Genomic DNA, 121896 nt, shown 5'->3' on the forward strand with positions numbered 1-121896 from the left:
CGGTATCTTACAAAATATCTTGACAGTCACAATGAAAACAACCCACATGAAATTAGAACTGGGAGAGTGAAGGGAGAACACACACACACACAAAAGAATGCTTAAAACATCGCCCAGCCGGGCGTGGCTCAGCGGTTGAGCATCGACCTGGGATCCAGGCGATTGGAGTGCATTTCCTAGTCAGGGCACATGCTGGGGTTATGGGCTCAGTCCCCAGTCAGGGGTGTGCAGGAGGCAGCCGATCAATGACTCTCTCATTATTGGTGTTTCTATCTCTCTCTCCCTCTCCTTTCCTCTCTCTGAAATCAATAAAGATATATTAAAAAAAAAATGCTTAAAACAAAAGAAAGAGAGAAAGAACAGTAACACTTAGAGAGAGAGAGATGTATATTGTTGTTAATACTGGTGAATATTTAGAAAATAATAATAAAGTAAAATGTAAAAAATGGAGAAGCTACTGGGAGATAATAGAAGCAGAGAAAAGATTCTGAAAGAAGGGCCAGCAAAAAATTAAGGGAGAGAATAGGAATAGGATAATAGTTGAAAATGAGAAAAGAAAAATACAATAAAGAGAATAAAAGAAACTAACAATCGGACCAGAAGACAGAAGGGAGCATAGTGAAAGAATGAAAGAAAAGTAGAAGAAGAAAGAAGAAAAAGAAGAAAAAAGTTATGCCAATGGATTGCGAGGAGAGAGAGAGATAAGGGCCAGGCAGGCAGGGAGTCCGGTAAGAGATTTGGGGGATACTATAGAGGAAAGCAGTAAACTTTGTTATAATGATAAAGTCCCAGTCATTAAGCAGGGATATCAAGAAAGTCTTGATAGTAGAAGCAAGGATAAAACAAAACAAAGCAAATAACCAAAACAAAACCAAAAACAAGCTAAGCAAGACAAAATTCTTTTATAAAAAAGAGAGAAAAAAAGTTAAAAAATGTTTTTAAAAAAAAATTAAAAAAAAAAAAGATTATTATAAAATTTAAAAAAGAAGAAAAAACAAATTTTCTCCCCTTTCTCTTCTTCCTAAGGAAAAAAGAGAAAAATAAACACACCCACAAACAAAAAACAAACCAAAAAAAAACCCAAAAAACAAAAAAAAAAAACAAAACAAAACCAAACAAAAAAAACAGCAGGAAAAAATGTAGTCAATCAGGTGAATTTCTTCTGGGCAACTTATGTTGTCTGAGGGTCACTGTTTTTTGTGATTTCAGTTCTCCTGGGAGGAGCCTTCTAGGTTTGGCTCTGGTGTCCTTAGGTAGATGGTTGATCTGAGGCTCTCCATGGGCCACCTCCTCTTGTCAGCTATTTTGCAACCTTGTAGTTGCCTGGTCTTGCTCCAGAGTCCTATGTTGGGTCTTTAGGGTGCAGCGTGGCTAGTGTAGCTCAGGGTATCACTTCCCTTAGAGGTGTCGCTGTCAGGCTCTCACCCTGCAGGAGTTAGTCTCTGCTCCACCGCCAGCTCCTCAGTCCCTACCCTGTCCTCTGATTCTAGTTCCCCAGGCTCTGTCCTGCTACAGCTTCAGATTGATTTCAGCCTGTTGCCTTTTCTGTATGGGCATTTCAGCAGCCTGGGCTCAGTGGGTTCGATTAAGAACACATTCTGGTGAGCCCTTTGCCTGCCCAGCTCCCAGCAGGGGTTTTCAGCATTTCCTCCAGTTCCCAAACAACAGTCCCCGAGAGTCTTATCCTTGCAAAGTCCTCCTGTGAGTTTCTCTCCCTTCCCCTTCAGGACTGTGCCCTGCGGGTGTGTCTGGGGCCTCAGTGAGCGGGACCCACCCCTTTCTTGTTGGGGGCGGTGCTCCCGGCTGCAGGAGAGGCTGACCGGCTCTGCCCCTCCCTGCTCAGCTCTGGTTGGCTGGTCGCTCCAGGCCCGCCCCTCAGACTGTCTACTGTGCAGACCCCAATCCCAGCCTCCGCTGGTCTGTCCGCGCAGTGCATGCTGGGAAGGTGGGAACCAGTTCCGCAATCAAACTCGCAACCAAACTCACAAAGCAACACACAGGCAGAGAGTCCGCCCTGCAAGGTCCCGCCTCCCTTGCTGCAAGGCACCCAGCGGGAGGAGACCCAAAGTCAGCTCCATGCAGCTCCCCACACCGCTAGCCTCAGCAAAGCTGGGGCAGCTTCACGCGACACCACGGCGCCCCTCAGGGCTGGTCACAGATCCCAGCCTCTCGGCACCAGGAGCTCTGGGCAGGAGGGTTCCTCCCCTCCCCCATGCCACGCAGATTCAGTGCTTTCTGGGGCTCAACACAATGCCTTACAGGGAGGCAGAGGGTCCCCGTGTGCAGGTGCTTAGCGCAGTCCTCTGGTCCCTCACCACTTGGGTGCCACAGGCCTTGGGACAGCCTTCCCTATGCTCGGCACTCCGAGCACCAGAAGCCGGTCACAGCTGCCCCTAGAGGCTTTGTTTCTTAGGAAGGGCCAGTACCCTCAGGGACTCATTGCTCCCCTGGGATCCTCTGCCCTGTGCGCGGGGCACTCCTTCCCCTGTCTGCTCTGGGTGTGGGATCCCCGCTTTTGAATGCCATCCGCACTCCCGAGGGGCAGGAGCTTTGCAGCCTCCAAGCCTCCAGGCCTGGAGCCCAGCACAGGCTTCAGGGGGACTCCCCCTTCCTACGGCCCCCTCTCTTACCGGACTCCATGATGTTTCTTCAGTGCTCCCCACTCACACTTCGCCTGCTCAGGTATGTTTCTCTGTTTTTTTTCAAGCTGGTTACGTAGGATTTTAGGAGGAAATCAAGTCCGTGGCTGGGAGCGGGGGCACTGCTGCTTCTCACAGGGCCGCCATCTTCCCTCTCCTCTCCCTTCTCTATTCTTGATCCACATGGGCTCCTGGAGTTGACATGACATCTAGATCTGGCCAGTCAGGGCACCCCATCCTGCCCTGGCCATAATGATTGATTCAGAGATGGGTACATGACCCAAATCAGAAGAAGGACAGTAAGGCTGGAAACTTTGCCTGGGCCTTTGGACAAGAAGCATATCCCTTTTTGCCTGAGGATGCTAAAAGAGGGTATAAGCCTTGAACAGCCAGGGGCAGTCACATAGAAAGAGCCCGCTGAGACTAGAGCCAACGCCAACAAAAACAGAGCTAACAAATGGAGAGGGAGAGAAATAAAACGAGAAAGGGAGGGAGAGATCCTTTGATCAAGACCTAATGAAATTTTTGACTTCCCAAATCTGCAGGAGGGAAGAGGAAGAGAAACATCAATATTCCCCAAAACTTTCTTCAAAATCCTCCTCCTTCACAGTCTCTTCTCTGCCTTCAAGTCCATAAAAAGCTGGAGGTGGATGCACAAGGCCTATTTGGAGCCTGTCTTGGCAGGTCCTGCAAGCAAGCACAAGGGAGTTTCCTAACGTCTTTTTCATCTTCACCTTTGGACACTAGCCAAAACTCTAAGATAACAGAAAAATCCCATTCAACATTATATTACATGGGTATTGTTGGCCCTTTTCTACAAATGAGAACAACGATTCTTAGAGAGAGGTTAAGTAACTAGCCAAGAACACACAGCTGGTCAAGGACAGAGCTGAATTCACAGCCAGGTTTATCTGGTTTCAAATCTCTCTCCCTCTTTCTACCATTCCAGCCTAAGGGGTGGTGTGGTCTAGCAGACAGGGCCAACAAAGAAGGGGGTAGGCACAAGCCTATATGGAACAAGGTGTCTCCTGGCTTTGGAGCCACAAGCAACTTGACCACAAGCAGCTTGGAATTCAGAGCCCTAAGTAGCTCCAGCAGGCTAGGGGCAGTGCAGTCCCATATCCAGAGGAAGTAGCATTTAGGGGGTCTGGAGGGTGCAGCTCAGGGTCTAGGGTTTCCACCATAGACCGTATGCCCACTGTGTGCCAGGTACCAAGCCAGACACTTCACTGTGTTACTGTTTTTCATCCATTTAGGGAAGTTATTACCAGCCAGAGCTGATGAGACTTGCTGCTAAATGCCTTCTTATCCTTTTTTGGGTTAAGACTGACCCCCAGGATGGGGTGAGGCTGAGGCTGGCCAACAGGGAGCCCCAGTTGTTAGGAGCAGAGGAAGACAGTGTCAGGAGCCAGGCCCACAAACCCTTCGCATGCATGCAAGCCTGGCCCTGGCCAGCCTCCTCATACCACTCCAGAATCCTCACCTGCCTCTCTGTCTCCAGCCTTACACCCCATGCCTATCCACCACAACTGCCATTGTTTTTCTAATTGTTCAATTAGATAAAAATTGGCAATTTTTATCTACAAAGGATCTTTGAAACTTTTGACCTGGCATTTAAAGTGGCTTAAATCTGTGGCCCTACTAAACTTTTTCAACTTTATTTCTCCTTTCTTTCAGATGTGTATCCCACACATGTGAAATTGTGTTTGCTCATTCCTGATGCCACACCTTGGCTCAGGCTGCTTCTCTGCCACTCCTGCCTTCCATTCTCCATCTGGTTAATAGAACTCAGTCAGTCAACCTTTCACTCATCAGGTATTTCAGGTGTCTCAACCTGTACTGGCCATTCCTAGACAGCTTCGCTGATTTGCAGTTCTGACACCTCATCCCTTATACTGTGATTTCTTTAACACTTATTAACCTCCTGCATGAGACCTTATTTTTCTTCTCCTGCTCCACTCAACTATAAATCCTTTAAGGACAGAGGCTGTGTCTTCCTATTTCACAGCTTCAAGGTTCCCTGCTTGTCACAGGAGTTAATAGATGTGAGTCATATAGGAGACTCTGTGCGGTATGGACTGTTATTACCCTTGTTTCCCCTACAGGCAGGGTGTGTGTTGGATGGCAGAGGGAGATGATTGTGTGTTTTGAAGCCCCTTGGCCATAAGAGCTGGACTGAGCAAAGGCAGTGTGAGGCTCCTCTCATGACACTCAGATGTCAGTCCAGGGGTATGGGTGAGATGCTTCTATGCTCCTCTCTTTCCTCCAATGTCTGAGAAGGGGTTGAAGCTCTTCTTTAGCCCAAGGCTGCCTGTGAGGAGTCGGTGGACATGGCTTTGCTTGGCCATTTTACAGTCTGACAGTCCCCAAGGGACTGGGGGATGGGAGTTAGAGATGTGGGGGAGGGAGTTTTAGGGGGGTATTTTATCATCAAGGGCTATATGTGATGATGGGAAGAAGCAGCAGCCTCATTTATCAGAGAAGGAAGTCAGGGTTCACACAAGAGAAGAGACTTGCCCGAGTTCACTTTTATAGTCCTATAGGTTTTAGAGACAGAGAAAGTTGAATCCCTTCTCTGCCACTTACTAGCTGTAAGAGCTGGAGCAAATCACAACCCAAGGCTTATTTTCTGTAAATGTTACTGAGGGTTACAATTCTAACCTTTTAGAGCAGTGAGGATCAGAGGGAATAATGTATATTCATTCCTGAGTGGCAGCTCAGGCATCTGGTTCAGGCCCCCCACACAGAGTGATGCAGACACTCCTCAACATCTGTACTGCTCATAAGGAGTCATGTTTCTCAGGTGACGAAACTGTCATCTTTGGGCCTGGAGCAGGAGGTGACACACCTAAGATTATGCCAGTCAGGAGGCTGATCCAAGGACATGAGTGGGCTAACCTTCCCAACCCTTCCTTTCCTTCATTTGTTCATTCATTCCACAGGTCTGGATAGAGCATCCACTCAGGAACAATCAGACAAGACTAAGACGAGTTGCTCCCCATCCAAAATGCACACAGTCTAGTAGGGAGAGAGACAAAGTAATGAGACACCATCAGAATGGAAATTACTGTTTGAGTCATGTACAGGAAGTAGGGGAACACTGAGGAAATGGAGTAGCTGAAGGCTTGAACTTCTTCTTTGTCTTGTTTTAATTGCAGAGCACATTTTTATGGTTGAGATCAAGCTGCATGTATAATTTTATAACCTGGTACTTTTATTTGGTATTAGGTCATAGACATTTTCTCCATGTTATTATTAAGCTGTTCATAAATATTTTCAATGGCTGCAGTACATTTTCAGTAGAGCAATGCTGTAATTTAATTAGGCTAAGACATTTAGGTTGTTTTCAGGTGTGTGTTTTTTCCTAGGATAAATAATACTGTTATGAACATCTTTGTATATAACTTGTTTCTCATGCCTCTTGTTTTCTTGGGGTAGATTTCTACTCATGGAATTCCTGGCTACAGTATATCAACATTTTAAAATTCTTCACCCTGGCCAGGTGGCTCAGTTGACTAGAGCGTCATCCTAATACACCAAGGTTGCCAGTTTGACCCCTGGTCAGAGCACATACAAGAATCAACCAATGAATGCATAAATAAGTAGAACAACAAATCAATGTTCTCTCTCTCTCTCTCTCTCTCCCCTTTTCTCTCTCCCTAAAATCAAAATCAATAAAAAAATAATAATAAATTCCTCAATTATACATGATACTTACTGCCAAGTGCCTTTCTGAAATGATTTTCTTGGTCTGTCCTATAGTAGCTGTGGCACTGTCAGTCCAAGTCTTTATAGAGGTGCAAGGCTATAGTAGAAAGATGGGGTAAGGTATGGAGGATTTGAATCATACAGACTTAGAGTTTCAGTCCCAGTTCCTTAGTTTACTAACACATAGCCCTGGCCACACCAGTCCTCCCACCTGAGCATAGTATAACAAGGGTAACAATACTGTCCTTGAGCAATTTGTGAGGATTAGAGATGGTGAATATAAAACTCAGCTCAGTACCTGGCTTGCAGTAGGAGCACAATAACTGGTTACTGCTACAGTATGATCATTTCCTGGTCAGGATTGAAAGCGGCTGCTGCAGGGTAAGGCCTCTACTAACCCAACCATGTGTGCCCCTACATTGGCCAAGCCAGAGGCCCCCAGGAGCCCAACAGACAGCAAGGCAGAGGCAGAGGCTAAGGCCAGAGTCCAGAGAAAGTAAACAAAGGGCTCTGGGGGCAGAACAGAGGGAGAAGGTGATCCACAGGTTGCCTGAGAAAGGAAGCTGAGAAGGGAGGGAGGGAGTTAAGCCACAGAAAAAATTAAGACCAAGGAGGGTGAGATCCAAAGGCAAGGACTGATTCAATGTCAGGATATAAGGTGAATCCAGGTATCAGGTAGCCAGAAGCTGGCCCAAGGGCAGGAGTGGGCAGCAGGAGCTCTTACAGGCTGCCCAGCATCTGGTTCTACAACTAATTCACTGTGTAATCCTGGGCAAGAACCTTACTTTTGCTGGGCACTGGATAGTCCATCTGTAGAAGTCTCTGGATGTTCTCCAATTTTGGACATCCTCTGGCCAGGCAATTCCCTGAAAAGATGAATGACTTCCCATCTAGGCCTCTGAGTAAATTTAAATACCTACCAAATAGTTTGAAGACAAGAATTGCCCTGGGTCTCTTGGAACAATGGGAAGACTTTTTGGAGGATTATTGGAAAGGAGCAGGGCAGAAGTCAGAGGGAATGGTCTTGCTTAGGGAAAGAGACCACAGCCAGAACAGAATGGACAGGGGAGCCCCTAGGTAGGTACAAGGAGAATTAGAAAATGGTGCCTGCTTTGGCCAATGAAGTCCCATATTTATACCACTTGGCTAGAGAAACAAGCTCTGGTTTTCAGCCTTCACACATCCCCTTGGCTGAATACCCTCGTGTTGCAGGTTGGGTTCTGCAAGAACAGACATTGGCAAGAACAAATACTGAGACAGAGTTTAGAGTGCATGATGTCTAGTAGAGATCCAAGGGGAAGAAAGCAGGATTGGGCAGACGGCAGTCAACTTGTACTTTAGGCTCAAACAAATCTCAGCTAACCCAGCACCAGAACAAGTAGTGCTCATGAGTTTTGTCCAGCATCAAATCTAAATGGAGGGGTCTTTATACTCCTGTTTCCATCATCACCAGATTTGAACTGCTCCAGGAAGCATTTGGCCTCAGGTAAGGCAGCCTTCTGTAGCAGAGGCAGGTTCTGAAGGAACTGACAGCTGGAGACTCTCTGCTGACCACTCTCCATGCAGCTGGGCAGCTGATCCTTCCTTGAAGGGGGATCTGGGAAGCACATCCTCATATCTACCACACACTGGGCAGTGAACCACTTGCTCCACTGTATGAGAGACCTGTGGGAGAGAAATTTTAGAGGATATGAACCTGTGCCTCATTGAGATGCTTTGAAAAATGTAGATAAGGAAAAGAAAATCAAGGAGCAGATAGTTGTGTTTGTATGGAGGGAGTCTCTGTCAGAAGAGTCAGATCCTATGAGCACACTGGTTCTTGATTTTCTGGTCTAGCAGTTTTGAAATGTCCTGCATATCATATCTCACCACTTCTGTCCCCTCCCTTGTGCCAACTCCTGAGCCTGGTAATATGCTTTCTGCTACAAGAGGGTGTCAGTTTTGTGTAAAGCAAAGAACATCATTTCTCTTTTTTTCCATTTCTGTGTGACTTGGCCATAAGGACTTGAAATCAAGGAATGAGGAGGCAGCCCTAGAAAGAGACATGACCTGAGCCTTCAGGGCAAGGGGGGGGGGGGGATGAGACTCTCTTATCCCAAGGCCTTCAGTGGCCTCTTAGTGTGCCCTTAGCTTGAAGTCTAAACCCTCAACCTGACACATGATACCTGCTGCATAAGCTGACCCTCCTCTTCCCAGCCTGCCACAGAGTAGGGACTCAGTGTAACTGAATGAACAGAAATGCTTATCATTATAAGTAGTGATAAGAATAATAAAAGAATCATGTTTCTCTACGCTCCACCAAACTGTGGGGCTCAGTATTAGCAATGACCTAAAACTTCTTGTCTCCCCTGCTCATACAAAACCTTGACTATTTCCTCAAAGTCTACTCCAACCATTTCTGGGAGTCAAGAGGTAAAAAGCAATGAATTAAGAACAAAAGTCTTGAATTCACCACTAAGGAGCCAAGGATCCTTGAACAAAGGTTGATTCTAAGGGTGGGGGCATGTAACATATATAAAATGAGCCTGAAACATCTTGTACCAGAAAGCCAAAAAGTACTCAAAATATAATGGGGAATATATAAAAAGCAGCAGAGACCACCCTAAAGGGTCTCACACTGGCCAAATCTGGGACAGGTTGAGCATCAAATTATATAATAATAACAAATTATAACCTATCGAATGAAATAGAAATTCTTGAGTCCTCTTTAATGTAAGAAATGAATAAATGAATGGGGAGAAGGGAATAGTCTTCCTTTAGTAGGATGCCAACTAATAAATGTAGATGAAGTTGTAGAGATAGAAAATCATAGGAGAGAGCGGGCCCTGGGGCGGTGCCTCTCAAGGTGGGCCTGACATTCCTGGGGGGAGGGGGCAGGGGCGGCGGTGGCCCCTGGGGAAGCGCCTAAGGAGAGGAGGATACTGCACAGAGACACTCGCCACACATACACCCCACACCCCACAGACGCCACCTCCGCCCGACGGCCAGCCCCGAGCACTAGGGCTTAACCGTGGGCACATGGAGGGGCGTGGGTGTCTCCCGGGACAGCCGGATGGTGTCAGGAGAGCGGGTTAACCTGGCCCCCGGCTGGCCGCGTTGAGAGCGGGGCACAAGCTCGCACTGACGAAGGGCCGAGCTGAGCCCCGGGCCCCTCTCGGGGGCGGCGGGGGAATGCCAGTCATGACCGCTGGCGAGGCCCAGGCCTAGGCTGGGGCGCACCCTTCCCAATGGGGCGCGGCGGGGAGAGGCGGCTGGGGGCACCGCGAGGTGGTGAAGAAGAAAAAGAAAGTCATCAGTGGATGCCAAAACTGGTGGGCGAAGGTGGGATAAGGAACAGAATACACATATTTACATAGTCTCAAAGAATTTTCTTATAACATACTTATTAATCACATGGAGGAAACAGTAATTTTATGGTGAAGAAAATTGATGGACACCACCTCAATCAAGTGATCATAGGACAAGTTGACATCACATGCCTCCTGATATACACTGAGAAGGACACAAAATCACTTATGTGATATTCCTGCCAAAAATGCATGGTCTAAATCTAGTGAGAAAAGGACTAGACACAACCCTCAGAGGAGAGGCCGTCTACAGAGCGGCTGCCCCGCAGTTTCCCCAGGTGGCAGGTTCTGAAAGTCAAGGAGAGGCAGAGGAACTGGCACAGATTGAAAGAGTCCAGGAAAAAAAATAGATTTAAGGGGCATTACAATTGATGGAATTTGATTTAAATGTGGAGTCCCAATTAGACAATAGCATTGTATCAATTATATTTCTTAGTTTTGAAAATTGTTCTGTGGTTATGCAGGAGAATGTTCTTGTTAGGAAAATACAGTGAAGAATTTAACAGTAAGGGATACCATGTCTCCAACTTACTCAAATAATGTAAGAAATTAATATGCATATGTAAAAGTAGAAACAACAATAATGCAATTGGGGTAAAATTTAAACTATCTAATAACCTGGGTAAAGGGGACAAGAAGTATTTTGTAGCCTTTTTTCTAAATTTAAAATTATTTCAAAATAAAAATTTACCAAAAAAAAAAAAAAGAGAGAGAGAAATCATGGTTCTTACATATAATCCCAAGAGGGCTGGGCTTGGGAAGAAACTGGGGAGAGGAGCACTTGCACCCCAAGAGTGTGGACTCTCATGGTCTGATGAGAGACTATTGTCAGGTTCCCTGCACTGCTCAGGCTGCTTCCCAGTCGCCCCATGAGCTTGGTTCTGCTATTTGAAGTCCTGAGAGCGAGAGGCCTATCAGTAGAAACAATGCATCATCACCATGGGTTAAAAGCTTGCTGTGTGTGGGATCTGAGCTAGGTGCCTTTTCATGTTCTCAAACACTGAGCTAGGCAGGTTAGAAACATCTTCTTTAAACTTTAGAGCAACCCTGTTAAATACATAGGCTCATTATCCCTGTTTTCTGGATGAGGAACCCAAGTCCTGCATAGATAAGGCTGGAGATAGGAGTCTAACCCTGCTTTTAGAACTCCAAGTCTAGTCCTCATGTCCTCTTCCTTCACACAGATTTGCCTGGGACTTTCCTGCTTCCAAGCCTTGGCACACCTCGTTTCCTTTGCCTGCATCCCTGGTCCCCTCCTCATATCTTAACTTAGTGACTTTCTGGCCAGGTGAAGTCTGAAGTCAAGGTCTTCTGCCTATGAATCCCAGGTTCATTGTGATAATTTAACATTAACTGGGCTGAAATCAAGCTTTGCCTAACCAGGGATAAGTCACTTTCTGACTAAATTAAAACCAATCCCACTGGGGATAGTAAGCTGAAAACTGTTTTGAAGCTCTTTTAAAAGATAGCTGTGTGAACCCTGTGGGGAAAAAAGATACCTGAGAAGGGCTCCTGGTGGCTAACTGGATTCAAATAAAAAGCAGAGCCTAGCAGCCATATCTGCACTGGGGCCTCTCACCAAACTGCACTTCACAGAGAAGCCTCTACATTAAACTGCCTGTACTGCATTTGTACCATCTGAGTCAGCCCTTATGCAATCAGCAAGAGGATGAGACCTCAGTTCTTGGCTTCCTGAAGGAAAGATTCAATCAAGAGACAGTGTAGTAAAGTAAGAATTTACTGGCTGCAGCAAAAATATACTTAGGACAGAGAAAGAAGAAAAGGCATAGAAAAAGTAACAGGAGAGCCTATGCTGGGCTGCTTCAGCTCACTGAGAAGTTAGAGAAAAGGAGGCCTTGGAGACAGGTCCAGGGGTTAGCCTGGAATGAGCTGCTGCTGTCCATTGTTCCCCCAGTTGCAAGTCTCATGGGGTCCCTTAGAAGAAAGATGGGAGGAAGGGAACAGCACAAGCATGCTCCCATGGAAGAGACTGTGCACTGGGTCCTTCATCTTGAGCCTATTTAGCTCTCTCTTGCAGGTGGAATTCTTAGGGGAGGTCTCGGGAGTGTCTCAATATAATATTCATCAGCTTTCCAGGTGTGCTCTTTCAGGATTGTGGTCTCTACTGACTGGTCAGCACCAGGGCAGGAGTCAGTCAATGCAGGTGGTCCAGAGGCAGCCTTGGTGTCACTTGTCTTGTTTTTCTACTTTTATGGGCCTGGAGCTGAAATACAACTGGAGCCTAGATCTTATCTTCAGGGAAGAAAAGGTCACGGGGTCTAAACAGCATGACCAAATATGAAAGATCAGGGGTCCAAACCACATGACCAGTGTGATATGCTAGGGGAGGATAGGTTACCCTGGGGGTCAAGGTTCTTATTTTCCCTGCTTTGCCCCTTGCTAGGCATTTGGGCTTTCTGCCCTGGTGAGTTTCTGTACCTGGCCCATTGTCTTTGCTCTGCTCATGTCTAAGTGCCTATATCATTCCTCTCTCATGGAGTTTGGCTCTGAATTCTTTCAGAAAAAAGGGGCATAGGATTTCTTTTGTAGCTGCTTCCTGCTGAAAGGGGACAATGTTTTCCTTTAGGGCCAAGAAATCCTTGTTCTCTATCAGAGGGACAATGAGGCCTGGGCACAAAAGGAGGTTATGTTGGTGTCTGGGAGTGGTATTTCCTGAGTACAAGTAGGGCTTGTACCCTGGTGGAGACAAACTGTGTTACAGATCTCAGTATTATTGGGGCAAGAATTATGACAAATGGCCCAGTAAAAGAAATAAAGTTTTAGTTTTCAATAATTCCAAGTCAAAAGATGAGAGAAAAATGAAACATTTGTTTGGAGGGTTGTAGTCAATATTTAAGAAAAATTAGAAAAATTTAGGATCTAGTTCAGTTTAATTTATGGATGAAAAAGAAAAGTTTGAAGATAATTAACTGAACTAAAGTCTAATATTTATAACTGTATATGGAGTCTATTGAAACATAATCTTTCTCCTAAAGTTACCCTAATTTTTACTAAAGAGCCAAATTAAGACCGAATTATTTTATTAAGTTTAGTGTCAACTTGGCCTTATTAATTGTATAAGCATAATAAGAATAGTAATTGATTATATAGTCTTTTTCAAATCTGTTTTGCTGGAATTTTTCATTTATAAGGAATTTTCAGATTGAACTTTAGTCAGCCCCTCAGGGTTTAGAAGCCAAGCCACACAGTTGTCATCTGGCTTTGGCTGCAATACCTATAGGTTTGGGTGGATTCCTGAGGTCCCCAAAATGTCTTGAGGTTCTTTCCCTGCTATATTAGGAAATCAACTTTCATTCCTTATCTGGAAAGACTGCCATGAACCACTGACTAAGCAAGGTACCAGGCCATTTCTCTAAGGGGCTTTTATTGGCTTTAGAGTCAATCTTTATTCCTTAAGGCTTTCCAGTGACATCTAGAGTTGAGGCAAGTCTCTCTTAGACATGACATTTCAGTCAAAGTCTTGGTTAATAAAACCACAATTAAAAACTGGTTTTATTGAATTCATGCAGAGAAATATTGTCATGAAAATAATAACACTCATTCATCAAGAGTTACCAAATTCTGGAGGGATTAGGTAGGGAGGAAAACATAAATTCTTTAATATTGTTTATGAGAGTATCATTTGCCAAATTGTTCTAAGGAAATAAAACACACAAGTTTTCTTATATGTAGTAGACAAAAAGATTTTAAAATTAGCAATATTTTGATGATCTGCTTAGAAACCTGTAATTTAGAATAAGTCAGTCATTTTTATGAACCTTTCCAAAGATGTAATTAACATATTTGTAAATGGATTAGAGTAAAACAATGACTGTCTGTAAATGACAAACTTAACGTGACAGGGTTATAGATTTGATTATAATGCAACTGATAATAATTTTGGGTTTTTTTGTAAGATATATTATTCCAAGATTACAATTTTTGGTAAATAATAATTACTATGAAATGACACAAAAGAACAACACAAAACCCACATTTTTAGATTTAATATACAATTTCAATATATAAAGAACAAATAATATGTGAGATTTTTTTTTTTAATCTTTACTTCTGAAAGTATTATAGGTATCCCATTCCCCCCCCCCCCAATTGACCCCTTCCAGCTCATTCCCACCCCCTCTGTGTCCATGAGTTATGCATATAACTTCTTTGGTTAATCTCTTCCCACCCTCCACCCCCCTTCCCTCTGAAATATGATCATCTGTTGCATGCATCAATGTCTCTGGATCTATTTAGTTTGTCAGATTCTTTTGTTCATTAGCTTCTTCTTAAAGAAAACCCTTCAACATTTCATGTAGTACTGGTCTGGTGGTGATGAACTCCTTTAGCTTTTCCTTGCCTGAGAAGTTCTTTATCTGACCTTCAATTCTAAATGATAGCTTTGCTGGGTAGAGTAGTCTTGGTTGTAGGTTCTTGTTTTTCATCACTTTGAATATTTCTTGCACTCCCTTCTGGCCTGCAAGGTTTCAGCTGAGTTTAAGCTGACAGTCATATGGGTGCTCCCTTGTTGGTAACTAATTGTTTTTCTCTTGCTGCTTTTAAGATTCTCTCTTTGTCTTCAACCTTTGGCACTTTAATTATGATGTGTCTTGGTGTGGGCCTCTTTGGGTTCCTTCTTGTTTGAGACTCTCTGTGCTTTCTGGACTTGTAAGTCTATTTCTTTCACCAAGTGGGGGAAGTTTTTTTGTCATTATTTTTTCAAATAGGTTTTCAATTTCTTGCCCTCTTTCTTCTCCTTCTGTCACCTCCATAATGAGAATGTTGGGCCACTTGTAGTTGTCCCAGAGACTCCTTACACTATCTTCATATTTCTGGATTCTTTTTTTCTTTTTGCTCTTCTGGTTGGATGTTTGTGAAATTTTACAATGCTGTACATGGCTTATTGGAAGTGTGTATTGTGTATTGGAAACAATTCATAAATTTCCAATGTATGGTCCACAAACACTTGGAATACCACTGCTGGATGCCTCCACAGGGAGCCATCACTCTTGCCATGCCCAGTGTCAGTGACAGGACATCTGCAACTCCTGATAATATTTTTGTTTGAACTTGGCTTTGAATCTTTGTAACTTTTTTCCTAGAGTAGGCTTAAAATTTTAGAACATTTATTTTAATAAAAATAGAATATAGTTATAGTATATAAATAGAACATAGTTATTATTATTATTATTTGGCAAAGCTTTCCATGTAATTTTAAGAATATTGCCCGGCCAGGCATGGCTCAGCGGTTGAGCATCGACCTAGGATCCAGGCGACCGGGGTTCGATTCCTGGTCAGGGCACATGCCCGGGTTGTGAGCTCAATCAATGACTCTGTCATCATTGATGTTTCTATCTCTCTCTCCCTCTCCTTTCCTCTCAATAAATCAATAAAGATATATTAAAAAAAAAAAAAAAGAATATTACATAGGCCTAATTAGCTCAAAAACTTTTCCTTTTTTAAGGTAGAGAACACAAATCTTTGCGGTATTCCAGGGACCCATTGGAATAACTTAAAGTTATTTCTCAGTTTAAAAAGTCTTAAACTTTAAACTTTAGGAAAGTTGTAAAGCAAATTTAACCAAAATATCATAATAATTTTTTTGTAAACCTGGGTAAAATAAACACATATTTTATGGCAATAACTCTAAAAGACATTAGTCAAACTTAAGCCAATTTTAATATTAATTATTTTGACCACAGGATTCTGCTTAATCTATATAAATATTTAAGTTTTTAGGCCAATAAATAGTATAGTCTAGTTATGCCACCTGGAAGCAGAAAACATCACATGTAATACAGAGACGAATATATATCACATAAAGACCATACACATAAAGACCATACATATACACCAAATTACTAATTTTGCAGAGAAGAGACAAGATGTTTTTTTATTTGCTTCTCACAACTTTTAAGAAGGCTGAAGAATGGGGCGAGGGGATTACAAACCTTTTTACCTATTTAGAAATAACCATTTTTAGAGCAATTCAATTTCAATGCTTATTGTTTAAAAATGCACTTTATATTTTATATGTTATTAAATTATACATTTTTTTCCAATTTAATTTGAAATTTTAATGTTTAGAAACATTAATTTTTTACTAACAACTAAAAGTAAGTGATCAGCATTGTCTAGATTGGCAAACACATATTATGACTTTTAGAAATATAAGCTCTTCCATTGGCAAACACATTTAAACCTTTAAGATACAGACCTAATAAAATATAAGATGTGTATTAACAGTTCCAAATCTATTTTCTAGCTTTTTTGTAATAAAAGGCCAACAGTAGGTGAACTTAAGACTTGTCTAGCAATCACTGTTTTCACCAGCTGAAATAAATTAATTTTATCTGCTCAGATGGCTAAGGGTTTTTTGTTTTTTTCTTTCAATGAGATTTACCTCCCAGAAACTTGCATTTTAAAAGATGGTACAGATAGGATTTGGTGGGCTTTGAATTGTTTCTGGAGTCATACCTCTGGCCCTGCAAAGACTTCATTTGGAAAACAAGGACAGTGGTTTTTAATATTTTAAGAATTGGGTTGCCACTCAAATGTTGGCAAAGAGTTTACAAATTCATTCATCCATTTTTGGAAATTTTTTTTCCCATTTGGGTATTTTTCTTTTTAGGCTTTGTAGCAATTACAGAAAGATGTAGTTTATAGGTAATATATACTTAGGATCATCCCTGAGAGCCATAAAGCCTTGGGCATAAGGGACCTCTGTCCATTTCCTTGATACTGCCAAACAGATCGAGCTACACCTCTTGCAAAGATTTGGGTTGCCCCTTAAAGCCATAAAGGCTTGGACATATGGGACCCTTCAGTCCATTTGCCCTGATAATGGCAGAAAATATTAGCTGGAGAATGGTGTTATAATTAAGGCTTCCATTCTCTGGCCAGTCTTCTTGGTTCCCTAGTTTGCACTAGGGCCATGCTGTATTGCAAAAGAAGGCTAATCTCTTTTTCTTTAAAGTTTGGGGGTCAGTTTTTGACCAGTTCTTGGGGATGCATTCTGGGGGCTAGTCCTGAGGAATGGAGGGTTGGTTTCTCACCTGGAAGAAAACAGAGGAGAGTCTGGAAGAAATTGGCATCCCCATTCTCCCCCCACCCCCCCCCCCCCACACACCTATAGTGGGCTTGAAAGTGTCCCCTGCTTTGTGCTTGGGTTTTTGGACTCAGCTAGCCTTACCATGTAACCTACCCCCAGTCTCATGCAAGAGACTGCATCCCTAAGCTCACCAATAGGATTCCCCTCCTCTCTGACCCCTTGTTCTTGGGGTTCAGGTGCACACACTGGTCTTGATAAACTGAGCTTCCCAGTGCACCTCTTGTCTTTCCCATTCCTTAAGATGCATAAAAAGTTCTACTAAGGCAGTGCCTGATGTCAGGGACAAAGATCTGACTCTTTGTCTTTTCATTAATTTCTGAAATTCCCCCCAAAAGTGATGGGCCCATTAGAGATGACTAACAGTGTGCAGAAAGATTTGCCATCTCTTGCTCATGGCCTCTCTTTTGTCCCATTCCCATTGCAATTTTTTTATAACCCTCCTATAGGAGCTTCTCACCAGACCCTACTTAGAAATTCTGTTGTTTTGTTTTCATAAACCAGTTGGTATATTAATTGGAATAGGACAGAAAATCCAGGACCATATTCTCTAATAGTTAAATTAAATTCCTTTGCAAGCCCATCAGGTCCCCAGAGAAAGGGAAATCTTTAGGCAGATTCCTTAATTCTGTTCTAGTACAAGGAATGTATACAATTCCTCTTCCCCCTCTCACTTAAGACCAACCTTTCTCATTCTTCTATCCTTGGTGCACTTTACCTGTGCCTCTTCTGTAAGCCTCTAATTTTCAATCAAGATAAGCTTCCCATTCATTCAGTTTTAGTCTTAGAGCTGGCTTTTTATGACTTTGAATTTAACTCCAGACACAAAGGAAGGAAGAGAAAAGGAAGAAAAGAATGTCCAGCCTGGCCAGCATGGCTCAGAGATTGAGCATCAACCTATGATCTAGGAGATCTCAGTTTGATTCCTGGTGAGGTCATGTGCCTGGGTTGTGGGCTCAATCCCCAGCATGGGACATGCAGGAGGCAGCCTATCAATGACTCTCATCATTGATGTTTCTACTTCTCTCTCTCCCTCTCCCTTCCTCTCTTTGAAATCAGTAAAGACATATTTTAAAAAAAGACCATCCTTCCAGCCAAAGGGCAAGGATCTCTCTCTCTCCATTGGAACTAGTAACCTGACAGGGAAAAGCCATAGGGAAGGGTCTTGTGTGCTTTTTACAGTGTTCCTTGGTGAATGGGCATTGTCTCATAGTTGGCATGGTACCTAGTGCAAACCTCTCTTGTCCATGACTGACTCATCCTGTTATGGGAGTCTTCTAGTGGTGAGTCTCCTAACGGCTTTTAAATGCTTGTCCCTTGTTCAACAAGGAGAGAGAAAACCCCATAGCCAGAGGCAAAGATGCAGGGAAGAAAGAGAACACAGTCAAGTCCTTAAAGCCAAGGTAATGAGGACAACTGGCTTACGAGTAATGAAACAATCCGAGTCACAATAAGGTCAATCTGAGTCACAGTACCAAATATGTTACCAGTAATATGCTAGGGGAGGGTAGGTTATCCTGGAGGCAAGGTTCTTCTTTTCTCAGTTTTGCCCCTTGCTAGGCATTTGGGGCTTTCTGCCCTGGTAAGTTTCTGTACCTGGCCCATCATCCTTGCTCTGCTCATTCTGTCTAACTGCATATAACACTTATAAAGGAGTTCCTGGAATCTATTTTAACCAATAGTACTGAGACTTTACCTACCCAATCAGAGCTGTGTAGCTCCAACCAGTTAGAGTTGCTCTATCCTGACCAATCAGGACAGTGCCTTTTAGATCAATTATGCTTTGAGGATTTGGGGTCCTCATTTGCATGAGGACAGACCAATCAGGGACCAGGTGCAGAGACTTTTGTTCATATAAGCCAGTTCCCCTCTGGATGGGAGAGTGAACTTTTCATTGAAGACTGCATTTCCCAGTCTGCATTTCTGGATCTAGAACTGAAACACTGAACACCTCTTGCTGGAACAGAGCAGAGCACAGCTGCCTAACTAAAGAGGGACCTCTCCCCAGGGCAACTTCACAGCCGTGCTGTGTTATAGTCATGCTGCATCAAAATTGATATGTTTCACACTGTTTGCACTGCATAAAATTTCCATCTTCACTGCACCCAAAATTTGAGATTTCTGTTGGCATTTGAGTTGGCACAATGACCATTGGTTGCCATTCCATGGTGCCCAATGTGAAGCTCTAAAGCAACGACCTGAAACCAACTCGTCTGATGCCTGAACAGCCCCTTGTGCTCAAGTTGTATTTCCCCAGCAGCTCAACTGAAGATCTCAGGTAAGTCATCCTCTCAGATCAAAACCTCACATGCTTGTGGTGAGGTCTTGGATACTTTACTGGTGTAGATAGGGGACCCTCACCTGGTGATCTCAGTTCATACATTTGGGTCCAGAAGGCTGGTCTATAGATTCTGGTTTGGTACCTAGGAATGGTATCTCTTAGTTGCGTTTGGCACCATGGAGGGTATCCTCCAGGGAGGGTTTTCTTCCATCAGAATTGGTACTTGGGAGGGTATCTTCCAGGTTGGGACCAGGCCTTGTCCACAACATTTATGAGGCTACTTACACTAATGGGCTCTTGGGAGGATGCCACCCATAAGGAGAAGTGAAAAATGGGTAACCCATGCTCTAAATTTTTACATATTAATCAGCCAGTGTTTAGGACTTTGGCTAATTGCATGTCCCAAAATTATGGTCCAAAGAATTGCAATTGGATAGACCTTTGGACAAAAATCACACAAGATGGCTCTGCTGGGTGGTTCAGTACACCAAAGAAAAAATGGTTGCAGTTTCTATTCCAGTCAGGGCACATACCTAGGTTACAGGTTTAATCTCATGTACAGGAGGCAACTGATTGATGTTTCTCTCTCTCTCCTTTCCTCTCTCTCTAAAAATCAATAAAAACATATCCTCAGATAAGGAGTAAAAAAATAACACAAGATGATTTCAAGTTTTATTGGTCAAGATGAGGTTCCTTTGCGACCCCAGAGCTTATTTACATGCTAAATTATAACAACAACAAAATACTGTACCCCCCAGAAACAATGGGATGCTTTAAAAAAACAAAAAAACAAAAAACTGGTACCTTAAAGAGCTGTAAGTACATTTAAGAGTCTACTATTACTTCCCTTAAAAAAAACATAATAATAATTCTAGCCTTGGCTGAGTAGCTCCTCTGTCTCCCTCCCTCCCTCTCTAAAATCAATGCAATAAAAAAATTTTTAAGATCCTGAAAAAAATAATTCTAAATTCAGTAAATGCCTTGATAAATTAAAAAAGAAGAACATTGGAAAACTTTTACTTTTACCCTTATGCTTGTGACTCAAAAACTAGGTTTACTATACAACTTCAAACTATTCCTCACTTTCCAGCCCTACACTCTTGCCTACCACCCTGCCTACTCTCTACCTTTTATTCCTTCCCCATCTTTGTCTCCAGATGGGCAGCAGCCATCTGATGCTCAGGCTTCACTTCTGGAGCCATTTTACAGTCTTCCCCTCAAGAAACTCTGTCCCTTTTAGATTTTGGGGGGCCATTTTCTTTACTTTGGTATCCACAATTTTTATTTTGGGTTTTGTGTTTTTGTGCTGTCTGAGTGTTTGTGTGTGTGCCTATATATGCCTGTTATAGAAAAATATTGATACTGCCAAAAATATTGCTTTGTAAATTCAAATTTAAATTGTAAAAGAGCCCTGTTCAACTGACTTAAAACAAATGAGCACTTGTACAAGTTGGGGAAATAACAGAGACTAATGCAACTGCTTTTATTTATTATTATTTTTTAAATTTTATTTTATTATTATTTTAAATATATCTTTATTGATTTCAGAGAGAGGAAAGGAGAGGGAGAGAGATATAAAACATCACTGATGACAGAGAGTCATTGATTAGTTGCCTTCTGCACACCACCCACTGGGGATTGAGCCTGCAACCTGGGCATGTGGCCTGACTGGGAATCAAACCATGATCTCCTGGATCATAGGTTGATGCTCAACAGCTGAGCCACACAGTCTGGGTTAATGCAATTGCTTTTAAAGTGCATGTGATCTAGGATTAATCTTTAGTAAATAAAAACTAGTTTAAGGATGTTGTTTTAATTAAGGACATGCAGTTGTCTACCACTCTGTAGATTTAGAGCTAGCAGACCAGATGCAAAACCAGAGTAATAAGGCTGAGACCTTAATGAGTCGTTTTACAAGATGAGAGTGGCACAAGAATGCCTTAGCTTAAGATCTCAACACTTGTGATAGATCCCAATTAGGATGTTATGGTGATTGAAAATGATTGCATATAGAGACTAAGATGTGTGTTTGGTAAAAGAAGGTATGAGGAACATTTTTAAAAAGTGTATCTTTATTGCCCCACCCACATGGCTCAGTGCCTGAGCATCAACTTATGATCCAGAAGATCAAGGTTCAATTCCCAGTCAGACCACATGCCCGGGCTGCGGGCTCAATCCCCAGTGAGGGGCAGGCAGGAGGCAGCCGATCGATGACTCTCTCATCATTGGTGTTTCTCTCTCCCTCCCTCTCCCTTCCTCTTTCTGAAATCAAATAAAGATATATTTAATAAAAAATAAATAAATAAATAATAAAATTTATCTTTATTGTTGAAAGTATTACAGGTGGTTGAAGCTGACTACCAGGTGCACTGTCTCTGGGACCTCCTGTGAGGAGCAAAGCCAGCCTCTTTCTTTGCCCTGCCTAGGGCCACCCAGCATGAGCTACACAGCAATCCATGGATAGAGGCTACTTGTGTTGGGCTCAGAGATGCCTGGAGAGGAGAAGCTGTGAACCAATGCAGGCTGCCACTAGTCCCTGACCTGGGGCCACTTATTGAGAGGTATGAGGCATTCTGAGGCCAGCTATTGCTTATTTGAAAGATTTTAGGAAATTCCTAAGCCTGAGGCCATATGCATAGAAAAGCCACTGGAAATTGTTTGGATAAGCCTTCAAGTAGGGAGGGGCAGGGTCTCCAGGAATCACCAGGGTAGGGTGAAAAGATTGAGCCAGGTTGATGTAGATTCAGACGTGGCTCCTGCTTTCCGACTCTGTTGGGGGAGGGCTTGTCAAAGGAGCAATGGCCTCTGCCAGCTCTCCTGTCTGTGAGAAAGCTGCCCCTCCAGCTCTTGCCCTGATCCTGATCCTGGGCAAGTAAGTCCCTCCCCAAATGTCCCAGGTTCCTTTCAAGCTGCTGCCCAGTGCTGGAGCTCAGAAGGAGTGTGTCTGAGTAAGTCCATGTGCAGGCCCTTTAAGAGGAATTGCCTGGAACTCCAGCAGCCTCCACTCACCCAGCCCCAATTCCCGCTAGTTTTTGTAGCCTGAAGTTGTGGGGACTTCTCTTCCTGGCACTGGATCCCTGGGCTGGAGGGCCTAATGTGGGGCAGGGACCCCTCACTCCTCCGCTATATCTTCATATCCAGGGTATCCCTCCCAGTTTTAAACCCCTGCACCTGGTCCTTGTTTCCAGTTTCCACAGTTCCACCTGATTCTGCCCCATGTCTCTGCCCCTCCTACAGGTCTCAACTGCTTCTTCTTTAATTTCCCAGTTGTGGGGCTTCTGTTCAGCTAGATTTCAGGAGGTTCTGAATGATAGTTGTTCTGTATTTTAGTTGTAATTTTGATGTGGTTGAGTGAGGTGGCAGGTACTGCATTTACCTATGCCACCATCTTGTTAAGAGTCTCGGGACATTTTTATTAAAGGAGAAAGTAATTTTTTCTAAAATAAATGATTGTTCTGGAATAAGCAATGAGGTAAAAGGACAAATGATTAAAAGGTTTATGAAATTTGCAAAAAGTTTGTGTGTGTTGCATAAAGTTCATGGAAAAGGAATCTTGAAAAAAAATATTATGTATGGTCAAACTAAGATTGAAATGTGAAAGCTTAAGGTTGGTGGTTTGCGGGCAGGCTAAATAGCCACCTCAGATGAGTGAATAAAGAAAAAATAAATTTATTTAATTAAAAGGGGATGGGGATATCCAAAGGGAAGAGCTACATAGCACTGAGCCAAAGGGCATTGGGTCCATGATGGCAGCAAAAACATACTTAAGACAGTGAAACAAGGAAGAGCATAGAAGAAGCAATAGGAGAACCTAGGCTGGGCTGCTTTGGCTCACTGAGAAGTCACAGAGAAAGGGAATTGGAGACAGGTTCAGGGGGTAAGCCTAGAATGAGCTAGTGCTGCCCATTGCTCTCCTGGTTGCAAGTCTTGTGGGGTTCCCTCAGAGGGATGGAGGGGGATGGAGATGGTGTTGGAATGCTCCCCTTGTGGACAGCGCTCACTGGGTCCTTTGTCCTGAGTGTTATTTATCTTTCTTTCAGGTGAAAATCTTAGGGGTGGTCTCAGGGGAGTGTCTCAATAGAATATTCATCAGCTTTCCAGGTGTGCTCTTTCAGGGTTGTGGTCTCTATTGATTGGTTGGTGCCAGGGCAGGGGGTCGTCAGTCACTGTAGCTGGTCCTGAGGCAGCTAGGGCACTACTTATTTGGTTTTGATTTTCTGGGCCTGAAGCTGAAATAGAATTGAGGACTAGATGTTACCTTTAGGGAGTAAACTCAGGGGGTCTAAGCCACTTGACCAGCAATATACTAGGGGAGGATAGGTTACCCTGGGGACAAGGTTCTTATTTTCCCTGTTTTTGCCCTTGATAGGCACCTGGGGCTTCCTGACCTGGTGAATCTCTGTATTTGGGTTTCTGTACCTGGGTTTCTGTACCTGATCCATCTAACAAAATGGATTTATTTTAAAGTACGCTGATACAGAATTGGAATTTGGGTTTCTCTGTTAAGAGGACAGAAGTTTTTTTTTCTTTCTTCCCTTTCTCTATACTATTGGTACACCCTTTAACAGAAAATTATAAAGGGAAAGTGTTACAGGATAGTGAAAAGCTAGAAAAATTCCAGGGCAGGAAGAATAGGGAAACTGAGACAAGAAAATTAAACTAAGCAAAACAGTTTGAGCAGCTTACAGTCAGCTTGTAAATTGCAAGCCCTTTATCTTCCCAACCAAGGACACTTGAGAACAAAGGGTTAAGACATCTCCTCACTAACAAAAGAATGCAGAAAAGGAGGGAGAAAGGAAGGGGAAAAGAAGAAGAGTTTTAAGAACTCTTCTCACCAATCAGAGAATACATAGCATAAATCACCCTGGAACTGCTAAGGCAGTGGGGGAAAGGGGAAAGGAAAAAAGTACAATTTTCATCTATGTGTTTAAACAGTGAAGCCATCAGTCTCAAGGCTTGTCAAGATAAAATTGTCAGGTACTTATAAATTCTAGGAAAGCCATAACCAACTAAAGGGGAGATCTTGAGAGTTAATCTGTACCAAGATATTTGGCTGAGGAATTTTTAAAACTATAGACAGAAGGCAATATAGCCCCTTGGTACCCACAACCCACTCACTTCTCAGGCTAGCTAGGAAGTCTGTCTGTACTTTCATAAGCTGGATATATTTGATAGATTTACTTGCTTTGCTTTATTTTTCTTTAATAAATTTACTTTTTAATACATTTTAAAAATGTTTTTACTGATTTCAGAGAGAGGAAGGGAGAATGAGAGTGAGATAGAAACATCAATGATGAGAAAGAATCATTGATCAGCTGCCTCCTATATGCCCTCTACTGGGGATTGAGCACACAACATGGGCATGTGCCCTGACTGGGAACTGAACTGTGACCTTCTGGTTCATAGGTTGATGCTCAACCACTGAACCACTTGCTTTATTTCTTTAATAAGTTTGCTTTACTACAACACAATCCTCCAGGGTCACTCCTTTGAACTCCTTGCTAGGAGACAAGAACTGAGGAGGGAACAGTCCTCTCCCTTCAACTCAGGTGGCTGTCTGATAACACCTTTTCTGGTGTTTCTGGGGTGCCTATAACAAAAGTAAAGATGTACTCTTCATCACCAGGTCTTTGATTATTTAGGTAAACCCAGCCTTAATGTTTAAAGAGCTAAATTTTACTTCTAACCATTTAACTTTCTACAATTGCTTGTCAAGTTTTTTTAAGTGAATGATTAAATGCATAACTAAAATAAGGAGATCTCTCTTTACAAAAGGGAGAAATTTGATTGATGAGGCCTATCTGATGTTTGGAAGGTGGATTTCAATTCAGTTTCCCTGCCTGAAGGACAAAAAACATATTTAATCCATATGTATTTTCACTGGGTAGAAGCATCCCCACATCAAAGGAGGACAGCCACAGCAGCTACTAAAACACTTCTAGAAATGAATTTTCCTGCTTGGAAAATCCCCACATAGAGTCCCATAGGGGAAAGAGAACCCATTTTACTTGACAAATTCTACACTAGTTATGCAAAAGTTTGTTGATATTTCCATTGTGCTTATCATCCCCAGTCCTCTGGTTTTATAGAACTGACAAAATAGGTAAAATTCAGTTGGTAAAACTTGTTAAATCTTTTAATCTGCCTTGGCCTAAAGCCTTTCCTTTGGTAAATCTTAACTTAATATCTATTCCTTTCAGTAAACCTCAGTTGTCCTCTTCTGAATTGTTATAGGAAGGCCTAGCCTACGAGGCTAGATCGGGAAATGTGGGAACCTGCCTTATTAAGGAGCCCTTTTAACTTATTACAAATAACTTACAGAGGATCTTGAAAATAATGCAAGCTCAAAGAGCAATGTTTCCACAGTGCACTCCCAGAAAACAAACACACCAAACATGCCTACAACCTGGATACATGGTCCATCAAAAAAGGACATCTTTACAAGGACTCCCTCCAGCCTTGCTGGAGGGGACCATACTGGGTATTGTCAACAACCCCTGAGTTGCAAGGTTTAAAAGGTATTGATTATGTTTTGAATTTTAAAAGGCTCCAAACTTGCACTTCATTCACCTGATTGAACACCCCAGGCTATCGGGGACCTCAGTTTAAAATTATCCAGAGCAGAGAACCACTCAGACACTCAAACAAAAAGCAGATGGCAATTAAAGCAAATGGCTTTTCCCAGGATCCAGGACTGGGCCAGTAAAGTTGACTCTTGCCATGTTTAACTAACCCTTTGAAACCCGACACAAGGGGTCTAGGGCCACCTGCCACTACTTGAGCCAAATTAAGCAGAGACAGGGTTGAACCATATTTGAGCATTTATTCCATTTTTGCCACAAAATGGGAGAGTAGTTGATCACCCTGGAAATTCTGCCCTGACTCTCCTTGCCAGCTGGCTGCTTATATACCAGTGAGGGAGAAGATAACTATGTGCAGCTGCAAGCTACAAGTGTAACAAAGAAAGGGGAGGGTCTGCAGTCTGGCCTTCAGGAGGTCAAAGTCCAATAACCAGGTGGCTAATCTATGATGTTACAAATAGCTCTGCTTGTTCCTGGGACCAAAGAATGGTCAACGTTCCTGAGGCAAACTCCCAGAGGAGGTTAGGGTCCAGACATAGCAGCCAAATCAAAGTGTATCCTGTCCTTGGTCTGTTCTCAAAAATGTATTTCTTTTCTCAGTAATGGACCCACAAAGTCATCTTATCTTTTTACAGCCTTGTTTCATCCTCCAGTTTCCCAAGGTCTATAAGAAAACTTATCATCTATAGTTAGTAAAGTGAATAATTATTAAACATCTGTGGCTCTATTCTTATTACATGTCCTTCCCCACTATCATCTTAATTTTTGCTGTTTTAACCATTGTAAGTAGGAAACCTTGGGCATAGATGTATTGTTATACTATGCTTTCAAACCTTAGCCTATTGCCAGCCAATCCCCATTTCTCTCAAATGAATATTTCATCAAAACTATCTCTTCTGAAACTTCTCAGGTTAAATTACAGAAGGAAGTTTCACATTTTCCCTGTGTCTAATAAAACCCACATTATGTATTGGCCACACTTTCCCCAGGTGGGACCCAACCATCTCCCACAGATGAATTAGTCACTAGCCACATCTTATCACATTGCTACCAGTATCTTCAATGCCTTTAAATATGGTGGCATCTGTTTTAACCCTGATTGCTGTGGAACTCAAGTGGAAACAGCCTACACTGTCAAGAACCAAAATGTTAATTAACATCCAGAAATCAATGGCATTCTTATACACCAACAATGAACTCTCAGAAAGAGAAACTAAAAAAAATATATCATTTACCATTGCAACGAAAAAAATAAGATACCTAGGAATAAACTTAACCAAGGATGTAAAAGATCTATAAATTTATTTATCTGAACAATTGATTTGTTCTCATTAGATAAGTAGTCTCTTAGAACAATAGGTATCTCACTGGACTAATCAAATGATTGTTGACTTTTCCAAGACTCTTCAAAGCCCTCCCCTTACTTTATCCATTCATCTAGTGCAATTACATTATGACTTTGTAATTAGACCCCCTCACTGAAAGACATGCCTTCAACTATACCCCCAAACTTCACAAAATGCTGCTTTGACTGCCTCCCTCCAAGATGCTAATATTCTGTCAAGGTCATAAGTGGTTCCTCTTATTGTAGTAGACAACAAACTTGTCTTTGCTTTTCTAAAGGTATTATGAGTTTTTGTAGTCTGTGTTTTCCCATTATCAGTTTCTTTTTCCTAGAGTATCATCTCCTTGTCTTTTATTTAACACTGAAGACTCAAGCCAAATGTTGCTTTCTCCATGACATTTTAATTGAAACACTTCAACTGGCAACACTGATGAGGCATGCTTCCTGAACTGTTAACATTTAGAAGATGCTCTTTTCTATATATATCCTATTGTTTTCTGATTGCTTGGTTACACATTTTACTTTCCCACAGACAGTGTGTTCCTTGAATGTAGGGAACGTGCCTTATTGGGCTTGAAATCATGTCTTGAAGAATGAAAGAAGCTTACTAATTGATCAGTAAACATTTGTGGAATGTTGAATGAAAATTTAGCTTAGCTATTTAGAGGAAGAAAGGGGATAATGAAATATCTGTCAAAAGAAACTTGGGCTTTTTCCCCATAAGTATATCCTTTGCATCCTCAATTGCATTTTTCTTTTTGTCCTAGGTAACCCTAAGAAATGTTAACTTCTGAAGTAGTAGCTTTCTGAGCCAACAAAACAGAATCCTGCTGATGTTTGTTGGCCTCTGTCAAAAAGGCAATTTCTCATTTCCCTTCCATCTAGTAATTATTGATGACAATTATGAGCTTGTAGCTGGCCCAGCCCTTCCACTAAGATAGCAGATGACTTTTTTTCCCCCTTCAGGAAAATTTTATCTCCTTTGGCATCAGTCCAGATCTAAATGTTATCAGTTTTATGATCTGAAATAAAGGGTGAGCATTTTGTTTAGCCTAATCAAAGCTGGTAGAAGGATCACATTTTATATTGCTGTGAAATTCATGACACAATGATGGCTGATATAAATGAAGCCTGACATAGTTATGTGTCTGTTTAAATATTATGCACCCCTTATGCACAATGCATGCTTTATGGATAGCCACCAGTAATCCAATACTTGGGCTATTAAAGGTAGATTTATACCATAGCAACAGATTTTTAAAAATTCCTTCTAAACTGAATTCTTGAAGCTCCAAACACTGTCAGAGTTCATGGCTAACAGGTTCTGACAAAGGCTAAATTAATGTTTGCTGCAGGGAAACATTTCCTAGAGAACATTATGTTGAGACATCAGAGAAGTTGTTGAGGAGAAAAATAAAGTAAAATCTAGGGACTACTTATAACAAGCAGTAAGCCTGCACTGATATTCTACATTAGAAAGGAAACTTTTTGAAAAGAGTGCAAATGTATGTGGATCCTGATTATTTTGAATCATTGGCGGTATAATTATATAATAAATATGTTTAGTGTTCCGTAAAATAAATAAATAAATAAATAAATAAATATATATATATATATATATATATATATAAAATTTACCATTGCAACTAAAAAAATAAGATACCTAGGAATAAACTTAACCAAGGATGTAAAAGACCTGTACTCAGAAAACTACGTGACACTGAAAAAAAAATAGAGGAAGATTTTAAACATGTGGAAGAATATACCATTCTCATGGATTGGAAGAATTAATATCATTAAAATGTCCATACTACCCAAAGCGATTTATAAATTCAATGCAATTCCTATTAAAATACCAACAGCATATTTCACAGACCTAGAACAAACATTTCAAAAATTTATATGGAACCAAAAAAGACCCCGAATAGCTGCAGCCATCTTGAGAAAAAAGAACAGAGTGGGAGAGATCACATTACCAGACTTCAAACTGTATTACAAAGCCACTGTAATCAAAACGGCCTGGTAGTGGTACAACAACAGGCATATAGGTCAATGGAACAGAACAGAGACCGCAGAAATAGACCCACGCCACTATGGTCAGTTAATATTTGACAAAGGAGGCAAGAGCATACAGTGGAGTAAAGACAGTCTCTTCAATAAGTTGTGCTGGGAAAATTGGACAGATACATGTAAAAATATGAAACTAGACCACCAACTCTCACCATACACAAAAATAAACTCAAAATGGATAAAAGACTTAAATGTAAGTCACGATACCATAAAAATCCTGGAAGAAAACATAGGCAGTAAAGTCATCTCACGTAGTGGAATTTTCACTGATACATCTCCTAGGGCAAGAGAAGCAAAGGAAAATATAAACATATGGGACTACATCAAACTAAAAAGCTTCTGCACAGCAAAAGAAAACAGCCTCAAAATAAAAAGGAACCCCATGGTTTGGGAGAATATATTTGCCAAAGATGTATCTGAGGAGTGGCTAATTTCCAAACTGTACAAAGAAGTCCTCATGGAGAAAGGGGAACCTGGTACACTGCTGGTGGGAATGCAGACTGGTGCAGCCACTATGGAAAACAGTATGCGGGTTCCTTAAAAAATTAAAAATGGAGCTGCCTTTTGATCTAGTGATCCCACTTCTAGGAATATATCCTAAGAATCCTGGAACACTAATCAGAAAGAATATATGCACCCCTGTGTTCATAGTAGCACAATTTACAATAGCTAAGCTGTGGAAACAGCCCAAGTGCCTATCAGTAAATGAGTGGATAAAAAAGCTGTGGGACATTTACACCATGGAATACTATGCAGCTGTAAAGAAGAAGGATCTGGTACTGTTTGGGACAGTATGGATGGACCAGGAGAGTATTATGTCAAGCAAAATAAGCCAGGCAGAGAATGACAAACATCACATGATCTCACTTATATGTGGAATCTAAATAACTTAATAACCTGATGGACAGAAATTATTCAATGACATGGAAGCATGTATCAAACTGACGAATCTCAGAGGGATAGAGGGGTGTGGGTGGATGGAGGGGGAGAGATTAACCAAAGAACTTATATGCATATATGCATAACCCAAGGACACAGGAAATGGTGTGGTGAAGGACTGGGGAGGGGGATAGGGCAGGGTGGAATGAGTCAACGGGGAGAAAAAGGGACATCTGTAAAACTTTGAACAACAACAAAAAGAGCCTAAATGTTCACCCCACAATGCTCTCAAAACATACTGGGAAGACTTCTAGAGGGATGTTCAAACCAGACTGAGCCTGGTTGGAAAATGTTCTCATAATGTTCCTGTTCATAAATCCATAAGTCAGTATGTTATAGGATAGTAAGAGGCTATGAAAGTTTCAGGACAGGAGGAATAGGGAAAGTGAGGCAGGAAAATTAAAGAAAGCCAAAAAGCTTTGCAGGCCTCTTGTAGCAGGACCTTATCTTGAGAAGGAAGGGTTAAAAACCTCTCCTCTTCACAAAACAATTCAGGAGAGGAGGGGGAAGGAATGGGGAGAGGAGGCATCTTAATTCAAACTCACCAGAGACTACTTGGTGAGAATCATCCTGAAGCTATTAAAACGTCAGGGAGGCAGGGAAAAGAAGAGTGCCCATTGTTAAAACAGTGTAGTCAGTGGTCTTGGGTTTGTCAAGATAAAGTTACCAGGTTCTTCTCATAAATTGTGAGAAACCCATAACAAAGAGTTAACCTGTACCAAGATATCTGGCAGAGGAATTTTTTAAAACTTACACACAAGAGGGTATATAAGGCAGAAACCCCCCATCCCACTCTCTCTTCAGATTAGCTGAGAGCCTGCCTGTGCTTCATAAGCCAGATGTATAGATTTGCTTGCCTTTGTTAATAAATGTGTATGCTTTGTTTTTTTTATTCATTTACTTTAATGTTTTAATAAATTCACTTCGACACAATGCAATGAAGGTCTCTCATATAAAAGCATTTATATGAGAAGACAAGAACTGAGGTTGGGAACAGCCCTCTCCCATTGACTCAGGGGGCTGTCCGATAACACCTCTCTGGTGTCTATGAGAGGTGCCTTTCACAAGGAGATTCTTGCAGGCACCATTTGTGCCCCCACAGGTTATATTTTTATTTGTACATATGTAAATCAGCCTTGAGCATTTGATTTTCTAGAGAGGTAGAGGATGATTGGACAATGCCTTTTGGGTCAATTGGCATCCTCTTTTACTATCCTCAAAATGATAACAGCCACCCTTGCAAGTTTTCATCACAGGAAAAAGAGGGCCTTATCAATAGTAAATTACTACCCTGATGAGGATACCCCAGTTTATGCAAATAACTATTGTGGCCTTTCTGTAGGATGTGACTTGCTAACAGGTTTTTCAGGGGAAGAGGGTAATCACTTTCTTAGAATTATATTCTCATGAGATGGCCTTGGTACTGCTTCATTAGATATAATGATGCAAAACCTTACTAGAACCATCAATTGAATTGCTCATTCAACTGCCAGAGCCATTTAAGCCCAGCAAACATCTTTAGATTCCTTAGCATGAGCAGGCCTAGACAGTTGCCCGTGATTATGTGCTTGCAGCCCAAGGAGGAATTTATGCTGTGACCAGTACCTTCTGCTATACTACCTGGGTAAGTACTTCTTCCCAGGTAGGTTAGAAACAACCAAAATCCTTAACCTGGCCAGATCCCTTAAATTCCAATTTTGCTTCTAGTGTCAATGGCTGGTTAGGTTTTAAATTTTCTGACATTTTCAGTTGACACCCAACTGAACCTAGAGCGATTTTAAGGTGTGGGTTGCAAACTGTTTGGCTTATTATTATAATTTGTTCAATATATATCATTGTCTAGCTATTGATGTTCTGTATAACCGTTTAAAACCTACATAAACTTAAGTAATGATCCATCAAGCCATTGTATCCTCTTCATGTGTGTAATCCATGATGGTTGGAACCTTTACTCTTGATGCCAAATACCTTTTGTCAATTACTCAGAACTTCTCTCAGTAACTAAGTGCCTTTGTTGTTTTTTAACCTTTCCCAGGTTGTTTTAGCTGCGTTGATAAACGACTGAATTTTTATTTCTTCAGGTGCCTGAGAGACCTCTTATAAGAAAATGGCTCTAGCCTGGTGAGTGTGGCTCAGCAGTTGAGCACTGACCCAGGAACCAAGAGGTCACCTATTCAATTTCCAGTCAGGGCACATGCCCAAGTTGTGGGCTCAATCCCCAGTAGAGGGCATGCAGGAGGCAGTCAATTGATGATGTTTCTCTCATCCATGTTTCTCTCTATCCCTCTCCCTTCCTTTCTCTAAAAATCAATAAAAACATGTTAAAAAAATAAAAGAAAATGGCTGTAGTTGCTCCATTGGCCACTGCCCTGCCACAGGAGCCCCATCAAGGGAATAGATGGAACCAGAGTAGGTAACCAAGCCATTCTGACACTGACATGGGACAAAATAACCTGATCGATCATCAGCACTGTCTGTTGACAGGTTCTGATTGAAAGGCGAAAAATGTGAACACTGAGGGGAGAAAAAGACACTTACTAAGAAGGGGTCCTTGTGGCTATCTGGGCTCAGATTTTAAAAGAGCCCAGCACCCATTTCAGCACAGGAGCCTCTCACACAAACTGCACTTCCCAGAGAAGCCTGTGCTAGTTTGCCTGCCTGCATTTGTGTTTCTGCCATCTGAGCTAGTCCTTATGAAGGAGTTCCTGGAATCCTATTTCAACCAGTAGGACTGAGGCTTTCCCCATCCAATCAGAGCTGTGCAGCTCTGACCAATCAGAGTGGCTCTATTCTGACCAATCAGGACAGTGCCTTTGGACCAATCAAACAGAGGGTTTGGAGTCCTCATTTACATGAGGATGGACCAATCAGGGACCAGGGGTGGGGACTCCTGTTCATATAAGCCAGCTTCCCTCTTGCTCAGGGAGCCACTTTTTCTTTCCACTGAAGGTTGCAGCTTCCTGGCTGAGCTGAAACTCTGAATATGCCTCAGCAGAGGAGAGCTGCCTAACTGAGGAGAAGCGTGGCCCTGGGGCAGCCTTATAGCTATGCTGTTTTCACAGCTTTGCTGCCCCAAATTAAGCTATTCCATAAGCCATGTTGTTTTCACAGCTATACTGCAGCGATATTGAGCTGTTTCATGGCCATGCTGTATCACTGTTGAGCTGTTTGTACTGAATAAAGTGTCTTTCTTCACCACACCCCAAACTGGGGGGTCTCCTGTTGGCATTTGAATTGGCACTGACCATCAGTTAACAGCTATAATAATAATAATAAAATAATAAAAAGCTTGAAAGGATGAGAACAGGGGCAAAAGGTGCTGTGGTGGGGAGGTGGTTACACCCTGCCTTCCTTATTAGAGTCAAGTCAGTCATTCTTTCTCACTAGGCCTTGGTTTTCCCATCTATAAAATGAAGCAGTAAGGCAACAGCAGAAGTGTGTGTATGACTCACTTATGAAACCTAAAAACTGTGCAAATTGCCTGGCTCCCACCCAGTTTGTAGGTCTAAGTTGGGGGGTCTGGCCTTATGTTTTTCTAGAGTTCCACAGAGCTCTGATAGGCTCCTGTAGATAGCCTCTGAAGGCCCTTTCATCAGTGCAGGCCACCTCCCTCAGACCAGTGAGCTGGTGGAGAGGTAATTTTTGGCCCTCACTGAAGGAACCCTGGGCCTATGTTCTAGTTACTCTGCTGACTGCCTATTGGCTGTTACACCTCTTTGGTGCCTTTCAAAGATCCTGGCCAGCACCCTGGCTTCTAAAGATTGACAGTGCTTGAAAACTCAAAATCACACTCCTGTGGCTGAAAGTAAATCTGAAAGATCCCTGTCAACTCAAGAGCTGTGAAAGTGCAAATAGGCTTTATTTTTTGCAAACCCTCTTCCAGGGCAAACTGTAAAACAGAATCTATGTCACACTTGGAGAGCTGAGGGCCACACCCTGGGCCCCAACCAAGAACCTGGGGCTGGGGTATCTCCTGGTGTCATATTTACCATGTGATAGCCCCACCCCAGCCCACAGGACCCCTAGTCTCAGTACTTCCTTCTCAGCTGGGGATTTCCCTTCTTTTCCCTCCCTACTCTTCATGTTTCTGCCCCAGACTCTGGCCCTTTACCTTCAGTCCCCTGCTCTAGGGAGGTAAGACCCCACTTAGGATGGGACTCTGACAATTAACTTACCTCTCCGAGTCTCAGTTTTCTTATCTGCTAGGTTAAGTGAGACCTAAGACATGTGAAATACTTAGCATGTGGCTTTATGCAATGAGGCCCAGCAGCCTATTACAGTTATGCTAGAACTCCTTTCTTAGGAGTTCTCACCAGTGAGTTCCTTCTCATTAAGGCCCCTGCTCCCCTCCAGGCCTGGTTCCTTAGCAGAGCCCCTCTTCTTACAGACACTGCTCTTCTGGTACTCAGCACATTTCCCCTCCTGGGTGGCCACCCCAAGCAGATTGGCAGGAGGTTTTCATTGTTTATTTCTATGTCCCTAGACAGGAAAGCTCAGTAAATGCTCATGGATGGATACACTACAGTGGGGCTTGTTCTCTTCTAGGGCAGGGCAGGTGGGGGTGAGATTGGGAGCCCCAGCTCAGTAAACATGTGCCTCTTGGCCACCTGGTGGGACAGACCTTGTGGGCACTTCCCCCAGGAACAGTGAACCACAATGGTCAGGTACAGGAACATTCTGATTCAGTTATGGAATGGGTGGGTACCTGAGAGCCATGCACAACCTCATGGCAGTGCACTCTGCTCCCCCATGAAGGAGATATAGGTGTCACATGGCTTGCCTAGAGAATGGCAGATATAAAGACATCACATTAGCAATGAAAGGGAGAAAATAAATGCCCCTTGGACCAGTAGCAATGCTGTTTCTAAATGAAATTCATGATAAGGGCCTTCTGGCTTCCTGATATTACCAAAGAGTTTTGAGACACTCCTTCTCTGCCCTCTCTAGAGGCTTCAAAGGTACTGCTTCAGATTCTTCCTGTACAAGTTGATGTTAAAGGGTAGGCTGGGGCCGGATCATGCAGAGTTTATAGGCTATGTAAGGACAAGAGCCATTGTCCTGAAAACAGTGGGCAATCATAGCAAGGTTAATAATGGGAAGCTATATGGTCAAATCTGGGTCTGAAAATTTCACTCTGCAGCAGACAGTAGTGAACAGGGTTAGCTTCAGGGATGAACAATTAGTGCAATTATACAGGGCCCTATTGCTCAGAAGGGCCCTGCACTTAAGGCTTAATGCTCTGGTAATTGCCACCTGGAAATTCTTAATATTATCTTTAAATTTGTTTTGTAAGTTAATTCTAATGGGAAATGAAGCACGCATCAAGAACTTGGAGCCTCAGCTCATATGTGGTCCTGCCTCCTACCCATCTTCCCTGGAAGGGAACCTACCAGCTCCTGCCTAACAACCACTGCCACCCTCTTCCCCCAGAAGGGATACAATGTCCATGGGGATTGCAATACACCATGGGAAAGGGAGATGCTAGGCTTGACATCCCTGTCCCCCACTGGGGAATGCAGTCTGGTGGCTGGCAGGAAGGGAAACTCAGCATTTGGCAAGTTTCATGCAGAAGCAAGTCAAGAAGTGAGGGGCCCTTGCCCCACAAGTATTCCCATGCCTGAGGGAGTGTAACATTAAACACCAAATAAACCACATGCCATGTTGAGAGAACATGGGTAAAGGAAAACCTTTATATTTTAGTTCCTTTAATAGCACTTTTTGTTTGTTTGATTTTCAGTAAGGGGCCCTACATTTTCATTTTGCACTGACCCCAGTCATGGTAGAGAGCAATCAATGCGATCAAGCATATAAAATTCATAAAGGCCCTGAAACTGTTAATGCACCCTTAATGGTGACTAGTACTTCATCCTTTTGAGCCCAATGAACAGCAAAACAATAATGTTAGCCACCATTAAGGGTACCTCTCCTTGTGTCCCATTTTCCCCAAAGTCCCTCTTCTCTCCCCAAGCCCCCAGCCTCCCAGCAGACCTTCCATAAATGTCTTATTGGCCAGAAATGAGTCACATGCTCATACATTGCCATCCTTGATTGGGGTCTTACAGATGTTGGGAGTCAACCACCATGACCACCACAACCTTCTCTCAACCAGGACCACAAACACTGTGGGCACCAACTCCTGCCACACCCTGCTTGGACTGGGGCCCAGAGAGGAGGCAGACCTGATCTCTGCCTTAAGGGACCCACAGAAAGGTTCTAGAAAGATCTCTCTAGGTGAGAAGTGGCTCAGAGGGGATGAGACCAAAGGAGGTTGCAATATCTCTGGATGAGCCAGATGGGGGGGGGGGGCGGGGGGGTGGATTGGTGGGACATCAGGGTGGTAGAGGAGCAGGACAGAGACATCTGAGCACTCCTCAGAAAAGCAAGCTATTCTTAGGCCTCCCTCTGTCACCAGCCCCCTGGGGAGGAGAATTCAGTCTCAAAAATCACAGCTTTTTAGTGACTGTTTTAGTTCCTTCAAAACACAACTTGCCTTTGGTCTGGGCAGCTGTGCCTCAGGCCAGGCTGTGGCTCCTTTTTTAAAGTGGAGTCCCCCTACCCAAGCAGAGCCCCATACTGTTTTACAGGGTATGTGAAGAATTCAAGAAGCAATAGGTCCAAAGATTCAATATAAAATGCAAAATCAGTTGTCACAATATCAATTGACACCAGGCAGGGCTTGGTAAAGGAGGGAACTATTCAGTATAAACAGCCCAACAGTGACACGGCTGCGAAATAGCTCAATATTGCTGCAGTGCAGCTGTGAAAACAACCTGGCTTATGGAATAGCTTAATTTGAGGCAGCAAAGCTGAGAAGACAGCACAGCTGTGAGGCTTCTCCTCAGTCAGGCAGCTCTGCTCTGCTGAGGCATATTCAGAGTTTCAGCTCAGCCAGGAAGCTGCAACCTTCAGTGGAAAGAAAAAGTGGCTCCCTGAGCAAGAGGGAAGCTGGCTTATATGAACAGGAGTCCCCACCCCTGGTCCCTGATTGGTCCATCCTCATGTAAATGAGGACTCCAAACCCTCTGTTTGATTGGTCCAAAGGCACTGTCCTGATTGGTCAGAATAGAGCCACTCTGATTGGTCAGAGCTGCACAGCTCTGATTGGATGGGGAAAGCCTCAGTCCTACTGGTTGAAATAGGATTCCAGGAACTCCTTTATAAGGACTAGCTCAGATGGCAGAAACACAAATGCAGGCAGGCAAACTAGCACAGGCTTCTCTGGGAAGTGCAGTTTGTGTGAGAGGCTCCTGTGCTGAAAAGGGTGCTGGGCTCTTTTAAAATCTGAGCCCAGATAGCCACAAGGACCCCTTCTTAGTAGGTGTCTTTTCTCCCCGCTCAGGGTTCACGGCAGTTTTCAGTTGCAAGCAACTGGGGTACCTTCAATGCTGAAAATGTTTATTAGTTCAAACTGAAGGATTCTGGAGGTGGGGCTACCAGGGGCAAACCCACTGCTCTGCAATTCTCCCTGATGTGTTCTCTCTTGGCAGTTATTTAAGAAGCTTGGATGTCCCTCCTGTGTAACCTAATCAATGAGGGCCCTCCACAAGGGTGCTGATATGTGGACAAGCTGACTCATTCTTTGCCAACTGGCCCTGGGCTCAGGCACCCCCACTGGCATCTTCTACTTAGTAGGAAGTCCATGGCTCCTCAGGCTGTGTCTGAGGGATTCCAATCCAGACATCTTCTCAAGGTGGTACGTGACAGTGCCCCAGGATCTATTCTACCAAACCAGAAACTCCAGCAATAATAGTCTCAACACTTTCTCCCTCCCGTTGAAGGTGTCAAATGGGGACTGAGGCTCATAATGTTAGAGGGTCAATTAAGAAGGGTAGGGCCCAGACAAAAGAGAAAGTGGGCCTCAACCTGGGTTTTCGAACTCCCATGTCTTTATAATACTGTCTCTCTTGGTTCAACTACATTCTTCTAGTCTGAAGATTCATCTTTAGATGGGCTTCCTGCCCCAGAAAGTGTCTAATCTGGATACTGGGTGGCAGAAGGTCAGTGTCCATAAAGCCTCAAGCTAACCCCACCTTAGTGTCCCTCCAGCCCTCCAGCACACAGCTATATCTGCCCCCAGATCATGTGCTCCTTGAGGGCAGGATGTGGATTGGGGCACCATGCAGCCAGGGTTTGATGAATGATAGTGATGTCCTAGTCCTGGGGAAGCCCCTCCAAAATGGTTTGTTAGTGAGGGGTGGAGAGTCTAGCATTTATGCATTTATGTGCCTGGTCTAAAGTGAGGCTGGGGTAGTGGGCAATAGCACCCAGGTTCCAGGACCTTCTTTGCCCACACTTTTAATGGTTCAGGCTCCCTAAGTTTATAGCCTCTGAGAATGGCCCATCTAGGGGATCAGAAGGAGGCAAATGAAGGAGTACAGCAGGGTGGCAAGTGGCAGGCAGAGCTGCACCAGGGAGCACGGCAGCTCTACTTCCTGTGGGTGACAGGCCTGATGCCTGCCCCCAGGGAGAGGTTGCACAAACCTTTCAGCACAGGCTCAGGCTGCCTGACCGCCAGGCCTATGTACCAACTTGCCTCTCCCTCTGGTCACTCTCTCCCACCTGGGGCTGGCATCACTGCTAAGTCCTACAGCCTGGACTGCGTCCTCCATCACCGTGGAGCTGGCGAGGGGCTGGGCCGGAAACCAGGACCTGCCCTCCCGTCATTGGGCACTACTCCTTCCTCATTTTGCTGCTGATTCTAGCCCCAAACAAAACAGTTGAGCCCTTTTCCTTCCTCTGGCAGTTCGTCTCTGGCTTCTGAGGTACTGCAGACAGCACCAGCCAAGTTGGGGGAGCCTGGGCCAACACTGCCAGGACTGAGATAGTGTGCCGTGCTCCTGGACCCGGTTCAGCCCTGTCTGTGGGAGGAAAGAAAGCTTTGTTGTGGCAGCCTGAGGATGATGCCCCAGCTTCAGTTCAGAGATGCATTTTGGGTGAGTGAAGACTACCAGAGAATTAAAAAAGTGGAATGGGCCCCAGGGAGGGCAGATTGGCTGAAATTTCCCCAGGGCAGTTGAGGATATGGTTTGAAGAGAAGAGAGAGGTTTTCTCATAAAATTAGTGGTTGTGTTTTGGTCTTAATTGTGGAAGTAACCTGGGCCACCATCCCTTCTAAGTTGGAAGATAAAGGGGGTTCTCAGCCTGGGGTATGATTTCTCTGCAAACTTCAACACAGTGGGTGAAAGATAACCCCTTTTCTTCCAGGATTTCTCTTCCAGGTGACCGTCTCGTCATAGCAGGATTTTTTGAGAGGAGTCTAATACGTGGGTGGGAGTTTGAAGAGGCCAGGTGAAGAAAAGAAGGGAATGGGTCATAGGTTGGGGACTATGCAAACTTGAATTTGGATATTGGCTCTGTTATTTAAAGGCTGGACAAGTCATTTTACTTCTTGAGCCTCATTTTCCCCATCTACATAGTAGAGATAAATATTAATAAATATACCAGTCCAATGGGAGGATTAAACAAGGTGATCAAATGTAATAAAGTCCCCCACACCTTGCTGGCATTCAAATGGTAATTCTCTTCCCTCACCCAGCCCCCTTCCTTGCAGCCCTTAGGGACCCTTTTAAGAGGTAGCAGGGCTGGACAATTCCTTGCTCACTTTCTTAAATTCAGTGCAGGTGTAAATCAAATCCTTTCTGCCATGAGAGAATAGCACCGCTGGCTTGTAAAGGTTAAATGGCTTGGCCCAGGCCACACATCCTGTAAGCCCAATTTGGGCCCCAGATTCCCCTCAGCTTTTTTTCAGCTGTCCCTCATCCTTCCCCTCTGTTCCTGAACCTCTGGCTGTCCCCAGTGGCTCATGGGGAAGAGCTGAGACCTCTCTAAGAGCTGAGGAATATGACTGTCCCAAGGGCCCCCCTTCTAGCCCCATAGAAGATTCCCTTGGCCCTTTGCTTCAGCCAACAGCCTGCCTTCCCTGAGTCTTTTTCTGGGGCCTGGGGCCAGCATGTGAGTGACCTGCTTCCTGCCTACAGTGACCACACAGTGGGCAGAGGGCTGCTGGGGAGGGTACTCTGTGCCTCTCTGGACCTCTGTTTCCCCATCTCTACAAAGAGGGAATGGGACCAGCCCAGAGATGACAATGGAGACAGACCTAGCTCAGACCATCCCATCTATCAGGCTGCTCTGACTTGGAGTACAAGGTTGGGGAAAGGGGTAAGGCCTGGAAATCCAGGTTGCTCTGTAGCCCAGAGCAGGCCAGGAGACTGATTATTTAACCTCCAGGACATCTATCCCAGACCTAGCTCAGCCCACCTTTCCTAGGACAGAGCTGGGGGCAAGGAACAACCCCATGGCAGGATCTGGTCAGTAGGGGATGGTATATGAGGGAGCAGGGTGTGGCAGCAGCAGCAGCAGCAGCAATAGAAGCAGCAGCAAGAAAGCAGCTTCCTGAGCCGCATCCTGCCACACTCTGCGCTTGCCCCACCCTGAGCCACTGTGGGCTTCCTGGGCTCCAAATGCCTCCTGTCCTCCACTGCTGGCTCCCTGGGTCTGACATGAGAGTAAAGTTTCCCTGGGGAAGGTCAGAGCTGGGACAGGGAGAGAAGTGATCAATGGGAGCCTGTCACACTGAGCCTAGGCAGATGCCCCAGTGTCAGCATCATTGCTCCCAAGGCTTTGAATTCTAACACCTCTCCCTGATCCTCAGCCCATGAAGACAACTAATACAGAACCATGTGTCAATTCACTCCTTTATACTGATGAAGTAGATGCTATTGTTATCCATATTACTCAGAGGAAAAAAATTAAGGAAGCTTAAGTAACTTGCCCAAGATCACACAGCTTGGATTGAACCCTGACAAGCCAGCTCCAGTGCCTGGGTTCTCACCCAGGGTGCTTCATTATCCTCTATCAGCGTGGCAAATCACTAAATTTTGGGGTCACATTGGTGAAATGGACAAAAAAAAATCTGTCCTCCTACCTCCCAGAAAAGTTAGGAGATCAGACAAGGTTGATAGAAGTGCCTTGAAGCTCAATTTACACATAAATCTGTAAAACACAAAAGATATACTGATCTAACTGCCATGGGAATGTTAGGGACAGAGTTCAGCCTGCCCCTTCCCCTATTTTTTCCCCTACCCCTGCCCAAGGCAATACCCTTAAACCCTTTAATAGTGGAAGGAAACCCTAGAACTAGGAAAACCATGTCTCATACCACAGCACTTCAGTTATCCGGCAACCTCAATATTCCTGAACACAGGTGTCACCAGCCCTGTTTCTGGCACTAGCTTACAGTAAGGAAACAAAAGTCATTTTTGAGAAGCTAAGAGCTTACATTAAAGCTCGTATACTTTACTTACACCAGATGGTCCATAGCTTTTAGTTAGGACCTATGAACTCTGATTTTACTCACAATTTTTACAAGATTGGTCATGTGATTTTTTAACCTATTATGCAGCAATTAGTAGGAGTCTGCATGGAACATGATATATAGTTGGTGATTGATAAATGGTGGACCTGAACTTTTAGAGACAGTTTCAAGATAGCTGGTAGCTTGATAGCAAGGGAGGAGACAGAAAAAAAATTATAAAAAGCAGACATAATGGCTCAGAACTGGTGGAAACATTCAGCATAGGTGTAGACCAGTCCTGTCCCTCATTGGGCCTGTATTTGCAATGTTATCAGTGTGGACACACAATATTTATTTATAGCCTTCTTTTATCTGTGGCAGAGCATTCAGATGCAGGCTGCTGTGGAAATGAGGTGGCAGAAGGCTAGCCACACAGGGAAGAAAGGGATAATTTGATTTCTTTTATACATACACTGCGATAAAAATCATCATAGCTTTGCAGGAAGTTTGTGGCTGAGCCTCAGAGCAGGGCCTGTCAGTGAGACAAGGCTGAGGCTGTGAATACAGATGCCTGAGGTGGAAGGCTTAGATCTCCTATAACCTGCCTCAGCACCAAGTTAGAGGGGCACAGAAGCCCAGAGAAGGCAGGGTGCTTCCCCCAACCCCTCCCATACACACAGCTCTCCTTGCCAGTGGCTCTGCTCCCAGCAAACAACCAAACTGTATTACAAGAAACATTTGTCTGCGTCCTCAGCCCATGACTGGCAAGTGGTGTATATGCTCAGTCAATGTTTGTAGAATAAATGAATTGAACAGTGAATATCTCCATGGTCCCACCTGCCTTCTTGAACCAATTTTCTCCTCCATTTCACTTTAGTTATAATCTACAAAGATTTATTAAGCAGGGTTCTTGACTAGGTGGTTTAAGCTGTACCCCTGAGCCTCACCCCTACATCCAATTAGATGAAAACTACCATCTTGTCCTCAAATAAGTCACAGTGCAGTGCTGGAAACTCAGGTTCCCTGATAACTAGGCCAGTCCCTGTGTACCAAGAGGAACAGGGCTCTGAGATGTGCCTTTGCCTCCCACTGTCTCACTCTCTCCCAGCCCTATATATCCAATGGTCTTTGCAAAGAAGTCACTGGATATTGTTTGAAGAGGGAAACTTTAGTCCTAGACCAGGTTTTATTAAGATCCACATTCTATCGCTTTTGGGGTCATTAAAAGGAAAAGTAAGGGTTTAAGGAGGCTGAGCCAGAGATACTACAGTGACCTCTCATCACCACCACCACCCCACCTTTAGGCAGGAGCCACCAAAGGGGACCAAGAGAATAGGCCTGAACTTTTCCCCTCTGATTTGTGGTCACATCTCTCCCCTTTGAAGCTGGTCTCCAGCTTCATTTGAAAACCTCTGTGCCAAGCTGGGAGGATCTGAGGACCCCAACAGACAGAGGACAGGGGAAAGTACTCCTCCCTTGGTGGGGCAGATGAATTACTAGGGAGGCACACAGGACTAAGGCTGGGCCCACCCCTCCCCCATGTGTCCACTCAACTGCTGTAGCCTCTTCCCCTTCCCAGTTCTGAGATTCTGAGCTTCCCCATTTAGGAGGCTAGAGAGAGGGGCCCCATTTTTGGCCTGTCCTAAAGCTGCCTGTCCCCTACCTCAGGACCTGCCAACAGTGGCTCCAGGGCCTCATGGAAAATCAGGAGAGGTTGATGTTCACTGGATGACTGTTCTGGACACTTAAAAGCTATGAACATACCTTAAAAGCAACAAATATAAGATCCTAAAAGGAAAGTGGAAAATAGGAATAAAATAACCTTTGTTGTCTCATCACACTGAGACAACTGGTAATATTTTACCATGTTTCTCTAAGGTTCTTTTACATAGGTGCGAGCATATTGTCCACTTGATTTTGTATTCTCCCCCACCCATTTTCTTGCATTTTAAACTTTATTTTTAATCATGGTAAAATACCCCTAACGTAAAACTTACCATCTTAACCATTTTAAATGTACAGTCCAGATGTGTTCACTACATTCACATTGTTGTGCGGCCCGCCCCCCTTTTCAACATAATTCCATTTTGAACATGTGCGGTTGTGGATGTGGTTTCCTTGTCTTCAAAACAACATTGTTAATGAGTGCACAGTCCTCCAGCTGGTAGATTGGTGGACATGCTATGATTTATTTACCCAATCTTCTATTGTACATTTGGGTTACTGCCAATTATTTACTGTTCTGGACCATGATGCAATGGGTAGATCTTTGTATATTAAGGTTTGCGTTTGAGGATTATTTCTTTGGGTATATCCCCAGAAGAGGAGATATTCCTGGGTAAGAAAGTAGGGGTTCTCTAGCATTTGGCACTAACAGACCCTTTGGGACCCCTCATAGCCCTCTGGCTGGATAGGAGCTGGAGGACTGAGCTGATAGGGGCTCTTCTGGGAACCAAAGTCTGCTCAGACACTGTGGGAGGACTTGCAGTAGGGCAGGCCCTGTAGCCTTGAAGGCTGAGGACGTCAGTGGCTGAGGAGCAGGTCCTTCCCTGAGCAATAGGGGCTTAAAGGCCAGAGAGGGAGGCCCTGGCTGTTCTACCTTTGCTGCCTCCAGTTGCCTTCCCAGTGTCTCCCTGGTCATGGCTGCCAGAAAGAATTGCTTTCACTTTTGTATACTGTTTGATTTTTGGACCATGTAAAATATATTACTTAATGAAACAGTTAAATTAAATTAAAAAGGAAAAGGGGAATATTTATTTCAAGTTCCATGAAGATTTTTCTTCTCCAAGTCTTAGCTACTTAAATCACCCCAGAGAAGTGGGAACAGTGCCTGTCTGCTGAGTACCTAATATGAGCCAAGAACTGTGACAGTCACTCTACATGTGTCCAAACCCATCCTGCATGGAAGGGTTGTAAATGCCTCCCATCTCCAGCACAGAATCATGCACAAGTCAAAAGTTATTCCATGATCACATGTCCAGGGCAGAGCAGGGGCTCCCCTGCAGGTCTATCGGATGCCATAATGCTCTGCCCCTGAATTCAAGGCAACTGGCTTGTTTGTTCTTGCTTCAATTATAACTCCTGTAGGATAAAAGGATGGCATTGATTTCTGTGGTCTTGGAAGCAGGGTGATTTTTTTCTCCATTTCCCCTCTGTTTTTCTGCAAGTGATCACAGATTATATGTGTCATTAAAAGAAAAATATTTAAAAACAAAATTAAGCAATTCCTGTTTTCAAGGCTGAGATGGTAAATTTAGGCTAAATTTGTGGTTCAATAGCATTCCTTTTTCACATACTCTGTGCACACTTTGTAGTACATGAGCCCGCCGGGACCTGAGAACTTGGTTCATCTGTTCTCATTCTACAGGACGTGGCCAACTGTCTGATGGTGATAGGAGATTACAGAGGTTTGTGGTCATGCCTGCTCTGTTTTTGCAATGCCTGCAGATGGTCACCTATAGGATTTACTGGCTACAGTGTCCTGGTTCAAGAGTGTAACCCACACCTTTGATTTTATCTTTGGTGGAAAACAAGATCTGCCTCTCAATGACCCTCTTTGCACTGCAACTCCCAGGAACTTGGGGCTTTTCCTTGCTGCTCCTAATACCTACACACAACTAGGGTAGCCCCTGAAAAGGAGAGGAAGGGCCTTTCTTGGGCTTTGAAAGGGTGGGTGAGGATTTGGGAAATGTCAGGAGGACAAGTGGCACTGCAGGTAGAAGGAATGACATGGGCAAAGGTGTGGAGGGGGAGTGGGCACATTGGGTTTGGAAGACAGTTTTCTGGCCCAGAGGATTGTTCAGGGTAGGAAGATCCCAGCTGGATTGTGAAAAGTCTTGACCAGACTTAGGTGGTGACAGAGACACTGCTTCTGCCTTTTTGCAACCTCTCCAGGGGTAGATGTTTCCTCTCATGCAAAGGGGCCTGAAGACTACAGGTTGTGGGCAGGATGCCTTCCTTCCTCACCCAGAGCCTGACTAACACTATGAACTGCACAATGAAGGAAACTTGGTGCGTCAACTAAAGCTGCCTTGGCTTCCAGCTATAGATAGTAGTGCCCTATGCCTTAAGGGCTGCCCACACCAGGGCTCCCCACTGGGATAGCTTCAGAAGGTCCCTCCCTTACAGACCTTAGTCATTCTCCATTCTTGAGGCTTAGAAGGGAACAGACTTCTTTGAAGCCTCACCTGGCCCCGACCCTCGCTTGCTGGGGGGGGGGGGGGGGGGGGCGTCCTTAAAGAATCATTTCCCTTTTCTGAATTTCAGTTGCCATATCTATAGATGTCAGAGTGATGTTCACCTAAGGTAAAGGCTTTGAAGATGGGGAGGCTCAGGACAGTGCTAAAGGGACCACCTTCTGCTACTCATCACAGAACAGGTCCCAAGGGACATAGACTTATAATTGGATATGCACTTACAGGGTGAGCCTCATATGTGGATTCTCTTATTCTCACAATGCCTTCCCAACTCTTTTCACAATTACGTATTGAATTCCACCATTAGAGAACCTTCCCATGGCTTCAAGTAACAAGATGCATTTAATTCCAATAGCCCTATGAGTTTGGTATTCTTATTCCTGTTTTACAGAGAGAAAAACCAAGGCTTATAAAGGGGATATGTGCCTGCGGACTTTGGGGCTACCTGGCCAGGCCTGGCTGCCACCTTCCCAGGTCTGGGTCAGAGAGCCCTTTGGGGTTAGTGGGAGGGTGTGGTAGTTTGCTGAGACCTGGAACCCTGAACAATGGGTGACCATACAGGCAGGCAAGTGACAGCTGCTTCCGCTGGTGTTGACAGGCCACCCCCTATTGGGCAACAGGAAGTGCTAGCTGGAGCTCCAGTAACAGCTAGGGTGGGGATGGAGTGACCAGATGGTACTCAGGGCTTCCCAGCTGTGGAAATGGAAAAACAGAAGCTGAGCCATACTAGAAATGAAAAGAGGGGGTGATGAACTGAGGCAGGAGAGTGCTTGACATGTCCAAGGGACAACAAAGAGGCCTGTGTGACTGAGGAAGAGTGATAAGATGGAGAGTAGCTGGGGATCAGATCAGAAATGTAACAGGGAGTCAGATCTTGTAGGACTGTAGTTCTTAAAAAGTCCCAATGCCTAGACCATACCCCAAACCAGTTACCTCTGAATTTGGGGCTGGGGCCTGGGCCTCAATATTTTTCAAAGTTCTCCAGTGTTTCCAAAGTGCAGACAGAGTTGAGAACCATTGGTGTAGATAACAATGGTGATTCTGGAGGCACTGCCATTGCTAAGGAGCAGACATCTGGCTTTTACCATTTAAGTGACCTCATTTTACTCCCTTGTGAATGAGTAGAGGGTAGAGGTTAGTTTTTGTGGGGTTTTTTTAACCTTATAACCTTATACAATTACTTTTTCATTATAGTAAATATACATAACATAAAATTTACCATTTTAACCATTATTAAGTGTGCAATTCAGTGGCATGAAGTACATTCACAATGTTGTACAAGCATCACCACTATCTATTTCTGGAACATTTCATCATCCCAAACAGAAACTCTGGACCCATTAAACAATAATTTCCCATCTCCCTCCCTGTATCTCTTCTTCTTTCTACTTTCTGTCTCTATGAATTTGCCTAAATAGGAACCTCATATAAGTGGATCATACAATAATTGTCCTTTTGTGTCTGGTTTACTTCACTTAGCATAATGTCTTTTAGGTTCATTCATGTTTTAGCATGTATCAGAATTTCATTCCTTTTTAAGGCTGAACAGTAGTCACTCACCTTGCTGAGCCTCAGTTGCTCATCTGTAACATGGAGCAATAACAGCACAGTGGACATTACAGGGTGCTCTGAGAATTAGAGGTGATAAGATATCAAGAGCACTGGTGTCTACCTGTGCACATCCTACCCAGTTCCCTTTCTTGAATTTGGAACCTGGCCCTGGCTCCCATTAAGCTCCTGGGAAAGTCCCACATCTTTCTCTGACCCAAGGCCCTCTTCTAGCTGGCCTCAGGCCACATCTTCGGACACCTGCCCTAGCCCCCTCAGATTTTTCACTGCTGCCTTTCAGGCAGGCTTACATCTCTGAGCATCAAATTTCCAAGCTTCTAAACCTGAGGGGCTCATTCCCATCTCCAGGCTTCTACCCAGACTTGTGCTCACCCCTAACCTCCTGCCCCTCCCTGTTCTCTTTTCTATACATTTTGGTTTCATAAAGCAGAAGGGAGAAGTAGGGGATTGAGCTTGGTCTTTAAGATTTGAGATGGTAGAAGGGAAGTGGGCAATCATCACAGGCTGGGGAAAGCGGACTGTGATAGTGGAGAGTTTTCCTTCTTGATAATCGGAAGAGGCCTATTTAAAAGAACAAAGCTTTCAAGCCAGATAGACCTTGGTCTAAAGCCAGGCATACCCATACAATTGCTGTTTGATCCTGGACAAATTCCATAATCTCTCTCATCCTCAGTGTCCTCAAACAATAGCACCCTTTGGTCACTATTACTGAGATAAGAAGCACCAGATGCACATACTAGGTCTTCTTCTGGTGCCTGTGATGCCCAATCTCACCCAGGTATGTGGATTCTTGGGAGGCCCTGAAAGTTCACAGAGCTCTGACAGAACCTGTGGAAGGCTGTATGGTGACTGTCAGACACAGGCCTGCAGGATCCGCAGCATGTTGGGCTCAGAGAGGACCCAAGATGAGGGGCCCCAGATGTGTCAGGGGCCCAGCCAGCTGGGCTGCTTGGTTACTTTGGTGAGGAGCCCTGGGAGGCCCTGTGGGGCCATCCATCAGACTGGGGGGTCAATGGAAATACATTTCTAATCTCAAGGCCCTGTCAACCCAGCTAAACCCAGAATAGCCCATCTAACCACATTCAACACGCTTTGGTTTTTCTAAAATAAATGTCTGTCTTTGCCTTCTCAGCTCTCTCCCTGTGACACCTATCCTGAACTATCTTAGAAAAGCTGCAAATCACTTCACATTTACCTGCTTATGCATGGTCCCCTCCAATCCTTGGGTCAGGGGACACTTAGACCCCAAACACCTAGTACAGGGACAGGTCCTCTCTGTGGAATCTCCAACCTGCTCACAGACAGCTAGTGATGGGGCACTTTCCACCTATTGAAGCAGCTTGCCCTGCATTCCATAACTGGGGTCACTTCAGCTCTTGGAAAACCCTTCCTTGTATTGACCTAGAGTTGGTCTCCCTGTCTACCCCACTGAGTCCTGCCTAGAGCTCTGATAACACCAACCATAGACATTCCCTCTGTTTCTGATGGCCCCACAAAGGTCTGCAGGTGACATCATTCCTCAAGGGTTCCTCAAGGGCTTTAGCTTGAGATCGTCTCTTTACCCACTCCTCCTCCTGGGATATTCTGGGTAAGCAACCAACTTGCCTACTGAAGTCTGTGGTCATCCATCCATCCATCCATCCATCCATCCATCCATCCATCCATCCATCCATCCATCCATCCAACCATGCCATACCTGGGTGTTTGGTCCTTTGCCTTCCTCAGTTTGCTGAACAATAACAGTGAAGGTGAGCCCTACTGTGGGATAATAGGTGAGGGGCAGGAGAAACAGCCTGACTGCTACTCATTGACTTATTCTCTCAGAGCTCCAGTTTCCATATTTGTACGACTATTATAAGAAGTAGAGGGAATGGGTCTGTCTGGTTTATTTAAAGGTGCTGGGTAATAAGTCTTTGAATCCTCAAGCAAATGGTGTGGCTCCCTCCGTGGGGAACCTCAGGAGCCAACAGTTATAAAGCCACTTTGTCTTAAGAGTCTCCCTGAGGCACTTTATTCAGCTCTTTGATCAACTGGTTTGCTAAGCAGTGCTGTGCAGACACTGGTCACGAGGACCCAGTAGAGAACCAGACAAGTCCATTCTACCTTCATGGAGCTGCCTTCTGGAGAGTTCAGTGCTCACTACCTCAGGTTTCCTAACAATCCTAATGATTGGCTTTCTTGAGAGGTCCACAGAAGACAAGCAACAGTAAACTAGTTGCTAGCTACAGAAGTCCCTAATGTTAAACTGGTGTGAGAAATGAAAGGCAAAACCACCTCAGTTCTAAGCTGCCCCTCAGAGTTGTTCAGAATTGCTATTCTCATCTTTTGGAGCTTCTGAGATGAAAGGGAGAGTCTAGTCTCCCTGTTCTGTCTCCTCTACCACCAAGAAAAGGTGTTTTTTATTTTAAAAAAAGTTTTTAAAAAACGAAAAGCATGTCAGACATCAGAAATGTTTTTGACAAGAATGGTTAGCACATTACAAAATGTTTTCTTAACTTGGTAGAGTGAAAGCAGGAAACAATTTTTCTTTCTTCTACCTTCCAGTGCCACTATTAGATTGCTATTCCCCACCGCTGGGCACATGTTAGAACTTTCCTAGTCCTTTTCAGATACAGCTTACTCTTGTTCAACAAACTAAGGCCAGAATTTCACTCTCAGTTTAAAGCTTCCCAGGCTTCCAACTGTATGTTTGAAGCCTATGATAGGAAAAGAGGACAGGGTCCATTTCTTCACTTGCCATGTTCTACCAATACCCACTGCCAGCTGTTCCTGGTGTCTCCATGTACAGGGCAGGCATGGGTCAGGACTCTAAAAGGGCAAAAGGTCTTCTTCCTGGTACTGTTGTAGCTGGTGTAAGTGTAGCAGGTGGTAGATGCCCACAGATCAGCTCTTCCTCTCCTGGGCACCTAGGCTGGTTCTTTGCTACCCTGTACCCCTGGAGTAACCCCCTGCAGTATCCATCCATGTTCTGCTGCTGCCTGCCTCTGACCTCTCCCAGTCTCATCCAACAGTCCACTCCACACAGCTTCTTTTGGTGCTGCCTCTCTCCCTGTCAGGCAGTTCTCAAGGGTAGAGAGTTACAAGGATGCTCTTCCCAGTTACCTTCCATGGCCCCCAGTTAGTTCCCAGGTAAAATATCAGTGCCAATTCCTGGACAGGCCAACCACTTCCACCCAGCCTCATTCTTCTTTCAGCCCCCAGGCAGCTCCAGCCCATCTCCTGACTTCAGACTTCTCTAGGTAAGACACCACCACTGGTAGCCATGGCTTCCAAAAGCCAGCATACACACATCAACTTCCCTGTTGGAAGGTCAACTGAAGGTCACATCTCCCCTTATAACCCATTTCACAGTGAGGAAGGCCCAGAGAGAGCAAGGGACTTTACCAAGTCTACCCAGCTTATTCCTGGCAGATGGGAACCAAATCCAGGCCTCTCCCTCCAAGGTTAGAGGTTTAGCTATCTTCTGATATACTTTATATTCTGAAATTCCATGTAAAGGAGCACTTGAAAAAGGTTCTGCTGTTTTTTAAATGGACCTTCTGGTAGGGGAGGGTGTGTGGGGGCTGTGGTGGGGAGATGATGCCATTTTTATAGTCTGGCCACAGCTGGGGGAAGGTTGTGCTGTGTGGGGGAGAGGGTGGAGCAGGTAGAGATGGGGCAGGGATGGGGAACTACCACTTGCAGAACAGCCACTAAGCTTAGGGCTTTGCAGAGAGGTGAAGAAACGGGAGGTTAAGAGCCAAGATCTTGGTCTGTGAGAGCTGGGTTCAAATCTCAACTGTGCCCTGCAGTTCCCCGAACAGTTTAGGTAACCTCTGGGTTCCCTTGTCCTCAGCTATTAAATGGGGATAATCATCCTTAACTCAGTACCTGCCTCAAGGCAAGTTCTGGTCACTATCACTATACACATGATTTCACTGGATTCTCAGATCAATCCTACGTGGTAGGAACTATTAGGCCCATTTTTACACATGGAGGAGTAGAAGCTGAGAACTACCAAGGTCACCAGATGAGGTGTGAATCCATATCTAGTCTGCTGAACTCTGTCCAGTCTCTCAGACCAGGCCTGGGCACCCTCCCTGACTTGGCAGCCATTGTCTATCCTGATGGGGTTATGCCCTAGAGGGATGGCTGTCAGGGCCAGGAGAGAGAATGACCTCTGTCCCCATTTCCTCAATGAGGAAACCAGGTTCCAAGAAAGGAAGCGGCTTACTCAGGGCCCTGGTCCCTGGAGCCACCAAGAGTGATATGGGTGAGATTCCAAGATGGTGGCAGATTAAGTGGAAGCTACATTGACACCCTCCCAGGACCAAACAAATTAAACTAAAATATAGAAAAACCATCTTGAATAATCAACTGAAAACTAGATGGAGAGAATCCTTATAACCAAGACTGCAAAGTGGAGACTGCATAGAGACTGGTAGGAAGTGTGGAGGCATGAGAGGGCTGGCTGGGCTCCCACAGGCAGCAGCTAAAGTTCCAGAGGGATATCTCAGCTGTGGGGTATTCCCACTGAGGACCCTTGGGTCTAAGCCCCAAGCCGGGCTCACATAACATTTGGCCCACATAAGGTGCCCACATAAGGTGCCCACATAACATATGGCCATGAAAAGGAAGCAGGTTTCTGTCTGCCAGGGAGAGGCAGCTGGAAATGCAGGCACCTTCTTAAAGGGCCAATGCACAAAGTTTCATGTGCAGCCACTCACCTTGGGCTCCAGCAGAGAGAGGGCAGAGTGGACTGGAGTGGTGTGAGGAGAATCTAGGATTGGGAGCTCTGGGGATAGAGTTCCAATTCCTGTGCTGAGTCATTCCCCCATACTGCAGGGAACATCTTTCTCAGGTAGACCTTTACTATCTAGGCAACTTTTGCCTGAGGGGGAGAAGCAATTACCCCACCCTGTTGGAAAACCTCAAGCCCCGCCCTGTGGAGTTTATGCCTTGCTGTGGTCTATAGCCTGAGGCTCATTAAGAGACTTAGAATATCAATTAGCCTGCAGGTGGAGGTTGAACTCTGGATGCTTTGAGCCTTTGCCTGATCTGCTTCTGGGCCCAGGGCTAGGAAAAGCAGATCTTGGTGCACATCTTGGTCCTTTCCAAACACACACAGCCTCAGCAGAGAGCCACAAGCTGCGGATTGCTGAAGGCTCCAAACACTGTACTCAGGGCCAGTCACAAACAGCATCTGACACTGGCTTGCACCAGAGACCCTCCAAAAAGACTGGGACTTGTAGCATATCCACCTAATACATAGAAACAAACCCAAACAGGCAGCCAAAATGGGAAGACTAAAAAAAAAGCCCCAAATGAAAGAATAAGAGAATTCTCCAGAAGAAGAACTAAATGCAATGAAAGAATAAGAGAATTCTCCAGAAGAAGAACTAAATGCAATGGAGATAAAAAATTTATCAGATATAGAGATCAGAATAATGATTACAAGGATGCTCAACATCATGAGAAAAGATACAGAAACTATGAAAAAAGACCAGTTGGAAATGAAGAATGACATAGCAGCAATAAAGAACACAGTGGAAGGAATAAACAGCAAATTAGAGGAAGCCAAGGACTGGATCAGTGAATTAGAAGGCAGGATAGAAAAAAAATCAATGAGACAACCAAAAAGAAAAAACAATTGAAAAACAGGAGGAAAGCTTAAGGGAGCTGTGTGTCAACATGAAAGGTAACAATATTTGCATCATAGGAGTGCCAGAAGAGGTCGAAAGTAAGCAAGGGTTAGAGAACCTGTTTGAAGAAATAATGGCAGAAACCTGGTGAAGGCAAAAGTCACACAAGTTCAGGAGGCACAGAAAATCCCAAGCAAAAAGAACCCAAAGAGGACCACGCCCAGATACATCATAATTAAAATGCCAAAAATGCAAGACAAAGAGAGAATCTTAAAGGCAGCAAGAGAAAAGCAATCTGTTACCTACAAAGGAGCTCCCATAAGGCTGTCAGCTGACTTCTTATCAGAAACTCTAAAGGCCAGAAGGGAATAGCATGAAGTATTCAAGGTAATGCAAAACAAGGATCTGAAACCAAGAGTACTCTATCCAGCAAGGCTATCCTTCAAAATAGATGGTGATATAAAGAGCTCCCCAGGTAAAAAAAAGGCTAAAGGAGTTTATCACCACCAAACTAGCTTTGCAAGAAATGTTAAAGGAACTGCTGTAATACGAAGTACCAAGAATGCCTAGTAAAGCTCCTCTGTGAAGCTGTTCAGACCAGGGCTTTTAATTGCTGGGAGTTTTTTGACTGCTGCTTCAATTTCATCAGTTGTTATTGGCCTATTCAGGTTTTCTGATTTTTCCTGATTCAGTTTTACATGATCTCACTCATATGTGGAATCTAATGAACAAAATAAACTGATAATCAAAATAGATCCAGAGACATAGAAGCATGGAACAGACTGAGGGATCTCAGAGGGAAGGCGGGGGTGGGGGAGTGGTTGGGGATTAATCAAAGAACTTATATGCATAACTCATGGACACAGACAATTGTGTAGTGAAGGCCTGGTGGAGGGGCGCATACAGAGTCGAGGGGATTAATGGGGAAAAAAGGGGACATTTATAATACTTTCTACAATAAAGATAAAAAAAAAAAAAAAAGTGATATGGGCAGGAAAGGAGTAAGTGATGGTAGGTACAGAAAATGTTTCTCCACCTATCCAGTAGGGTCATGGCAGGGCCATAGCCTGCTCCAGGCCTGAACAATGGCTCACACCCAGATCCACCTAGAGTGGGAAGCAGATATAGGCTGTCCCTGGACAAAACAGGGGAACACAGGCCTTCCCCACACTGCCTTGAGGCTGAAGCAGGAATATGCTTTCTCTTGCCTATAGCTTTCCTGAGTACCTCCTCCTGGAGCCTTGAGAGAGAGCCTGCATCCCTGATCTAGTCCCTCCGGGGGGAAAGTGAGGCCCAGAGTGGCCACGCTTTATAGGTGGCAAGACCTGCAATCCTATATCTGGTTTGAGCAAGCCTCTCAAAGGAGAGAATTGCATCTGTTGGCCACCCAGCACCCTACCCCAAGGTGGGTTACCCTAGATGCCCCATTGTGGGGCTTCTGGCTGCTTGCTGGTTGTCAGTACTTAATCTTCAAAGCCAGCACAGCCCTTCTCCAAGGCAGCAGTCCTCAACTGAATGATAGCCTGAAGTACAGCTTTGATTTGAGGTGGAAAGAATTTGAATAATCATTTTCAAAAGTTATTTTTTAAATAATTTTTTTGAAGTTTCAAAATTTTAAAAAACAGTTGATGGGATGTTTAATGAATGACTGGTATAGGTATGTGGCTTTGGGAACTGGCCAACCTGAGTTCATATCCCAGATTCTCTGACGTTTACCAGGTGAGTGACCTTGAGCAGTATCTTCCCTCTTTGGGCCTCCTCCTCACCATCTTTACTTCCTTGGGTATGTATTTTCAATTGGATAATGGCTGTGATATTCTTGATGCAGTGTGTGGCAGGTGGACTCCACAAATAGCAATTTCACAAAGGGCAAAGCCATGGGCAGGTTTCAGGTGACAGAGGCAGTGGGTGCACAGAAAGAAGTGAGAGGACTTCCTTTTGGTAGCTTTGGCATTGTGGAAATGTCAGCATGAGCCCATAAATGAGGGGGACCAGTAGGGAGCTCTTGGTATTTAGAGGGTGAAGCTGGGTGGGTGCAAGAAGAGAAAGTCAGGGTACATCTCAAGGGGGTGATCTGGTGCTCGGTCTTGTGCTGGAGAACCAACTGATTAATTGATTGGATGATTGGTTCATTCATTTCTTCAACAGTATACTGCCCATATCCAAGCAATGAATCAGAACTCACCCCCTTGAGAAGGTGGCTGGGGTGAGGGTGCAGTCTGGGGGAGGTTGCAGCTCCCAGAGAATCAGGTACTTCCCTGGAAAAGGCTAGTCACTTGTGATGGTAGCTTATTGAACTGCAGCTCCTGCTAGCACCACCATGGCTCTGAGCAGAGGATGAACAAGATTCTAGATCCTGTGGCACTCTGAGAACATGAGGTCCTAGGGACCCAGCCTGCAGGGCCCTTTCTGGCTGCCTTCTGCCTCCTCCAGAATGGCCAATGTAGCTTTGATTTTTGCTTCTGTTTCTACTCTGGGAATAAGGACAGAGGGGTTCCCTGGACATGGGGCTGGGAAGGAAGAGGAGAGTGTCCTGCTGCAGGGCTGGACTCCAGTCAGAGTTCTCTGCTCAGCTCCATGCCATCTCTCCCAGACATGGTAGGCATGGGAGGATTACTTGAACCCACACAGAGAACACATATAGTGCAGAGACCATACAGTGTAGAGGTGAAGAGCATAGACTTGACCCAGACAGCTTTCAAGCTGTGTCACTCTGGGCACACTTCACCCATCTGTGCCTCAGTTTTCATACTTACACAGCTAAGATAATAGGGTTATTGAAACAATGACAGGAGTGAGCAGTACAGGGGACCCTATAAAGGCTGTCATCACAGGTCTTGGTGGTGGCCCTTCCCATGGCTATCCTGTGTTGAGGAGTTGATGTCTCCTGGACTGTAAGCTCTGATACCAGGTAGGTCTCACTTATGCACCTGGTGCCTCCACATATGGGGCGGTGCCTGTGTGCCTGTGTAAAGCCAGGTCCTGAATCTTAAGAGCTTGCCTTTGAATGAGGGAGATGGAGGCAGATGAGGAGGTGGTCAGAAGGGTACTTGCCAAGCTGAGCTCCCCACTCAGCACTGCCCAGTGTGGCCCTCATACATCCCTCTGTTCTTTGTGACAGTGCAGGGACTTCACAGCCCACACCGGCTATGAGGTACTGCTGCAGCGGCTGCTGGATGGCAGGAAGATGTGCAAGGACATGGAGGAGCTGCTGAGGCAGAGGTGAGCACTGACAGGGTAGGTGAGGGCAGGCAAGGGAGGGAGGCCACCCTTCACCCAGCTCTGGAAAATGGCTAAGGCTGCCCATCCCAGCCAAGTTGCTGTCAGGACAGAGGGGGTGTGGGGGCCTGGATAAAAGAAAGTGAAGAGATTAGCCAAAGAACATATAAAGTATAGCCCCTAGACACAGACAACAGTGTGGTGAAGGCTAAGATGGGCGGCGGTGGGCAAAGGGCAGGGAAAATGGGGGACATCTGTAATAGTGTCAACAATAAAAATTTAAAAAGAAAATAACCATTTTTGCTGATATTGAAAATAATATGGGCACATTAAAAATACTGAGAAACTTGGGCCATTTTTCTTAAATAGTATTGCCATTTCCTTTATTATTTTATAGAACACTTTATACATTAAAGTTATTTTCCTTTTTCAAAAAAAAGAGTCATGAGTGTGGCTCTCCTGTGTTTCCCCAGACATGGGCCTTCCCCAAGTGAGCAAATAATATGAAGTCCTTTGAGATATACCTGCATTTGACCAACATTTATTTAGAGAAAGGGCTGGGGGCTTAACTTTCTCAAGGAGGAGCCTGGAGGGCCAGCCTTCCCCCAGATGCTGAGAGAGTGGCTTCCAGGGTCCTGTTGCAGACTTTTGAGGTATCTGCAGACATTTGAGGGGGCCATGGCCAGCAGGACTGGAGGAGATACAGTGCCCATGCTTTGTTTTTGCAGGGCCCAAGCTGAGGAACGGTACGGGAAGGAGCTGGTGCAAATTGCCCGGAAAGCAGGCGGCCAGACAGAGATCAAGTAAGAAGTCCCAGGCACTTTCCGGGCATTTAGACAGGGTTTAGTATGGACCGGGAAGGGCCAGGGAGGGTCTAGCTGGCTCCCAGGGCAGGGGTGCCTAAAGGACAACTCTCTTGGGTATTGAAAAATCGGATTCTGTGTATGGGAGAAACTCCAGTGGTCTGAGTGGCAAGAAGGCCCTGGGCAGGAGCCATCTGTCCTCAGATACTTGGAACACAGTCCATACAACCTGGGCAGCCTCCCCCAAAGTCCTGAGAGCCCTGAGGGGCAGGTGACAGGCCTTCTACTCACTGCCCAGCCCCCTACAGCATTCACTCAGCCTAGGCTGCAAGGTGAGGATACATATGCATTCTAGTACCGCTTCTCACCTACCAGCTGTGTCATCTTGGGCTGGTCACTGACACTCTCTGTGCCTCCATTTCCTCACAGGTGAGGCAGGACAATAATGCAACATTCCTCAAAAGATTAAAGGAGTCCAGGGGCTCAGCTCAGGCCTGGCTAGGAGGTGAGGCAATAAAGACAGCTGGTGCTGTGAAGCAGCCAGTCTTCTTGAGCCTTGAGACCTGGGTCTCTGTGTGCAGAATGCTGGGCAGGGGAGCAGATGGGGAAAGAGTAACGATTTGAGGATGGCTGAAGGAGAACTTTCGAAGAGTGGAGTGGAGGGGCTACCTTGGGAAGATGCGGATTCTCCTGCTGGGTGATCACCGAGCCAGCCTGAAAGGCAGACAGAGTGCTGGACTCCAAGTTCTAAAAGGGCTCTGATGAGTCCTTCTTCTCCTATCCAGGAGCCCCAAGATCTGACCCTAGCCTGCAGCTGCCATAGCAACCCCTGATTCTTGCGCCTGCTCCATGGAAATCAAGCCTTTGAGTGTCTGGCTCTGCCCAAGGAAAGTGGCCCCGAAAGCTCCAAAGCCTGGAACCAGATCCTCTTATTTCAGGGCCCTGAACACTCTCTAGGTCTTCTAAAGACCCAGGGGATGCTAGCTGGTTGCTGCTTCCCACCTGGATCCAGAGAAAACATTCAAAGAGCTAAAGGAAGGTTTTAAAATGGTATGAGCCAGGGGAGATGAAAGCTCAGTTCCTGCATTGGACTAAAGAGCATGAATGCAGACTAAGAATTCATGAGCTCTAGTCCTCTCTGAGTCTGGTTCTCATCTGCCCACTCTAGTGGGCTATTGTGAAGATCAACAGGAACATGGGCTGAGGGCCTTCCAGGGGCAGAGCCAAGGCTAGTTACAGGCTGGACACAGAAGAGGGTTCAGGATATGGTGAGGAATGAATGGAGTCTGCTGGGGCCCTTCTTTGCCTGATCCAGTTGAGGGAGTATGACCAAGGAGGAGTCCCTGCCTGACTCCTAGGCCAGGAAAACTTTCCCTGAAAGAGAAACTACCTCCTTCGAGGAGTTGGAGAGGGTGCTCCAGGCAGGGCCATGATGGGAACCCAGGCTAAGGAGCTGTGAGTCACAGGGGATTTAAAACAGTGAAGAAGAAGCCACTAAGGAAGAGCATAAAATGGGAGTGGAGCCAGGGGGTTAGTGGGAAGGATGAAGAGGCATCCAATATCTTGTCTGGTTTTTAGAACTATGAAGGGGCCGGCGCAATGTTCTGGGCAGCCCTGATCCCCTGTGTGAGCACAGGAGGCTGAGTGGGGCAAGGTCTGCCCTGCCCTATATACTGAATGACCCTGGGATGGTCACTACCCCTCTCTGCGTCCAGGGTTCTAAACTATGAAAGGGGACAGTCACCTTTACGATTTGCTCTGGGCAGTCACAATGTTGAGCAGAGAGCAGCAACCACAGGACGTTTAGTAAACACGGGGTCTTTACAATTTCACAGGCCTCTCCATAAGTCAGATAATTGGGATCACCCTGCTTAGTTTGGGGCTGAGAAGCCTGACTAAACAGCCTTGACCATTTCCTTTGGGGTCCAGCCCCTCTGTGGCCCAGAATGGTGGAAACTGTTTACCCCTGTGAGCCCCTGGAGGGGCAGTCTTCATCCAACATGGGAGCCCCAGCCTGGGGTAGGGAACAGAGTCTGGGTCTGCCTTGTTGCCCACCAGGAAGAGCTGGAGCCTGGGTTAGGTGTGCCTAACCTGCAGCAAGAGAGGCAGAAACAAAACTTGCAGGGGCCTCTACAGCCCAGCCATGGAGGTTTCAGAGCAGGCTGGAAGTAGTGTGAGAACCAGCACTGCTTGAGCTTTCCACCAACCTGGGGTAACAAGAGGAGCAGGGCAGAGCAGGGTGAACTGGGGAGGACACCTCATGGGAGATTCAGAGATGGAGGGGAAGCACCTTTCTTCCAAAGGACTGGCATGGACAAAAGCTGGAGGTGGGAAAGTACAGGGCACATTCAAAGCCAGTGAATGACAGAAGCAGCTCACGGGCTGCCTCCCTTAGAGCCATGCCCCATGTAGCTCCCAGGACACAATAGGTTCTAAATAAGTGTTGCTGTTGACTCATGTGGCATGTAGTAGGTTTACTGAGACCATTTAGTTATTCACTTCTCTAACTGTGGACCAAGTACCCATCATTTATTCAGCAAGCATGTATGGAGCACCTACTATGTTCCATGCCCTACTCTGAGTCAGAGGGATTCAAAATTTTAAAAATAAATAAATTAAAGAGCCCTATCATCCTGAAGCCAGAGTCTAGCACACTGAGGTGATTTCATCCTCCCTCTTATGCCTGTCTCCCAGGAAGTTCTCTCAGACACTAGCTTTGCCTAAGTGTCCGGGTCTTGGCTTAGACCAGGTCATTCCATTCCCCCACCAACCTGGAGGGATTTTTGTGGGAAGCCTGGGTCACTTCTATGTTGTGGACACTTGTAGGGTATATTTGGGGTTGGCCCCTTTGGGAAAGGTGGCCTGACTGTTTAGCATGGGGGCTGACATCTCCTCCTGCAGGGGGAGCCCCCAGCCTCCCCATGGCCAAGATCCCCAGGTCCCATAGGATGCTCATTCTCAGCTCCTTGGAGGTCAGGCAGAGGGCTGGGGATGTACAGGATGGGTGGGGGCAAACAGAGACGACAAAGCCAGGAGGTTAAGTGACCCTAGAAATAGCCCAGCGATAGCCAAAAGGGCAGGGCTAATCAGCCTCCCTCTCCTCTGTTGCCTGAAGATGTAGCGTTTCTGCATCAGCTCTGACCTCAGGCTGGCCAGAAACCTCACAGGGGCCTGGAGGCTCAGCCACATATATTAAAGGGAGGTTACTTCTGTTTTCAAATGATTTTTCTCATTCACCTCTTTTACACATTAACTCAGCAAACATCCGCTGGGCAGTGGCAATGGAGAATGCACAAATAAGACCTGGTCCCCACACTCAAGAGATCCCCGCAAGCCCTCTCAATGCATTTTAAAGACAGCATTAGGAAGGGGTCTTCACTATTGCTTAAACCACACATCCAGCCCTACAGAAAGCTCACCTTTACTCGCCCTCCCAACTTCCAGGCCCTTTTTCTGACTGTTGCCCCCCATTTCCTCCCTGCCCAGTCCTACCCACACTTTTGAGCTCTGGCGGAAACATCCCCTCCCAACAAAGCTGTACAGGGCAGGAGTTCAGGAAATGAAGGGGAATCAAGGTGGGCAGGGCGGGGGCCAATTTCCTGTGAGCCCCTCTGTGGTTACCTCAAGCAAGGACAGACCCTGAAGGAGGATGGACTTAAATCTATACACTCTTACATGCCCACATCACCCTACTTGTCATAGCCTAAAATGCTGTAGTTTCCCTATTAGGAGAGGTTTTTTATTTGTGTTTTTTTCCCATAATTTTTCTTCCTCTGAGCTCAGAGAATGAAGACATCACTAAGGATGTTGGAGGGAGATAGGGGGCCCTGTTACCAGAAGGGGTCATCTGACACCAGCTCACTTCAGTCACAGGCTCCAGCACAGGGAGGTGAGGGGAGCTACTCCTGTCAGCTGGGAGGCAACAGCCTCCTGGTGAGCAGGTGGGCCAGGGGTAGGGAGGCCAAAGCAGGGACCTGAGGTGGTGCATGCCACATGGTAGGGAGGGTACAAAAGAAAACATTTACACTGGAAATGTAAGCTGTGTTTGAGTACAGAATTTCAGGTTGAGCATCCTGAAAGCCAAGTCAAAAGGGGCAACTGGATGAGACACACATAAGGATAGCAGTGACTGATAGCAGAGGGTAGAGGTCTGCATGGGGTTCCTGTCCTTGATTTGCAGTGGAGATACAATAGAGGAGAGCTCAAGGAGATCTTGGTAACAGTTTTTCTGAATGGCAAGGGGGAAGAACCCAGGAATGATAGAAAAGTGAAGAGAAACCATCTTTGCTTGGTCTCATGGGGCAAAGAAAGACTTCAAACAGTCTCCGAATCCTCCACAAGATCAGAATTTAAGGCCACTCCCCTGGGGAGAGTTGTGAGGAGTGAATAATTTAGGCTAGCAGCTCTCACATTTGAATGGACATCAGCAGCACCTGAGGCTTAACATAGTATGCTGGGCCCCACTGTGAGTTTCTACTTTAGGACTGGGGTGGAGCCTAAGAATCTGCATTTCCAACTCCCATATGCTCCTGATGCTGCTAATGTGTGGACCACATTTTGAAATCCACTTAGTTTAGGGAAAGGGGTCTGGTATTAATTAGACTCCCACAGTTCTCCTCTAGGCCTAGATTCCTGAGGGTCCTGCCAGGTTGCTGCTTCTGCTTGTCCTCAGTTTCCCTAACTTCCAATGGGAGGAAGGAGTCCCCTGGAAGTTTGCTTTGCACAGATTGCTAGGAGATGCAGGCAAGATGGCAGGAGCCCTGGGTTGTCCCAGGGGATGGCGCATTGCTCTGCAGAAAGCCTGTGAGGGGCGCCGACAACTACAGAGAGTCATCTGGGCCAAGGGCAGAGGCGGTGGAATGCATCCAGTGACAGAACATGTTGCTGTTGCCTCTGTGTGATCCCAACAAACCTGGCTGTGCTCTGGCCTCAGTTTCCCTATCTGCCTCGACTCACTGCTGCTCCTCAGGCATCCTGGTGCAGGGAAAGCCACTATGTATTTTGCCTCTTCATTAGGAGGCTACAAGCACAGGCAGAGAGTGTGGGTAAACTCTTAGGTAGAACACTGGAGGTACAGCTCATGGTAGGTTCAGGGGCCTGTGGGATCCCAAGGACTGGTGGGGTATGCAAGTGAGAGCTCAGGAAAGGGTTGCACAACAACCAGATCCCAACAGAGGTGCTTTGTACATATAAATTAATTTAATCCTCACAACACTCCTGTTTGTGCTATTATTATCCCCATTTTACAAAAGGGGAACTGAAACACAGAGAGAGTAAGTACCTTGCTGAAGGTCACATAGAGAATGAGTGGCAGAGCCTGTACTGAACCCAGGTTGTCTGGCTCCAGGGTCTGTATATGGCAGCCCAGAGCAGGAGCCCCTATCCGGGTCCTGCTGGTCTCCTATGTTGGGATTCCAAATCACCTCTTCCCTGCACAGAAGAGGGAGCTCACCCCTCTGAGAGACCCCTATCCCTGAGAGCTGATGGGCGAGGGAAAGGCACTCTGCCCGTCGGGGCTGTTTCTGACTCAAAGAGCACTCTGCCTCATGGTGCCCAATTATCTATCAGCAGAAAGAATTAGGTCCTGGCTGGGCTCCCACCCCTTTGCTCAGGCCTCAACATGGTTCATGGTTGGAGGGAAGAGCCCCCTCAGCAGGGCTACCAGATAAAATGCAGAATGCCCAGCTAAGTTTGGATTTCAGATAAACAACAAATACTTTTAAAATGTAAGTATGTTCAAATATTAATGGGAAACACTTATACTCAAAAAGTATTAGTTGTTTAATCTAAACTTTAAATTTAACTGTTGTCTTCTATTTTTATTTGCTCCATCTGGCAACCCTACCCTCTGGCATCTTCCCCTACCTTCCATGCCCAGCGCCAGCCTCTTCCCTTCCTGCTCTCCCTGCTGCCCACCCTGCTGCCTCATGACTCCTGCTGGCTTCCCTCAGGCACCCAAGCTCAGCACACCATAAAGTAAATCCCTCACCTTCCCTCCTGGGTCCCCTCAGAGGTGTCACCACTATCCACCCAGCCACACCAGCCAGGGGACAGGGATAGCTTCCCACTGTTCTCACCTGCACATCCTGTTCTCCCTGTCCTAAGGCCCCCATATTTCTCCCCACCTCTACCCCTGCCCTGCTTGCCCCCTCCCATCCAGCTTCCTCCAAAATATCCTCCAGGCCACCTGCCTAAATCCAGGTCTGAACCCTGCCTTCATCCACCTCAGCTAGAGGAGGGGTCCAAGGAAGGAGGGAAGGGGCCCTGAGAACATGCAGAACCCAGGAGGAATTCTGCCACAGTGAGGATGTTTGATTGTTTTATAGTTTCCAGAGAGAGAGCTTTGCCTTCTAGAAATCCTAGCTCCCTTGGGTCCAGGTCAGTGTATGTGGGTGACCTAGGGCCTTCCCACCAAAATAAAGTCCCTGGGGCCAGGTGGGACTTCAGGTTCTACTGCGTTATCCTCCTGCTGACCCTGGATTCTCTGTTTTGCAGCTCCCTGAGGGCATCCTTTGACTCCCTGAAGCAGCGTAAGTCCCAACTGTCTCCCACCCCAAGCTGTAGGGTCACAGGACCTTCTGGGAACATAGACAGCGGTGGATGGATTCTGGCCAGGAGAGGAGCTCAGGCTGCACACAGGCCTGTGAGACTAACAGGATTTGGGATGACAGGGGCTGGCCTAGGTGGGGTGAATGTTTGGGTGGCTGATGCCCATCGGGTCTGATGTGGGAGATCAGCGTCCATACTCTGCCCTCAGAAATGGAGGATGTGGGCAGCTCCCACATACAGCTGGCCCTGGCCCTGCGTGAGGAGCTCCGCAGCCTTGAGGAGTTTCGAGAGAGGCAGAAGGAGCAGAGGAAAAAGGTGAGGAGGGTGCTGGAGTGCTCCCCTGTCACTAAGACCCCAAGTGTGAGGTGGCCATCGTCACTGTGAAGGTGGTAGAAGATGGACCCTCCTTATGGAGCCCATGGAGTATGGGGGCAGTACCCCAGGTTTGGGGGTGAGGGTGATTTGAAGAAGGGAAGGGGCTCAACTCACAGACCTGGAAGCCCCCCTGGGGGTCCTTCCATGAGTTGTCTCATGTCAGGAAGAGGGGAAGATATAGATCTTGTTGACCATCCTACCACAGTAGACTGTAGAGGGGTAGTGACAGCTTGGAGCTATCCAAAGAAAGAAAACTAAATTGGGGAGTCATCAGAAACTGGTCCTGACCCCAAGGATCCAGGCTGTTTTTCCAGGAGAAAGGCAGACATGGAGCCAGTCACTGGTCACTCTAGAGGGCTCCCCAAGGCTGAGGGCACAAACAGAGCCTGCATGTTTACTTCAGCATCCAAAGATACTTCTCACCCATATGTAGAGCATGGCTATCCCTAGATGGAGGAATTGCATGGAAAGGAAGTGAGGCTTCCATCATGGGAGGTGTGCAAGCAAGTGGTTGAAGACTATGTATCAGGGAAGCTGCAGTGATGGGGTGGGAAGTGGGCTTGTTGACCTCTGTGTCCCAGAGCCCCCTCCTAAGCCTGAGACTGATTAGCTGAGCATATGGCCTGCTGGGAGGACAGATGACGATACATGCTCAGCCTCTAGGGTCTTAGTGATGAGGGTGGTGCTCTGGACAGGGAGAAAGATGTCAGCACACAGTAACACATCTTACTTGAAGATGAAGTATTCTTGTGAAATATCCAAAGAATTGAAAATAAAAAAGTCCATACAACTGAGCTGTGAAGAAGAGGGTGCCAGCTCATTGCTGGGCCAGGCTGGGCTTGGATGTCCTGGCCAAGCTGCTTCCCCTCTCTGTGCCTCAGTTTCCTTCTTGCAGGACAGGACACTTATGCCTACTTCCTAAGCTTTGGGGACCCAGTCCAGAACCAGGCCCCCATCAATCTTCACAAACAGGACACTGGCTCCAATCAGTGACTCGGACCACAGAAAGTCAGTGTGACTGCACTCCGTCTGCCCACCCAGCCAGCCAGGGTCTCAGGCTTTCGGAATTCTAAATTTGCATTCCTGAGCAGTCAATTGGTCCCCAAAGCTAGCTCCAGAAACCTGCCCTGCCTTAAGGTGCTGAAGCAGGTGACCTCTCTGAGCGGGGACTTGCCTATAGAGCATGCAGAGCACCTGCTGTGACAGCAAGGTCCCAGGCTGGCTATTTTAAGCTCAACTGTGGCCAGAGGGGCTGTATGTTTGCAAAAGCTTGTTTTTAACAGACCAACACCTTCTTCAGATCGGCCAGGACCTCCACAAGTCGAGAGCTGTGATGTAGTGTGGGGGGAAGCTTGCCTGGGCGTGTGTGTGCATATGTCTGTGAGTGTGTGTACATGTGTGTGCGGAGAATGTGGGCACAAATGTGTGCATGCCTTTGAGCATGTGCATGTGTCTCAGTGTGCCTGTGTGTGACCAGGTGTCTTGCCTGAGTTCTCTCCACTGTCCCTACTGTGACCCTAGAGACAAAATGGCTCCATTTTCAACATGAGGGTCATTTCATTTCCGATTCTTCTCAGAGCTTATATCCAATCTCTGTCTAGGCTGAGTTTTGTCCTATCTGAACAAGGTGCTTTGAAGGAGAGGTCAGGGTGCATGGCCTCTGTACCTGTGTGGGGCAGTGTAAGTTTAGTGTGTGTTCACCTGTGTGAATAGGCCTGTGGCTGTGCATAGGGAACATGGGAATGTGCTTGTGTATACTTGTGCATGGTATCTATGCGTACTCTGTGTGTGCATGAAGGCCTGTGTGTGCAAGTGGGAGCAGTGGGGCCTGTGTGTAGTGTGTGTGTAGTGTGTGTGTGTGTGTGTGTGTGTGTGTGTGCACACGTGTAAGTTGGATATTCTCCAGCTAGAGTCTGCAGCCAATGAGAGGACACAATGGGCATACACATACATGCCCTGGGCTTTCTGCTCTGAGCAGCAATTGTGAAAGAACAAGCTGTAGGAAAGTGAGGACATCTTGTCACTACCCTCTTCAGAGCAGGGGGGGAGATACTGTACCTCATTCCACAGAAGCCCCATCCTCTTGGCCTAGGGGAGCATCCAGAGGCCACAGCCCCCCACTAAGAGCTTCATGTCCCCTGCAGTATGAGGCCGTCATGGACCGTGTCCAGAAGAGCAAGCTGTCACTCTACAAGAAGGCCATGGAGGTGAGTGAAAGACTCTTGGGCCATGAGGGATGCAGAGCCCAAGGTGTGGACCCCAGGAGACCTGGGATGGGTACCTGGGACAGGTCTTGCCTCAGATCATCCAGCAATATGCACGTGCTCAAAGCTGCCCAGGCCCTGTCCATGAGGGACTTTTGACTGATGGGTAGGTGGTCAGTCCTAGACAGTGGCCCACAGGGTGATCTATGCTGTCAGCTTCAACTCCAAGGGTGGAGGGAGAAGGGACTCCTGAGCTGTGTCCCCTAGGACTCTGGGTGAGGAGAAAAAGGCTTCACAAGAGGGGGCAGCATGTGCAGAGGCTAGCATCATGAGGATGCATGGTATTTTTCAGGGACTTGCTGGTGGTTTAATGTGACCTCTCCTCTACAAAGGCTGGGGGCTTGGGCAGGGCTACAATGTCCCCAGTGGGAAGGGGCCCGGGAACAAGAAGACTCCCTCTCCCTCTCCATTCTGGACCTCTAGATCCCTGTCCCTGGTGAGGAGGCCCCCACTCCACCCACAGCCCCCAACAGGAAGAAGGGAGGCTGGGTTCAGGGAGCCTCACTCTGGGCCCCTGCCAGTGACACCCCTGCATACCCCCAGTCCAAGAAGACATATGAGCAGAAGTGCCGGGACGCAGATGATGCCGAGCAGGCCTTCGAGCGCATTAGCACCAATGGCCAACAGAAGCAGGTGGAAAAGGTGTGTGAGTCCACTGAGGCTATATCTTGTCACCCAGGGCTGGGGCAGGGTAAGTAAGACAGGAAAGGGGTGCCTTAACAACATCAGGCAAGTTCTGCATCTGGGACATGCTAGCTGCCCACCCCTCTCTGAACCTCATATTCCCATCTGTGAAATGGGTATCCTAGAATCTCAGAGCATGAACTGACAGGGTCAGCTTGATCCTCTTTGCCATCTCCAGGCTACACCCAAGGACCCATTCTGCAGAGCAGGCCCTCTGCAGCCCAGGCCCAGAGCTCACAGGGCAATGACAGCAGATGCTAACCCTCATATAACCCTTGGGGAGGGGCTCAGTGGGCCCATGTCACAAAAAGAAAACTGAGTCCCAGTGATGGTGAGTGACTTGTCCAAGGTCCCAGAGCCAGGAAGCAACAGAGAAAGGATCCAAACCTAGGTTATCCAGAGGCCAAGCTTGTGACTGCTCTGGACTCTGGGCCAGGGTGGGGATGTCAGAGCTACCAGGGCCCAGGAACACCTTTTGCCTATTACATATACAGGAAAGCTAAGGCCCAGAGAGGGCAGGGGCCTGAGGGTGAATTGTGGGCAGCAAGTTGGGGGCCAGAGCCCAAGGCTCAACCAGAAGGTTCAGTACTGGCCACATGGAACCTCAGGTCCTGGCTCCTGGTCTACATTTCTCCCTCTATGTCTTGACTGACATCTAGTTTTCATGTATTTCTTCTGCATGGGCTGAAAGTTTCTGTTTTTATTTCTTTTTATTGGAACTTTTTTTATTGTGATCCTTTGTGGGGTAAAGCTGAAGTAAATGATGGAACTTGCTCATAGTTAGCTCCTGAGTGTCCCCCTGGGTGGTCGGAGAAGGGTGTGACAGAGGCACTTCGGAGTCACCCAGGGAGACTGGAAGCCCTAAGCTGGGGCCAGGTGGTCTCCAGGGCAGGGGCTCAGCACTTTTCCTTTGCCTCCTCAGAGTCAGAACAAAGCCAAGCAGTGCAAGGACTCAGCCATGGAGGCAGGTATGTGGTCTACCTGCCTCCTTAGACCTGGATGGAGGACTGGACAGACCTTCCCCACACTGCACACTTTCCTACCCCAGGGATGTATACACTCACACCTGACTATGCAGCATCACAAGCTCATCACTCTCACTTCCATACTTATGCAAGTAAAATAAAAACATTCATTTTCTCTCATTTGCCAAGACTATTCATGGTGCTCTGCATGTTTTAACTAATTTGCACAACAACCCTGTAAAGTGACTATTATTATTCCCCTTTTTAATAGATGAGGAAACTGAGACACAGAGAGGTTAAGTAATTTGCCCAAGGTCACACAGTCAATAAGTGGTGGTGACTGCATTCCAACCCAGGCCATCTGGCTCTAGAGCCCAGGACTTTCACAGCCACCATCACAGCAGACAGACCTACTCATCTCTCTCTCCCTCTCCTCTTCTTTTCTCTCCCCACCCCTTCCCTCCCCTCCCCTCCTTCTCTTGCTCCTCTGCACGCGCTCTCTCTCTCTCTCTCTCTCTCTCTCTCTCTCTCTCTCTCACACACACACACACACACACACACACACACACACACAGCTTCCTTTGGGCCTGTCTCCTCTGTCCTTCATCTGATGCCATAACCCCAACACCCCTTGTCTGCCAGCATACTTCTTAGGGCAGAAAGCTCACCCTGCTCACTTCTCCTGGGAAGAATCTCTCTTCCCCTCTGCCTTTCCCAAGACCTAGCTGCTCCCATGGCTGGGGACATGTGAACCCCAGAGTTCTGGGGACAGTGGTCATGACCAAGCCTGCTGGGTCTCCAGCCCAACAGCTACCATACTCCCCTCTACTCTCCTTCAGTGCTGCCCTCAGTTTTCCATCTGGAAAGTGAGAGGGTGGGACCCAGGTATGGCAAGGCCTGGACTCTGACTTTGGGTATATGGGCTCTAGTCCAGACTTTGGCAACTCAGAGCACAACAGGGAGCTAAGAGTCACCCCAAAAGGAGCAGTACCACAGTGGGTGGCCCTGAAAAGTGTCCAGATGAGGTAGCAGCCAGAGCAGGTCTCTCTGGGGAAGAGGGCACTCTGAGCAGGGGCACTGGGGGAGCAAAGGGGTGAGCAGTGGTGGTGGGTGTCTAGGCTGCTGGCCTCCCTGAGGGCTACCTGTGCTTCTAGAGCGGGTATACAGGCAGAACATTGAGCAGCTGGAGAAGGTGAGGGGCGAGTGGGAGCAGGAGCACCAAACCACCTGTGAGGTGAGTAAACCCGGGCCTCAGTTTCCCCAGCTACAAAATAGAAAAGACATTCATCCCTGCTCTAGCCACTTCATGGGGGAACATAAGGCAGTGGGGTGGGGGAAAGGCCTCACTCCTTCACTCATTCACTCATATACTCACTTCCTCGTCCCTGCTCCCAGGGAGCTCACTGCCTGGCTTTGTGCCTTGTGTCCCTTTGTTTCAGGCAGGTATCCTTCACCCCTTTTTGTTGAAGCCAAAACTGGGGCTCAGACAAAACCTATAGCTTCCCTGGGCACCACTGGTGAACAGGACCTGGGAAACAGGATGCAGGACTGCTCCTCTCACTATATCCTCCTAGGGCCTTTCCAGTGTGTGGTGGAGCCTGGAGGGAGGGTGGAGGAAAGAACCCCACAAGCAATACAACCTCCCTCCCAGAAGCCTGAGGTGCTGGCACAGATGTGGGAGTGGGGACCCCCAGCAAGGATCTTTCCTTTAGATTTGGCTTTCAGCAGAGGGTCTAGCTTGTCAGGCCAGCTGAGCTGTGAGTGGGGCCCAGCCTGGCCTGGCTCTGCAGCTCCCTTCTCACTTCTCATCTCCCTCCCCACCCACAACCCAGGCCTTCCAGCTGCAAGAGTTTGACAGGCTGACCATCCTCCGAAATGCCCTATGGGTGCACTGCAACCAGCTCTCCATGCAGTGCGTCAAGGATGATGAGGTTGGGGGGCCAAGGGTGGGGAGGGGTATGGAGTGAGTTGGTAGGGGAGGGGGGTAAAGAGAGGGTAGCTTCTGGGCAATAGCATGCTCTGGTCCATCTGAGTCTGTCAACAAATGCCTCAGCCTCTGTCCCCCGGGGCCCCAAGGACAGGGAACTCAGTATTGCACAGGGTTGTGTTGCCTCTCTGCCTGGAAGTGGTTACCCTGGCATCTGCCTTCTATTCCAGAGTCTTGGCTCTACTCTCAGAGTATGTGCTCCCTCTGCCCTGGTTGGGAAGACAGGTGGACACTTCTCCTCAGAAGTCTGCAGAGAGGCTGGAGAACCCTGGCCTGCTCTGTTCCAGGCCTAGCATTTGCAGGAACTGAGGTCCAGTCCCTTTTCTGTCACCCAGATATCTCTTAGGTGTCCTGGTTCCCTTACTGAGCTATCTATGCATGCTGGGTGATTGAGGTGGGCCCCATCCAGCAGAAAGGGGCGACTACCTTCCTACCAGAGTCTCTGACTGCTATTAATGTAGCCCCAGAGCCATGAACTCTCTTAAGGCAGCCTTGACTCCCTGATGCTCACTGCTGTTCTTTGCCTGACCCCTCTGCCCATGGGCTGAGAGGTTTTGGGTCCCCCCAAACAAATGACTTGAACCCATCTGGTGCCTCCTGTGGCCGAGGAAGGAGGGTGGGCACCAGATCCTGTATACTGGAACAAAGCCCAGTTGCACTGAATTCTTCTTGCTCTGTGATACCTGGGAAGTCACTTTCCTTCTCTGAGTTTCCTAATCTCTAAAATGGGGGAAATAGGATATACCACAGAGGGCAAGAGTGAGTTAAGGCCCTTGTATAGGATCTTGTGCATAGGAGGTGCTCAGGAACCAGGAGATGCTGTCAGCCAGCACTCTGACCCCTCAGGAAGACCTGGGGGAGATATACCCCAAGAACCCCTGAATACAGGCACTGAGCTGTGCATACAAGGCCTGTGAGGAGGCTGGTGTGGTAGAAGCCCCTGGCCAGAGTACAAAGTCATAGAGAAACAGGGCTTTGATGAGGGTGGGCACTGAGGTGAGACCAGGCCCCTCAGCCTCTGTTCTTTTCCACCTTCAGCTCTACGAGGAGGTGCGGATGACACTGGAAGGTTGCAGTGTGGAAGCAGACATAAATGGCTTCATCCAGGCCAAGAGCACAGGCACTGAGCCCCCAGGTAAGGCCAAGCCCCACAGGTAGTATGGCCTCTGGGTCCAGGACTATCTGTCTCTGGGAAGCCTGGCCCTGGTTCTCTGAGCCTCAGTTGACAGGACAGGGCTAGGGTGGCTTGCAGGTCCTTTCTGGGTGGAGGAGATGTAGAGAGATCCCAGGGAGGGATAAAGGACAGTATAGTTTCCTAAGGCAGAGGATGAGCAGAACTTAATAACACTATAATACTCAGAAGGGGGAGTGGAGGTGGAGAGCCTCTTCAGAGCCCCTACCCCAGCCTGTTTGGTCCCACTAAATTATGAGTCCAGAATATTCAGTCTCCGTGGTGCCCAGGGTGGGGTCTATCAAGGAAGTGAGAGAGGTCTACTCCCCAAGCACAAGGGCAGGCCAGGGCCAGGATGGAAAAGTGGGGCCCTTTCTGGACCTCTGGATGGGGACAGATTTGGGTATCAGGTGGCAGAGGTCCTTCCTGCCCTCCCCTTGGCCATCATGGGCCTCAAAGGCTTGCCTCCTGCAGCTCCGGTGCCCTACCAGAACTACTATGATCGGGAAGTCACCCTATCACCTGGCAGCCCTGGCATACAATCTTCCTGTGGCATGATAAAAAGGTGAGGTGCAGAGGAGCAGGATGCGGGGGGGGGAAGCAGGTCCAGACTCTCCTCCTGCAACTGGCTATACCACGTGTATTTATTAATCATCTACTGTGTGGCTGGTGCAATGTTTAGGTGCTGGGTACTCTCTGGGGACAAGACAGGCTCAACCTGACCTCATGATACCCTCACCCCAAGGAGACCCAGGCATTAAACAAATAATTATATTCCACTTATTCATTAGTGAATGCTGAGAGCTCCAGGGAGTCACCAGACTGACTTCCTTGTCTCTTGGACCCTGCTGCTAGCCTGGGTTGGTGCCCTGGACTGTCAGGATGCAGTGGCAACACTCTCCTGCTGGTGCAGGATAAGGGCATAGGAGCAGGCCCTACAGTCAGTAATCTTGGAAAATTCTCCAGGCTCTTCAGGAGCCCTTCCCTGGTCTAGCTGTGGCAGGATCCTAGTGTCATGCCTCAGTGTGTGTGTTACTTGCACAAGTAACACCTTCTCTAGGTCCAGGGCCCATGAGTGTTGGGGTCATACTCAGAACCAAAGGACCCTCCTGCTTTAGGCCTTGGGTGATGATGGTGACAGCCAATTGGGAGTGCCTTAGCCTGCTCAGGAAGTGCCCCCAGCAGCCAGGTCCTGGAGGGGCACACATACCCTGTCTGTGAGCATCTAGGAGCATCTGTGCATTTCACGTGGTGCCTATGCCCACTCCCACCCAGAGGCCCCCATGACCTCCTCTCTCCATCCAACCTTGTGCAGAGAGAAGGCCCTGCCTTTGGGAAGAAGACAAGGGAAATGGGGAGGCAGAGGCTAGGGGGGTAAGTAGATGGAGCTCCCAGCCCTCTGAAGATTGTTCATTTCCAAGACTCAGGAACCCCCAGAACCTCCCTGTAGCAAGCCTCCAAGAAGCAGAGGCTCGTGAGAACCACTGCAGCTCAGAGCAGGGAGCACAGCACACTCCTCTGAGAACCTTGACAAGGCAGTGACCCCAGAAAAAGGACATGCACACCCTCACAATGTTACCAAAATCTCAGGCCTCCCTACACCCCCAGTGAGGACCTGAATCCCATCATAGGTGGTCATTTAAAAAAACTGGATAAAAGAGCTTACCTGGGACAGTGTCAAGAAAAGACAGAAAGGAAACAAGACAAAGATGCCCACTCACAGCTATTATTGAATATAGTGTTGGAAGTCCTAGCCACTGCAAGCAGACAAGAAATATAAATAAAAGACACCCAAATTGAAAAATAAGAAGTAAAACTGTTATTATTTGCAGATGACATGATACTATAGAGAGAATCCTATATATTCCACAACAAAATCTATTAGATCTAATAAATGAATTCAGTAAAGTAGCAGAATGAAAAATTAATATTCAGAAATTGGCTGCATTTTTTGTACACCAATAATGAAAAAGAAATTAAGATAACAAATCCATACACAATTGCATAAAAAAGAATAAAATACCTAGGAATAAATTTAACCAAGGAAGTAAAAGATCTATACTCAGAAAACTATAAGAAATTGAAAAAAGAGATTGAAGAAACACAAATAAATGGTAGCATATACTGTGCTCATGAGTAAGAAGAATTAACATCATTAAAATGTCCATATTAGCCAAAGTGATCTATAGATTCAATGCAACCCCTAACAAAATACCAAGGGCATTTTTCACAGAACTAGAACAAATAATCCAAAAATGTATATGGAACCACAAAAGACACAAATAGCCACAGCAATCTTAAGAAAGAAGAACAAAGTTGGAGGGACCACATTACCTATACTATAAAGCTATAATAATTAAAACAGCATGGTACTGGCAAAAAAGGGACACATAGATCAATGAAACAGAATACATAGCCTAGAAATAAACCCACACCTATATGGTCAATAATCTATGACAAAGGAGGCAAGAACATACAATGGGGTAAAGACAGTTTATTCAATTAATAGTGTTGAGAAAACTGGACAGATACATGCAAAAAAATGAAATTAGATCACTTTCTTACACCATATGCAAGAATAACCTCAAAATAGATTATAAAGTCTTAAATGTAAGACCTGAAACCATAAAACTCCTAAAAGACAACATAGGCAATAAAGTCTTTGACATTGGTTTTAGCAATATTTTAAAAAAATATGTCTCCTCAGGCAAGAGAAACAAAAGCAAACATAAACAAATGTAACTACATCAAACTTAAAAGCTTTTGTGCTATAAAGAAAATCACCAACAAAAGGAAAAGACAACCTATTGAATGGGAGAGGATATTATAAATGATACACTTGATAAGGGGTTAATATCTATATATATAGAGTTCAACATCAAAAATACAAACAATCTGATTAAAAAATGGGCAGTGGACATATATAGACATTTCTCCAAAGAGGACATACAGATGGCCAATAGACATATGAAAAGATGCTCAATGTCACTAATCATCATGGAAATGAAAATTAAAACTACATAAGCTATCACCTCACACCTGTAAGAATGACTATAATCAATAATCAACAAGTGTTGGTGAGGATGTGGAGAAAAGGGAACACTTGTGCACTGTTTGTTGGTAGGAATGCAGATCAGTATAGCCACTGTGGAAAACAATATGGAGTATCCTCAAAAAACTAAAAATAGAACTACCATATGGCCCAGGAATTCCACTTCTAGATATTTATTTATTTGAAGAAACCCAAAACACTAATTCAAAAAGATATATGCACACCTATGTTCACTGCAACATTGTTTACAATAACCAGGATATGAAAACAACCTAAGCACCCATCAATAGATAACTGGATAAATAAGGTGTGGTACATATATGCAATGGAATATTACTTGGCCATAAAAAAGAATGAAATCTTGCTATGTACGACAACATGGATAGAACTAGATGGTATATGCTAAGTGAAATAAGTCAGAGAAATACAAGTACCATATGGTTTCACTTATATGTGGAATCTAAAGAACAAAATAAAGGAACAAACAAAACAGAAGCAAACTTATAGATCCAGAGAACAAACTGATGGTTGTCTGATGGGAGGAGAGTTGGGAGGATGAGTGAAAAAGGTGAAGGGATTACGAAGCACAAACTGTCAGTTATAAAAATAGTCACCAGAGATGTAAAGTACAGCATAGGGAATACAGGCAATAATATTGTAATAACTATGTATGGTGTCGAATGGGTACTAGGCTTATCAGGGTGATCACTTCATAAGGTATATAGGTATATAAGTGTCTAATCATTATGTTGTACCCCTGAAACTAATATTGTATGTCAACTATAATTTTAAAATAAATTTAAAGATAAAAAATGAAAGACAGAAGGGAGTGTGCCACAAAGATAAAAGAGAGAGAGGTCCCACGGGGTGGAGGAGAGGGAGGGAATGAGAGAGGCTGCTGTCTGGGGCAGCCAGAAACCAGGTGGGGTGGGGAGGAGTAGGGGGTAATGGCTGGGAAGTGAGCAAAGGGAGGAATTGGAGTTGCAAGTGTAGACAACCTTAAGGAAGCAGGGCAGTGAGGCAGGGCACACACCAGCGTCAACAAGCTCTGCTCCTCCCAGCCACCACCCTGCTGGCTTTAACCCCCCCTCCCCCCCACATCCAGCCCAAAGGGCAGGAGTATGCAATAGGTGCTGTACCTGCACAGCCTGTGCTAGCAAAAGGCCTTACCATGCGTGCCAGGTGAGACTGTGTGTCCATTCCCAGCCCATTGCTCCACAAACCGTGGGGGGAGGGGGGCTGCCCTGTATTCTCCCCAAACTCCTCCCGCTGTCCAGTCCCTGCTCTGCACCTTTGCATCCCCTCTCCCATTCACTGGCAATGCCTTTCACCCCAGTCTCTGCCTGTTAAAGCCAAGTCTTTCAAGACTTGACTCCACCAAGCAGCCTTTCCTAAGGCAGGTAAGCAGCATCGACCTCTATTTATTTAGCTTTTAGCACTTTTGGCTTCAAGGGGTGACCCCAGTGTCTGCCTCTTGCTTCATTTTTCTTTTTCTTTTCTTTTCTTTTTCTTTTTTTTTAACCTTTATGACTCCAGTTCAGTCCAGGGCTGAGCCAGGCACAGGGAGAGGGATGAATTAGCCCAGCACTGCCCTACTGGAACTCACATATACAGGGGTACCACTTCACATAGTTGGGGAGTGGCTGGGTGGGCTGGATCAGGATGGGTCCTCAGGGAGGCAGGCTGGCTGGGCCCATGCAGGTGATAATCTGAGTGGGCATGAGTGGGTCAACCTCTGAGGGATGTCTCATTGCCCATCAGAGGAGGCTGGAGCAAGGATCTGCTGGGGCCAGGTGCTGAGAGAAGGTTAGTGTGGGGTTCTGAGAGGGTGCTGCTGGGGAAAGGCCACAGGGACCACCCTTTGGGGAATCCTCATGCCTGAGGAGCACCCTATAAATCACATATGTGTCTAGAGGCTGGGGTTGGCCCCAACATTAGAGCTATGAGGGCTCCCTGTTTCATATCTCCATGCTTTCTCCCATCCTCAGGTTCTCTGGACTGCTGCACGGAAGTCCCAAGTCCACACTGTTGGCAGCCTCTGCAGGTAACTGGGTGTGATGTGGGGGCCTCCAAACAACTGTGACCCTGGGGTGAAGGAGAGGACTTTTACATACCCACACAGGCCCTCAAACTGCTGAGGGGAGAAAGGCTAAGCCAAGTCTGGGGGGGGGGGGTGCTCCAGGGACCAATGTCTTATGAAAGGGGTGGGCTCCAGGCCTCACTCTGCTCTCAGCCTCCACAGACACCCTGACTCCTACCCCCAATCAGAATGAGGATGTCTACGCCGCCGTTGCAGTGCAGGAGGCACCGGGACCCCCCACCCTGCCAGCCCGGGACTACAGGGCAGTCTATGACTACAGAGCCCAGGTGAGGCCCTTGCCCTCTTCTCCTCAGGAGGGCACAGGGATGCCCAAGGGTGTGTTCATAGGTAGGCAGATGCACTGTGAGTATGCTTGGGGTGTTTACTCTTAAAACAGCACCCAGCACTTAGGAGGGGCTCTGTGAGTATCTGCTAAGTGAATGTTGATGAACAGGGTACCAGGGCCTGTCTCCCCCTGAATCTGTTCACATGCACACATGTGGTGCCCAGGCAGATATGGACATTGTGTGTGCCCATGTACACATATGCAGACAGGCTGACGGAGCTTTACCTGCACAAAATCGTCCAAGGGTCAAGCTCTGCATCCTCAGGTTAGGGCTCTGTTCTCCATGGCCTTGGGTGTTAAGAACAGCCTATGGCCAGAATAAACCCCTCAGCTGTGCTAGTTTTGGTTTCGTAAGGTCTATGGGGAGAGGATAGGTCAGGGAGTCACAGGGCAGCTGTGCCAAGATCCCTGTAGACTCCAAACTGCTCCCTGCTTTGGGGTGAGGGTTATAGAGCCAGACCCCATATCCATCTGTACTGAGGCCAAGCACCCACTCAGGGCTGGGTGGGCTGCATGACAGATTGCACTGATTCCCAAAGCCCAGTCCCTAGCAGGGGAGACAGGCCAGGAGAAGGATTGTGTTTGTGACAGGGGCTAGCAGAGCTGAGGAAGCTCAAGGGATCTCAGCAGCAGAGGGGAGGCTGTATGTGGTAAGCCTGGAGTGAGAGTGCCCCTTAGACATGGCCATGATGAGCCTGGCCCCAGACTTGCTAAGGTCACTGTGTGCCTAGAGCAGAGTGAGAGAAGGGACAGCAGGGAGGTTAAACAGGGAGGAAGCCCAGGTTTGTGGACACCAATGATGACAAACCAGAGGGGTGGGGAGAACAGGAGGCTGAGTCCCATGTCCCATACCTCATGTCTCCAACGGGTGCCCCAGCCCAGAGAGAGGCCTTGTCCTGAAGCCCCAGAAGGAATGTCTCAGCTGACTCAACCCACCTAGGACACAAGCTCAAATTTATGGCTTGGGGTGGGGGTTTGCCTGACCAGACCCTCCCAGCAGGCCCCTCCAGTTTGATGCACTTTCATTCTGTTGCCAAGAATTCTGATGAGCTGGACATCTCTGCGGGGGACATCCTGGAGGTCATCCTGGAAGGGGAGGATGGCTGGTGGACAGTGGAACAGAATGGGCAGCGTGGCTTTGTCCCTGGTTCCTATCTGGAGAAGCTCTGAGGAAGGGCAACAGCCCCACCTGGACCCGCCCTGTCTGTGGGGTCAGCAGTCTCCATCACTGCAAGGCTGGGGCCCTAAGACCAAGGCAGCCCCTCAACCCCATGAGTGCTGGCTGCTCCCACAGCAGTCCCTCCTACAGGGAATAAAGGAGTACATTCTTCCTCCTTGGTCCATGGGGGTTCCTTTCTGTCTTACTCCTGTCCCATGTCCAAGTGCTAAATTCAGAGGAGACAAAGGATTGAGAAGAGAAGTCTGGGAGAGCAGAGTTGCCCACTTCCAGTGAAGCTCTGCCAGGGTTGGCTGGGGATGAAGAACTGAGACCTGGCCTCAGTCTCTGGGAACTCCCAGGTTGCCAGAGAAATACATTCATACTCAGGCAAATGGGAGAAGATGACAGGGGTCAGAGAGGAGGGAGTAGGAGCAAAAAGGGGCTCAGGAGAGTTAGGATGGGAAACCAGGCTTCCTGGGGACAGAGGGATGGGAGCAGGGGAGCCTCTGATGGGCAGAAGCAGACAGGACACAGGGAAAAGAAGATCATCAGGGCCAGGCAAGTATGTGAGCACAAAAAGGAGGCAGAAATGCCTGGAACGTTCTAGGGACAAGCCAATCTCAGTTTGGGGTAGGAAACAGATGGTCCCACTGGAGGTGGAGGGGCCATGGTGGGGAATCGGGAAGGCAGGCCTAGAGGCTTAGAGGTCAAGTGATCCTCACTGGCTCCCTGATCCAGTTGGGTCCCAGGGAAGCCATTGCTGCCTGTGCTGCTCCCTCTCAAACATGGCAAATTCTGCCCAGGCTGGGGCTCAGAGCCTGTGAAGGCTGACCCAGGGCACAGAGGTGGCCATGTTCCTCTTTGGTTCTTGATGTTCTCAGGGCTTTCTCTCTTTGGACCCAAGCCCCCAAAATATAACTTCTCCTGTTGGCCAAAACCTGCCAAAACCCTGCTCTAGTCATAGTGGGCTCCATCCTCACCAAAGGCTTTGAGAATGGGTGTGGGGATAGAGCCCGTGGGAACTGGTAGCTCCTCAGTCCTGGGCCTCCCCTATACTTACCTGTGGGAGACCCAACACTCTGCCAGCAGCCCACCTCAACTCAGAGCCAGAGAGACTCTAGGGAGTGAGGTAGGAAACATGGTTTTCTTCACTGGACACACCTTGAAAGACATTGTTGAGGGTATTATTGTCCCCTGTAGACCATCTTTCTCGGGGGCTGTAAACTACTTTGGTTGTTCATTCATAAAACTTTGTGACCTGCCCCCTACAAGAGCAAGATGAATAATGCCTCAGTCTCTTGCTTTACTCAAGGAGCTCTTGACATGGTGGAGGGGACCAAACAGCCCAGAAAGTTAATGATGATACAGGATGTATAGAGCAGTCATGAGTCTTCTGGAACAGGTGACCTGAGGTAAGCTAAGAAAACAGGGAAGCTGTTCCAAGAAAGGAAAGGGGGGTTCCTTTCCACTCTTGCCTGCTTCTGGTAACCCCACAAAGGGCAGGGAGAGGGTTCATGGGTATAAAAGAGAAGGGAGTGAGTGTCATCACTGGAACGCCCCAGGATTTAGAATTAGAAGAGTCTCTGAAAGAACAAATCTGACCTACTGCACGATGCCCTCCCTGACACTCCTGAATACTGGGCACTGGGCACCCCAGTTGGCTTCAACATCTCTGGTGACAGGGGCCTCATGACACCCATGGAAGCCTGCAATAGACCTGTGGCTTCCCACTGGTCCTGGCTCTGCCTGGGCAGCCATCCACCTGGCAGCCTTATGGAAGACCATCCCAGATGCCCAGGCAAGTTTTAGATGCCACAGGGGCAAAAATGAAGTCTTTGACCAAGCTCTACCCTAGGAAGAAGGCAAGGAGGATGCTAGTAAAGGAGGCTATTCTTATGTTTATAGCACATGTCCATCTTTATGCCCTCAACTTCATCACTTGAGCAAAAAAGTGGGTGTGATTAAGCAAACATGATGTCCAGTACAGGAAGGGGTGGGCTTTCTTCTTTGAGGAGGGTAAGTACCTTTAGACTGTGGCCTCTCACCCCAGTCTCAAGTGTGTGGGCACCTCACAAGGCACAAAGCATTCAGGCTGGGGCCACACAGAGGTGAAAAGGCACAAGGCAGCCCCATGGTAGGACCCTGGAAGCAAGACTCTGAAGCTGTGGACCAGGTTAGTCCTCTGCTAATGTCACCTACCACTGCTTCCACCAAAGGGTGTGTGGCAGACATGGTGAGGAAAGGCTTTGGGCCTCTGAAACAAAAATCATCCTGAGGCTTAAATCCTTCCTGAAATGTCATTTTCCCTCATAAAGCACATCCTATGAGAGCTGACGAAACATCCACACCTGTCCCTGACCCATCTGAGGTTCCTACATAGGGATATTTGGAGAGAAAACTGTAATCTAATGCTTGGTCTTATACCTCCCCAGAGAGAGAGAAAGAAGTCAGTGAATAAAGGCATGGCTATGAAAATGCTTGCCTGGACCAGAAATATTGCCCCAGGTACAAGACTTTGGCCTAGATATTTATCATCATCTCTTGACAGGTGCAGGCAGTGTCTATGAGCTCCAGGGGGTGTTGGGTAATGAGTGTTTCATAACACAGCCTGTGATCCATTCAGGCAACCAAAGAATAGAAGTGAAAGTAACTCTTGGGTTACAACTTATTCCAGGGAAAAACACACACATACACAAATGAATCTAAGTCATATCCACTGCCTCTACAGTTTTCTCCATTCTCTGTGTACCAGGTCACAAGCTCAGCTGCTGGGAACCAACCTCATGGACAGCATTCCCAACAGAGTAGATAGTGCTAGCTAAAGGGGGAGCTGGCCTCTATAACTGGGTACATAAATAATCTCAGCCCTCTTTCTGACAGAGGGTTGCTCAAAGACAGAATGGAGCAAGGGACAGCAAGGCCTCTGAAGTCAGAACATCAGGATCTGAATCACATTCATGCTTCTTTGTGTGGTCTCAGGAAAGTCACAATTTCTCTGAACCTCAGTTTCATCATCAGTAAAATGAGGGCAATAAGCCCCAGTGTAAATTGAAACTAGATAGGGGTGGTAGTTGCACAACATTGTGAATGTACTAAATGCCACTGAATTGTCCATTTGAAAATGGTTAACTTTATACTATATGAATTTCACCTCTATAAAAAAAAGTCATTAAATTTTTAAATGTCTGACAGTATATATGGAGGTGTTTACTGCAGGGAAGCTGGAATCAACCTGAATGATCATCCATTGTACATTGGTTAATCATGGTATTAATATATCCATCCAGCTAACAAAAAGGAATGACAAATCCTATAGTCTGACAGAAACAATACTATACTATGTTGTGAAGAGAAAAAGTGAACTTTGTAAAACAGGACTAAGTTAATAGTAAAGCAAAACCACCATCACCACAAGTCTGTTTTGTATATGTGGAAAATACAGTTGATCCTCAAACAATGGGGGTGGTTAACAGGAACTGACCCTAGCCACCCCCAGTCAAAAATCCACTTATAACTTTTGACTCCCCCAAAACTTAATATACTCCCTTGGTATCTATGGGAGATTGGTTCCAGGAACCCCTACAGATACCAAAATTCATGGATGCTCAAGTCCCTTATATAAAATGGCTTAGAACAGTGCATATAGTTAGCCCTCTGCATCTGCAGATTCCCAACCTCTGATCGAAAATACTGTCTTTGATCCTGGTTAGTTGAATCTGTGGATGTGAAACCCAGAGATACAGAAGGCTGACTGTATATATACTGAAAAAATAATCTGCATATAAGTGGACCAGTGCAGTTCAAACCAGTGTTGTTCAGGGGTCAACTGTAGTCTGGAAGGATATACAACACATCTAAACTTGCTTACCTGTGGGTACTTTTTTTCTTTATAGATAACTGTATAGTTTACTTTTTTTAAAGTACTTTTATTCTTGTTAAAAAAATTAGAAATAATTTTTAAAAGACAATAAGACAAGCTCCAATAGATGAGAAGCAAAGCCACTACAGTAGCAATAGCACAGCTAGTACTAGGGAACAGGGCTCCTCAGAGAAACACTGATTCTAGGAATGGGGCATAGTTGGAACACAAGCAGCAACTTGAAGGGGTTCCCACTGGCCAAATCTGAAACTATCTGGGAATCAAAAACAAAATAAAACAAAACAGAAAAAGGACAATAATGAATTATAAACCATTGAAAATATGGGAATCCATCAGTCTATGATGAATATAGATACATAAAAATAAATCAATGTGTGAGAAGGTATGGAGGACAGAGTGATCAATGAGGAAAACTGTTTTACAATCATCATACTAAAGATGGAATCTAAAACAGCAATCATCACAGTAAAGATTGAATGAAGCCAGGATCAGTAATATTTGCTAAATATTGGGAGAAGTTTAGTGAGGAACAAGATATGTATATGGTCTTACAGTATGTCTCCAGAGACTGCTTATGAGCTGGGGTAAAATAGGAACTATCCATGGAGGAGGTGGGAAAAAATGTGACCAGGTATGCCAAGTATTAATTTGTTGCCTCTTAGCTCCAAACTCACCTTCCCTTTCCCTTCCTTGCCACAATGAGCAAAGCTAGGACTGCAAACTCCATTTCTCATTTAACAGCTGGCCAACAGGGGCCTCTGATGGGATGGCAAGGCGGGAGGAGACAATTTATGGCTTAAGTCCCCTCAGCTTTCTTCACAGCAGGACTCTCTGCTCCTACAGCTCGGTGGTAGGCACTTCCTGTGAGTTTATTCTGCAGCACAGGGCAGGGAGCTTGTTCTATGCCACTCCTGTGAGCTCTGACTCAAGTCTTACAGGGCTTGAGTTTCTAAGTTCCTTACTAGCCCCTCTTTCTTTGATCCTCAGAAGTAGCTGTTTTCTACTAAACTGCTTTAGAGTTTTGTTTTGTTTAACCCCTTTTAGTAGCTAACCAATCTTTCACACAGTTAACAATATACTTATATTAAATTTTTCCTGTTTACATTTTCCTCTCACTGGGCCCGGAATGATATACCAAGGTGATCTAAATTAATATTACCATGAAGAGAAGATGGCATTGTAGCCTCCTATTGTGACTGATGCCCACCCCAAGAAAACAGGCAGTGTTCCAGCCATATGGAATGCAAAACCTAATCTAACCCAATTAGAGGAGTTAAGCCTCAAATAACTATCAGTTGAAAGAAGGGACTGTGGATCTCACTTAAGATTCCAAAATGGTGGTGGATTAAGTGGAAGCTACACTGATACTCTCCCAGGACCAAACTAGAGTTACAACTAAAATAGAGAAAAATCATCCTGAATAATCAACTGAAGACTAGCTGGAGAACACCATCATAACCAAGGACCTAAGGTGGAGGCCACACAGAGTGCAAAGGCATGAGAAGGCTGGCTGGACTCCCATAGGCAGCAGCTAAAGTTCTGGAGGGATATCTCAGCTGTGGTGGGTTCCCACTGAGAACTCTGGGGTCTAAACCCCAAGCTGGGCTCCCCAGCCCAGAGCACCAGAACTGAGAAAGGTACCCACATAACAGCTGGCAGTGAAAATTAGCAGGGTTTCTCTATGCCAAGGAGAGATGGCTGGGAATGCACACACCCTCTTAAAGGGCCAATGCACAAAGTTTTGTGTGCAGCCACTCACTCACCTTGGGCTCTGGCAGAGGGAGGGCAGAGTGGACTAGAGCTGTGTGAGGACAATCCGGGGTTGCGAGCTCTGGGGATAGAGCTTGGAGGGCACCCATCTGGATTCCTGTGCTGGGTCATTCCCCCCATACTGCAGGGAATATCCTTCTCTTGCAGACCTTTACCATCCTGGCAGCTTTTGCCTGTGTGGGGGTGGAGTGGGGGGAGAATTGGCTCACTCTGTTGGAAAACCTCGAGCCCCACCCTGTGGAGTTTATGTCTTGCTGTGGTCTACAGACTGAGGCTCATTAAGAGAATAACAATCACCCTGCAGGCAGAGGCAGATCTCTGGGTGCTTTGAGTCTTTGCCTGATCTGCTTCTGGACCCAGGTTTTGGAAAAGCAGACCTTAGTGCACATCTTGGTCCTTTCCAAACACACCCAGCCCCAGCAGAGGGAGCCATAAGCTATGGACTGCTGATAGCTCCAAACAGGACACCCAAGGCCTGTCACAAACAGCATGTGACATTGGCCTGCACCAGAGGCCCTCCACAAAGACTGGGAGTCCTAGCAGATCTACCTAATACATAAAAGCAAACCCAAACAGGCAGCCAAAATGGGGAGATAAAAAAACAAGCTCCAAATGAAAAACAAGAGAATTCTCCAGAAAAGCTAAATGAAATGGAGATAAAAAAATTATCAGATACAGAGTTCAGAATAATGACTATAAGAATGCTCAATGGTGTGAGAAAAGATATGGACTATGAAGGCAATTAAGGATGACATAGTAGAAATAAAAAATACATTGGAAGAAATAAAGAGCAGATTGAGGAAGCTGAGGATCAGATCAGTGAATTAGAGGGCAGAATTGAAATGATAGAGAATCAAAAAGAAAAAAATTATTAAAAAATAGGAGGAAAGCTTGAGGGAGCTGTAAGACAACATGAATGTAACAATATTCATATCATAGGAGTACAAGAAGGTGAAGAAAATGACCAAGGGATAGAGAATCTGTTTGAAGAAATAATGGCAGAAAACTTCCCTAACCTGGTGAAGAAAAAAGTCACACAAGTTCAGGAGGCACAGAAAATCCCAAGCAAGAAGAACTCAAAGAGGCCCACACCCAGACACATCATAATTAAAATGCCAAAAATGCAAAACAAAGAGAGAATCTTAAAGGCAGCAAGAGAAAAGCAATTTGTTACCTACAAAGGACCCCAACAGCTGTCACCTGACTTATCAGAAACTCTACAGGCCAGAAGAGAATGGCATGAAGTATTCAAGGTAATGCAAAACAAGGATCTGAAACCAAAAGTACTCTAACCAGCAAGGCTATCCTTCAAAATAGATGGTGAAATAAAGAGCTTCCCAGACAAAAAAGGGCTAAAGGAGTTCATCACCACCAAACCAGCATTGCAGAAAATGTTAAAGGGACTGCTGTAATTAGAAGAAGAAATATATAGAGAGAAACATAGGCATAAAGAATTAAAATGGCAATAGATAAGTATCTATCAAAAATAACCTTAAATGTAAATGGATTAAATGCTCCAATCAACAGACATAAGGGAGCTGAATGGATATGAAAACATGACCCAAATATATGCTGTCTACAAGACCCACAAAAGAACAAAAGACTCACACAGGCTGAAAAAACACTTCTGGAGGACTTTAAAGGAGAGATCAACAGCAATACAATCGTAGTAGGGGACTCTAACACCCCACTGACTTACTGGATAGATCTTCCAGACAAAAAATCAACAAGGAAACAGTGACTAAATGATACACTAGGTCAGATGGATTTAATTGACATTTACAGAACATTTCACTCCAAAGCTGTAAAATATACATTCTTCTCAAGTGCACACGGGACATTCTCAATGATAGATGACATGTTAGGACACAAAATGAGTCTCTACAAGTTCAAGAAGACTGAAATTATATCAAGCATCTTCTCGGATACACTGCTGGTGGGAATGCAGACTGGTGGAGCCACTGTGGAAAAGACTATGGAGTTTCCTCAAAAAAATTAAATATGGAGCCCTGGCTGGTTTGGCTCAGGGGTTAGAGCATTGGCCCACAGACTGAAGCATCCCGGGTTTGATTCTGGCCAAGGGCTCGTACCTCAGTTGCAGGCTGGATCCCAGGCCCTGGTCAGGGTGCGTGCGGGAGGCTACTAATCAATGTGTCTGTCTCATATTGATGTTTGTTTCTTTCTCTCCCTCCCTCCCTCTCTCTCTTCCTTCCACTCTGTCTGAAAAGCAATGGAAAAAATATCCCCGGGTGAGGATTAAAAATAAATAAATTATATATGGGCTTGCCATTTCACCCAGTGATCCCATTTCTAGGAATATATCTTAAGAAAACTGAAACACTAATCAGAAAGAATTTATGCACCCCTATGTTCATAGCAGTGCAATTTACAATAGCTAAGATCTGAAAAGAGCCTAAGTACCCATCAGTAGATGAGTAGATGAAAAAACTGTGGTACATTTTCACCATGGAATACTATGCAGTTGTAAAAAAGAAGGATCCTTTACATTTTGAGACAGCATAGAGGGCCCTGGAGAGTATTATACCAAGCAAAATAAGCCAGTCAGAGAAAGACAAGTATCACATTATCCCACTGATATGTGGAATCTAATGAACAAAACAAACCGATGAACAAAATAGATCCAGAGACATAGAAGCATGGAACAGACCAACAAATCTCAGAGGGAAGGTGGGGTTGGAGGGGTGGGTGGGAAGAGATTAACCTAAGAACTTATATGCATATATGCATAACCCGTGGACAAAGACAACAGTGAGGGGACTGGGGGGGCAGGTGCAGCGTGGAGGGAATCAATGAGGAGAAAGGGGGACATCTGTAATATTTTTAATAATAAAGATAAATTTTAAAATAATAAATAAATAAATAAATAAATAATAAAAGAAGGGACTGTGTTCTTCCCAAATGTCTATGTAAGCAATTTTCAACCGTAATGCTGCAATAATTTTTAAAACATGCAATACCTGACTAGTCAGGAGCACGGACCACTTTTCCCTTAATTGTCAAATAAAAAAGTGACAACAGTCAATACAAGAATAGCAGTCTGGTGTGAATGAATCCAAATTATAGCTATTTTTATTTTGTCAGATCAGCAAAAAATATATCTTTTGGTTTGCCGCACAATTTTAGTAATTAGTTTGTGTGTCATGATATGAAAGAAATTGAAAATCACTGGTCTATGTCATAAGGTAAAAAACTATGGAAATGCTCCAAATTAAGTAAGAACAAAGAGACATGACAACTAATTCACAGACCGGATCCAGAACTGAAGGCCAAAAAAAGTGGAAATTATCTGCTTCTGTGTATGTCTGCTATACGAGGACTCCACATGCCTTGAAGGCAAAGACAACATCATCATTGTAACCCCAGCATCATGCACAAGTAGATTCTCCACATTTGTGAGATATATGGAACTGAAAAGCATCTGTGGGTTTTGAATGTCAACGCCTTTAGAATTTGGCAAGAGATATAATTAAAATACATGCAAATCATGATGAACTGAAGATGGCACCAATATATAAATCACTGAAGTACTCCCAAATAATTAAAAACTACATGTTAAGGGGTAATACAGAGTTTATTGAATTAGATTTTTCTATTTACAACTGAGATCACATCTACATGCTAGTCTACATGGGTACATTATTTCTAACAAATTTAGACTTACAATGAATGGGCTGGATCATACAGACACATACACACACACTCTAATTGTTTTAAAACAGTAGTGCACACATAATACTCCTTCTCTAAAGCCAGCTTTGATTAAAAACCTTTAGTTTCAAAGATCAGTCTGATTTTGAAGATGAACCAAAGTACACTTTGTATGATTCCAAAATCTATTTCAGCCATTTTGTATAGTTGCTGTCCTACTGGGATATGGTATATATATTTTTAAAAGGACACTGCTAAGGGTCACCATCTGGTATTAAGTCCTCCTCCCCCAAAAAACCTTTGGCAAAGAGTTGTCCATTGTGGTCTTTAAGGACCCAGTGGTACTTCAGCAGCAGTCCCATTGCTGCTTGGAGGTAACAGAAGCAGTCCACGTCCTCTTTTAATTCTACCACACTATTGCAACTTGCAAATGGTTCTGAAATTAGAACATATAACACCATCCTTAAAAACTTAGGGACGTGGAGAATCAGCTAGAACAGGGGAAAAGTCATAAATGAGTAGGAAAGTAAGTGGGCACATGAAGAATCAAGCTGTTCTGTCTGACACATGTGCTTTAACTAAATGAACTCAGGAGGCCAAGAGCAGTGGAACTGCTCAATTCACCTTCCAAATCAGAACAAGACTAAAAAGCACAGGCTTGAGTTTTCTACTATGCATAGGTTCCGCTGGTGATGAGGAGCTCATAAGCAGGATCTCTATTCCTTCTGCACAGTACGATGCATGCACACAGCATGCCCAGCAGCTGTGGGAAGAAAACAGTGGAAAAGAAAAGCTGAAAACCCTCATATAGCAAGTATATATTTATTTGTTGGCAATGAAGCTGTTTCAAAGTCCAGTGACCTCAAATCATCAAAAAAGCAACAACAAGAGGAAGAGAAGCAACACCTAATGAATATATTATCCCTTTAGGAACTAAGTACCAAGTTTTAGCTTCCCTCACATCTAAGAACAATTTGTGAAGACAGCAAAGAATCAAGGCTCTCCTACTACCATCCCCACTCCTAATCTAGAGCAATGCTGTACAAAAGAACTTTGTGCAATGATGGAAACTTTCTCTATCTGAGCTGTCAAAATATGGTAGCCACTAGCCACTGCAACAAAAGAATTGTTTTTTATTTTATTTAAATTAATTTAAACTTAAACATATGTGACTACTGGTTACCACTCTGGACAGCAAAGTTCTAGAGAGCAGAATGATCAAGACTATGTGTTGAGGAAATTTAATGGTGTTCTTTTCAGGCATATGGATTTGGAGGAGACAGGCTTTATAACAACCCACAAAATTCAGTACATGAGTAGCCCAAAAGCTCTATGGTGGAAAATCAGTCCCAATGCCAAATAATAATAATAATAATAATAATAATAATAATAATAATAATAATAATAATAATAATAATAATAATGATGTAGTATGGTTTTGTTTCTTTCACAATTATTTATTATTTTTTTAAATCCAGGTTTGGCTCTGTGGTATTACAAACATATTACTTTGTAAAGGTCACTCCTCCATCATTTTATTTCAATAAGCCCTAATCCTTCTGTAGTAGCAAATTGGAACTGGAATACTAATAAAATCATGCCACGTTATTTTGGATAAGCAAGAGTGTTAAGTTAGATTTAAGAGAAAACAATTCTAGAATTTTGACTTGGCTTCTTACAAAATATAATATAAACTAACAAAATATAAACTAACAAAAGAGCTAAAGACGAGTAAGTTAATTTGCTCTTCTAACTTTTCATTGAGAGTGGAAGGTCTGTTATTTGATTTTAAAAGGCAGGGCCCTCTGTACATATGAGGTCAATCTAATTTCAACACAATGTACCTGATCCATAAACAGACGCTCACATTCTATCCATTCAGGGTATCTACTTGTTGCTTGAATCCATCAGTTTCATTACATCAGTATTATCTGAGTGCTTACTAGTGCAAAGCACCTTAAAGCATTTTAAAAGTGGATATTGTAGAAAGTTTACTAAATATCTTAAGCCAATTCTAGACATGTTTAGTACTTAATTCCTAAAGTAATATATTTCAGTTCATGGTACAGCAAAACATTCTTAGAACTGCTAAAAAATCAAACACGATTATGTTTCTAGACAATGTCAAATTGAACAATAAAAATGCTAAGCTCAGAAACTACTAATTTGCTAGGGAAAAAAATTATCCCTTCCCTCACATTCCTTTCAGTTGGTTAACTTCTACTAAAGGAGTCAGCATTCTGAAAATGGGGCCTGAAATAAGTATCATTTCTTTCCTCACTTTTATTTAAATTAAGTCAACTTGTATTGATTTTAAAACAATTTTAAAAGCTTGATAAAACCCTGCTCATGCTTGGGAATGAGCCTCTTTAAAAACATTAAGTTATATACAGTAACTTTTTTTTTTGGTGATGAGTTCTTTTGAGTTCTTTATAAATTTTGGATATGACTCCATCTGATGTAGCACTGGTAAATCTCTTCTTGCAGTCAGTAAGTTGTCTTTTTGTTTTCTTGATGGTTTCTTTTGCTGTGCAAAAGCTTTTAGTTTGATGTAGTCTCCTAAACAGTAACTTTTTTTTAATCCTCACCCGAGGATATGTTTATTGATTTGAGAGAGAGGAAGAGAAGGGGGGGAGAGAGAGAGAGAGAAACATCAATCAGTTTCCTCCCATATGCTCCCCCAACCAGGGATCAAATCTGCAACCTAGGTATGTGCCCTGACTGGGAATCAGATCTGCAACCTTTTGGTATATGGGACAAGGCTCCAACCAACTTAGCCACCCATCCAGGGCCACAATAACTTCTAATAGTCCCAATCTCATCACTAAGTATTACACACCCATTTCCAAAGTTTTGGCTATTCTGAAATGTCACTGAGTATTGAAATTTTCCAATAACAGATTTTTGGAAATATCATACAAATATTTTAGGTCCAGTGTTATTTCCTGTAATGAAAGTTTGCCCTATAATATTCAAGTCATGAGAACTAATCTACACTTAGTAGATTATAACAACCAGCAAAACATGATTACTAAATACAGAGGCAAATAGTGATTACGAAAACCATTAAGGATTAAAATGTTCTATGATTCACTACGTAGATGGCATTATGATGAAATTGGTATTGTCATACAGGTTATTTTAACTGTACACTGGAAACATCCTCTTCTGAGAAAAAATTAGGAAATACCTATCAAAAAGTCCCTAATACTCTGGCTCCTTAATTTCATGCCTACAATTTTTGCTGTAGACTTTGCACACACATGAAGAGGGTATTTACTAGTTGCAGTTTTTAATAGCAGGACTTACATAAGTGCCCTTTAATGTAGATTAGGTAAAGTGTGCCACAAAAATGAAATACTATGCAACTATAGCAAGATACTAATGTTTTTAAAAAGCAAGCTCCAATCAACAAGGAAACAGTGACCTTATACGACACAATAGATCAGCTGGATTTAACTGACATTTATAGAACATTTCCCCCCAAAGCTGCAAAATATACATTCCTCTCTCAAGTGCACATGGAACATTCTTAAAGACAGACCACATGTTACGACACAAAACAAGTCTCTACAAGTTCAAGAAGACTGAAATCATATCAAGCATCTTCTTGGATCACAACAGCATAAAACTAAAAATCAACTACAATAAAAACACTCAAAAACATTCAAACACATGAAGGCTAAATAGCATGTTATTAAATAATGAATAGGTTACCAATGAGATCAAAGAAGAAATAAAACACTTCATGGAAACAAACAAAAATGAACACACAACAACCCCTAATCTATAGAGCAAAGCAAAATCAGTCCTGAGAGGGATGTTCATAGCACTGCAGGCCTACATCAAGAAACAAGAAAAATCTCTAAAAACCTATCTGAACTTACAACTAAAAGAACCAGAAAGAGAACAACAAAAAAATCCAACAGTAAGTAGAAGGAAAGAAATAATAAAGATCAAAGAGGAAATAAATGACACAGAGACTAAAAAAAATACAAAAGATCAATGAAACCAAGAGCTGGTTCTTTGAAAAGATAAACAAGATTGATAAACCTTTAGCCAGACTCATTGAGAAATAAAGAGAGAGGACCCTAATAAATAAAATCAGAAATAAAAGAGGTGAAATAACAACTGACACCACAGAAATACAAAGGATTGTAAGAAAATACTATAAACAACTATATGCAAATAAATGGGCAACCTGGGCGAAATGGACAAATTCTTAGAAATGTACAATCTTCCAAAACTCAATCAGGAAGAATCAGAAAACCTGAATAGGCCAATAACAACTAATGAAATTGAAGCAGTAATCAAAACACTTCCAGAAACGAAAGTCCTGGACTGAATGGCTTCACAGGGGAGTTGTAACAAACATTCAAAGAAGAACTAACACCTATCTTCCTCAAACTATTCCAAAAAATTACAGAGTAAAGACTTCCAATCTATTTTTATGAGGCCAGCATTATCCTAATTCCAAAACCAGATAAAGACACTACAAAGAAAGAGAATTACAGGCCAATATCCCTGATGAACATAGATGCTAAAATCCTCAACAAAATATTAGCAAATTGGATCCAGTAATATTAAAAAAGATCACACACCATGACCAAGTGGGATTTATTCCAGGGATGCAAGGCTGGTACGATATTAGCAAATCAATAAATGTGATACATCACATAAACAAAGTGAAGGATAAAAATCACATGGTCATATCAATAAATGCAGAAAAAGCATTTAACATAATCCAGCACCCATTTTTGATAAAATCTCTCAGCAAAGTGGGAATAGAGGGATCATACCTCAACATAATAGAGGCCATATATAACAAACCTATAGCCAACATCATACTCAGTGGCCAAAAAGTAAAAGTGTTTAACCCAAGAACAGGAATAAGACAGGGTTGTCTGCTTTCACACACTCTTATTCAACACAGTACCTAGCCACAGCAATCAGACAAGGAATAAAAATAAAAGGCATCAAATTTGGAAAGGAGGGAGTAAAACTGTCATTATTCCCAGACGGCATGATATTGTACATAGAAAACCCTAAAGACTCCACCAAAAAACTATGAGATTTAAGAAATGAATTCAGAAATGAATTGAATTGAAAAGAAATGAAGGATACAAAATTAACATCTGAAAATCAGTAGCATTTTTGTACACCAATAATGAACTCTCAGAAAGGAAAACTATAAACACAATCCCATTTACCACTGCAACAAAAAAGATACCTAGGAACAAACTTATTAAGGAGGTAAAAGACCTGTACTCAGGAAATTATAGAATATTGAAGAATGAAATAGAGGAAGATACAAACAAGTGGAAACACATAGAGTGTTCATGGATTGGAAAAATTAACATCATTAAAATGTCAATATTACCCAAAACAATATACAGATTCAATGCAATTCCTATTAAATTATCAACAGCATATTTTACAGATCTAGAACAAATATTCCAAAATTTTACATGGAACCCCAAAGGCCCTGAATAGCTACAGTAATCTTGAGAAAGAACAGAGCTGGATGGATAATAATTCCAGATATCAAATTATACTACAAAGCTATGTAATCAAAACAGCCTGGTACTGGCAAAAGAATAGGCATATAGATCAATGGAACAGAGCAGAGACCCCAGAAATAGACCTATGTCATTATAATCAATTAATATTTGACAAAAGAGGCAAAGGTATACAATGGAGTAAAGACAGTCTTTTCAATGAATGGTCTTGGAAAAACTGGACACATACATGCAAAGAAATGAAACTAGACACACCATACTTAAATGTAAATCACAAAACCATAAAAATCCTAGAAGAAAACACAGGGAGTAAAATCTCAGACATCTCACATAGCAGATTTTTCTCCAATACATCTCCTAGGGCAAGAGAAACAAAGGAAAAAATAAACATATGGGACTACATTGAACCAGAAAGCTTCTGCACAGCAAAAGAAACCATCCTCAAAATGCAAAGGGAACCCACTGTATTGGAGAACATATTCACCAAGGATACATCTGATAAAAGGTTAATTTCCAAAATACATAAAGAACTCATACAACTCAACAAAAGGAAGACAAACAATCCAATTATAAAATAAGCCAAGGACCTGAATAGGCACTTCTCTAAAGAGGACATACAGATGGCTAATAGACATATGAAAAAATGCTCAAAGTCACTAGTCATCAGAGAGATGCAAATTAAAGCCACAATGAGGTATCACTTCCCACCTGTCAGAATGGCTGCCATCAATATATCAACAAACAACAAGTGTTAGTGAGGATGTGGGGGAAAGGGAGCCCTAGTATATTGCTGGTGGGAATGTAGAGTGGTGCAGCCACCGTGGAAAAATTAAAAAATTAATTCCTCAAAAAATTAAAAAAGAAACTGCCATTTGACCCAACAATCCCACTTCTGGGAATAATAAATCCTAAGAATCCTGAAACACCAATCAGAAAGAATATATGTACTCCTATGTTCATAGCAGCACAATTTACAACAGCTAGGATCTGGAGACAGCCCAGGTTCCTATCAATAGATGAGTGGATAAAAAAGTTGTGGTATATTTACACAATGAAATACTATGCAGTTGTAAAAATGAAGAATTTCTTACCCTTTGCAACAGTATGGATGGACCTGGAGAATATTATGCTGAGTGAAATAAGGCAGAAAAATACAAGTATCATATGATCTCACTTACATGTGGAATCTAATGAATAGAATAAACTGATGAACAAAACAGGTCCAGAGGCATGGATGCATGGAACAGACTGACATATCTCAGAGGAGTGGCGGGGGGGGGGAGGAGATGGGAAGAGATTAACCAAAGAACTTATATACATATATGCATAGCCAATGGACACAGATAATAGTGTGGTGAAGGCCTTGGGTAGGGCAGGACCTGGGAGGAAGGAGGCTAAGGGGGGGAAATTGGGAGACATCTGTAATACTGTCAACAATAAAAATAAAAAAATTTAAAAAAGCAAGCTCCAAAGGTTACACACCATATGAATCAATTTATAAAACATTTAAAATGACAAAATTTTAGAAATGAAAGACAGATTAGTGGTTGCCAGGTTAAGGGGCCAGAGGCACAGGAGACAGATGGGTGTAGTAACAAAGGGGTGCCAGATGGTACCCAGTGAGATCCTTGTGACATTGGAACTGTTCAGTATCTTGGTTGGTGGTGTTCAATACAGAAACCTACACAGGTCATAAAATTGTACAGAACTGAATACATGCACATAGACATGAGAAATCTAAATAAAGGTGGTAAATTGTATCAGTGTCAATACCCTGCTTGTGATATACTGTGGTTGGGGAAAAAATGTTACCACTAAGAGATAATAGGGAAAGCATACAAGGGCTCTGTCTGTATTCTTTCTTAAAACTGCATGTGAATATACATTTATCTCAATTTCTTTTTAAAGGCAAGGTATAAAACTGCATCCTATAAGCTTCCATTTGCATAAAAATATATATATGGTTGTCTAATCACAAATTACTTCTGGAAGGGTATACAGGAAACTGGTAACAGTGGTTGCCTTTGCAGGGAAGATGTGAGAACTGGGGTCAAGACTGAGAAGGAGGCTTACATTTTACTAAATTTGCATTATTTTTATTTTGTCAAATGGACATTTTCAATTTAAAATATCTTCAAAACGTTAAGATTAATTTCCTGCCCTGGCCAAGTGGCTCAGCCAGCTACAGCATCCTGCTGTACACCAAAAAAAAGGGGGTTGCAGATTCAATTCCTGGTCAAGGCACATACCTAGGCTGCAGGTTCGATCCCTGGTCAGGAGTATATGGGAGGCAACCAATCGATGTTTCTCTCTCGTATCAATGTGTTTTTTTCTCTTTCTTTCTCCCCCCACTCCCGTCTCTCTCTCTTCCTCTCTCTCTTAAAAGAGCAATAAAAACATATCCTCAAGTAAGGATTTTAAAAGGATTAATTTCTTCCAAATAAAAATAAAAACTAAAAAAAAAGCCTTAGCTGTAACAGGGAATAAAAATTTTATGCTACTCTAACCATGAAATGGAAGTAAACTAAAATGTACTAACAGACCGATAGAAGGAACTCACATACTGAGAGTTTCCTTATACACATTTTACAGGTTTCAGCATTCCCAGTTTCCTCTTGTACAAAAAAACAGCCTTGACCACGACTTCAGTTGACTCAGATTGCCCAACTCCAGGAATCTGGCTAGCACTGACCAGTTTCAGTATGCTGACATTAACCAGACATATCAGGACCATCAAGGACACTGCCTGCACATCCACAGGCCTCTCCTCCTGATCTCTTTGTTCTGCTTTCTCTCTACCTTCCTATGAAAACACCTGCCTGAGCCCTGGCAGGTGTTGCTCAGTGGTTAGAGTGTTGGGCTATGCACCAAAGGGTCATGGATTCAATTCCCAGTAAAGGGCATGTACCTGGGTTGCAGGTTTGATCCCCGGCCCCAGAAGGGTATGAACGGGAGGCAACCAATTGATGTCTCTCTCTCACATCGATATTTCTCTCCCCCCTCCTCCCTCCCTTCTACTCTCTCTAAAAAATATCAATGGAAAGAATATCCTTGGGTGAAGATTAACAAAACAAAACAAACAAAAACCCTGCCTGCACTGAGATGCTAAGATGGGCTTTGGACAAAAGTCTCCCATCTTCTCTCGATGCTGGCACTGGAATAAACCTCTTTCCTTTTTCACCAGCATTTGTCTTACCAGTTTGGTTTTCGTGGCAGCAGGCAGTGAAACCTTGGTACTGGTTACATAGCTACTCAAAAATTAGCTCCCCAAACTTTGGTTTAAGTTTTTAAGGAAGAATTAATTGGAATATATATTTTTAAAGAATCTAGCCACTCAATTCTAACTATATGTGGCTTCCATCTGAAATGTTATTCACTTATGTGTTTTAACTCATTTTAATAAATAATTAGTAGTCAAGAAGCAGGAAGGAACAGAAATACAGTTTCAACCTCCTTCCTTCACATTTGGCATACAGAACAGAAAAAAGCACCATGGCCTTGGGAAACTGTTCTCTAAAAGCATGCTCTCGACCACTCCACTTGAGGACATGCTAACTTCATGAGGCTTCAAAGACTGACCATTCCCATTTTTCCCATATTGCCTGTGCAGAGAGCCTTACCCACAGCAGATACTTAAGAGCTTGCCATATCAAAACCTAGATGTTTTGTCCTTCATGAATTTCTGATATGAAATTCATAATTAATCATTTGTTAACTTAAAAGGATAACTACTCTCAAAAAAGTAAAATATCTTGCTGATTAATAAGCTAACAAGATAAGGCGTATAGTAAAAAAATTTTAAATCTCATTATTTTATATTCAAAAACCCTGTTATAATAATTACCTAATATTTTGCAGATTTTTCTTTCTTGATCATTTTGGTCCTACCCAAACCAAGATCATTTAAGTAGACTAGTGCAAGGGTTGGCACATGTTTCTTAAAGGGCAGTACAGTAAATATGTTAGGCTTTGTGGACCAAGAGACAAAATTGATCTGTTGCAACTACTCAACTTTGCCACTGTAACACAAAAGCAGTCACAGACAATACATAAACAAGTGTAGCTCACCCAAAAAGAGGTGGTGAGCTAGATTTGGCCCACACAGATGGGCAACTCCTGAACTAGAGCCTTTTATTGGTAAAAATTAAGCTTATGAAAGAACTTCTTCTTAAATTCACCTTTATGCATTAGAACATCAATGAAATGTACCGTAATAGTTAATACCACAAATCACACTAAAATCAAAGGAGACAATGCTTAAAACAGTTTTGATACTCAAAACACTATCAAAAATCAACTTTCAATCATTAACATTATTTCAAACCATATTTACTATGATAACTCTTAGAGCTTCCCCACTTTAGAACCTGAAGGAAAGTGCTAATATTTCAATGGTATTACACTGTATAACTTATTCAGCTGAAGTGTCAATTAACTATCAGGTTTCATAACAGAATTTAGGAATTTTATCTTTTGAGAATCTTAATTCTTCAATTTGCAACTGGAGTACAATAGAGCTGTGGGTCAAGCTTTTGTGATAGTCATAAGTCATATTATCCTCACTCACCCGCATTTTCATGACCTTTAAAATGAAGGACACAGGAACTAAAGAATCTCCAAGTGCCCTTCTAGGTCTAACTTTCTCAGGATTGGTATACAAACACAAGAGCTTACTGATCTTTGAATTGTTTCTGCCTTTGCCAGGTTTTCTACACCCAAGGTACCAGGGCACATTAGATTTTGAATATCAGAAGTTTAGAACATTTATAGGTACTCTTAAAAAAAGAAAAATTAGGGAAACTTCTTTTATTACCTAAAATGAATGGTTTTTCCTTAAAATAAAAGTTTTTTTTTTCATTTTCAAAGCCACTAGAGGTTTTGAGTCTGTGAAAGCTCTGAATCCCTAACATCAAATATTTATCATACCTCACCCCTACTTCACTCCATATATAAAAATTAACTCAAAATAAATTAATAATCTAAATATAAGAACTAAACTATAAAGTTCTTAAGACAAAACAGGTAAAAATATTAAAAAAAAAAAAATCCTTATCAGCTATTACTTAAGTCAGGGTGATTTAAGTATAAAATATGTGAACCCTGAGAAAAAAAGACAGCTACTAAAAGGGGCTCCACTGGTTAACTAACTGTGCTCCAATTAAAAGAAATAAACAGCCTAGCAGCCATTTCTACACAGGGGCATCTCATGCAAACTGTGCTTCAGGGAAAAGCCTGCACTGAACTACCTGCCTCTGCACTGAACTGCCTGGCTACACTATGTTTCTGCCATGTGAGCTAGCCCTTATAAAAGAGTTCCTCAACCAATAGGACTGAGGCTTTCCCCATCCAATTAGAGCTGAGCAGCTGTATTTCCCCCATCAATATCTTCACTGACCAATCACAATGGCTCCATTCTGATCAATCAGGACAGTGCCTTTTGGACCAATCAAACTGCAAAGATTTGGAGTCCTCTTTTGCATGAGGATGGACCAATCAGGGGCCAGGGGTGAGATAAGCCAGCTCTCCTCTGGCTCTGGGAGCACACTTTTCCTTTCCACTGAAGATTGCATTTCCCTGACTGAGCTGAAACACTGAAGATATTTCACCAGAGCAGACCAGAGCAGACTAGGAAAGAGCAGAGATGTCTAGCCAGACAGGGGCCTGGCCCCAAGCTTGCCTCACAGCCAGGCTGTTTTCACAGTTATGCTGTATCACTATTGAGCTGTTCCACAGCCATGCTATATCATAGTTGAATTGTTTTGTACTGGATAGTTTCCTTCTTCACCACACCCCAAATTGGGAATTCCTGTTGGCGTTGTATTGGTGCCAGTGAGCATCTCATGACAAATGCATATGAGAAGAGACTAGTTAGAATATTTATTAGTCCCCACTAAAAAAGTTAATGAAGAAATATCTGGCTGGTTAATAACCTTAACTAGATGAGGGACATAACTAAAGGGACAATTTTCATCAGTCTTCTATACACATGTTGCATATTGCATGATCAAAAATCACCATACAGCCCAGCCGGGCATGGCTCAGCGGTTGAGCATCGACCTAGGATCCAGGAGATCGGGGTTCAGTTCCTGGTCAGGCACACGCCCGGGTTGTGGGCTGCAGACAATCAATGACTCTCTCATCACTGATGTTTCTATCTCTTTCTCTCCCTCTCCCTTCCTCTCTCTGAAATCAATAAAGATATATATTTTTTAAAAAGTCACCATACAGTTCCAAAGCTTTCTTTGCTGCATGCTAACATGTGCAGCTTTCTTACTACACATAAAATTATTAAGAATGCACAGGTCAGGATTTCACTTAAGACAAGAAGACTCCTTCAAGTTTCATTATTTTTACCTAAATAAATGTGTTTGTACAGACAATCAAAATATGAAACACATCCCTACTGATGAACAGATTACTGCTATGCCAAAGTAAATGTTAGGAAGGCAAAGATCAGAGCAAATAAAAAGCTAGGCTTTTTAATGAATCATTTCAGGGCTGTTTGAATACTAGCAAAGTAAACAATCACCCTTTTGCCCTTTTAAAAGACACTGCCCATTAAATACACTAGCTTCTGTTCAAATAGAGAGAAGCAATCCAAGCAACTTATAAACTAGCAATCAAATTGGTTTTATCTAACAATTAAAATATATTCTCTAGGCCTAAAGCATATTTCAAGAACAACTAAAAGAACGCTCTAAGAAACAGGTTGGATGCAAAGGATTTTCAATCATTTTCAAAAAGTTGGCTATTCTCAGTTTTAAGACTCTTCTAAAACATTCCTCTGATAGACTCTCTAAGATATACTGAATATACCTGACAAACTAGGCATGTAAGTAGTTGTACTGAGCATAAAAATAGCTGTCTTTTTTATTTACAGGTAGGGGTAAGGGATAAGTGTGTGTGTGCGTGCGTGTGTGTGTGTGTAGGGAGGGGGTGGTCTGGCAGTAGATGAAGTTAAGCGATAATTAAGCAATTACTCCAGCTACTTTGCACATGCTGTTGTTAAGGGGGAAAAGGCTATTTTTACTGGCAGTAGTTGAGAAAACAGTTCCCTCTTCTACCAACAATGGCATGGTACACTTCCAGATATGTCAAGTGATGTCATGGACTCCTTGATGATTATCTGCCTTAAAAAACTAAGTTTCAAATACAGAAGGGGTTAGAACCTCAGTTTTTATTTTAAGGCCTTTTCTGTAAAGCAATACGATTGCTCCTATAAGATACTAGAGTTGTAGTACCAGTTCTTGATTTATGTATATAAACATATAAAACCCTTGAGGACAGAAAAGCAAGAACTGAAAGGAGAAAAAATATTTTTAAAAGACTAAAATAAAGCTATTCCCAAACTGAAATAAAGCAATACAATTCTTAAAAATTCTTCAAAGTTCTATTAAAATATCTCCCAAGAATACACTATGACAACAGTTTGCATTTTGAACAGGTCACTCACTAATCAAGTCAAGAAAATAAGACAGAGTCCTCTCACACACGGTCCCCAAATCCAGACCTCTGGTTTCCTGAAACCATTCTGGGTCTAGGTCTAAAGACAGGAAATAAAAGATGTTGGAAACTGGTGCCTGGTATCTCAATCATTTTCAAGTTATCTACATACACTTAGTGATTAAAACCATTCAGGGTTGACATCAGTACACTCTGATCACAATCGCTTGGCTAGCTGTGCTTACCTGAATAGCTGCAAATGCCAGCGCTGCCCAGATAACATGCATCATGATTTCTTGTAGCTTCTTCACAACTAGGGCCTCACACCCCTGCAACACACAAAGTCATCCTTATTAGATGTCTCTTTTAAAACTGAAAGCGACAAGGTCACATACTACTACTCTCTGGCAGAAATGAAAATGACAGAAACTAAAAGACAGAAAAAGAAGACAATGCATTTAAAAATAATTTACAGTAAAATAAAATAGCTTTAAAGACAAACAAAAGTCATGGAGATATAAACTACAGCATAGGGAATATAGTCAATAATATTGTAATAACTATGCAGGGTGTCAGGTGGGCACTAGGCTTATTGAGGAGATCACTTTGTAAGCTATATAAATGTCTAACCACTATACACACATCTGAAACTAATATAATATTGTATGTCAACTGTAATTTTAAAAAATTTTGGTTTTTTAATTAAAAAAGACATAACTATAGTCTGAACATAATATAACTTAAATCATAAAATAAAAAAAATTAAAAGCAGGAACTCAAAAGAATATTTGTACACCCGTTTTCATAGGAGCATTCTTCACAACAGTCAAAAGGGGAAAGCAACCCAAGTGTCCATCCATGAATGAATGCATAAGCAAAAGGTGGACTATCTATACAATGGAATATTACTCAGCCTTTAAAAGGAATGAAGCCCGGCCAGGCATGGCTCAGCGGTTGAGCGTTGACCTAGGATCCAGGCGATTGGGCTTCGATTCCCGGTCAGGGCATATGCCCAGGTTGCAGGCTTGATCCCCAATAGGGGGCACGCAGGAGGCAGTCGATCAATGACTCTCATCATTGATGTTTCTATCTCTCCCTCTCCCTCTCCTTTCCTCTCTCTGAAATCAATAAAGATATATTTTAAATAAATGAATGAATGAATGAATGAATGAATGAAATTTTGATTCATGCTACAATATAGATGAACCTTGAAGACATTATGCTGAGTAAAAAAGTAAGCCAGGCACAATAGGACAAGTATTGTATGATTCCTTGTATGAGGTACCTAAAAATAGTCAAGTTCATAGGCAGAAAGTAGAATGGTGGTTGCCAGGGACTGGGGGAGAAGAGAATGGAGAGTTATTTAATGGGTATAGAGTTTCAGTGTGGAAGAGGGAAAGAGTTCTGGAGATGGTGGTGGTGAATATATTCAATAGTACTGAGCTGTACACTTAAAAGGACAAACAAAAGAGGGTAGAAAAGAACTTCCAGGTAGAGATGATTCACAGAGAAAAACAGGTTACCAGGCTAGATTCAAGTTTTGGCCAAGAAACTGAACTTACCTCAGCATAAAGGTTGGAGGGGTGGGAAAGGCTGCCATTACAGCTGCTGGCAGTCTCTCTGCAGCAGCTAAGAGGGACACTCTGATTTTTGGTTTCTTTGAACCAGTCTGTATTTTCCCAGTCTGAGTAGTTGTGAATTCCACAACAGCGCAGCTTTGGAAAGGAGAACAGAGATATTACTCCTCACAAAATACATATACCTGTGTTGAACTTTAGAGTTTTGTGTACTGCAGAACTTAAAGTTACTCTAAACAGTGATATCCCTATAGAACTTCCTGCATTGATAGAAATGTTCTATGTCTGCATGTCCAACACGGAAGCCACTAGCCACATAAGGCTATTAAGCACTTAAACTGTGGCTGGTGTGACTAAAGAACTGAATTTTTCAGTTTAATTTAAATAGCTGCATATGGCGAGTGGCTCTAGCACCTCCATATGAAGAGCACATTTCCCACAAGAGGTAGTTTATAGCTAAGAAAAATCTTCCTATCTTACATGTGAAATACCTGGTTCTGAATTAAATACTATTTCCAATGACAGAGTGTTTAAAATATTTTGTCTAAAATGTCTGTGATCTGCTTTAAGATAATCTAGCAAAAGATATGTGGGAGTAACAAGATGAAACAAGACTGACAAAATGCCGACAAATTTGAAGGTGGTTTTATGTGCATAACGATGTACTATACTATTCTTTCTATCTCCGTATATGTTTCAAATTGTCCATAATATTTTTTTACAGTTTTGTCAGTTACCTTTTCTGGTCTTGCTTTTAAAAGATATATGAAGCCTGGCCGGGCGTGGCTCAGTGGTTGAGCATCAACCTAGGATCCAGGAGGTCACGGTTCGATTCCCGGCCAGGGCACATGCCCGGGTGGCGGGCTTGATCCCCAGTGGCTCCCCAGGAGGCAGCCAATTGATGATGACTCTCTCATCATTAATGTTCCTATCTTTCTCTCTCCCTCTTCCTTCCTCTCTGAAATCAATAAAAACATTTTTAAAAAGATATATGAAGAAGATCTCCCACCTCCTTTTAAGTTGTCTAGATTCCCACCTTCCCTGTGACATGTACCTCTCTTCCATTATCACCTCTCTGGTTAATTAATTTTATGGGGAAAAAGTCAGATGCATTTTTATCTTTGACTAGGTGATGACGGGAGAAAACCTTTCAAGGATGAAGATAAAAATATTGAATACATTATGAAGTTAACCATGACTGTGAAGGTACATGGCTAATTTACATAATAATAGCAGAGTAAGTTTCACGTTGACCCAACAGTGATTGGCCCTCAAAACCAAATTCACCTCAAGAGAGCTCACCTGTCTCTGTACATAATCAATAGCCCGGCTAGCAGCATCAGGATTGGTTCCATTGTAGGTCTTATATACTTTCTGGATGCTGTGGTCAACCTCATTTTCCACCTAAATCAAAACAAACAATTTGGTCCCTCTAAAATACTAGTAAAAGTAATATTAGTCAAGGCTCTAGCTAAAATACCTAAATGGTGTACCTGCAAAACTGCCAGATTTCTCTGTAAATTTCTTATTAGAAAAAATTTTCTCCTTTTCTGCCTCTATACAGATTCAGGTAAAAATTCAGACATTTTATATCACATAGATTAAGCATTCAAAGAAAAGATTGTGTGCAAGATGGTAGGCTAACAACCCACTCAAAAGGGAGAAAGCAGTTGAGCACTGACACAGATGTTCTAAATGATAAATAGACTGCCTTCTTTTTTCTTTTTTGTTAATCCTCACCAAGGATATTTTTTCCCATTGATTCTTTTTTTTTTTAAAAGAGAGTGGAGCCCGGCCTGACGTGGCTCAGTGGTTGAGCGTTGACCTGGGATCCATCCAGGCGATCGGGGTTCGATTCCCAGTCAGGGCACATGCCCCAGCTGCGGGTTGCAGCCGATCAATGGTTCTCTCATCATTGATGTTTCTATCTCTCTCTCCCTCTCCCTTCCTCTCTCTGAAATCAATAAAGATATATTTTTAAAGAGAGTGGAAGGGAGGGAAGTGGGAGGAAAGAAAGAGAGAGGAGCGAGAGAAACTTCAATGTGAGAGAGACACATCAACTGGGGCTAGGGACCGAACCTGCAATCCAGGCAAGTGCCCTTGACTGGGAATCAAACCCACAACTCTACAGTGAGCAGGCCAATGCTCTAACCACTGAGCTACACTGGCCAGGCCAACTGCCTTCTTTCTAAATATGTTTTCAGTGTAGTCTCAGAAGATCTACTCATTTTCCTTTCCTAAAGAAGGTAAAAATAAAATAAAAAACCACCACAAGATACTTTTGGGACAATTATTAGACTTGGCCAAATATGCAAAAGTAATCAGCAGGTAAAAAAAATCAGTCCTTAGGAATGACACTTTCCTGCCAATTACTAAAGAGATAAGAAAGAAAGTGTCACTTAATAAAGTCTGTTTATACCCGATTCTCCTTACCCTTTTAAGATGATTAGACTTATTTGGTAATTGTATCAGTGATTTCAGGAGACTATAAAATTGATAACCAGATCATAGGTAGGAGCATAACCCCATTGCATTCCTTTTTTTGGCATAGCTGCCTGATACCTTATGTATCAACGATTTGAATATTACATTGGAATATCATGTCTTTGATTTAAAATCATACTTTATAATGACTCTATTATACCTTCATAACATGGCTCTAAAGTTCTGCCCAAAGTAATTAATTTAAAGCAGCCTGTTTAGCCTTAAATGGTACTATAGGTGGAAAGCAAAAGCAGGCAAAATAGAAAGGAAAGAGGAAAGAAAGTAAAAGGAAATGACAAAGAAAGAGGGATAAGAAAGGAGTGACTGGCAACAGCTGCTTTGGTGTTTGAGTTGACAGGACACCTTGTTCCTCAGGATGGGGTAGAAGGTAGGATCACAACCCACAATTAACAGTTTTCTAAGGCATTTTTAAAAGAAGCAATGGAAAATGAAACAGAAATCAGGAAACTTGAATTTACCCTGTCATATAGAGAATCTATGGGCTGAGGAAATTTGAACAAACTTCTCATTTGACCAATTATTCATCTAGAGCTCATTCTGAGGAAATTTAAAGAAAACTAAATACATAAAAACTAGAACAGTAGAATGAACACTTTGCTATACAAAATGAGACTAGAGCCCAGACAGCATGGCTCAGCAGTTGAGCATCGACCCAGGAGATTGAGGTTCGATTCCCAGTCAGGGCACGTGCCCAGATTGTGGGCTTGATCCCCAGCAGGGGCGTGCAGGAGGCAGCCAATCAATGACTCTCTCTCATTATTGATGTTTCCATCTCTCTTTCCCTCTTCTGTCCTCTCTCTGAAATCAAAAAAGATGCTTTTTAAAAATGAAACTAGAAATCTTGACATATAGTTTCTAATGAACTTTAGATTTATTTTTAATCCTTATCCAAGGATATTTTTTCCATTGCTTTTCAGAGAGAGTGAAAGGGGGGGGGGGGAGCGATATCAATGGGAGAGAGACACATCGATTGGCTACCTCCCACATGCACCCCGAGGGACCGGAGATCAAGCCTGCAACCGAGGTACAACGTGCCTTTGGCCAGAGTCAAACTCGGGACCCTTCAGCCTGCAGGCCGACTCTCTAACCACTAAGCAAAACCAGCCAGGGCTGAACTTTAGATTTTTAAAGCAGTGGCTAAACTGAAGTATGGCAAAAGATGTTTACTTTGTAAAATGAATTTGTTCTATTTCATTTGAAACATTTAAACCATCTTTTAAAACATATAAATTATAGTAGACAACATACCTTTGCTCTGTAAACATATCCCAATACCACTACAACGACTTCTGTGACAAAAACTAAGAGTAGGATGATGACAAACTGCAAGGAAACATAGTCAAAAGTTAAATACAAATAAAAAATAGCACTAAATACTGTCTTGATTAAAAAAAAACAATTATCTAAGATAATTGCTAGAAGTTTAACACAAGTGCTAATTCTGTTCCTATTAAGAGTCAGTCTATGGAGTTTCATGCTCAATTCAAAGCAAGTAACACAAATGAAATATTCCCATATATATGACAACACGTGTGGTCAATGAAGTGCTCACTTACCGTGGCCAGTCCACAGTGGCTTTCCCGGATTGTAGCACAGCAGCCAATTAGCCCAATAATGAAAAGCAAAGCTCCTACAGCTATAATCACTACAGCAGGGATGAGAGTGTACACATCTTCAAAGAAGTGGTCATAGTCATCATAAGTGATGAAGACATAGGCTCCCACATAGCATAAAATGCCAGCTGCCCCCTGTAGAAAACAAGATTAGAATGCTGGTAAGTGTCTAAGGCCTGCCGGTAAAATGTTCCTACTATTTCTTAGTAGGTTATAATTCAGTAAGATTTCCCATCACTTTTAAATCTATCTGTACACTTTTTTCATAAGCTGAAAAGTCTCCTATTATTCATTAGTAAGAACATTTCTTTACTAAAGTTGAAAAGTTTTCAAAACTCCATCTACTTTTCAATAATTGCTGGTTCAGTTAGGGCCAAGAAACCATAAATCCAGTAATAAAGCTGAGAAGAATCAATCTCACAAACACCCCAAAGACTTATGTGTAGCTCAATTACAGTCCAATACAAATCAACGGGGTGGTAAGGGGGACACCTATGCTCATCACAGTTGCACTCTACAAATGAGGAAATTAGATACAAGTGGCAGAGCCAGGATGTGACCCAGGCAATCTGACTCTGGAATCTGAATTTATAACCTATATCCACCCCCTTGGGAAAAGAAAATATAATAACAACTAGTAACCAGGCCAACACTCTAACCACTAAAGCAAAACTGGCCAGGGCTGAACTTTAGATTTTTAAAGCAGTGGCTAAACTGAAGTATGGCAAAAGAAAATGTTTACTTTGTAAAATGGGTAACCATGATACCCATTTCCAAAAAACTTGCTGTCCTAGCCAAGGCTGTGAAATGGTAAAGTCAAAGGACTCCGTTACAATGAACTTTGTAAACTCTTAGGTCTGTTTAGTCTTTAGAATAGTGCCTCTCAAATTAATATGAATAGTAATTATCTGAGGATCTTATTAAGATGCAGACTGATTCAGTAGTCGGGGGTTAGGGCCTGAGATTCTGCATTTCTAACAAGTTCCCAGGGGATGCTGCTGCTGCTGATTCTTGGACTATACTCTGACTAACAAGATTATAGAGCACCAAAGGGAAAATGATGCTGTAGGTCATGGAAAAAATATGCCTTATTTCAGCTGCTCCAGCCACCATTCTCCATTTGCAGTTTTACATATTTCTTCCTCTAGCATTGTTGATTTTGCTATTATTGTGTATCAGCTCAATGATGACAGCCCAATGCCACTTGCTCATAAGGGAATGACAAAATAGTGTGAGGATAAGTGTTAAAACATTTGGTTTAAGGAGTTATCATTTGTAGAGCAATTTGAGATTTTCATAGGAAAATAATTATTTCATCATCCTTTAAAATTTAACACATAAATCATTAATTTTCAAACTACAAAACAGCTTCCACAATGACACTGGAAAATAATTCCTCCCAACCTGAAAACTCAGTTTATTTCTTAAGTCTATGGTACCCAGTAAGCTTGGGCATTATCAGTAAATTTTCTTACGCTAGGCCATTAGAATTATAGTCAGAAATGGTAGAAAAAGACTACATTTATATAGTGGAGAAAGTAACTTTTTTGAAATAACATGGACTTTTTAAAAGACAACTAGAATAACAGAGGCAATTTTTAAAAATATATTATTTTTATATGTTCCAGTCAAAAGGGTGGAATAGATGCAGGCCATGACCACATCAAAATTACAACTAAATTATAGAACAATCAACCTGAACAACCATTTGAAGACTAGCTAAACACAAATCCTATAACTAAGGATATACTGAAGAAGTCACATTGAGACTGGTAGCAATTGTGGAGACACAAAATGGGCTATTCCCACACCCATATGAGGCAGTTGAAAATCCAAAGGGATATCTCAGCTGCAGAGGTGGGCTGAGGATCCAGGAGTCCCAGCCCCAAGCTGGGCTCCCCAACCCAGAGCACAAGTGCCGGAAAGAGAAGTCCATACATGTGGCTATAAAAATCAGTGGGGATTCTGTCCCTCTGGGAGAAGGCTGGAAACCCAGGTGTCCTCTTAGAGGTCCTGCAGACAAACTCTTGCTCACAGGCACTCACCTTGGGCTCTGGTGAAGGGACAGTAATTCAGGGAGTGCCAGAGACATACAGGGAAAAACTGAGTTGTATGGCTCAGGGCAAGTGCTGGAGGGATGGCTGCCACTGTCCCTGTGTTGAGCCTTCCTCTCTCATAGACAACAGGCACCGTCTTTTCTGTGTTGAGCCCTCCTACCACACAGCCAAATCTGAAACCTATTAGCCAGGTGAACACCACTCAACCCACCCTGACAACTCCTTGAGACCCAGCCCCACCACAAAGTTCCACAGGCCACAGGCAAATGGCAGTTAGTCTTGGTGTGCCAAATCTAAACCCTCATTAACCTGGTGAAAACCACTCACTCCACCCTGCTAACACCCTGAGACCCCATCTCACCCAACTTGTGAGCCCCTGGTTCTTTCAGAGGCTGATTAATGAGCAGAGGATCAAATTAGTAATTTGGAAGGCAAAGTAGCAGAAAACATCAATCAGAAAAGTAACAAATAATAATAATAAATAAGGATAGTTTAAAGGACCTCTGGGAAAACATCAAGCATAACAATATTCATATCATAGAGTTACCAGAAGGAGAAGAGAGAGAACAAGACATTTAGAACCTATTTGTAAAAATCATGAATGAAAACTTCTATATGCTAATGAAAGAAATATATATACAAGTGCAGGCAGTGTAGAGAGTCCTAAACAAGATGAATACAAACAGGCTCATAGAAAAACACATCTTAATTAAAATTATGGGGAAAAATTAAAGACAAAAACAGAAACTTAAGAGCAGCAAAAGAAAGGAGCTCCCATAAAACTGTCAATTTATTTCACAAAAGAAACTTTGCTAGGCCAGAAGTGACTGGCACGAAATATCAAAAGTGATGAAAAACAAGGACCTATAACAAAGACTACTCTGCCCAGCAAGGTTATCATCAAAAATGAAGGTGAGACAAACAGCTTCCCAGGCAAGAAAAAGCTGAAGGAGTACATCACCAACAAACCAGTATTACAAAAAATGTTAAAGAAACTTTTTTTTAAAGGGGGGAGAATAGGAACAAATATAAATGATAAAATGACAATAGTTACCTACCTAACCTTAATCACTTTCAATGTAAATGAATTAAATCCAGCAAACAAAAGACATAGGATAGCTAAATGGATAAGAAAACAAGACCCATATATATACTGTCTACAAGAGATCTAATTCAGATCAAAAGAAACACAAAGACTAAAAGTAAAGAGTTGAAAAAGATATTTCATGCAATAAACTTTAAAACAATGGTTATAATAAGGGACAAAGAAGAACACTGCATAAAGATAATGGTGGATCACCCCAACAAGAGGAATTAAATCTTGTAAAGCACCCAACACAGAAGCACCTAGATATATAAAGCAAATATTGATGGATAAAAATGGAGAAATAGACACTAATACAGTCAGAGTAGAGAACTTTAACACCCTACTGTCAGAGCTGGATAGATCTTCCAGACAGAAAATCAACAAGAAAAAAGCAGACTTAAATGATACATTAGATGGGATAGATTTAATTGATATTTTCAGAGTATTCATGCTAAAACAGCAAAACATATATTCCTTTCAAATACTCATGGAACAGTTTCCAAAATAGACCATACATTAGGACACAAAACAAGTATCAATAAATTTAAGAACACTGAAATCACAGCAAGCATCTTCTCCAATGAAAAATGTCTAAAACTAGAAATAAAGTACAAGGCAAAAACTAAAAACACACAAACACATAAGCGTAAATAACAAGTTACTAAACAAGGTTAACAATGACATTAAGGAAGAAACCAAAAGATACCTTGAAACAAATGATAATAAATGCACAATAACACAAAATCTACAGGACACAGCGAAAGCATCCTAAGGGGGAAATGCATAGCAATACATTCCTACCTCAAGAAACAAGAAAAACCTCCAAAAAATAATCTAACTTTAAACTTAAAAAGGAACTAAAAAAGAAAAAAAGAAAAGCAAAGCTAGACTCATCAAAAAACAAAGAAAGAGGACCCAAATAAATAAAATCAAAAATGAAAGGGGCAAAGTAACAATTGACATCACAGAAATACAAAAGATTGTTTGAAAATACTATGGACAACTATATGCCAACAAATTGGATAACCTGGGTGAAATGGACAAATTCCTGGAAACATGCCATCTTCTAAAAGTCAATATGAAAGAATCAGAAAACCTGAATACACCAATAACAACTAATAAAATTGAAGCAATAATTAAAAATGAACTCCCTGCAAACAAAAGTAATGGACAGGATGTCTTCACAGGCAAGTTTTAACAAACATTCAAAGAAGAATTAACACCTATCTTCCTCAAACTATTTCAAAAAATTTAAGTGGAAGAAAGACTTCAATACTCATTTTATGAGGCCAGCACTATCGTAATCCCAAAACCAGATAAAGATACTACGAAGAAAGAAAATTACAGGCCAATATCCCTGATGAACATAGATGCTAAAATCCTAAACAAAATATTAGCAAATCGGATCCAGCAATGTATTAAAAAGACCATACACCATGATCAAGTGGGATTCATTCCAGGGATGCAAGGCTGGTACAACATTTGCAAATCAATAAATGTGTTACATCACGTAAACAAAACGAAGGGCTAAAATCACGTGATCATTTCAATAGATGCAGAAAAAGCATTTGAAAAATCCAGCACCCATTTTTGATAAAAACTCTCAGCAAATGGGAATAGAGGAATCATGCCTCAACATAATAAAGGCCATAAATGAAAAATGTACAGCTGACATCATACTTGATAGTCAAATATTAAAGCATCTCCTTTAAGATCAGGAACAAAACAGGGATGTCCAATTTCACCACTTGTATTCAAATAGTACTGGAGTTCATAGACACAGCAATCAGAAAAGAAAAAAGAAAAAGCATCAAAATTGGAAAGAAGGAAGTAAAACTGTCATTATTCCCAGATGGAATGATACTGTACACAGAAAACCCCAAAGACTCCATCAAAACACTACTAGGTTTAATAATTAATTTGAAAAAGAGCAGGATACAAAATCAACATCTAGAAATCAATGGCATTTCTGTAAACCAATAATAAACTCTCAGAAAGAGAAACTAAAAAAACAATCCCATTTACCATTACAACAAAAAAGAAAATATAATAGGTAGGAATAAAGTTATCCAAAGACATAAAAGACCTGTACTCAGAAAACTATAGGACATTGAAAAAAGAAATAGAGGAAAATACAAAGAAGTGGAAGTATATTTCCTGTTCACGAATTGGAAGAATTACCATCATTAAAATGTCCTTACTACTCAAAGCAATCTATACATTCAAAGAATCCCTATTAAAACACCAATGGCATATTTCACAGATCTACAACAAACATTCCAAAAATGTGTATAGAACCAAAAAAGACCCTGAATAACCAGAGCAATCTTGAGAAAGAACAACAAAGTTGGAGGGATCACAATACTGGATATCAAACAATACAATACTACAAAGTCACTGTAATCAAAACAGCCTGGTACTGGCACAAGAACAGGCATATAGATCAACTGACCAGAAAAGAGAGCCAGAAATTGACCCACACCATTATGGTCAATTAATACTTTACAAAGGAGGCAAGAGCATACAATGGAGTGAAGACAGTCTCTTCAATAAATGGTGCTGGGAAAATTGGACAGCTACATGCAAAAATAATGAAACTTGACAACCAACTTACATCATACTTAAAACAGATAAAAGACTTAAATGTAAGTCATGAAACCATAAAAACCCTAGAAAAAAACAGCCAGTAAAATCTCAGACATCTCACATATCAAAATTTTCACTGATACATCTCCTAGGGCAAGAGAAACAAACAAAAAAATAAACAAATGGGACTACATCAAACTAAAAACCTTCTGCACAGCAAAAGAAACCATCATCAGAATGAAAAGAGAACCCACTGTATGGGAGAACATATTCACCAAGGATACATCTGATAAGAGGTTAATTTCCAAAATATATAAAGAACTCATAAAATTCAACAAACAGAAGACAAACAATCCAAAGAGGACACACAAATGGCCAATAGACATGAAAAAATGCTCAATATCACTAATCACCAGAGAGATGCAAATGAAAACTACAATGAGGTGTCACCTCACACCTTCGAGAATGGCTACTATCAAATCAACAAACAAACGCTGGTGAAGATGTGAAGAAAAGGGATCCTTAGTACTGTTGGTGGGAATGTAGCCACTAAGGAAAACAGTAAGGAGTGTCCTCAAAAAGATAGAACTGCCTTTTGACCCAGCAAATCCACTTCCAGGAATATGTCTTAAGAATCCCAAAACACCAATCGGAAAGAACATATGAGAGGAGGGGCAAGATGGCTACAGTGTAACAACAGGATGCATGCCCTTGCTCCCAGAGCAGACTGGTTTGACAGCTAAAATACTGCACAGGTAGCTTGAAAAAAAGAGAGAAGTGTAGCTGATTGGACATATTTTGTCTAAGGAGCACGGAAGAAACAATGTAGAGAGAGGTAGTCAAGGAAAGGTGGAATCATCCTGGAGCTGGCCAAAAGGCCCAAGTGATATTGGCTGCAAAGCTCCCTCCCCTTGTGAATGTGGGCTCTCATCCCCATGCAGCAATCCCAAACACAGAGCAGCAGAGACTAGAAGGAGAGCCTGCACAGTATCAGGCAGAGGGATCCAGGGGAACTCTGCCTGCTTGGGACGTTGGGTCCTCACCTTCCAAGTGAAAAAGCATGCCTATTTTGGGCACCTTCAGTGGGAGTGGTTCACCCTGGACTAACTGTTGGAAAAGCTGTACTGTGGTGTTTGGCTCCGAAAAAAGGGGGGCCTGAGGGCTGCACCCAGCAGTGACTTTGATGGACCCTCTGTTTTTTCTGAAAGGCATTGTTCAGTACCCTAGATAGTAAACAAACTGTGTCATGGGGAAGGGAGAGAGGATTCTCTCACCTCACGTGTGAAGTTGGAACCCCTTCCCCCACCTGTGGAGCCACACAGACTGCTCCACCCTGTGGAGTTGGCAGCAGAGCAGATAGAGGATTTTTACCCACACTGCAGAGAGTTGGAAGCAGGAGCAAAGCTGGGATTTTCAGCCCCAGCTTTACTGAGACCAGCCATGCAGAGAGATCTGAGTCCCAACAGGACTGACTCTATAACCCCTTCTGCTTTGACTTGGGGCTCTGGTGATTCCTCAAGACCCCACCCCAACTAACTTACAGGTCCACCAAACTGCTTCCAGTGGTTTTTCCATACGAACAGCCTGTCTTGGCTCATGCTGTAGAATTTCCTAAAATTTCTCAAAAATTCACAAACCCCAAACAAGCAACATCTGGCTTTGGGGTTCCTCACACCTCTTGCTAAGTAGCCCCAACCCAAGCACTAGTGGCAGCCAGCTTCACTTCACAACTTAGCCTCCCAAAGGCATCTCCAAGCCCAGCACAAGTGGTAACCATCCACAGATCACATTGTTGCTCATTCCAAGTGGCACCAGGGAGGGTACAGGCAGTAGCTGACCATGGCCTGGACCAGAGCCCCTCCCAAGAACCAATAAACCTGGTGGACAGCTTCAGAGCACACCACAAAACAACACCCAACACCTCCACAAATAACACACCCAAAGGGCAGACTCAGCAGGCACCAGAGTCCTGCTACAGCAAAATCTTCTTCCATAGGGTGAATCCCTGTACAGCATCTACTCCACTGTAGTCACAGCCAGCCCTCACATTCAATCAGCTTGAGGGTCCACCCCTCTCAATGACTTGCCAACAGCAATCAAGGCTCAACTATGACAGGAGAGTGCACATAACCACACAAGAGACACATGAAGCACCTGGCTCAGGTGACTAGGGAGACTGTGCCAATGCGCCACAAAGGACACCTACCACATAAGGCCACTTTACCAAGACCAGAAGACATAGCACCTCTATCTAATTCATAAAAACAAACACAGGGAAGCAGCCAAAATGAGACAGACACATGTTCAAAATGAAAAACAAAACTCCAGAAAAAGTAGATTAAATGAAGCGGATGACTAAATCAGTCATTTGGAAGATAAGGTAGCAGAAAATACCCAATCAGAACAGCAAAAAGAAAAAATGAATCAAAAAAATGAAGATAGTTCAAGAAGCCTCTAGGACATCAAGTGTACCATCATTTACATCATAGGGGTACCAGAAGGCGAAGAGAGAGAGCAAAAAGTTTAAAACCAATTGAAGAAATAATGACAAAAACTTCCCTACCTGGTAAAAGAAATACACAGAGAATACTAAACAAGATGAACCAAGACACAGCATAACTGAAACAGCAAAGGTTAAATACAAGAGAAAATCTTAAAAGCAACAAGAAAGAGACAGTTACCTACAAGGGAGCTCCCATAAGACTTTCAGCTGTTTTCTCAACAGGAACATTTCAGGCCAGACATGATTGGTACAAAATATTCAAAGTGATGAAAAGCAAGAACTTAAAACCAAACTTACTCTACCCAGCAAGGCCTCTTTGAAGGAGAAATAAAGAGCTTCCCAGACAAGAGAAAGCTAAAAGAGTTCACTGCCACCAAACCAGTATTACAAGAAATGTTAAAGGACTTCCTTAAAAAGAAGAAAGAAGAGACTAAAAATATGAATAATAAAATAACAATGACTATATCTCTATTAACAATTACTTTAAATGTAAATGGATTAAATGTTCCAAAGACATACAATGGCTGAATGGGAGAGAAAACAAGACCCTTACATATGCTGTCTAGAAGAGACCCACTTCATATAGAAAGACACACACAGACTGAATGTAAAGGGTTGGAGAAAGATATTTTATGCAAATGAAAATAATAATTTAAAAAGCTGGGGTAGCAATACTCATATCAAAGCAGACTTTAAAACAAAAGTTAAACCAAGAGACAAAGAATGACCCAGCAATTCCACTTGTGGGTATTTATCCAGAAAGACATACATTGCAGTGTTGTTTACAATAGCCAAATATGGGAGAAATATAAGTGCCTATCCATAGATGGACGTATAAAGAAGTGGTATATACAATGGAATATGACTCAGTGATAAAAAAGAATGAAATCTTGACATCTGAAATATGGATGGACCTAGACAGACAGTATTATGTTAAGTGAAATAACAGAGAAAGACAAATACCATATGATTTCTCTATAAGCGGAATCTAAAAGAACATAGTAAACAAACAAACAAAACAGAAACAAACTCATAGATACAGAGATTTTGATGGTCCCAGATGGTAGGGGGGTTAAGAGGATGCGTGAACAGGGGGAATTCTTTTTCTGCCTCAACTGATACATGATTTTTATCTTTCATTTGTTTATGTGATATATCACATTATTGATTTGTTGATATTGTACCAACCTTGCATCCTCAGAATAAATGCCACTTGATCATGGTGTATGACATTTTTAATGTATTGCTGAATTTGACTACTAGTATTCCGTTGAGGAATTTAGCATCTATGTTCATCAGGGATATTGGCCTGCAATTTTATTTCTTTGTAGTGTCTTTATCTGGTTTTGGATTCAGGATAATGCTGACCTTGTAAAATGAGCTTGGGCATCTTACCTCCTGTGGAATTTTTAGGAATGGTTTGGGAAGGATAGGTGTTATTCTTCTTTAAAGTTCGGTAAAATTCATCTGTGAGGGAGGAATAAACATTTCTATAACGTTCGTTGGGAGTTTTTTTAAATTACTGCTTCAATTTTGTTAGTTGTAATCAGTCTGTTCAGATTTTTTTTTTCTTTCAGTTTTAGAAGATTGTATGTTTCTAGAAATTTATCCATTTCTTCTAAATCGTCCAATTTGTTAGCATATAGTTCATAATATTTTCTTATAACCCTTTGTATTTCTATGGTGTCAGTTGTTACATCTCCTCTTTCATTTCTGATTTATTTGGGTCCTCTTTTTTATTTTTCATGAGCCTGGTTAAAGGTTTAACAATCTTGTTTATCTTTTCAAAGAACAAGCTCTTGGTTTCATTGATCTTTTGTGTTGTTTCTGTAGACCCTGCTTCAGTTATCTCTGCACTAATCTTTATTATTTCCTTCCTTCTACTCACTTTGGGCTTTGTTTTTCTAGTACCTTTAGGTGTAAGGTTAGATTGTTTGAGATTTTTCTTGTATCTTGAGGTAGGAATATATTGCTATGAATTTCCCTCTTAGGACTGCTTTCGCTGTGTCCCATAGATTTTGTGTGATTGTGTTCACATTTTCACTTGCCTCAAGATATCTTTTGATTTTTTTCCTTAATCTCATAATTAACCCATTCATTGTTCAGTAACATGTTATTTAGCCTCCATGTGTTTGTATGTATTTGTTTTTCCCTGTAACTGATTTCTAATTTCCTACCATTTTGTTTGGAAAACATGCTTGATATTATTTCAATCTTCTTAAATTTATTGAGACTTGTTTTGTGGCCTAACCTGTGGGCTATTCTGAAAAATGTTTCTCAATTAAATCCATCTAGTCTAGTGTGTCATTTAAGGCCACTGTTTCCTTGTTGATTTTCTGTCTGGAAGATCTATCCATTGATGTCAATGGGGTGTTAAAATACCCTACTCTGACTGTATTAGTGACTATCTCTCCATTTATGTCCATCAATATATGCTTTATTATTTAGGTGTTACGATGTTGGATGCATAAATGTTTACAAGGATTATATCCTCTTGCTAAATTGATCCCTTTATCATTAGGCAATGCCCTTCTTTGTCTCTTATTATAGCCTTTATTTTAAAGTCTATTTTATCTAAGTATTGCTACCCCAGCTTTTTTTTTTTCCAGTTCCATTTGCATGAAATTTGTTTTCATCCCTTTACTTTTACCTGAGGTTGGTCTCTTGAGGAGATCACACGTATGGGTTGTTTTCTTATCCATTCATCTAACCTATGTCTTTTGATTGGAGCATTTAATCTACTTACATTCAAAGTGATTATTGATAGGTATGTACTTATTGCCATTTTATTCTTTATAATTATGCTATTTTTTTCCTTTCTTCTTCTAAAAAAATATCCTTTAACATTTCTTATAATACTGACTTGGTGGTAATGAACTCCTTTAGCTTTTTCTTGTCTGGGAAGCTCTTTATTTCTCCTTCAATTTTTTTCCTCCATTTTTAAATGATAGACTTTCTGGGTAATCTTGGTTATAGGTTCTTGCTTTTCAACACTTTGAATATTTCATGCCAGTCTCACCAGGCCTAAAATTTTTCCATTGAGAAATCAGTTGACATTGACAGTCTTAAGGGAACTCCCATATAGGTAACTGTCTTTCTCTTGCCACTTTCAAGAGTCTCTATTTGTTTTTAACCTTTGCCATTTTAATTATGATGTGTCTTGGTCTGGGCATCTTTGGGTTCATCGTGTTTGTGATTCTCTGCTCTTCCTGGACTTATGCGTCTTTTCCCTTCATCAGGTTAGGGACATTTTTGTCATTATTTCTTCAAATAGGTTCTTAATTCCTTGCTCTCTCTCTCTTTTCTTTTTGGTACTCCTATGATGTAGATGCTATGCTTGATGTTGTCCCAGAGGTTCCTTAGATTATCATCATTTTTTTAATTCTTTTTTCTTTTTGCTGCTCTGCTTGGGTGTTTTCTGCTACCTTACCTTGTCACCCTAATTGCTCTGCTTCATCTAACCTGCTGTTGATTCCTTCTACTTGTGTTCTTTGTTTCAGATACTGTATTCGTTATTTTTAACTTATTCTTTTCTATGGTTTCTATGTCTTTTTTAAAAAAATATATCTTTATTGATTTCAGAGAGAGGAAAGGAGAGGGAGAGAGAGAGATAAAAACATCAATGATGAGAGAGTCATTGATTGGCTGCCTCCTGCACGTTCCCAACTGGGGATCGAGCCTGCAACCCAGGCATGTGCCCTGACTTGGAATCGAACCCCGATCGCCTGGATCCTAGGTCAATGCTCAACCGCAGAGCCATGCCCAGCCGGGCTCTATGTCTTTTTTTTATGCTTACTATCTCTTTCAGTTTTCACTGAGTTCATCTATTCTTCCCCTAAGTTCTTTGAACATCCTTATAACCATTGTTTTGAACTCTGTATCTGGTAGATTGCTTGCCTCCAGTTCATCTAGTTCTTTTTCTGGGGATTTCTCCTGTTATTTCATTTGGGATGTGTTTCTTTGTCTCCCCATTTTGGCTGCCTCTCTGTATTTGTTTCTGTGTATTGGGCACATTTGCTATATCTCCCAATGTTCAAAGGTGGTCTTATGCCATAGGTGTCTTGTGGATATTGCCATCATTCTTTTTTTAAAAAAACAAAAATGTTTTATTGATTTATAGAGAGAGGGAGGGAGAGGGAGAGAGAGATAGAAACATCAATGAGAGAGAAACATCTATCAGCTGCCTCTTGCACACCCTGAACTGGGGAACGACCCTGAAACCTGGGCATGTGCCCTGATTGGGAATCAAACTGGCAACCTCTTGGTGCATACATTGATGTTCAACCACTGAGCAAGGCTAAAGAAGAAATATTTTAATCCTTTTACACCTCTATTACTCTGATGATATCCCCTAGGTCATGTTCCTTAATTATGCTCAATTTTTACTTTTTCTCTATTTGGTTTTTTTATAGTCATTGTAGGATAGAATAAGTAAAGGTAATCTGCATAACGTGGAACATGATTAAGTACTCAAATAACTTTACCAGAATAAAAATCTGAAAATTAAAAAGTACTGATTTACACTTGTTTTAGATGAGGCCTCCTGGGTCAGATCAAGTGACCCACCCAAGTAAGAATCCTGTCTGACCTTGGTACAAAGGTGCAGTTAATAACTGCTTCAACAGCATTCAATACTTAGTCATGTACCAAACACTACTAACCACCCTCCATAAATCATCATGGGTCTAGCGCTAATATACCTACATTTTAAGCTATGCCACTCCATAAAAACAGAGATCCAAGTTGTACATCCTTTCACTTGCCCAAAATTATCTTTCAAGCCACAATCCCTAATATTCTGGAATATGATGAGGAACTCTGTTTCCATTAGACAACCTTTAGGATTTTAGGAATGGTGGTTTCCTCTTTTAGTGTGTGCCTTTCCACAGAAACTTTCTTAGACTGCACTGTCCAAAATAATCTAGACTAAGTCAACGTAGTGTGGAGCCTACATATGTCAGGTATATACTATTTCCACATCACAACTCATTGAACAAACTGCCAATTGAATCAGGATATCAAGATATTAAAAGGTGCAGTTTAAAGATCTTGGCAAAGCAATTAAGCTTCAATACTTATCCACAATCAGCCATTATCACCTGATAGTGAGGATGCGATACAACAGAGTTAAAAATTGCCCAAGGGAATCTAAATAAACTTTTAATATGCCCTATGCAGGGAATGTTTATTCTTCCACTTATTCATTAAGGCTTTAAAAGGGGGGAGGGAGCCAGTATATAAGGATACACTTACTAGAACTGAAGAATGCATTACAAATTCCCAGGGAGAACCAGTTAACATCTGTTTTATGTACTTCCCCATAATGGCCTAATTTTTTAAACTGACAAGTTAAATAGTGCATTTTAAATGCTGATATAGGTTCTAAACAAGGTTAAAATCAGTATGTTTTAGAGAAAGTGACTCTAATGTAGCCTAATGATATCTTTTGCCTTTCTAAATCTTTTGAAATCACACTCTGCCCTAACACCATGAGCTCTAAGAATAGGACACCTTGAGTTTGAACGCAGGCTCTGACACACCTTGAGTATACTTTTAATTCAGTAACCCTTAATTTCCTCATCTGTAAAATAAGCATAATATTCCCTGCCAGATGGAGTCGATGTGAGGACAATCCATGTTAGGTGCTTAGCAGTGCCTAGGTATAATAAGCACTCAAATGTTAGTTATGATTACCAGCATCATCAAATTCCAATGCTTGTTCCTAAACTAAACATTTGGTGGGAGACACATCTAGTAATACTGTTTTTTCATAAATTAGGTTGCAATAACCTGCTCTATGCTACAATTTTTTCCCCCTGCATGTCTGCTTCACTTCCTTATCACCGCTCACAAAACCTTTACTACCCTTGCTAACCTAGATAAAGGGTGTCTTTACTACTCAGTATGACTTTAGGCATGGCAAAAAACCACTATGAAATGCACAACGGAAGTTCAACATAGCCTTTTTCACTGAAGAAAGTACCAAGAGTACAACACAATTTCCAAAAATTCATGAGCAATCACTTAGAATTAACTGCTACTTAAGAGTAAATAAAAATCTATTTATTTAAAGAAAATGGCTCCTATATTTCCAATCTTTTATTACATTAACAATTCTAGTCCCTGAGCTTAAATAGCCTAGAATTCATCTGATAGATTATTCTTCAAAATCAAATAGTTATGCCCTTTAAAATCACAAAAAACTAAAGGGTACAAAGTCAAGTCTCTGCCTAAGTATCTTATTAATAATAGAGTGTTTCTCGTTTGAAGTTCACTTTTAAAAAGGTTTGTAACTCAAACTAAATTATGAGAAACACTAATTGGGAAAGAAGTCATGAACATAGTGATGGTGGGAGGGGGGGTTGTGCTGGGTGGAAGTGGGTAAAGGGGAGGAAATGGGGGACATCTGTAATAGTGTCAACAACGAATTTTTTAAAAAAGAAAGTCATTTCATGAAAACCCCAGTGTCACTTGGGAGATTTTGAATAGGTACTATATCAGTCAGGACTCTTTCCATCACACCATAAATACCCTAAAAGACTCTAAGACAATGCATGTGTGTTTGTATAGGTGCTCTATTATATATAATTATCCTTTTATGCTACAACAGTGGGGATATAAAAAGTTTCATCCTTTTGGTGGGCAGTTGGGGGGGAGATGGGAGTTGTAAGAAGAAAAGGATTTTTTCCAAATTAGGTGTGTGTGAGGGAAGAAGTTGAATGGGGACATACAAAAATATGAGAAGTGGGAATGTTGGAATGTCCTGGGGACTGTGGAAAGAGAAGTCTGTCCAGGGCAGCAAGTGTTTAAGAATATGACCAGTCATAAGGAAGGAAAAGTGACTGAGGACATCAGCTACAATACCAGGAGGAGGTTGAACCTTACTTTACTGCTGAAATTTGTTTAGGGGTTTTGTTTGTTTTTTAAATAAAGTGATTCTAGGGAAGAATGCTTAATAAGATTTATTCAGGTGCAAGGTCCAGATGGACTAGAGGATACAGAGACTGATAGTAGCAACACAGGTTATTACAAAAGTCCGTAGTGAGATAAGGACCTCAACTAAGATGAAGTGGTTATAAACAACCCTTTCTTTGGATGTGTGTTAATTAAATTCATAAGCCACCTTTTATTAAAAGTGAACTTATCGCTTTTAAAATCTTGTGACCTCCGAATCATATTTAACCAAGGCAGAAACCAACAGTTTGATTTTCTTGGTCAAAGGATTATTTGACTTATTAAGTTGAAGCCATTCAGTTTTCAGGCTGCTAACCAGCCAACCAGTTCTCCGTTCACAAAGAGCTCTAAGTCAAAGTCCTCACCCTGAGTTGGCAGCGTCCCCGCATATGTGCACCGTTTGCTCACACGCCTCGGGACTGGCACTGGAGCTGCAAGCCGACAACGAAAGCGGAGCCTGACCCTTTGGAGGTCCTGAACGAATCTGCAGCGAAAGCTCTCGGTCCAGCAGGCTGCTCCGGGGGAGTACCGAAGGCTGGGCCCAGACCCTCCGCGAGTCCCCGGCCGGCAGCCAGCCGAGCGCTCAGGCCCGAACGCTGAGACCGCCTGAAACCCCCGAGGCTCCCTTCCTCGCCCTCCACGCACCGGGCCTTTTCCCGGCCTGGGAGGGACCTCACCCTCCCCGCCCCTCTGTCGCAGGGCCTCAACACCCCGACCCCAGGTCACCGCTGCAGTCCCCTCCGGGCCACTCAGGCGCCTCAACCAAGGCCTTACTGCCCGCCCCTCACCCTTCTCCGCCCACCGGCTCCGCTCACCCAAAAGATGAGGTTGAGAAACACTAGCACAGTCTTGGAGGAGGTGATGCCGCACTGGCCCATGTTGCCGGCGTCACTGGGGCCCTGCTCGGCGGCGAGGCGGAAGCGCCCACCCAGCAAGGCCACAACGGCGAGGGCGCCTCCCGACTGGGAATTGCACGGGCTTGCGTGGCGCTCCCCACACCCCGGCGCCGTTGTACAGCCCCGGGCCCCAGCAAGCCCCAGGCTCCTCTGCGCAGCCGCTGCAGTTCCCCCAGGACTCCCACGCCGCTCCCTAGCAACGGAGTCGCGCAGTCAGGCAGCTTCAACCAATCACTCCCTTCAGCGGGCTACAGCAACGCCGTGCCTCTTAAAGGAGCCAAAGACTCCGCCACTTTTGCCCTCGGCCACCCTTGGATACAGATGACTCGTTAGGGAAGTTCTATTGGACGAAACTCACTTCCCTTCTATAGAGCCACCTGTTTACTATGCCAGCTCACATAACGTTGTCTTTCCAACTAGCCCATTTCCCCTGTGAACCCGCAGGTGTTGGCATCAACTCAACACCAACAGGAATCCCCAGTTTGG

General features: G+C 43.5%; 2 protein-coding genes across 3 annotated transcripts; one reads left to right on the plus strand and one right to left on the minus strand.

Moving 5' to 3' along the window:
* The first annotated feature begins 38882 nt into the window (after positions 1-38882).
* On the plus strand, positions 38883-77362 carry PSTPIP1 (proline-serine-threonine phosphatase interacting protein 1). The gene is made up of 15 exons (XM_016214194.2): positions 38883-38951; positions 55819-55919; positions 56645-56719; positions 63215-63249; positions 63477-63583; positions 65788-65850; positions 66451-66549; positions 67514-67559; positions 68711-68790; positions 69389-69487; positions 70582-70678; positions 71189-71279; positions 75755-75810; positions 76000-76133; positions 77231-77362. The coding sequence occupies exons 1-15, from the start codon at positions 38916-38918 to the stop codon at positions 77360-77362; spliced, it is 1251 nt and encodes a 416-aa protein (XP_016069680.1). The 5' UTR covers positions 38883-38915.
* A 9212-nt stretch (positions 77363-86574) lies between these two features.
* Positions 86575-121548, minus strand: TSPAN3 (tetraspanin 3). 2 transcript variants are annotated; one of them, XM_016214202.2, is made up of 7 exons: positions 121330-121548; positions 105271-105462; positions 104963-105037; positions 102512-102613; positions 101195-101347; positions 99878-99961; positions 86575-87433 (listed from the first exon to the last, which is right to left on the minus strand). In XM_016214202.2, the coding sequence occupies exons 1-7, from the start codon at positions 121390-121392 to the stop codon at positions 87341-87343; spliced, it is 762 nt and encodes a 253-aa protein (XP_016069688.1). In that variant the 5' UTR covers positions 121393-121548; the 3' UTR covers positions 86575-87340. The 2 variants fall into 2 exon arrangements, with proteins under 2 accessions (XP_016069688.1, XP_016069689.1); XM_016214203.2 differs by lacking the exon at positions 121330-121548 and adding an exon at positions 120880-121016.
* Between the last annotated feature and the right edge of the window lie 348 nt (positions 121549-121896).

The sequence above is a fragment of the Miniopterus natalensis genome, chromosome 1 (assembly GCF_054644295.1).
Source record: "Miniopterus natalensis isolate mMinNat1 chromosome 1, mMinNat1.hap1, whole genome shotgun sequence".
NCBI lineage: Eukaryota > Metazoa > Chordata > Mammalia > Chiroptera > Miniopteridae > Miniopterus > Miniopterus natalensis.

Excerpts from the sequence above, each read along its gene's own strand:
- TSPAN3 (XM_016214202.2), bottom strand. The coding sequence starts at position 121,392 with ATGGGCCAGTGCGGCATCACCTCCTCCAAGACTGTGCTAGTGTTTCTC. Across the intron at positions 105,038-105,270 it reads GCCACTGTGGACTGGCCACG|TTTGTCATCATCCTACTCTT; the intron begins GTAAGTGAGCAC and ends GTTTCCTTGCAG. Across the intron at positions 87,434-99,877 it reads TGGCATTTGCAGCTATTCAG|CTGCTGGGCATGCTGTGTGC; the intron begins GTAAGCACAGCT and ends TTCTTCCCACAG.
- PSTPIP1 (XM_016214194.2), top strand. The coding sequence starts at position 38,916 with ATGATGCCCCAGCTTCAGTTCAGAGATGCATTTTGG. Across the intron at positions 65,851-66,450 it reads TCTACAAGAAGGCCATGGAG|TCCAAGAAGACATATGAGCA; the intron begins GTGAGTGAAAGA and ends GCATACCCCCAG. Across the intron at positions 71,280-75,754 it reads TCCTGTGGCATGATAAAAAG|GTTCTCTGGACTGCTGCACG; the intron begins GTGAGGTGCAGA and ends TCCCATCCTCAG.